Consider the following 144179-nt stretch of genomic DNA (forward strand, 5'->3'; position numbering starts at 1 on the left):
TGTCTGGTAAATAGTTTCCCTTCTAAATAACATGAAATTACTGCATTACGAGGAGATCCACACGATGACCTTAATTAGGCGTCGTCGCGTCCTGCGACCCAATCCAAACGTGCGTAATGCGCGAGCAATTAACTGCAGAAAACCAGTTGAGGCGTGCATCTCTAGGCGTTTGAGAAATCCAGAATTAGAGCCTGTGAAACTGAATCGTTAAGGGCGGACCATTTGCTCTCGTCAACCCTCAGGTGTCCAAGAATCGGTTAGACTCTTGCGTCGATTGCAAAGTTCGGTCTTATTCTCTCTCTATGCAACGAATGGCATGTTGCGCAGCTAAGAATGGTTGTGAAAATACGAGCGTTTCGGTTTCAGGAAATATGCACAACGATGGGGAGTGGGGCATGCTGCAAGGGTTTTATATTGATAAGCAAGTGCGAAATAATTTTGTGCTTTACTTTCGTGCACGTCGTGCACGGAGCAGCGTTCTTATCCCCACTGCTCAAATTATCACCACCTCAATTATTCACCTCTTCAGCAGCATGAATATGAGTTTTTATACGCGAGTTCATAGAGACCTGTACAGATACGTGAAACGGCATCTGTTAACCATGTATATTTTAAGCACAAGCAATTGGGTATGGATTTTTTTCAATAGAGGGTAAATACAACAATGCCCGTGTTCTAACGCCTGAACGGTGACACAGTATGGTAAGCTATATAGTTTACTTCAGCATGCCTCAAAAGTTAGTGGTTGTTTCTGACGTAAAGCCCAGTTTAAGTCGTATTCAATGAATTTCACTCTCACTTACTTGTATGTATATTTTCAATGGTGCTTCACTTCGCAGTCTTTCCTGCGCGGCTGACTATCACTCACAGATGGCTTCTCTGTTCTCGCGTTTTGACTTCAATACTTGTTTAATACGCGGCCGTCTGCACTAAATGTGCAGCGCAGGTACGGTAGACAGAAATGATATTTAACTTGTGTTTAGAATAAATAGCATTCCACTTTGGAGAGTTCTCTGCAAGAACTACTGAATTCAGCGAGTAGTGAGATTTTTAGCGCCGTACTCGTAGAAGGTCCTTGCTGCCGAAGAGGTGCCGTTGATGCATGTGTTGCGCAGAGCCTCGTATTCCCGGATCGGCACAGACACTGGCTCCGAGCTCTCGCTACCGCTCACGACGATCGCGACGCCCTCACTGTAGTTGGAGGACATATACCGCCGGGCCAAAGTGTCGTTGATCTTAGAGCATGGATACTGTAGCACGCGAAAAGAAAAGCACATTACTGGTCTATTATTTATTCAAATAGGAGTAGATTTGTAATCTTTATCAGCTTTATCACAAACTTCACAGTTATAAAATTCAACCTGGACCGAGGATAAGGTAGTTAGGGGAAAGCTAGCTATCTGTAGAATTCTTTTGTATCCTTATGGCTGCGCTCGGGTGGATGCCATTGAGTTATTATTCTTTTAATGTAAGCGTATTACTCTGCTGCATTTAGAGAACTGGATAAGATGCGTGTTATAGACTGCAGAAAAGAATCCGCAGATATGTCGCCTGCAGAGATCCAGCTCTCCTTGAAACAAGGTTCAAGAGTGTTAACAGAAGCATAAATGTACATTTGTCGGAAGCTCAAGTATCAAATTCCGAAATTCCTGCTCATTAGCAGGTACTTGATGTCGTGCTTTCTTTAGGGGAGAAAGCCTGTTATGAAACAATTTAAGTACCCTTTGTTTTTCTGCTCAAGCAACTTCATGAAGCCAATTTCGGCATACAGATTTTATTGAGACGGCAGCCCATTTGCCCGTGTAATTTTCTCGAACAACCGTAATCATTGCGGAGTCTGATGCCAGAATATCGACACCCTATTTTGATGCTTCGCTGTGCACTTCAGGCAACCAAGAAAAATGACTACATGACCAACAGAAATTAGATTTCCGCCTGTGCTGTGAAAACGTAACCTTAACAAGCATAGCCACAATTTAACAAAACGACGCCGCTGCTGCAATGCTTGTGCTTTGGAGTTAGGGATTAGCGCAGGGCTGCATTGAAGTACTTAGGATAATGCATTCTTGAAGTAAGCAGCAACAAGCATAAGCGGGAGGATCACTTTACTTTCATTGCGACGATCGTATTTTTGATACGTGAGCACAAAATGACATAAGAATCCATGGGTGAACCAGGCCGGCCCTGTCGTGCAGACGGCACGCCCTGCCATGCGACGTGGCTGCCTCTCGCAGCGGTGAGTTGTACATGAAGAGCAACTTATCTTGTTAAAACCCGTACAGTAAATGTAATGATTGTAATGATGGGCTTCTTTTTAAAGACTGCTGTCCGCACTTCTAAACACACCGAAAAAAGCGTACAGTGAAATGGTCAGTGCGCAAAACAAGCTATCTCGAACGGGTTCAAACAGCAGCGAAGTTGCCACTCGGACTCACACCTATGCGTCCCCTACAGTGTCGTTCATTGATCTGTCTGGAATTGCATTTCAAATGTGAGTTTCTTAGCGAGACAGTGTCTGTGCAGCGGATGGCGAATCCGTGTTGCTCACTGTGCCGGGCTTGTTTATATAGCAGCCGTGCGCCACTACGCCGTGTTGGTCGCAGGTGGTCCAGGGTTGTTCAGGCAGGATCGAGGCTGCCACGTAGATGACGCAGTGCGACACTATGGGTATCTGGGTGACTGTGAGCATGAGACTCCCGCAGAGCATCGCCCAGCCTAGTCCTGCACAAGGATAGGGGATTTCATGTACTTTCGAATGTGACGATAAGAAAAAGGAATTGATATAGTGAGTAGGTATCCCATAATACAGGTAAAAAGATTAGATTTAGACTTTTGGATCACAATAAGACCGCTGATCTGCCAGCATTCTTCCCCTTCACTAACGCTGTGGGCATAGCTCCCCGCACTTCTGTCAGTGGCAGGGACAATAAACGTCCCTGTAAGTACACGATGCTGCAGAAGACAATTCTAAGCCAAGTATCATACTCAGCCGGGGACAGCAAATAAAAGTCAGTGTCCCTACTTTCTTTGGAAAGCTTGAAATTATCTGACCGTCGCCTGTTACTTCGCCGAGTTTCTACTACCATTTGACGTGCTCTGAGCTCCGAGAACACCCCCTTAAGATAAGAAACTCTCATGACACGAAGCTCTCAGGCTAGACATTGTAGGTTTTCGGCAGGGCTGATGCTTACTGAGGCAGAACGCGAAAACGTTCCGCATGGTATGTTCCGCGAGTCTATAATCTCACTTCATAAGCCCGCCTTCGTAGTGACTGCGGTTGCTCTGTCTATCAAAGTTAGCAGACCCGAAACAAGAAGCCTCAACACCCGCTAAAAACTGCTAAATTAAGTATTGGCATCGAAAAGATACTTTTACATGTTTATTATATTGGTTTTTCTTTAACAATATAAGTAATATTATACACATATGAGAAAGCATTTTTTTGTTACTTCAGTCTTCCGATTCTCTATAAGTTGATTCTCCGGAATATCCCGCCTACCTTCGAAGAAGAGATTGTATGTCGGAAGCATCCCTTTACAAGTTTACTTCATCTTCAGCTGCACTGCTGCGGCTGCTCCAGTTGATGTGAGTGGGCTGTTCATTGGAGCTGACTGGCCGCAATTTCTTCTTGATTGATTGATTGATTGGTTCACAGGAAGGGAAAGGCGCAGTATCTGTCACACTTGCTCTGTGGACAACTGAACGGACGGGAGGGACGGGAGGAAGGTGGGAGTGAAAGTGGATAGAGAGAAGGAGGAGCCGTAGTGGAGGGCTACGGAGTGATTTCGACCACCTGGGGATCTTTAACGTGCGCTGACATCGCACAGCACACGGACGCCACTTCGTTTCCGTGTGCTGTGCGATGTCAGCGCACACAATCGTGATTTTTGCAAGGGGCAGCGAAGGCTCTTTGTTAGATGAGCATGCGCATTTCAAAGTTCCTGTACTATTTTGGTAACTTCGTATTCTGCATCCACTGTTTCCCAAACTTCTTTGCCTACTTCCCAGCACAACCAAGGATTGAATTAAAAATGTGCAATAATTCAATTCATGGTCTATTAGGCTGGTTCAATTGTTCACCAGTCTGAAATATATCTCAAAGAGATCCTGAGCTCTACGCGACCTTCTCTCGCAATAATGTGAAATGTTTCTTTAGAACTTACACGAACTTTAACAAGGATTGAAGGATCACTGAAACTGCAAATAAACTGAACAATATCATCATTATCGTCATCAGCCGGACTATGCGCTTTGCAGGGGAAGACCTCTCCCATTATCCTCTATTTAACCCGGTCATATGTGCTAGCCACACCCTTGCGACACCTGCGAACTTCACCTAATCCACCCTCCTGACTTTCAGCCGCCCCTGCTATCCTTTTCTTCCTTTGATAAACAATTTGTTACCTTTTTGACCATCGATTTTTGTCTCTTCGTACAGCATGCCCTGTTCATGCCAATTTCTTCTTCTGATTTCCTTTGAATGTCGTTGACATGAACTCTAATCGACTGTGCACAATTACTAGCACTTAACGTTACACCTAACATTTCGCGTTCCATAGCTCTCTGCGTTCTTTTTGTTAGCCTGCACGATTCAGGCCCATAGGTGAGTACAGGTAAGGTATGATTCTTATATACTTTCCTTTTAAGAGATAGAAGCTAGTAACAATCTGCCTAATCCGCTCCACCTAATCTTAGTTATTTCCCTTTCATAATCCGGATCTGTATTTACCACCTCTCCTAAGTAGAGATTTACTCCTACCACTTCAAATACTTCACTATATATTGTAAACTGCTATTCCTTTCAATTGTCTGCTTAATAGCTTGCGAGGCTCTCGGTTCTGGCAGCCTGGAGGTCGCAACGGTAGCGTATGAGGGCTGTAGCCCAGCTGCCGCCCTGCCTAATGATCACGTGCTACGTGACGCTAGCAGTATAAGAGGATGTTTCACATCCGCCGCTAGGGATGAGGATGGCGGTGGTGCACGCTCACATGTTTAAACCGGTTAGTGAACACCCAAGCAAGCGGAGGTGAGGACAGCCGTCGATGTAGCTTAGTTGAAAGAGCACTGAACGCGACATTCGGAGGTCGTGGGTTCGACTCCCACCATCGGCGCGTTGTTTTCCCTTCCGCTTTGCATTTAATGCTCTTTATTCCAATAATCAAAACACGACAACATTCCCGTAAATGTCAACAGTATGAATAATAATAACGAAAAAAAAAAACCTTTGCCTTGCACTCTGAGACTGTTCTCTCCTTTAGAGACTCTCGCTATATATATACATATATATATAGACTTAAAGTAGTTGACACACGGTAGAAAAAACAACACTTTATTCCGACGTTTCGGCCGGGGTCCGGCCTTTGTCAAGGAATTCCTTGACAAAGGCCGGACCCCGGCCGAAACGTCGGAATAAAGTGTTGTTTTTTCTACCGTGTGTCAACTACTTTAAGTCTATGCCCTACCGGACCCATTTGAGCTTCAACCCCCTCCCTATATATATATATATATATATATATATATATATATATATATATATTAATGGTAACTGAAAATGTCTGTCTGGTGGTGAGCCTAGCATGCTTCTTCTGATGGAGGTGAAAAAGAGGTGGAGAGGAAAAACAGAAAACAATCGGTGTTGCACACTTTCACACAGACATAATCACACACAGATGAGTTTTAAATGGTCTCGACCAATCCTGTGTCTCTCAAAAAACGTTAACAAGGCCTTTGTAGCTCGTGCAGCCGAAGACCCATCGCACCAAGGACCGAGGACATGTTCAAGGCGAAAGGTTGTGTCTTTAACTAAGCCTAAAGTATTACGCAGTGCCCTGCGATGGACAGCAAACATTTAGCAGGAGGATACAGAATGTTCATCTTCAGACAGATAACATGTAGAGCACAGAGGGCTGCTGTCTATTCCTATTTTATGCAAGAAGTAGTTTGCGTATGACACACTGAAGCGGATTCGGTGTAGGCAGTTACGATGGCATCTCCTAAAATTGAGTGGAATTCGAAAGACGCAAGTGGGATCTATTTTGTCGTACTCAAGGTAATAATTCTGTTACAAGGGCCACCAGAGGCTCGCATCAGAAGTTCGCAGCCTTAAAATGTGAGAATCATGCAACTGGCAGGGGATAGTGTGCAGGTGATAAGGCCGGGCACTATCTGGTCGACGCGTTGATGTAACGATATCAGATTCTATGATCGAGTTAGAATGACTTCACAAATATGTTTCGTGACGTTGTCACACTTTCGCGATGTTTTGTGACGTCACAAAAAGGTTGGTTGGTTGGTTTGTTGGGTTTAACGTTCCAAAGCAACTCAAGCTATGAGAGACGCCGTAATGGAGGACTCCGGAACTTTCGGCCACCTGGGGTTCTTTAACGTGCACTGACATTGCACAGCACACGGGCGCTTTTGCTTTTCGCCTCCATCGAAAAGTGGCCACCGAGGCCGGGATTCGATCCCGCATCCTTGGGAAGAGTAGTCGAGCGCCGTAAACACTGTGCCACCCCGGCGGGTCCCAGTGAGGGTAATTCAAACTGAGGCCTGCAAGCTTTTTTGTGGTACCCTTTGACTGACTGTGGGCCTGAACTTAACTGATTATTGACCTTGACTTTACCTTTGATATAATGTTTTGTTTTTGTCCTAAGAAATAAGACATATCGGTGTTTCTCGGAAGTCAGCACACTGCCATTGGAGTAACGGGGTGAAGCCTCTCATACAAAGCTTTTGCTTCGCTACACTGCATGCTTCGCCAGCGCGTAAGCTACCGGTAACTGCCTCAACACAGCCCTATTGATCCCGTCAGCTCTTTAGGTCTCAATGTCATCATAAGGACTAATATTTGTTTAGAAATGAAAGTGAACTACTACGTCTACGATGATTTGTGCCCGGTGCACTTCATTTCGTGCCTGTAATTTTCTATGAGCAATATATTGAATTTGTATCGATAAGAAAAGAGCAATATATTGAATTTGTATCGATAAGAAAAGATTGGATGCACAAATTACAGGGGTGCTCTTTAAGTCTGCTTAGGGGTAGTAATGGGAGAGCAATGAGAATTCTGTCTCGCCGCTTTGTGGATTTGCCAGATAAGAGGCTAGCGAACCTCGTCCGCATTCGGCAAGATGGCTTATGCGCATGGCCTATTTACCTAGGTAAAATGAAGGAGCGGCGTAGATGGAACTTACGACGATGGTGACTGCACAGCGCGAGAGGGCATTGCAGTTTTAGACGAGCAAGCGTGTTTTACTGCAGCAATACTCTAGTTCCAACCCTCAGCCAAGAAAGCTTATCTGTTCTTTCTGAGGGGGGGGGGGGGGGGGTGTTAGACCCAGTGGTGGCAATGCCTGTTCTTAGTGGCAGTTCATACGGACATGCGCTGTCAAAAATTCGTGTCCACAGTTTTTCTGTCCAAGGTACTCATGAGCGAAAAAATGCCCTCGTTTCAAAAACGTTCCTTCACCGCGACCTGCCAGAAAGACCATTCAATTCTTCCGCCATAAATTCTTTCAGAGTAGAATGTATTGATGCATTCACAAACTTTCAGGCGATCAGTGACATCTGTGCGGTATATACTTGGGAGCGTTATTTTCATACATGCTCCATGATTATACTGCAGTCGATGAAATTTAATATCAGACATTACTGCTCGCTCTTGAATCATTAACTGCGCAGCGGCACTTTTATCCTCCGACCAAACAGTCGTGTAATATGGAAACTACTATCTTTCAAATGCATGGTCGTACGTTTTCCAGGCTGAGAGGCTTCAAACGATAGGCGCCGTCGCCATCCAAATCACTTAAGCCGTTGCCGATGCTACCATTGCTGGCGACCCCAGACATTTTCTCCGTCATGGTGCCACTCAAGCTCGTGCGTTAAGTAGCATTAAAAGAAAATTTCCCATAATCGCTGCTTTTAGTCTTTTTCAATGTTGCAATAGTTTTATTGGCCGTCAGGGTGCATCCTGGAATCATGAAACTGGCATTTCAAGGCACAAAGCTGCTCTGTGGACGTTGCTTTGCGAAATTCAGTGAGCAATTATATGCACAAAAACCTCAGAAGTAGCTTGCATTACTGAGAAAAACCAAGGGGAAAAACTCTGGCTACACAAAGCTAGCTATGGCCGTTTTAGTTTTCTCTTTCTTTCACTCCTGCTGAAGATATGAAAACGCCACTAAACGGAGGCGCGTAGCAGCGTTATATACAGTATCGCATCCATAGCTATTTGAGCTATTTAGGGTGCCTGTCTACTCACCATGATAGTGGTAAATAGACAACTTATGCATAGGAATATGTGACGCTAAGCAACCAATTCTACCTTTTAGTTGCCAGCCTTTGCTTATACCCATTTCTTAAACCATCGCTTAGCTCTGAGCTGTCCAATGACTTTTTCATTGCTGCGTGTCTTGGTCGGAGCGTACGAATAAAAAATTGCCCCTTTCATGTTATGTAAATGGCAACACGGTGCAAGTGCTCGTGAAATAATGACGACCAATATAGTATCGTTAGGCCAAAACCGAATAAGACACCAAAGAACTTGAGTTTTGAATTGTGGTTTTGGTTAAAAACTGATGTTTAAATTCAGGCACGCTTCAGACCTAAATCTGGGAGATCGTCTAGTGGCGGCCACTCTGATGGCGCAATCTACAATTTTGGTGCTTTTAACTCTCTTTGAGAAGCCAAGGGAAGTTGACGGAGGCGACGGCAAGCGATGATCAGTTTTTTTTTTTCGCGACGTCTAAGGTTCAAATCAATTTTAAAGGAATATTCATCGTTTTAGCTAATTTCAACCTCAGCCGGTGCGTTCGAGCTAGCAGCTGCCAGGACCCAACACGCAGACATCGGCGAAATTGGAAGAATATAGCGAAGGTGGGCTCATGTGAGAGTGCCCCCCAAACAAAAAAGAAATTTCGATGGCGAATAAGTTTTGCTAACACGAATATACAAGCGCAAGTGTTTTTACGACTCGTTTATATTTCTTTGCCATGTCTCTCTATTATTACATGCAGTATTCAACAGAGGCTGCACTTAAGCGTTGAGAAGGCGCCAATTTAAACTGTTTAGAACTGTGTCAGAGGAGATCAAGACGACGTCACTCGAAGTGCAACGTCTTACCCCGCTTAACTATGTATTTACCGCGAGCATTAGACTTTTATTGGGATGAAGGTAGCCTGCTATTTGTCAGAAATGACAACGTAGAGGACACATGAAGCACAGCGTCTTGCCATGCTTAGAAATGTTTAACGTTTGCTTCAGGCGTTTCATAGGCCCTCCATGCGATTAGTTCAGAATGGATGAAGACGGTGGCGTCCGAAGTGCAGCGCGTGACTGCCAGCTTAGCGAGCGAATCAACAGGATAAGGCAAATTGCGGAGAAACTGCTTCGCCAGCGTTTGGCTGCACAGCCTAGCCATGAAAAGGTTTTGCCGGTTCGAGTGCGTCAGGGCTTCGACGCAGGCATCAGCATGTTGTGTAGCCACATAAATGATAGCTTACGCACGGATAGCTTCAGATAACCGGCAAGCACCTCAACCATGGCGAGGCTGAGCAGCCAAGCACCGGCGAAGCAGTTGCTGAACCCTTTGCTTGTCACGTGGCTGAGCCTCCGAGCGAGCGCCGCAGTTGTGCCTCTGAGCAGCAGATCACATGGAGTGATGTCACTGACCGCGCCTCTGCTTGGGCGGCTCAGGGTCAAACGTGCAAATGAATGACCTTGAAAGTTGCAGAGCGAATAGAAGGGATCACTTACGCTTTAGGGAATACCTATAGATTTCGCAGTGAAATGTCGGGTGCTAGTTCACTATCCTTTTTGACTAGTGTTCTTTACTGGTTGTGCTGCATTATGGCAAAGCGGGCAGTACTAAAAAAAACAAACAAACCCAAGATTTCACAGTGACCAGCGAATCTAATCTCCTCCTCGGCCTGCGTTAGGGACCCACTGGCAGTGATTGTTTGTGAGCGGTTGCGCGAAGGATGTTTAATAGCCATGCGCCCAGATGATATCCAAGAATACGGGGAATAGCACTTCTGGATTACAGAATACTGTCAACATGAAGCAGAACCGGTGGGTGTGGAAGCAGGAGACCGGAAAGCGGAGTTTTGAATGTAATAAGTCTTGCAAAATAATACGTGCGACCTGTTCTAGTCTGGCGTACAGGCCTCGAGCGATTCGCGTGGCTTTCAAAACTGCAAGATCGGCACGCACCTTTCGCCATAGGGAATCCTTCGAAGGCTCTGGGTACAGAGTAGCTTGTGAACTGCCCCAGGAAGATCTCCAGGAAGAGCATGGGCACACCCACACTGAACAACAGGAGCAAGTACACCGCCACGAACACTACTGCGGCTCCCGGTACCATGCAAAACGCATCCTTAGCATCACTCGAGACAGTTTGTATAGGTATCTGGTGCGCACAAAAAATCTCGCATAGGCATGCGGGCAAGCACTGGCGTAAATGTGAGAGGCGAGGTGGGAAGCAATCCCGCGTTACGTGGGAAGGGTCATCTTTACTTCCTTATTTGTGGTCTATAGCTTTCTTTTGGCTCCGCTACGCAACTCCTGCGCGCCGCAAGCAGTATGCGCGGGCCATGCAGTACTTCATATACATGAAATTACACTCATCTCAGTTCCTGAGTAATTATACAGCATAGACGGAAAGCAGGTGCATGCATTCGCTACGGATAGCACTACACGTTGATACTACATTTTAATGTAAACCATTAGTCGCAGGCTACACAAAAGTAGTTTAGCAATGCTCCTCTTGGCAACTCGAATATGAAGAGCATATTAGTGAGTGCCATAAAGGGCAATCACTCTGCTCTTCATAGAACCTTATCTACCACAGCCCTTTTCGGAGTAGCATTTGATAGCTCTACCATAAATATATTTAACTATGCTGGATGTCCCGGCTAAAAGAAACTAAGGCTTTAGGATGACGGAATGTCCCGGAATGGTGAAACGAACTGCAGGGCTGTTGCGAGTGACGTGGTCTGCGCAGTTTTGTCTTTCAAGAGCGACTTTAGTTAATGCTCTGGGGAACTAACAGTGCATTGAGAACTTCTAGACCGATTGTCTTCCAAAACAGCGGGCCTATATGTTTGTACAACATTATCATTTACGTAAAATGATTATTTTACTAGCCCTAAATATAACTCGCATAATTTTAAAAAAATCTTCCAGTGAAATGAAGCATCGCAAGGTGCGTCTATGATAAAATCCGCTTTTTCTGAAGCGCACCCTAATATGAAGCTTCGCGTGAACGCTTGGGAATAATATGCCCCATATTAAGATACCAGTCGACCGCCTTCTTGCAAGGGCAGTAAAAAAAGAGGCGCTGATTACATTCACGCAAATTATGCAGCCAGTTTTCTAGGCTATCTACAACGTGAGATTTACCCTATGATTCGCACGCCCATAATCAAGATGATAGCTAATTAGTCTTCGCAAATAATTTACTTTGGAGAGATAAGATCAAGTACTCAACACTAGGCTCTCTGTCACTCAGTTGCCTGATTTGATTTCACTCGAATAAGACACTAAGATACTTTTGCAAAAGATTCTTAGGTTTATGATGGTCATGCGGTATTTTCTAGAAAATTTTGAAAGATGGGAAATTCGACGTGACAAGCGCCATGGCAAGTCAGACCAGTACTGATACTTTGGAGACTGTTGCATCCCGAACTGCTAGTCTGTTTAGTTGGGGTAAGGCTCCCAGCGCCGCGGTCGTAAAATGAATGTCAAAAAGGACATGCAAGCGCTCGAGTGGTATCAATTACATGATATGAGGCATGTTTAAGGCAGGGACACTAAAACGAGCCTGTTGGCATCTTACCTCCGCCGTTGTTGTAGACGAGGTAAGGAAAACGCGCTACGTTGCTCAGCCCGAGGCAGAAGTTGAGGCAGCAGAGCAGGCAGTCGGTGTCCTTCGGATACTGCTCCCGCTCCCCGGGCATGGCGGAGGGCCAGTCGAGTATCCAATAGCAGGCTCTCGAGTCGTCTAGAACTGCGGGAATTGACGCTCTCGGGGTACCAGAACTTAGTCTGAGCGGTGGCGAGCGCAAAGCGGTGTGGTTACGCAATTTGCGGTGAGATCTTGCGGGAGGCAGAAGACGGTGCCGCACTCTATGGTGTTCCTTTCTTCTTCTGCTTCTTCTTTCGCACTAAGCAGACATGCAGGCTTCCTCACCTCATCCACTGTTCTTTGCTTTTATGATTGGCCAACGAGACCGATTTATAAAATTAGCTGTATCTGCAGGAATATTATAATAAAATGCAACCATAAAATAGATAATTTGTTTTCTTTCGCAAACACTACTTGGAATTGTTTACGCTGCAATTTATGCATTAAGATTTGCACCGGGGGTATTTCTTTTTGCAGGCGTCCTGGAAAATTGCGGGGAAAACCTTTTTTAACACGTTACACAAGCTTTAGCTGCTATTAAAAAAAAAAACATCGCTGATGTTTTAGCTTGATTAAACCTCGTGTATAAGTGAAATCTTCATTTTTAATTGTTACATTTTGTAAAGCTCTTTCTATACAGAAGCAGAATCCGGTCAAATGGAACGGGAGGATTTGGAGACGACAGGAAGAAAGCAGAAGGGAAGCAAAATATGAAGACGATACGCAAGAGGATTTGGAAGACGTCAAGAAGAAAAAAAAAAGGAAGGAAAGAAGGCGTGGCGGGGCGCATGTGCAGTTGATGCCTACACCCGACACTGTTACCTATGGCGTAGTGAACATTTTGCTTCGAAACAATTATGCAGCTGAAACGTGGCTGAAACGTGGGGCTGAAACGTGGAGGCTAACCAAGAGAGTCCTACTTAAGTTGAGGACAACCCGGAGGGCTATGGAATGAAAAATGGTAGGGGTAACATTAAGAGATAGAAACCGTGCAGAGTGGGTCAGAGAAATAACTCAAGTTACCGACATTCTAGTGGAAATTAAGAAGAAGAAATGGACATGGGCAGGACATGTAGTGCGAAGAGAGGATAACCGATCGTCGCTGAGGGTAACAAACTGGATTCCAAGGGAAGGAAAGCGTAGCAGGGGGAGGCAGAAAGTTAGGTGGGCGGATGAGATTAAGAAGTTCGCGGGGGTCAAGTGGATGCAGCTAGCACAGAACCGTGTTAAGTGGAGAAATATGGGAGAGGCCTTCGCCCTGCAGTGGGTATAATCAGGCTGATGATGATGAATTATGCAGCTTTTGCTTAACTCAGTCGCCAGTAGTTGCTACGCTTCTGGGTCGGCCCATTTTGTCCTCACAGCCTGTGGCTGGTATTATAGTACGCCGAATTCAAAAATATTTCACGAAAACGGCACGGTCGCCCATGATAGTTTACGACTTAAGATAGAAACCCGGAGACCGGTTCAGTGGGTCAACATGATTTCAATTTCATGCCAAGGTCCAATGGTATTTAGACCTCCTAGCGGCAAAGTCTGAATTACTATAGTGTGCTGTGTCGAAGTGGTGCATGGCGACATGATTTACTGATCGTTTATGACCACCTGAATAACCGTCTGCTTTGCTAATTGCGCTTCATAGTTAGTTACTATATTTTATTCTACTTAAAATTTTCAGTTTTAAGTAAATCTTGAATAAACTGTTTCTTGGATAGGTTATGTGTGGTTAAACTGCATTTAATTGCAGGTCTTCATTAGTTAATAGCTAGGTATTTGATTAAAATTGAAATTCTTCGGCCCCACGGGGGTGGTGCAGTGATTACGGCGCTCGACTACCGTTCCCAAGGATGCGGGATCGAATACCGTCCAAGGCGGCCGCTTTTCGATGGAGGCGAAATGCAAGGCTTCCGTGTGCTGTGCGATGTCAGTGCCCGTTAAAGAATCCCAGGTGGTCGAAATTTCCGGATTACTCCACTACGGCGTTTCTCATAGCCTGAGTCCCTTTTGGACGTTGAACCCCACAAACCAAACTTAAAATTGACATTTATTCCGCGTCATCAACTCATATATTGCTGGAAACCTTATGCAAAGTAAGATCGTGCTTAAAATAAATCATTATCGATAATTTTTTAATTAGGATTAAAGTATTTCTACGCTATGCCATGACGTCATCACTTCAAATCTTGTGTCGTGTATCGTTGCTGTGCCCAAATTGAATAGTGTTATTTATTTTCGCTAAATTGAACTTTAAGCTTCACGATTATCATATAATGTTGGATAGCTTATATGAAGTACAAGTGCATTACACTAATTTCCAGCTCTAATTCCTTGCCGCTAATTAGTTACTTGTGCTCAGCATTCAAATTTACGCTGCATCGTCATCATTTACAGTTGAAAACATTTCTACTGGAATATCAAACTCTGAACCATCGTGAATATAATGCCCAATCTTTAGTGTACTTAGTGATAAACCCCTATTTGTTTTATTAAATACTTTGCAAAAGCTTTAGAAGGTACAATGTGCGGTCGGTTGACTGCAGTTGTGGTGTTGGTCAGGCCAAGAGGAAGCGCTCATTATTGGCATGGGACTTCATACGTTGCCTTCGCGAAGAACGTGCGCAGAATTTTAATAGCTCCTTGTATGCAGTGCTTCGAAACGCTACATGAAACTGCGATAACAGATTTTGAAGATTTAGTTTACCCCACGCTGCCACTTTTGCTGGAAAAGAACGCGCAAAAATGAATCGCTGTCCCACTCACCTAGTTGCTGTAGACGACGGTGAGGGCTGTTATTGGCCCACACAAAGACAAGGAACGGACAGTTCGTTTAAAGCCCAAACTTTCGCCCTTACACAAACCATTTCTAAGTGTTATCCATTGTGTCGTCCATACTTTCTGTCGCATTGCGGGATATAGCAAATGTCGCTGCGGTCACTGTAGGAGTACAGGACACACGGGTGCTGGTCCGAACTGGTTGTCGAAGTCACAGGTTATACATATCTCGGCTTTGACGTGCCAGCAACGTTAACGTCAGTACTGAAATCCGTCGCCTCATCAAGACACAGCGGATACTTGTGCCATTCTTATTCTCCTCAGCAGCAGATATAAGAGATGATCAGAACAGAACAGTGAAGTGGCTAGGGAAATTGGATATGAATTTCTTTGGCGAACATGGCCGCCTGGACGCTCTTCCTTTCCAACTTGAGCTTTGTAAAGAAAAGCGCAACTTGCGCACGTACTGTAACGGTGGCACCGCGCGGCCTAATGTTTAGTTTCTCGGAGAAAAAAAACTCACGAGGGCAGGTCCGGCAATAATATTTGGGGCAATAATCTTCAAAAATAAAACGGCGATAGCCGGTCCAATGGCATGCCGTGATATCTATATATCACTGGAGCGCATGCGCGTTAGCGCGTAGGAAGAAAAATGAGCCATGGTTTAGCTTTGGTTCAATGTAGTGTGAAGCGATAGCTGAATTCTGTCATAGTTGTTGCTGACGCGACGGCGCCCATCTGTGCTGCACGTTGCTTACGCCTTGCAGCATTGTCGCGGCGGCGTTTCACAAGACGCTCCTGACATTGTTCCGGCGTTTCCACCGCTCTTTTGTCTTTATCCTCTTCTCTTCACCGCCATGTAGACGACTGACGATCGTAGCGGATATGACTGCTCAGTAGCTCTTCCTCCGAGTCAATGGCGCGGCTGCGGCTGAGACGCGCAGCGTGCCTCTATATATACTAGATATCGACGTCAGCGGTGATGTGTTTCGCCGCGCAGCTGCTCACGCGTTAACCTCGAATTTGTTTGAAGGTTGTCGTAAGCACACGGTGACCTTGGCTTTACCTCGCGTACTGTGAAGTAATCGCTTCAAAAAGGAGCTTAGAACATGCCGCTGCACACCGACGCGGTCCCTAATACATCATTTGGGACCCTCACACAAAAAAGAACATAACTGCTCTTGAAATGATACAAAGGAAAGCAGTCAGGTTTATTTTCCACAAGTACAGCAGATTTGATTCTCCCACACAGCTGATGGTAGAAAATGACATCCCGCTCCTTTCAGTCCGCCGCAAAATGAACAGAATTTTGTTTCTTCGTAAGATTCTGTCACAGGAAGTTAATATTCCATTACCTAACTTTGTCCAACCTTCTACTGCCAGACGAACACGACACACTAGGGAACATATGCTGCAACCTGTCTTTGCCCGAACAAATTCATTTAAGTACAGTTTTTTCCCACGGACCATCTCTGATTGGAATTTGCTTCCAGAATTTCTTTTCCAAATTCCAAAGCGGTAATTTTAACAAAGCACTGGAAGGTCATTTGTTTGGTTAGGCTGCTCAACTTTTTAGTACTTTACATCTGTTTCCTTTGTTCATGCCGAATTGTGCTGTGTGTTATTGTCTATATTTATTTGTTAGACTGTCAAACTTTTTAATAATTACTATTACTATTATGATTCCTTTTTGCTCGCCGAATTGTAGTGTGTATTGTATTTTTTGTCTTTTTCTGTGTGTGATTGTTACCTGGTATGCCCCTCCTGCTTGGGCCATAAGGCCTGCAGTATTTTGAAATAAATAAATAAATAAATAAAATGTCGACACAAAACAATAAAGCACCTGACTCTCTCTCTCAGTACTTAGTTCTCAAAGCGATAGATCTACTATATGGTTGATAGCGGTGTCGGTGCGACACTTGACCCTGAAGGCGGCTGGCTGGCAGGCTGTTCTTTTCGTTTTTCTTGGTACTTGAATTTTATATGAACTGCTGGGCCTCTTGGCATCACTGTTACTAGGCGGGGACCGGTAAGACCTGAAGGACAGTCCGAGTGACTTTTGATTTGTGCCTTTGGATCGAGGTTTCCCCCTGCTGGTCTCTGGCTGCTGGCAGGTTGGACCTACCGGCTGCTTGTGGCCATGACTGACCAGGCTGCTCAAGGCGGGCCACCGCCTCCGTGCGACTTTCCTCCTGTCGGGCGGCTTCTAACATCGTCACAGACCTGACCGCCTACAACCCAGACGTTGCGCCTCCTTGTGAGCTTCCGGAGTCCGACTCTTCCTCTCCATCTGCCAGTCTACATTTGGAACCCAACATTTCTCCGCTGCCGGGAACCCTGAACCTTCCACTGCGGTCAAATGTGGACGACGTACAACCGTTTGTAAATTGGAGCGGATGCTGATGCCATGAGTGTCCATGAGCAGATTGTTGTGGCTATTCTGGACAGGGATAACAAGATCGGTCCCGTAACCAGGGCAGTCCTCTTACCTCTGGTATGTGCCCTGTACCGCTACACTGCGCACTTCTTCGCGTGTGCTGTCACCGATTTGAGCTATTCTCATATTCTTCAGGCCTCTCTGGCTGGGCGAGATTATGAGCTGAGTGCCCTGCGAACGCGGCTTGCTGGGGTGATTACCAAGAACACGACGGCTGCGATGCACCTTTCCGACAGGAGGCGACAATCCCAGGTCTCTCGGACTTTTGCTGCTGCAATGAGGGGCTCTTCAGTGTCTCCTCTTCAGGCAGAAACAGCCATTGCAGCCCCTGCTGCGACCTCCGACTCGTGTAGTTATCGTGCGTCCAGAGATTCCTGCCCTAATGACCAGCCGCACCAGATGGTCTTAATTTCTGCTGCGTCCTCGGACCACATCGGCAAGGAAGTGGTAGTTTTCCTCAAGGCAAACATTGAGCCAGAAGTCGAGGGCATCGGGGCTGTTACTCTGTGGGCGTCCCGTCGCGCCCTGACGGTTACCTCCAGGAACCCTGAGGACCTCGATCGCCTCAAGTCCGCCATCTCGCGTGTCGAGGCCACGCGGACCTCCATCAGCGTCCCAATCTCCAAGCAGTGGAACCAGCATGTTCGATTGACTGGGGTTGACCCTGACATCAGGCCGGAGGAGCATAATTCTGGTTTGGTTTGGTTTTTGGGGTTTAATGTCTCAAAGCGACTCCGGCTATGAGAGACGCCGTAGTGGAGGACTCCGGAAATTTCGACCACCTCAGGTTCTTTAACATCGCACAGTACACGGACACCTTGCTTTCCGCCTCCATCGAAAAGCGGCCGCGAGGCAGCGATTCGATCCCGCATCCTTGGGAACAGTAGTCGAGCGTCGTAACTATTGCGCCACCCCAGCGGGCCGGAGCATATCTCTGCACTAAGCCATCGCAACCCGACTCTTCATCTGGACTCCTTTTCCTGTAAGGTCTGGCTACCTTTTCCACAACGCTCCGGGCAGTTCCTTCACGTCATTGAAACAGACCCTCTGCTTTTGCTCGTCTCTACAAGGTGCGTCGAGTAATCATAGAGGGAGGATCTCTGTTGATGGGTATTCGCAGCTCCGTTCTTGAATTGTATCCGACTACATTGGCTCCCTTGAAGTGGTGCAAATGGTAGCCATATCCGCTAAGCAGCACCAGCCTATCATTTATTGTTCATGTAAAAAAAAAGAACACCTTGGATGTAACAGACATGTGCTCCGGTGATGAATACAATGAAGCTGCAGTGCAAATGTCTTAATTATTTTATAAGGCAGCGCCTATAGTGCCGTTTGAAAAATGTGGCAATAGCGCTTTGAAGCATCGAGCAACGTCAAAACTTCTCTATCGACGCGCACGCCACGGTCAACGCGTGCCGTAAGCTTGTGGCGACTATTCTAGAGCTAGCGTCAGAAAAGCATGCTGAAATTTGTTATCCTAAATAATAAACCCTGCTGCGGAGGAGTGTCCTAAATCGTTATAGATCAATGACCAGTAATTTGCACCTTGCTTCCGCTGCAGGTTCAAACTTGTTACAACTTTAGAAGCTGCTGTCTGTTAAGATGTACAGCCGCCGAAATAACAGCGGCGCATTTCATCCGGTCACGTGCGCTGGCTGCACTGCTAGTGCGTCGCCGAGATTAATCATAGCTTTCTTTTATTATGACGTAATATAGCGGCTTCCCAAGACCACCTGTGGATGCGCGTACTTACCGCAAACAGCTGAGAAACTATCTTGGATGTAGTCTTTCGCGGCGCTGTCTAGGCAGCGGCGCGCTTTCGTTCGTGCTTTGAGTCGCACTGATTTCACTCGCAGCATTTTTTGCCGCATTTGTAGTATTCTGCGAAATAAACCAGTGTCTTACATCGAAGAGATGGAAGGTGCTGGACGGTCCACATGCACGCTATATTTTGTGTGCTTGCTCTCTCAGGCATGTTCGTGATTCGAGTATCATGTTGCTATATTTCAGTATATTTGTTTTCCGCATTGAAGAGTTCTCACGTTCTTGAGTTTCTGACACGCTTGTTGATGTTCTTTTCATTATTTGTACATTTATGCATGCTTTTTGTTCCATGTACCTTTAGTTTCTAAATAGTATACGGGTATCCTTTGCCCCTCATTGTAATGCCTTACGAAGCGTTGTGAGGAATAATTAAATAAATAGAAGCGTGCCGGTGCAGAGACCCGAGGAGGCGGTCTTCGCAGTGGCGACGCTGCATGATGGCCACCAGAGCCTTGACATGCTGCTATCAAAACACGCATGCCGCTTCCCATGATACGGTTGTAAAAAAAAAAAAAAAATAAATCAACTCATGCCGATACACACTTTTTCTCGAATTCAGGCGACGTTTACGCTGCGAGCCATTTTCCTTTTCATGCCTTGTTATGTAAAATAAACTGCACGCGCGCTCTTTTCTGCCCTTTCAAGTCAGAGAAAAAAAACACAATTATAATCAATGAGCATTTTTAAGCTGATATTTTACTTAATGATATGTCATACCGCGCAGAACAAGATCCGTATAGGACTAATACGAAGTGTATAATTATGTATCGTTGTGGTTGTTCTTCTCAACGCAAAACGAATGCTAATAGTGATTATGCTAGTTTACTGCGCATGCACCATGCAGCACCTAACTAGTTTGTATGCACTGTTTGCAACAAGGAGGTGCCAGGACCTATCGCGTGTATTTCAGCCACGTTTAGTCGTTATTAATGAGGCTCCAAAGTTTCACGACGCACTTGGTAGGCTTGGTAGCCAGTTCCATCGATTTGTCTGGATGCGCTGAGCTTGTATAAAACGTAAAGGGAATTGAGAAATCTCACTTCGTGCTTCTTTCTCAGCTATCGCAAAGTTTGCGTATGGAGATTAGAAAGAGTTGTGCCGCTTGTAATAAATAATCGAGATGGGAGCTCGTGCTTCGTTTGTGAAATAGAACGGAAGAACAGATTTTAGAAGTCAAATGCACCGTATATCAAGTCAGGTCAAGTCATCATTATTTATACATCGCAGAGATGTTAGGGGTGCAGTAAAAAAGCCTAACAAAAGGTTCACGAGGGGGCTCGTATCTGTATCGTAATGAAGACTACATAGGTACGTGGCTTCCTCTTTAACTTGACAGCAGCCAATAACAGCCTAATAGATGTTGGTTTAGATGATTTTGCAGCAAGGTGTCGATGTCCTCAAATCAATGTGATTTTGTTATTCGGAGGGAAATTTTAGTCTAGATGTGTCAATTATGTAACGACGTTTTGCGAACACTCTTATTGATCGTGAAGCCTTGCATATCTTTGTCCTCCCATATATTGCATGGTAATTACAGGTAATTTTTTTTGGAGTACCGGGACTTTTTTTACGGCGTACTCAGAGGTTGGTATGCAGGGAACGCTACTGCTACTCCCAGTAGAGTTCGTTTGCTGAGATTCGTTTTGTGCTGAGATAAACGGAGATCTGATATGGGAAGTTATTTTAGTCAGCTGTGGGGCACTGGATGAATGATAAAGTTGAAAGGAAAGAGCCATGTAATGTTTTCCTCTCCATTCAAATTTAGTTTTTTATATAGTGGGGTACATATCGTATCACAATTTTTGTTCTTTCCTAAGAGGCCTATGAGAGTCCTATGATTACGTCTATAGGGTAAATGTGGGTAGGATGTTGTATCCTGGTAAGGAGGAATTGGATATTCAGAGAATGTAATCGCTGTGCAAACTGTCAAGTAGCATGCGCACAGTTTATTGACGGGGCTAGGCGTTTAGCAGCTCAATGTAACCTATTAGGAAGCTTCACTCCGAAGGACAGAGGCAAAGAGATATGTGTAGCAGACAATCGACAAACAATAACCGCTTGGACAAATCTCCAAGTCAGACACACAAGATCAAGCACCGAAATGTGAATAAAGTTTTCAGCCCTATCGTATTGACGTGTATAGCAAAAAATCGATTCTCGGGGCACACATGGAGTATCATAAATGGTCGAAGTGCAAGGTTCTAAAATCTTCTGCGCTTGAAAGCCAATTGATGTTTATTTCAATACAAGCATGTACGCCCTATTTTAGCATGTGCAAATTATGACCGGATAAAATAAATCAGTGCTTACGACCACTAAAAAAGCTTAAGATATGCTCCTTACTATTTGCTGAGACATTTATGAGGAAGCATGCGGCGGTCCCGTCATGTTGACTTTATTCAGAGCTCAGCACACTTAAGACGAGCATTAAATCTTCACTGTAGCATCCAGCAACGATGACAACATTCATAAAACTTCCGAAAAGGCTCTTTCTAGACTGGGCGCCATTCTTGTTTAAGGCTGTAAATCTGACGTCATGTTTGCTTCGCATGGGCTTGAAAATATACTTGAGAATATGTGCAACATTTGGAGCGAAACAGCAAAGTATTCATTCGTGCGCATTCATTACTGGCATGGAAAAGCTTTAGCTGGTAGTCTTGGAAAAGCTTCAGGTTCGAATTTTTTCATGCATTATAGTCCAGAGGGCTGGTGGAGTACAGGAAATTCCAAGGGATGAGACGTCTGCAAGATGAAGACAAAAATCGTTAGAAAACCGTTTTGTCCAATACTGCCATTAAAATAAAAACTAGCTTTGTGAGCAGAGCCTGCTTTCCTCACTGATAAATTCATTTAAGAGGCATAATTAACTAATTTTATATATATATATATATATATATATATATATATATATATATATATATATATATTTGAACGTAATGCGTTACACAAGAACATACCTCAACTTTCGGCGATGAAGGAGAGTACGGCTTAATTATCTTCACCAGCCCGCTGTGGAGGTTGTCCTGCGTGTAAACTTTACAGTTATAGTTGAACTTTCAGATCAAAACATGAAGATGGAGACGCAGACTTTATGTTATCTGCGTTGTGCTGTCAGTGTTGCATTGAGAGAAAACAATCCAAGCAATCAGAGGAGATAAGTAAGCCTTTAACGCCGGCGAATGAGCATATTTAGCTACTCAAATGAGTGTTAACCTTCATGAAAACTATTCTCACCTCCATTTCACCTTCAAAAGACTGCCATGAATAATTTCGCCGCATTCGGGGCCTCTTTGGGCAGTTTTCACAGTGTTTCTGCGCAAGAAAAGGAGAAAATAATTTGTAATCGTTCACTTACTTCACTCTTACACGTGAAAACAATGCGGAGCCGAATGAGTGGAAGACATAACTTGAAACAAAACAGCCATAGTTCCAAAACGCAGGACTCTGGCGTGCATTTGTGAATGCGTGCCATATCTCAGCACTAAGAAGCAGCAGTGAGGAAGCTAAATATTCATGCCTGTTCTGTCAAATGTTTTCTACTTCAGACCATTAAAATAAATTCAGTTTCAGTTTAGCCTGAATCCAAACAAACGTCTTCTATGTAGTCCCTCGTTGAGTTCTGAACCGTCTAAAAAATCAAAATGATTGGCGAGAACTGTTTCATTTCCAGAGTTACATATTCACCTCGTGTGCTGCAGATATGACACATTCGCTTAGAACGTGCTTTTACATTTTGGAGCTGTAGTGCCTAATGGCCAGAAATATTATTTGTGCCCATAAATCTTTTTCTTTCGCGGCTCTTCAGTCGAGGGAAAAAAATCATGCTCTAAGCATCGAAACATAGTCAACGAGGCGATAAGCTGGCTATGTTCTCCTTTCATCTAAATCATCCGGCGTTGCAGCGCTTTCGAGAAGCCTCGTGTCGTCATAGAAAATACCCACGAATGAGTGTCCAGCCACATCTGCTGACCTCCCAGAGTGATTTTGTAACCGCAACGCGGACGCTCATTTACAACAACCTTTCCGGTGAACTATGCCTTTAACGTTGTGACGTTATCACATTGCAATGCTCAAAATATCGATTTATTTTAACTTTTCCAAGCCTAACTTAGTGCTAATAGTAACGTTTCAGAAAAGATGTTATGCGAGAGAAGAAACCTACTAAAAGCATTTGCGTCTGGTCGCAATGATTTGGTACAGTGTTGATATGAATTTAAAGTGACAAGTCAGTCCAAAGAGATTTGCTCGTGGAAAGTGATTTTTTTTTTTGTTGCGCGAGAAGGTTTTCAAGCGTGCCGACGTTTTTCTGAAAATAAGATTGTATGAGATGTGCAAACGGTCTTTTTTTCAGGAAATGCACATTGTTATTTATTTATTTAGTTCAGTTACCCTCCTTGCCCGGTGAGCATTATAGAGGGGAGTGGGACTTGGTAAAAAACAAAAACAAAAAAAGAAGCAGGGGAGGAAAGAACATGGGTACATGGCATTGTAGGTTATGAAGGCAAATGATGTTTAAAATACAAAATTCACACAATAAAATAATAACAGCAAACAAAACAAATTATACAGGTTGCAAATTATTGAATGCATAAATATAGGATAGGGTGGGAAAAAAACAATGACGAACACGATATCGAATAAAAACAGCAACACTCGCTACAAAAAGGGAAGCAGATAAGAAGTCGCGTACAACGCGCATGATCGCTGGAAGGCCAAAGTGCACAACTTAACCAATAAAACTATGGAGCTAAAATAAATATTACTATCAATCGTTGCTGCACAGTACACAAAGCTTTCTTTTAAATTCATCGACATTATCAGCAAGCACCAGCGTTTCAGGCAGGCAGTTCCACTCCGTTGCTGTTTTGGGTAAAAATGAATATTGATAAGATGCAGTTCGAAAATGAGGTATTCCTACTTTACAAGAGTTACCGATGCGTAAGGAGACGTATGCCGGTGATGTTATAAGTGCATTTTTAAGCGTTAGATTATTGTGATACATTACAAAGAAAAGGCACAAGCGGGAGATTTTTCTGCGTCGCGACAAAAGTTCTAATGACAATGTTTGCTTCATAAGTGTTACACTTGATAAACGCCCATAGTCACCGAGAATGAAACGAGCAGTGCGATTTTGAACGGACTCTAGAGCATTAGTTAGTAAATCTGTGTGGGGGTCCCACACTGACGTATCATACTCCATTTTTGAACGGACGAGTAATTTATAAAGTAATTTCACAGATGATGGTGCCATAGAAAAATTACGTTTAATATAATCTAGCATGCGGTTAGCATTTGTGATAATGGAAATAATGAGCTCATTCCTAGTTAGGCTTGATGCGACAATAACGGCAAGATATTTATATGATTTTACTGATGTTAATGATGCACCTTTAGGTTATATGAAATAGGACAATAAATGCCGCGGCGAGAAAAGCGCATTACTTTGCATTTAGTCGTGTTAAATGTCATTTCCATGCAAAGCACCAGTCAGAAACAGCATCCAGGTCAGCTTGAAGCACACTTAGATCATTAGTAGTTTTTACTGAGCGATATATGACACAATCATCGGCAAAAAGTCGGACTGTTGATTTAATGTTGTTAGGTAGATCGTTTATGTAAATCAGAAATACGATCAGAAATAACCGTGCTCCTCTCTATGCAGCGGGAAAAGCTACACACCGTGTACAAACTACGACAAAATGTTTCGTAGTTTTATCTTTCATAAACATCACATAGTTCTGCATTTGTGTAGTATTTTCCGGTAGTACTTTTCTGTAGTCAGTAGTTTTGTTTACCCGCCGAGGTGGCGCAGTGGTTACGGCGCTCGAATATTGATCCCAAGGACGTGGGATCGAATCCGGGCCCTGGCGGCTGCTTTTTGATGCACGCGAAAAGCAAAGCGCCCGTATGCCGTGCGATGTCAGTGCACGTTAAAGAACCCCAGGTGGTTGAAATTTCCGGACTCCTCCACTACGGCGTCTCTCATAGCCTGGGTCGCTTTGGGAGGTTAAAAACCACTAACCAAACCACACCAGGTTTGTTTACATTCTTGTAACAGCGGAAAATTGCGATGTTGCTAGGAATTTCTTTTGTTACAAGAGGGCCACTCAAAAAATGCATGAATATTCGGTCGCGACAATGAAAAATATACTGTAGTTTTTCTTGATTGGATAGGAGCTACCTTAAAGCGCACACAGCAACGCATTAGCTCATTTCTTATAATTTCAGCAGTCTCAAAGACAAAAATTTGTCTAGTCAGGTATTTGAATAAAGTGCGTCATGGTCACTAATCAAGTCTGAAAAAAATCTCGGACGTTTCAGAACCGCATACGGGTTCGCTCAGCTGGAAAAGAATTCTCGCCGCTTATATACGCAACACATGACGTAACGAGCGCGTTGCGTATATAAGTGTGTTAAGTTAGTTTTATACTTGCTCAGTGACCGTGATTTACTTCTTTCACGTGATTATAAGCATTGCATTTATTCGGGGTCGGTTGAAATTCTACGCACTATTGAAAGCCAAGGTTTTCCGCAGTGGTGATTTTTTGTTATGGTGTTCTGCTGCTGAGTACGAGGCAGTGTGGCTGGATGCGGTGTGGTAGGAGCAAACAAAAAAAAAAAAAGAAAAAAAAAAGAAATTGATGAGAGGTCGTTTGGCTCCTCGAAGCAAATCAGTATCGCGCGAGAGTGCCCAAATCTTGAATGTCCATGCATACATTAAGGAATTTTCAAGCTAATGTGGAGGTGGACTTTGTTGATTTTATGTTTGGGGCAGGTGCGTTGTGAACGTGGGCCAACTCCGCATTCCAACTTTAGTTTTCGAATTCCGCGGACTGAATCTTGTGGGTGCACCACCCGCATTTTGGTGGTAGGCTTAGTTCGTTAGCCAAACTGTTTCTAAACTCTGACAATCTTAAGAGGGCAGTGAGATAGGGGTGTGTTTGGGGCATAAATGGATGTTGACGAAGGTGAGGACGTTAAGTGCATAGAGTGAGAATGTATCGTCTCTGCGCCGGCTGATCGGCCGCAGCGACAGCTACGACTATCCGTGCTCGCTTCCATGAAAATTGAGTGTTCGAGTTTTTTTCCCCTCCTGCCGGTTATTTTGCTTTTCTAAGAATGGCTGAGGCCTCACATCAAATTCTTGTTTCGATTGGCTATATGAGGATGTGGTTTCGCCCCAAACAGTGGTACGCTGGGCGACGTGTCTCGAAAAAACTTCCTATTGTCGAATTGAGTATGGAGCCCTGCGCTGCACATTATTCCGCATTACTTGCATTATTCAAATGCAAGTTTGGGGCGCCTAAACCCGCATACCATAACGTTGAATACTCATTCAAAGCTAAAGTGAAACTCTGCTATAGTTACCAATCTACTTTATGGAACAAAGCGCAATACACCATTCCAGCTTCGGTCAGACTACATTGTCGCACCTATATATTTCTTGCAGCGACGGCAGTGTACGTTGTGATAAGTGACTGCTTCCATATATAGGCACATTATTTGTCTCGAAATATTCCATCATGGTTCTGTTTTCGGAAAACGCCAGAAGGCGGAACAATAACAGCAATGCCAGCAGTGCCCGCCTGGCGACACTTTTCGTACCGAGTGAACTAAAATTATGAAAATAGGTTTGACTGCTCTGACTAATTTATGCACGGCACAGAACCTCTTTCTTACGCGTACGAAGAAAAAACATCCGGTAACCCTCCGAGGCTTTCCTTGCTTTCAAATATATGGCCCGATTTCTTAGCCTACGATGCGGTGACATAACATTCTGTAGGTAAACTAACCTGCATAGAACGGAAAGCTAGAAGGATGATTTTCACAGCTGCCGTTCCTTAAAACGCATCATTGAAAGTCTTGTAGCTCCCAGTTGCGACTGCCTAGATTACTGTGGCTCCGGTGTTCTAAACAAACATTATGACATGCAGGAGTTCTGCACAGTGAATTCACATAGTGCAACACGTTTTGGTGTATCTTCTGCCTTTGTCTCAGTAGTTAGCAATTGCTTACTGTGTATGTAAATAATAAAGATGTTACTACTACTTAATCCCTGCGAATATAAACCATCTGTTTCACTTTCCCTAACAGCAATATTTCACAGTTGCATTTACTGCATCAGGCTCAAATGCAGGTGCACTCTACGCCTGTGATACACGCCTGTAAGTCAAGATCAGCGAGGAGTGAGGTATGAATTCGACATCTTTGGTGTTTAACTCACTTTACTTAGTACAGAACTGCAGCATGTACTTAACGACGAAGCGTCCATCACTGCATATTCCGTTCACGACCTGAGGTCGTAAACATCGCATAAAAAGTAAACGCTCCCAGTCACTTCCAATCAAGTCCTGTCGATTGCTAAGCTGAAGGGAGGGTGACATGAACAAGGCACTGGTGGCTGCTTATCGCGTTTTTTTCTTTCACTATTGAGATGAGCTCACGCAGTTCCTACCAGAATGTACTCCACGCTTCCCGACTCAGTACAGCCGTTCCAGGCGCAGCCAGCCGTACACTCTTTCATCTCTTGAAATCCATGGTCCGTGCGCTTGAGCTGGAAATATAAAAATCACAAGAGAAACTTCACATTCGCACCGATTCGCTGTTATTTACACATCTGCGCTGTTTCTGTGGTTGCTACGGATGTTAACCAGAAGGAGACAAATAAATTATCCTGCTCATTTTCGTGCCGGCGAATTATTATTTTGGCAGGAACATTTCAGGGCAGCGTACAGTAAATAGTAAATAACCAATTGTAGTTGGCTCGCTGACTCTTGTGTTTGGAAAATATCTTTGCATGCATTATTATTTGTCGAGATCAAATGCTCCACTGTGCTCTCTGATGTGTATTATTAGTTTTATAAAACAGGTGAATTCTTTTCAACTAGCTGAAAGCTTAAAAATCCCTTTATTCTTCGCCAGCGAATGAAATGAACTTGGCGGAGGGGGTAATTGATCCTACAGCGAGATAGATTTTGTATATTAAAGGCCATGCTCTGCTGCCGTGCATGCATACACCGACGTGGCGTATGCAACAAGCCCTTCTAGAAGACGGTGATGTAATTGCTGCATAAATTTCAAACAGCATGTATTCTTTTGCCACTGCCTTTTTTCTGAAAGCTCCAGCTGACACAATAACCTATCTTCCTACCTTCGGAGCATTAATCTACTTCATCTACCCTATTTCATTTCTTTCTATCTCTATCTATCTTACTTCTACATCTATTAAGGCGAAAGCCTTCAATGGCTCATGCTGTCGATGAGAAAATGTGTCGCGCTTTTACAGCGGCTCTGATTGGCCGAGGCGGGATGGCGTCATAGAGGTACCGACCAATCAAAGAGCATCACCCCAGTATGCGCAAATGTGTGCCTTATATGGCCTTATGTCATTGAATAACCAATCACGAATGATGAATAAATAATTATTTACTAATTGTTGACTATTTAGGTAACTGAATAATTGATTACCGCAATATGGCTACTTAATTACCTAACGAATGCCTAAAAATTAAATAATTACTAATTAGTGCCAGTTGTGTACCAGAATGCGGCGCTCGGGCCTTCGCCTTTCACTACTTTTGTCGCTCAAGTCCCTCGTAACTTTTCTTACTTCCTTCAGACATCTCTACTTCCTTCGGAAGTAAACATCTTTATTTCCTTCTTTACTTTTCGTATATCTTTACTTCCTTCGGTAGCGGAAGTAAGGATGTAAAGATGTCGATATATAGCATTTCCTTCTGGATTGTCTAAAGAGTGGAGATATACCGTGGTAATCGTATCCTGATGACACACATGTACCCTGGAGGCCGCGTTTCGTCACCGCCCTAGTATAAACATAGCCAGCATGAGGACACAATTATGAGGTGAACTTAACGTAGATATGAAAGCTTTTTGTGGTGGCTAAAACATTTGATGAGAAAAGGTTCTAGAGATCGTCTCATATGATATCGCATAAAGGTCTGTGTATTTCAGTGCGATTATATTTATTCATTTTGCCTTCTACTACTCTACTAGTTAAATATTGCGTACGTTGTTACCAAAGCTAGCCTACATTTCTACGTGAGTGGTCATGGCAATTTTGGATTTCCTTGGCTCGTACGTGTCCACGTATCCTGTATACAACTGAAGGATATGGCTACTTTTGCTCGAAGTGCAGTACTAGTGACACTTCACAAAATGACAGTGAAAGTTACATGCGCTAGAAGCAACGAGTGCTTTACGGCTCGACAAATGCGTTGAAACTGACTTGAGGATCGTGTCAGGAACCACCACTTTGGCAGGCGTCGCGACCAGAGTTCCCAACTCAAAAATAAAAAAGCTGCAACAGGAATACTTAAAACTTGCTAAATATTGCCTAATCAAATATTTTTCTCAGAAAGCTAATTTTTCCGCATGTTTTTTATCTGGTCTGCAAACAATATACGAATAGTATAGATGATTTGGAATACTTTTTGTTTCCTTTTGGCTTTCATTTTGGCTGGAAACTTTGGATGTCTTCTGTAAGTTCAAAGCAAAATAGCAAACTCACGTGTTTCTTTCCTAACTATAAATAACCGACTGCAGGTACTATCTCGCTCAAGAATAGAGGTAACTTGTGCCATCTTGGTTTGTCGAGCATTCTATGGCCGATTGTCCACTCGCACTGTCGGTTCTAGGCAGAATCCTAGCTTTGCTGCCAACGTGCATCTTCATATCTTGTTAACCTTTTAGATGGCATTTGTAAGAAGTTATTAGTTAGAGCAGCATTTATGTCGACCGGAAATGCTGAAGCCGATATCCACCACTTGCTGTAGGAGTCTCCAGCGCTGAAGCCGACGCGGATCCAGCCCCTGGTATTAGCTTGTCTTTCCCCTCACAATCCGCCATCATATGCTGCTTGGATGCTGGGACCACATCGTCATTCACTCCCAGACTTCATTACATCAACGAGCGTTTTTTCATTTATTGGACCATAACCTACATCCATCATACCATATCCTTTATGCCTCAACGTATTAAAAATCGCAAAAAAATTAAAATGAGATGTATCTGCTCTGTTCACATTGCATTTGATAATATTTAGTCGACTGGCCTCCAAAGTCTACGTCTTACTAGAGCAGCATCAGCATGGACAGAGGAAAGTCATTCCATTCGAAGAAGCGTCCCTATTTGTTCAGTAGGTCTCAGAATGCAACTGTGCTCCGATGGTTGTTCCAGCTGATCAGAGTGCGCTTCCTCCATCGCAATTAAATGGTATAGCAATTATTTCCATGGCACTCAATAATTCTATAACGGGCGCCGACGACCGTTGAACTAGATAGAGAAAGTTCGTTTGCCTTTGTAATTTGAAGCACTCAGTTCCGGAAGTGAGAGTCTAGCAGCCACTCTATCCTAAGTTCGCGCAAATACTAGACATGTTCCAGTGCGCCCGACTGCATGTTCGGCAAAGCGGACTCGACGATTGCATTAGCGAATGCCACAAAAATGAACTCACATCTTATTGGGCGTGTTCTAATATTCGCCACCTTGGCACCTCATTGAGATCACGAGCTCACGGCGACTTTCTTTCGCAGAAATGCGAAATAGTTCTGAACACCAGCTGCAGAAGTGGATGTTCGCCACCTGCTGTGGGCTTATGCAGGGACAAGGGCATCAAGGACACAGATTCTGCGCGAAGTGGGACTAACCACAACAAGGGAAGAGGACTTCTCTAAATGGCTCACCGACAACGACAAGAGTGGGAGCCTGCTCCGGTTCCTTACCGAAAATAATTTACATGAGTTTCTATAATATGCCTTGTGGCAAGCTTGCGTAAAACAAAAGTTGTGAACATAATAGGCTATTATTAACAAAGTATGTAGGACCACCGAAATCTATCAGAAAAAAAATTTTAAGCTTTCTCAGATGTCTCTTAAGAGGAGAATGGCGAAAGCCTACCTTTCCTATCCTATAATTTGCCTCCCATCGTTAGCCTCTTGTCGGCATTCGTTGCAGTGCTACATATAATTATAATTTGTTTACAGGAAATGAAAGGTGCTGTATTTGTTACACTCTCCGGCAAATGTGACTTTGGACGGTACACCCTCGCTGCTGTCGCGTGGCGTTCCTTGGCGCCCGTTCAAGTGTGGGATTATAGATGACAGGAAAGCTAGACAAGAATACATCTCGCAGAATATGACAGATCTCGTGCACAACTCTCGCGCACGGGATTTTTTTCCATAAGCCTAAAAAAGGCTCCCGTCTTAAAAGTCAGAAGGACCTAAATTATTAAAAGCACCTCTCCTGTAATATAATTATTTTTTTTGCAATTCGAACAGCGTAATAACCCGCTAAATTTAGTGGGAAAACGACTAACATGGCATCGCTGGAGTCCACAGCGTTCGTCCTCTGTTCGACTAACCGCACACATTTCTCCCTGGCCTCACGCATACGTTCGGTTGTCAGAGCGCGCAGCTGCCCTGCAGCTGCCTCGCTGTTGCATCGGAGGCACCTCGGGGGCTCCTCATGCATCTATTTCAACTTGCTGTTATCAGAGTGGTTCCATTGTGTTTGGTGGCGTAGTTGTTCGACCCCGCACCAAAACCCTGATGAACTTGAAGTCAGGCGAGGCACAGGATGTGAAAAAGGGGTGCTCACATGGTCCTTGACGAGAAATAACTATGTACACAATAGACCGATTCCCCTAGCAGTCCCCAGGTAGCACAAAGTGGGCTATGAAGGGTGGGCCCCGGTGGGCCCGATGTAGGCAATGCAGGACAGCCCCGGTGGGCTCAATGTGGGTGCTGCAAGAGGGGCCGACGTAGGCCCGAAGGGGGATGTCGACAAAGCCCCAATGGGCCCCACTAGAGGCCGATGCAGGCAGCCCTTGCGGGGCTGCCCACATTTTTCCGGCATTGTTAAAAGGGCACATCCCGCCAACTCCCCGCGATGGTCCTATTTTGGACCAATTTGGGCAGCCGCTTTGGAGAAACCTTGTTTTTTTTTATTTCAGTTAGCCCCTCAGATAATGACATAGGACCAATGCGGGTTCTATAGCGCTAGCCGCACTTGGGCTTGCCCACATTATTCTCATAGGGGTCCGACGCAGGAAATTGATGGAAATCACTAGCCCACGTTTTTCCAATCAATATTTATGCACATAATTAAGTAATTATTTTATACATGTCTGCACTTTATAAACATCCACAATATTAAATTTTACAATAATTCACAACATTCATCTAGCCGAAATGACTTCATGTACATCTTGTTCCGGCTATGGAGATGTGTGTTCACAACAGTAATATTGTGCTGGGAGTTGCAGGCTGTCCAAAGCAACCATATAAGAGGCAACAGCTAGCAATCAGTTTGTCTTAGTATTCGTAGCGCAATTTGCATGAGCGCGAGACCTAAAGCCATGTAAATTCCTAATCGACTAAACATGGCAGCAACTGTAATACAAATCATCTATAATAGTAATTTAGGGCAACATATAATGCAAATAAAGGTTGGAAACAATGATTACGCAATTGCCCGCACGACTTCTAGCCCCATTACGGCTGATGTGGGACCTACAGCGGTTTTGTGTGGGCAGCCCCAATTGGACTGGGTGTTGGTTTTGAACCTGGAGCCCACTTGCTGTTGCACGTGCCTTCAAATTCCTCACAAGGAACCAATTTTGGTATCATGCGGGCCCTCCCGCCTTCCAGCCCCATTACGGCCCATGCAGGATATAAAGCAGTTTTATGTGGGCAGCCCCACTTGGGCTGGACGTTGTTTTTGAACCTAGAGCCCACCTGCTGTTGCACGGGCCTTCAAAGTCCCCACAAAGGACCGATTTTGATACCATGCGGGTACGCCCGCCTTCCAGCCCCAAACAGCCTATGTGGGACCTAAAGCGGTTTAACTAAGGCTGCCTCATTTGGGCTTCACGAGGGCTTGTCCAAATCGAGCCCTTATTCATATTTCACCTGCCCTCAAGTAACCTACAAGGGGCCGATTGGGGCAGCATGTGGGTATGTCCGTTTTCTTGCCCCACTACAGCCGATGTTGGTCCCACAAAGATTTAATGGGGGCGGCCTCATTTCGGATCTATGAGGGCTTTCCCATAAAAAGCCCACATTTAGGTTGGATTGCCCTCAAATATCCGGCAAAGGACCCTTGTGGTCTGGATGCAGGAATGTGCTCTGCATTAGCCCAAGAAACACCTATCGAGGACCGATGCAGGTTTTATGATGGTTGCCCCAGCCCCACTTGCCTATATCGGACCTACTGGGGCCCCACATTCTGTGCTACCTGGGTTGGCAGGCTTTTTGCCCACATTTCGATTCAATCTGCCCTCAAGCGCCCAACTAGGGACCAATGTGGGAAGCATGCGGGCATATAACTTTCCAGCCCTTCTACGCCCTATGTCGGTCCAACAGCAGCTTTGTGTGGGCAGCCTCATTTAGGCTTGCCAACGTGTTTTCTACATCGAGCCCACATTTACATTGCACAACAGGGCTGCATGCCAGCATAACTGAGGTAGGTCTAAGAGCAGTTTTGGGTAGGCAGCCCCATTTGGGCTTGCCCAAATAGTACCGGCAAAATGCCCACATTTTGGTTCAGTCTGCCCTCAAGTATGCGACAAAGGACCGATGTGGGCAGCATGCAGGCTTGCATGCTTGCCAGCCCCATCACAGCCGGTGAGGGACCAACGGTGGTTCTGTGTGGGCTACCTTACTTGGGCTTTCCAGCATGGAGCCCACATCTGCTTCTTATCTGCCCTCAAGAAGCCTGCAAGGGACCGATGCAGACTTGATGGGGGCATGCGGACTTGGTTAGCCCTTGCAATACCAATGTGGGACCCATATAGAATGAACAGGGGCCAGCCCAATTTGGGCTTGCCCACATGCTCTCCACAGGGGTTCAACAGGGGTTTTAGGCGGGCTGGCCCTGCCCCTTTTGCCAATAAAGGACCCGCAAGGGCCCGACATTTTGTGCTGCCTGGGTCCAGTTACGCCATCTTGGCGGCACTCTGGGAGTTGAAGTTACTTCGGCCCGTGGCCGAGTCGACCCGGTGTGTCCATACGCGCGAAAAGCTCTCCTGTCTGCTTTCCCACACTACGTTTCTTTCCATGAACGACGAATCTGTGAGGCAAGTTAGCTCACCTGAGGGTGTTCATGTGCTCCAAAAGCTGTGTGAAACAAGAATCCCCGCCCATTTTCATTTTTGTAAAAAGAAAAAAAGATAGTCCCGAAATAAGACCGCAGAAGCTTACCATTGTAGGCAGCTAAGGACGTTCTATGCAGAACATCATATTCGTCGTCCTTTTTTATTAGTGTACAATTTTCATTGGTAAATTTTGATAATTTTAGGTCATTGGCAACTTTTATGTCTTAAGTCTTCAATATTTTTATGTGCCGCAATTGTTTACGCAAGCGTACAAATCGCCAACAATGAGGCGGTTGTTTAACCTTCGCGTTGCTTCACTTTTTTTGCCTTTTCGTCTTTTCAAAGTTTTGTGCTCAATGTAAATTTTCGGATAAAACACTGCTTAAATTTTATTGTCGTATTCAGATGTCCACAAACAGAGCGTGTGCTTAATGCACGTAGTCACTACTGATACGTCAATCTGCCATACGAGCGATTATTGTGCTTTCTGTATATCACGAAATGATAAATTGGCGCTGCAGATGCCTGGAAATGTGAAATAAATCCTGGTATTGTGTTTAACAAATTTAATATATAGCTCATTATCATACCTAAAATTACCATTTCTTACTCAGTAATTTTCACTTTCACTAACATTTACCCACCAGTCAAACCTTATCTCGCCCGCACTGATAATGTAGCGAGAGTCAATCCCACTGGAGATGCCTTAGCAGCTCCTGTGCTTGGAACTGCCTTGGCGCCTTTCACGAAATTGTGTTAGAAAAATGCTTTAAAAAATCAATTCGGCCCCTCATGTTGTCACTTTACACAGAACACACGGATTTACACGGATCCATATTATTAGGAAAATACCATAGGTCGCAGGTATAACTCAGATTTCTGGTTGGTAAGGTAGCAACCGCATTGTGAATGTCTATATATCCTTCCGAATAAGAGCATGCACAAAGAACCTTTTTACAAAGACCAGAAGGAAACTATAAAGGCAAGGAATGTTTTTTGACAGATCTAGTGAATTCTGGAGGGGTATACCATGGAAACTAGAATAGCAAAATGGATGGGAAAATATTAAGGGGTGCAGCGAATTTTAATGAAACACGTAGCCCGAGCTTCATGGTTTTTAGCCTGCTGTGTGTTTGTTGTGTAATATTTTATATGTGTAAAATCCATTTTGAATTTGACAATAAAGAGAAGAACACGTGGCGCAGTTGGTTAAAGCACTCGACTGGGGAGCCGAACGATGGAGGTTTGATTCCCGGTGGAAAAACGATTTTTGGTTTTGTGATGACGTCATCAGAATGATTGACAAGTGGAATTCCGCGGAATCGCGCGGTATCTGTACGCTGTGTGGTGCATGGTTTGAGGAAGCGGCAAATGAAAGGCGCCCACGCACACATGGATCGGGTGCCAGGCGGGGTCAGCTTCGTTTATGAGCGAATCGCCTGGGGACGTCATGACCCGTTGTGACGTTATCAAGATATCACTTCTGGTTATCAGACATCCTTTGTGAGAAACCTCTTTGAGTTCCAATAACCGCATGCCAGCTTCTTATACAAACCTCATCCAAATGGCATACAATCTTATATATTCCTCATACGTTGAATATGAAACAGCACTTGTTGTGGACCTGTCGAAACGTCGTCTCTACTTGCGAACTGAGGCTTCGCCCCTCTACCCTCGTTCAGTGCTATTTCATACCGTGTAGCCATCTTCGTTCTCCCATTATACCCTAGATTCTCATGCTTTGAATAATGTTTGTATGTGTTGATATGAGATTTGTACAAGTTTAGTATGGAAACCCATGTATGAGGTTATAGATATTTCCTAGCTTTTTCGGTAGGGATGCCAGGATGTAACGTCACGTCTAGTCATGATGTCACCAGGTGACGGCGTCATAGCCTCGCAGTATCCTGCGGAATCTTGCAGGCACTTCTCGCGAACGCATGGGCACCCTGCTGAGTCATGAGGCATTACAGGCTTTCGCCTTAAACTAATGTGAGTTGTTATGATACCAACCAAGGCGCACAGAAAATATGATGCTGTGCAGACGACGCTGTGCATGACTGCAACCAAGATGGCGCTTGGCGGCTTCCTGTAAACGTGGGATTGTGAAGTGGGCTTTGTGAAATCGACCTATGATCTTTTCTCAGGAACCTGTACTTCATAAGCTAGCATTGTAGAAATGTAAGTAATGACGTTTCCAGCTTTTTTTAACTACACTGAAGAATTTCAGCTACACAGCTGCAAGAGAGGCGCTCAACGTCGGAGGGAACAGCTGCATGTTTCAACTTCAGGTTTTAGCAGCACGTTGTTCGTGCACAGGACACGGAGTCATGCATTGTGTTTGCATTTTTTAATTTTACAGTATTTGTTAGTGCTTGTGAAGAATATAATTTAAGTTATCTAAAATGGCTTGGTTCATCGTGGTATATAATACTTCTTGTTGTTCTAGTAGCCTTGCCTTCCACTTGCACAAATTGCTAAGTTTGACATGAATGAGCCTAGCAGCTAGTACTAAATAGTTAAGAAAAAAAGTTTAGATGAGATATAGCTTACTAAGTAACCTTGACTCCGCTTCTGTCCATAAAATAAAGGGTCAGACAGAGTTTTCGCAAGACAGTGAGATAGCAGCTAGACCTAAAAACACTTTTTTTGTTATTGTAGATGTTATTCATGCTGCTTAGAAAGTCGGGGCTTATTTGTACGGCCTAGTGACTTTTAAATGAATCAGTGTTTAAAATTTCACGCTTTTAAATGCTGAGTAGTGTATCATTTTCGAAAAACCAACCTATTTTAACCCGCTCTTATATAAATCATATAAACCAAGTTTTATTGATCCTTCGGAATTATTGAAAAATAGAGTTCATTTTATTTGCTCCTGAACCCTATATGCGACGGCAGAAACTGTAACAAGGCTGACCACAGTGCAGCCAACTATGCTGATGTAAGCAAAAAAAGTCGTTTTGCATATCAAGGGATAGGACTTCGATGATAATTGTGAATTCATATGGCATGAAAAACAAAACTATGGCCTATAAATAATCTACGCCGTCAGGCGCGGCCTCCTCAGCCAGTGTATGCCTTCTGGAACATTACCCAGGAATATATTTCTTTCCGTTTGGCGAAACAACGTTGCAATGAATGAAAACAAAAAAAAAACAAGATGAAAATGCATGTTGTTAACGCTTTTTCAGTTAAGTCATCTGCAGATGATAGGAGATGTAGCCGATTACAGGAGCGCACCGGGTCTTTTTAGGAGGAAATCTATTCTTTTAGGGTGACAGTAGCAGTCTTTAGGTTCGTAAATATTCCTAATGAGGCCCTACATATCAGAGCTGACTAAATTCGTGTCTTGATGACGAGAGCTTTGTATAAGAAGCTGAAGTGGAAATATTCACGCCACTGCATTCGATCTTGTATCACTAGATTGCAGCACTAGCTACCACTCTTTCACCGAGCGTCCTCAAGTGCTATTCTATTCGTTTCATGTGCATGCATGAGATCAAACATTCATATTCGTGTTGGAATTTCATTCAGCTAGCGTGTTCCAACATTTATGTGCACGTGCATTTGTGCTGAGCTTACCATATTCCTGGGTGTCTTCACGAAGTGCACAGGACAGGTAAGCACATGCGCCCGCGAGAGGGTGTCCTTGCAGTCGTTACAGAAACAGTGGCCGCACACAGCACGCCACGCGAGCCCCGTCAGGTCGCCGCAGCGCAGGCACCGAGATCCCTCGGGTGGACTCTGGCCGAGCAGGATCCGTGTACGGTCTTTCAAGTCCGGAAAATCCCGGACCGTCACCTCGAACACGGACATCGTAGGCCAGGCTTTAGTCTTCACCTGTCAGCAACGTTCGCTGTGCCTACTTGATCTGTAGTGAATGAAAAACGGAAGACAAAGCATAAGTTTTATTGTTATTTCTCAGAAAGCCAAAGCGGCTTGCGCAGTATAATGCTTTGTGTTACAACCGATCGTCGATAGGGTTTCATGGGTATTAGGGCGTTAAACTTGTACGCCGCGAACAGTGCTACTGATACACTGCTGTTTATGCGACTTATAGGTGCGCTGACGTAATACTAAAGAATGACAGCACAAGAAAAGCATCATGTTAGCGTACACACAGTCAACAAGAATGAAGGCGAACTAGAGTATTTTAAGTGTTTATTACAGGGGCTGACAAACATTATGGCGCGCTAGAGACATGGTAGCCGAGGGCAAAGGAAAGAAAAATTATGACACTGAGCAAAACATTGCCATAACAAAGAACAATTCTGATATAAATGGGCTGTATGCTGTATGACGCACGCCTTCATTTCGAGCGTACATGAGTTGTGAGCTAGCGCATTTGCTGATATTTTTTCTTATTCTTGTTTGCATCCTGGTTCTGAGAAGGAATGACTTAGTATAGATGTATTGCATTATTGAGACCAAGCTTACATTATGCGGTGCGAATTGACAGAAGGTAATAGAGATCTGTCGTCATTCTCGTGGCTTCAGAGAGACCGTCGTGGGAGGACTGTGTCCGAAAATGCACAATAATTGAGCTCTTCTACGAGATATCAAACTGCGCACTGATGCTCGCCCTGTTGCCTAAGAAAATCGTATAAGAGCGATGTACGATCTTCACCGTTCGTACGTCTTCTACAGCTGCACAGGCTTCGCGCTCCGCACGCACCCGGAGAACGAGTAAATGGCAAAGCTGGAAGGCTATGTCTGTGCTTCAGGAGCGCGCCAAATTCTAGAGGCTCATTTAAACAATTCTACTTATAAAACGCCGATGCTTGATGTTATTAAGCAGGTTAGACATTACCTTTAGATAATAATAACAATAACAATAACAATTGGTTCACAGGAAGGGAAAGGCTTTGTATTTGTCACACGATCTGTGGATACCTGACCTGCCGTAAGGGAAGGGAGGAAGGTGGCATTGAAAGTGGAAGGAGAGAAAGGGGAGCCGTAGTGGAGGGCTGCAGAGTAATTTCGACCATCTGGGGATCTCTAACGTGCGCTGAGATAGCACAGGCGACGTACCCCACTTCGTTTCATCTCTATCGAAATGCAGCCGCCGTAGTCGGGTTCTAACCCAGGAACTCTGGCACAGTATTCGGGCGTCTTACCACTGCACAACCCCAGCGGGGCACTCGAATTCGTCAGTTACTGATTTTACCACACTAATAAAATACATTTTGAGTTTTGTCTTAATATGATGGATGACGTTTGTACCTGTCGGAGCTTTCATATACAGACATGTGCCTATACCTTCACAAGGCTCTGTGACTAGCACACCTGACTAGTTAATTGTTTTTGACGAGTTGCACACACATAAACGACAAACACAGGAAGAGAACGATGTAGAGAACAATGAAGATTCATCGTTCTCTTCTTGTGTTCGTCATTTATGTGTGCGCAACTCGGCATTAACGAAGCCATGCACCGAAAAGCCTGAAAAGAAGTTCTTCTAAACACCTGATTAGAATTATCACACCTCATAAGCAAGGAGCCATTGTGGTGACGTTGCTCATTGATTATCTTTGAATAATAAAACGGGAGGAGACTGTAATATTATGCATTATGTATTACTAGCTTCTATGCACTTTCGGGGCATTTATACGTGGCATGAGTAAGTGGCAATAAAAAAAAGCACACGCAATGTTTCCTCTATAACGGGAAACTGTTTTCTGTTTTGAAATGGCAGTCATAGCATCTTGTTTACGCCTGTTTACGCCTTTTATTGAAAGGGAAAGATATCTTTGTCTCTGGTTATGAAATTATAAACACATTACCAGCCCATCTGTACGTCCAATTCAGGACGAAAGCTTCTCATATCTTCCCAATTAACCCTGACCAGTGGAGACTGCTTGTAGCTTATCAGCGCAGAGCTTGTAATTTCACTCACCTGCGTAATATTATAGTGCCTCCGCTACACGTATCAAGCTCGTGAACTCAAGTGCATCGCAATCTGAGAGCCCTAGGAATAAGTACGAGAAAATTGTGTGATTGTTTTTTTCGGACCTGGAGGTCAGCTGCACTGCCTTGATACTGTTTTGACATCGGGCGGGTGTAGCGGCACTACTGATAGCAAGTGGTTATACAGAAGATAAGAAAGAGCACCGCAGATTTATGTGAAACGATTGAAAAATCTGTTTGAACATACTGGGGCATACTGATGAATAAAAAAATGTTCATTATATGCTCAACCCAAGACTACATAGAGCGTCAAGCCAAGAGGTATGCGGGTTCTTTACCTTCCGTCGTGTAAGATCGTTCACACTCATAACAACAACGTATAAACGGTAAGCTATGTGGTCACTTCTCGGTCACGATTACTCTGCGAGCAGCCCCGGGCCGTGCAAACAGTCCCCTGATGTGGCGCATGGATGCAAAGGTGCTCCACGACGAACAATGCCTTGCTGATATACGCGAATATTTGTGCTTGTGTGTGGCCGTGGTTAGTGATATAACTCCTGCTACCTGGGACGCGCTGAAAACACGCTGGCGCGATGCTCTTGTGTGTGCGGGGAAGGCGCGGCGTGTCCGCATTACGACCATGCTGAATGACGTTCTGCGCCGCATGCGCACCGTACGGGGAGGCGAAACGCTTACCTTCGCAATGCGCGAATATCTCGAGACGCTGCGCGAGCGTTATCACCGCATTCTCGAAGACAGTTCTCGCGCATCACTCTCAGCGGGACCATCGAACGTGCCGCTTGAGGATGCCGTGGGCCTCGGACATGCTCGAGTCGTTGGCCAGCGCAGTAACACGCGAACGCGCGTGGAGAGCGTCACGTTTGCGGACGGTACGACGTCTTCGGAACCCGCGGACATCCGCTACTCGTTTACCGAGCATTTCGCGGCCCTCTTTTCGTCGCAAGGCCTCGACCAGGAGGAGCATTTTCAAGAAGCAGTCGGCTCCTTCTGTGGGCCTCTCCCTCAACTTTCAGAAGCCGCATGCTCGGCACTTAAGGAGCCGGCAACTTTGGAGGAGGTGCGTTGTGCCTCAGGCGCCATGAACTAGTCGACCGCTCCCGGTCCTGACGGACTTGTAACCGGTTTTTATTCTACTTTTTTGACATCTTCGGTCCTTCTTTACTTAGGCTCATAACTGTTTCCTCGAAAGCGGCACCAAGCCACCCTCGTTCAGTGTCGGCCGTATCGTTCTAATACCGAAGGAGGGCATGGCGCCGTCGAGTCCCTCATCCTGGCGACCGATTACTCTCCTCAACACCGACTATAAACTCATAGCCACATTGAAAGTCCGTAGGGTGCGAATCTACCTTCAGGATTTGGTTAGCCTATACCATTCCTGTTCGGTACTTGGACGATCGGTGTTCGCTTCGCTGACACTGACGAGAGACGTCTTCGAATACGCCTGTGCCAAACGGATCACTGGAGCTTTTGTTTCCTTGGACCAGGCAAAGGCCTTCGACTGTGTAGAACATGATTACTTGTTCACTGTGCTTCGCTCATTTGGTTTTCCTGACGAATTTGTTCAGCTCCTACGTGGCCTTTACGCAGATCTTAGCAGTGGACTAGTACTGAATTGCCAAATTGCCGGCAGCCTTCCGATTACGCGGGGAGTGCATCAGGGATGCCCGCTCTCGCCGGTACTCTTCATACTTTCGCTCGACCCGCTGCAGCGTAGGGTCACCGCGGACACGCATATTCGAGGTTTTCCATCAGTAGGACAGGAGAATGTCGTATCTGCATACGCGGATGACATTTCATTCTTCATGCGTGACAATGACAGCTTCATCGTTTTTTGAACATCTTTTCGGAATACGCAGCTGTATCAGGAACGCAGCTCAACCCGAAGAAAGTAATGCTCTCCGCTTCGGTCAGTTCAGGGGCCCTTTAGCCGCCGCCGCACCGTTTGGGACGCAGTGCGTCTACTTGGCGTGCTGTTTGAACCAAGCGGAGTCTGCCCCCGGACATGGGATGTAGTTCTCTTGCGAGCCACGCACGCCCTTTCTGACGCAGCGCGTTTCAACCTCGCGCTGGATGCTAAAGTTAGTGATGTCAAGACACGAGCATGTGCCGCGTATCGCGACAATCCCGCGCCGGCTGGTGAACAGACCGCGTCCCTTATAGGGACTTTTGTTTGAGATGGCCGGACAGCGCTAGTCGCCCGTCACATCCTACACCTTCCGAGGAGCAGGGGAGGCCTTGGCCTTCGTGCATTCCTACAATGACTCGAGTACTCGCGTTAAGGCTGGTAGAGAGGCTATTAGCTGACGAGTCTTACCCTGGTCGCTCGCTCATCCTGTACTGGATGAGCACAGTGCGTCGTGTGCTTACACCCTAACCCGACCGAACACCTCGGTCCACAAGCGGGAAGACCTCTGCTTTTTTACCGCGAGGTTGCGGAGATAAAGTCGACTCTAGACGCAGACCTGTCAGATGTTAATGTAGGCGACCTACCAGCCACACGCATCAGCGAATTAGTAGCCGTTCGCAGGCTTTCAGCTGATGAGCAACGAGAGGCTGTTGTACGCAAATGGCGAGCGTGGGCAGCTTGTCGGCTGCCAAATGAAGTGGGAGATTTTCACTGGCTTAGGCGCTGGGGCGTCCTCCCCACGAGACAGGGCCTTGCCAGATGGCGTGTTGTACCCAATGACCAGTGTGCCAACTGTGGGGCTTTCGAGAGCCCCGCGCATGTTTTTTTCGAATGTGTAGTTGCGAGGACAATGTGGCGGCTTGCATATAGGATGTTTATGTCCGCATGAACCCCGTCCTCAGGCGCCGGCGCACCCTTTTGAACACCTTGTGTTCAGTGTTGTTCTGTTTGTGTTGTGGCGTCGCAGGTGCCTCGCTGAGGCGCGCCAAACTCCCGCCCGAGCAGTAGTAGTAGTAGTAGTAGTAAAAAACATTTATTTTAACAGAGGAGTTCGGGGCGCGCAGGCCCCTGGGCCCCCGCATGGCCCTACTACACTCAAACGTTCATGTTCCTACGGTTCATGACGTCGGCAGCTCGGTCTGTGGCGGTCTTTTGCCGGACCGGGTCCTCAGAGCGTAGCAGGGTCTCCCATTCCTTCCAGGTGGTGAAGTGCTCCAGACCCTGCGGGGGAGGATCCGCCGGGCATTGGAATAGAATGTGGGCGAGGGTGGCAGTGGGGTGGTTGCAAAGGGTGCAGGAGGGGTCGGTAAGAGTGGGGTGGTAACGAGACCTAATGTAAGGGGATGGGAGGGTTCGCGTCTGGAGGCGGCGCCATAGTGTTTGGTGGTGATTGCTGAGGGAGGAGTGAGGTGGGGGGTATATCTGTCTCTCGACCCGGTAGGCCTGAGTCATCTCTTTAAACGTGTGCATGCGCTCCCGGGAGAACTCCGACGTGGGGACCGCCCGTGCCCGGCGTATTAGACCTTGGGCTAAGCTGTTGGCGGCCTCGTTGCCAGGGTTCCCCGAGTGCGCAGGCACCCAGATAAGCTTCACGTGGCGGGGCGGGTTTGCAGTGGGCGAGGTCAGTATGCAAAAAGCAGAAACATGAACTCGCCCAAGTGCGAACTTTATAGTGCAGTTTTTGACTCTGTGAGTATATATTTAGCTTCCGTGTGGGCAATTGCAAGGGCGATCGCTGCCTCCTAGGCCACTTCTGAGGAGGCAACAGAGGGGAGGGGGAGGGTTGCAATGGACTGGAGGGTATTGTTCACCGCGGCTGTCGCCGCCTCATTGCCCGAGTATGCGGTGTCCACCCGTACGGCATCCGTCTCGGAGCCGTAATATTTGTGGAGCGCCTTTGCCCGGGCTCGGCGGCGGGGCTCGTGGTGTTGTGGATGGGAGTTTCGGGGAAGGGGTTTGACAAGAAGGTTGGAGTGGATAGGGCGTGGGATGGAGAGGAGTGTGGGGTCGCTAGCTGGGATTAGAACATCGAGAGTTCTGAGGATGTGCCAGTCTGTTTCAATCGGATATACTGGGTCTGTCTGTGGGCCTCCACAAGCTCCCCAACAGTATTGTGGAGACCCAGCTGAAGTAATTTCTCTGTTGAAGTGTTGAGGGGTAGGTGGAGCGGTTTTGAACGCGGTACGAAGCATCGCGTCCAAGGTGGAGATCTCTTCACCTCTGAGTCTGAGGTAAGGGAGCGTGTATAAGAATCGGCTGAGGATAAAGGCATGAATGAGACGACATAGATCGTGCTCCCTCATGCCCCTATGTTGGCCCGAAACTCTGCGGATGAGGTGCGAGATCGCACCTGTCACCCGCTTGAGTTCCTTTACTGTGAGGCTTTTTCTACCTTTGCTTTGGATATGAAGTCCCAGTACCCGGAGAGTGTCTACCTCCGCAATGGGGCGATCATCCAAAGCAACGGTTATGGGGGCGCTGGGAGGGTTATACGGGTGGTGGGGCGGAGGATGAGGAGCTCGGACTTCTCTGGGGAGCATGAGAGTCCGATGCTTCGTTCGTGTTCTTGTGTTAATGTGGCGGCGCTTTGTATTGTGCCCTCTATGTCGCCATCACTGCCGTGGGTGGTCCACAACGTTATGTCGTCGGCATAGAGGGTAAGCCGGAGGTGTGGTATCGTGGTAAGTTTGGGGGCTAGTGAGATCATTGTCGCGTTGAACAGGAAAGGGGAGAGGACAGAGCCCTAGGGAGTACCGACCCCTTTAAGGGAGTAAGGAGGTGATGTGTGTGGGCCAAAGTGGACCTCAGCCGTGCGGTTGTTAAGGAAAGCCCCGATAAAGGTGTGCGTACGCACACCCACATCAAGACATGAGAGGGCTGTCATGATCGCGGTGTGATCAACTCGATCAAATGCTTTAGATAAATCCAAAGCCATGACGGCCTTCGTATGGCCCGGGATAGCCGGGTTAAAAATGTCGGTGGTGAGCTGCAGCATGGCATCCTGCGTGGACAAAACGGGGGCTGAAGCCGACCATGCTGTGGGGGTAGACGTCATTGTCCGTCATGTGCTGAGTGAGTCTCGCCAGCACGACGCGTTAGAAAAGTTTTCCCAGGCACGAAGTCAGGGAGATGGGTCGGAGGTTTGCTAGTGTGAGTGGTTTATTTGGTTTAGGAGTAAATATAACATTGGCATGACGCCAAGACTGGGGGAGGGTACCTTGCGCCCAGCATTTGGTAAAGTAGTCCGCAATCTGGGTGATCGATTGATCATCCAGGTTGCGAAGCATGGAGTTGGAGATTTTGTCAACACCAGGAACGGAAGAGGTGCGGAGAGTCAGGAGGGTCACTCGGACCTCGGCGTCCGTAATCTCAATATCGAGAGTAGAATTTGGTTGGCCTGTATAGGGAGGAAGGGGGTCGGATGTGCCGGGTGATGTGTGTGTTTGTTTTAGGTTGTCCAAAAGGACGTCCGGGGTTAAGTCCGTGCTGTGTATGAGCCGAGTGACGTGATGTTGCGCAGCTGTTTTGGACTGTGTAGAATCGATGAGATGTCGAAGGAGTTGCCAGGCTCGCTTGGTGGACAGATTGCCGGCCATGCTGTCACTCCGGCAGAGCTCCTCTGCATGTTGGGTGATCTGTGACTGCAGTGCAGCCAGCCTCTTTTTCAGCTTGCGGTTGTTTGTTCTTTTTCCAGCAATGTACCCAGCCTTGCAGAGGCTGCGCCTCGTCGTCTGGAAGTATCTGTCTGGACAGTTAGAAACTGACGGCGAAACGCGGTTTCTGCGGCGCTGGCACACGCGCTTCTATGTTGTACGAGGCAGCAGACTTGAGATGCCTGTCGTCCTTTATTATACTCCGTTTCATACATCAGGTGCAACGCAGCGAAAGCTACGCAAGTAGTCCGCAAGAGAAAAAATGGAGGCGTATCACTACACGCTCGTTTTGTGGTAGAGTGGTTCTTGCGGAAACGGACTGTATTCCGAGCATACAAGTTTGCAATAACTTGCTTCACGTGCTTAGACATCTTCGCAGTGCGGATCTTATAGAAAAAAATGCGCACCGAAGAACCATTTTCTCAAAAAGAAATGCGCAGCGCAGAGGGCACAGCCAGTGCCCTCTAGTGGCACAGCTGGCAAGGTTGCAGGGCAGCGAAAACGCAACACGAACACAAACGACATAAAACATACAGATTCACCGAATCCGATCCTTTCTCTTTAAAAAGGGTGCTCTTTATGAAGTTGATGGCAAATGTAAGACGTATTAAGCTTGCAGACAAAATAACTATTATTTGCTCTCGTCAAGAGTAGGCCCTATTTTTCATCGCGGATGCGGAGAGCGCAAACAAAAGCTGTAGCATTGGCAGTGTTGCACTTGATGTATGAAACGGAGTATAGAACCCTCCTCGTTTATACTGTTTTACCCTCTCAGGGGAATCACGTTAGATTTAGTTTATTATGCATATGTAACCTATAATGTTTTGTATAGTGCTTTGTCCTGTGAGTAATGTGTGTTTTTGTGTATGTATGCACCCAATAAATTCTCTTTATGCAGCATTATAAAACTGATTGATTGATTTCTATGCAGTAAAATGCGCGGTAACTGTCTCAATTGCTTTCTTTGGGCACCTCAACCGCGCAGTAAGGGAAGGGGGGAAGGTGGGAAGGTGGGGGTGAGAGAGAGAAAGAGGAGCCGTAGTGGAGGGCTACGGAGTAATTTCGACCCCCTGGGGATATTTAAGGTGCGCTGACATCGCACAGCACACGGACGCCTCTTCGTTTCGCCTCCATCGAAACGCAGCCGCCGAGGTCGTGTTCGAACCCGGGTACTCCAGCACAGTAGTCGGGCGTCTTACCACTGCACCACCCCGGCAGGGCTGTGTTGAATAATAAGTCTATTATATTGTGTAACATAAAGATTGTAAAACTTCACTCCGATTCTGCAGTTCCGTAGAATCTTTATGTTGTGTATTATACTGTGTAACATAAAGATTGTACGGATGTGCAGAATCGGATTGAATTTTTATTTGCTAGAGAGTACGATAGCAAAGACAATTGAATGCTTATATCCTTTCAAGAACCTTTCTGTACGTGCTATTTCGTGTAAATAAGAGCTTTTTGTGTGCAAAAAACAAACCAATAGTGCATGCATGACACGCAAAAACAAGCGCACATAAATAGTCTTGAATGTCTCTTAAGAGGAGAATGACGAAAGCCCACTCTTCCTCGACTATAATTTGTCTCTCATCATTTTCTTCTTAGCGGCGTCCAGTGCTAGGTGTTATAATTTGTTTAGAGGAAAGGAAAGGTGCCATATCTGTCTTTTTATCCGGCAAGTGTTTGGACGATACACCATCGGGCCTGTCGCATGGCATTCCTTGGTGCATGTTCAAGTGTGAGTGTGTTCATGGCAGGAACGCTACGCAAGAACACATCTCTGGATGGTGCAGTGGTAAGACGGCCGACTACTGTGCCGGAGTTGCCGGGTTCGAACCCGACTACGGCGGCTGCGTTTCGATGGAGGCGAAACGAAGCGGCGTCCGTGTGCTGTGCGATGTCTGCGCACGTTAAAGATTCCCAGGTGGTCGAAATTACTCCGTAGCGTTCCACTCCGGCTCCTCTTTCTCTCTATCCACTTTCACTTCCACCCTCCTCCCTTCCCTTACGGCGCGGTTTACTGCGCCTTTCCCTTCCTGTGATGTAATTATTTTTATTATATATATATATATATATATATATATATATATATATATATATATATATATATATATATATATATATATATATATATATATATATATATATATATCAGAAAAAAGACATTGAGGATTCGAACACATGTTTTATTCGCTAAGGCTCAGGTAACTGGTGAGAATCTACTGCGCCACAGAGGCTATTTTTTTTCAGCATGGTATTTATTACATGCTTTTAAATTCAGCGTAGAGCTGTACACATTATTTACAGAGTAATCAGCCTGCAGGCGAAAAGTCCAATTAAAACATGCATCACAACACCACACAACTAGAATACGACTTAGCACAACTTCAAAATGGTGGCAAGGAAAGACAACACACCAACAATGGTAGCCAGTCCGGTTGATAGTCACTATCTTCCTAAGTGTCTCTAAGCTGGTGTACCATTTGGCCGAAATGAGTAGCCGGGGAGACTAGAGGCTCAGCATTCCGATCCAACATACGCATTTTCCACGCGCTGTGCAGTCCAAGGAGGAAAATCATGTCAAAGGGTTCGTGGTCATGTTCGGTGGTTATCAAGTAACGCACACTGTGGAATTCAAAATTCAAATTTAAAGCCTGCCGTATTCATAGCCTCAGTGGCGAGTTCTGCAAAGCGCCACTGGGGCTATGAATACGGCAGGCTTTAAATGCGCTCTGCTTCAGTTTTACAATATTTCTGCTATCTGTCGACAGGTGGCGTTGCTCAGAGGGTGGTGCGGACGCGTGTTCCATCGCTCCTCCGATTGCACGTGGCTACCGGAAACGGACGGTCTGGCGACAGCGGGAGCTTCCGAAGCGTCAAACAGATGAGTTCTTTCTTTTATTACCTTATTTCTTTTTCAGCTAGTTAGGTTAGGTGCAGCCTAAAGAATAGATTTTAGCTCTTCGTCCTAGCGGCCTGGTTTTTCGTGCCGGCAGCTAGGTTTTCTTGGCGTTCATTGTATAGCTATCTTGTTTAGATAGATATTTTTCTTTCTAGGCTATTGGCATTCGCAGATTTGGTTTTTAACGCGTGTTTGCTAGTCGTTTCTTGTGTCTTCTTTTGGCAATTTGTATATTCTAAGAATTCGTAACAGTTATAGTTCAGTCGATGAGCGCTTAAGATGTGCAATCAAAAGAAGGTAAAGTGTACTCAGTGTGAGGCGGAGGTTAATCTCAAAGAAACGCGTTTTGATTCTGTAGGTGAAGCGGAAGGCAGCGACTTTTTGTGTCGATGTTGCGTACTGAATGCACGTCTAGATAGATTTGATCAAGAAAGGTGCAGTTTAGTGTCTCGTGTGGAGGATTTAGAACATAAAGTACGTTTGCTAAGGACGGAAAATCAGAAACTGCTTGGACAGCTTACTCAGATTGAAAAGAAAGGGGCCGACTTTGTCCTTGGAACTAACAAGGACAAACATTCCAATGAGGGCCACGTGGCTGGGGCCAGCACTGTCATGGAAGGCATAAGCAAAGTAGGTCAGGCGGATCCGAACCGTCAGAGTTATTTAGAAGCAGCTAAGACGCCGGAAAAAAAGGAAGAAGTAAGGAAGAATGAAAATCCCAGAGATAAGGACACAGATAACCGAAAGCAGGAGCCAACAGTTGGGAGAGGGAGAGAGGAGGCCCAGGTGCTTATCGCCGGAGATTCTAACATGAACAGGTGCAAGCGAGATATCTTGGAACGTGTAAGGGGTGATAAGAGAGTGTTGGTTGGAGCCTTCCCAGGGAGAACAATGAGGGCAGTGCTAAAAGAGAGTCAAAAATAGGCTGTTGAAGAATTCCGCAGAGCGCAGTATGCTAATAGTAGCCGCGGGGCTAAACGATGTCCTAAATGGTGACGCTGCAGGAGTGGTGGAAAGTTTAGCTAAGGGAGTTGACGAGATCAGGGAGATAGCACAGCAGACGCAGATAGTTGTATGCACAGTACCAGAGGTGCTAGGATTGAACGGAAAGATGGAAAAGGACGTGGTGACAGTTAATGAGGACATAAAAAAGTTAAGCCTGGAGAAGCGTTTCGAAGTGGTTGAGGTAAACAGGGAGGTACATAAAGCAGGTTTTGGTAGGGCTTTTCAGCGAGATGGCATTCATTTTAACAGAAGGGTCGGAGCAGAGATCGGCTGGCGCTTGGCAGGCAGGGCTGTAGCTTTTTTAGGGGGTCCGCGAGGACTCCGTGCACAGAGGTAGTTAGAGGTGAAGCAGAAGAAAGTGTAATAATGGAGGCTGAGCCCCCAAAAATGGCAAAGAGTAGGTCGAGAAAGAAAAGTACAAAAAAAGAAATTTAACACTAGGATCAGCTACATAAACATGCCAGGAGGTAGATAAAGAGCGAAATGGCTAGAGATAGAACAGCAGTTGAAGGATGACAAAATAGGTGTGTACGCTCTTTGCGAGACTCATCTCAGGGATCTAGAAGATCCGCCGTTTATAGAAGGCTACGTCTGGGAAGGGTGCAACAGAACGAGAACGGAAAGAAAGGGTGGAGGCGTAGGTATGTTGATACACCAGGGAACAAATTGGCAAAGAATTAAATCATCTTGTAAAGAACATATCTGGGTTTCAGGAACCATTGCCGGCATAAAGACATGGCTAGGGGTAGTTTATTTAGGAACAGGACATCAATGCAGGCAAGAAAACAAGGATCTTGTTGAATGTCTCAGTGACGATATAAGCTAGTTTGGAAACGGGGCCAATATTATTCTGCTGGGGGACATGAACGGCCACATCGACGATCTGGATGGATACACGGATTGTAACGGGAAGCTAATGCTAGATTTCTGCGAGCGACACGATCTAGTTATAGTAAATAGAGAAACAAAATGTGAAGGCCAAATCACGTGGGAATTCCGCAACAGGCAGACGACCATTGACTATTGTCTAATGTCGCAGGAAATTTATAGCAAGGTCACAAAAATGGAAATAGACGAGGAAGGGGAGTGTAGTCTGGGAAGTGATCATAAACGTATTAGTCTGCAGATGGGGCCCTTGATGAAAAGAGAAATGGAACTTAGACAAAACGTAAACGCAAAATTAAACGACGATCAAATAGCGCAGATAGCAGCAGACATAGAGGAAGCAATAGAGAAAAGCCCCATGGAAGACTGGGATTATGAACAGGTAGAACTACTCATAAGGAGTAAAATTCAGGAGGTTAAAGTAGCAAACCGCTGGAATGGAAAGAGGAAGCCATGGAGCTGGTGGAATAAGGAAATCAGGGAAGCTATTGAACAACGACGGGCTGCTTCAAGGGAACACCGAATGGCAAAGAAAGTACAGGCTTCTCAGGAGGAAATCGACCAAAAATGGGAATCATATCGACAAAAGAAACTTCAAGTGCAGGCCCTCGTCCAAAGTAAAATAAGACAGTCCAGAGATCGCTGGATGGCTGATATACACGATGCCTCTAGAGGCGGAGCAAGAAAATTCTGGAACCATATAAGCTGGCTAGGGAAGAAGAACCAACGAAAGCAAGATCGGATTCAAGATAACGAGGGAAATTGTTTAAAGGGAGACAACGCAGTGAACTACATTACATCAGTTATAGCCGAGTCATTTAAGAACGACGATAGGGTAATCTCCGCAAATCAGGAAGCAACACAAGGTAGCAGAATACAAAACACCTTAGAACTGAACAATCTAAACTGGAAAAAGGCAGAATAAAATATTCCTAAAAACACATCTACAGGAATAGATGGAATTCCGATCAAGCTGATTAATGAACTCGGTCCAAAAAGTAAGGAAACGTTGTTAAAAGCTTTGGAAACAGTCATAGCGAATAAGCAAATTCCGGACAGCTGGCAGCAGAGTGAAATGAATTTGATTTATAAAGGGAAAGGAGAAAGGATGCATATAAAATCCTACAGGCCGATTACCATAACATCTGTAATGTACAGGTTAGCCATGCAGGCGGTGAAATTAAAGGTGCAAGCATGGGTTGAAAGTAACAAGATACTCGGAGAACTTCAGAACGGCTTTAGAAATGGTAGGCGCTTAGATGATTGCCTGTTCGTGCTTACCCAATGCATCGAAATATTTAGAGTGGAAAATAGACCTTTGTATTTGGCCTTCCTGGACATAAACGAGGCGTACGACAACGTAAGCAGGAAACTCCTGTGGAACATATTAAAAGAAGAAGGTAGCGGTTATGAGATAATAGAATTCCTACAGGAAATATACCGGGATAACAAAGTAGAAATTACGTGGAAAGGGATAAGAAGTACGGAGGATGTCAAAGTATGCAAAGGATTAAGACAGGGCTGTCCTCTTTCACCGGTGCTGTTCATGCTTTATATGATAAACCTGGAACGGAGGATACAAGACAGTAACCTAGGTTTTAACCTGTCATACAGATTAGGTGGAAAGGCGGTAGAGCAGCGCCTCCCCAGTTTCATGTATGCAGACGATATTGGGCTGCTAGCTGAGAGTCTGGAAGAATTGCAAACTCTAGTTAAGTATTGCGGAGACGAAGGGGACGCTCTAGGCTTCAGTTTCAGCGCAGTTAAGTCGGGTCTGATGATTTTCAACGGCTCAACTGATCAGGGTCTTAAAATTCAAGGCATTGAAATACCTAGAGTAGCAGAATATAAATATTTGGGGGTATGGGTAAACGAAGGATTGGCATACATTGGAAAGCATGAGCGATCACTTAAGGCCAAAGGGCGAAGGAATGCCGGGATAATGAAGCATAAGGCATTGTGGGGATACAATAGGTATGAGGTATTGAGGGGTATTTGGAAAGGAATTATGGTGCCCGGACTTACTTTCGGAAATGCGGTTTTGTGCCTAAAATCAGAGGTACAGTCGACATTAGAAACAAATCAGAGATCCGTTGGACGATTAGCACTAGGTGCCCACGGCAAAACTACAAATGAGGCGGTACAGGGAGATATGGGCTGGGCATCTTTCGAAGTACGGGAAGCTCAGAGTAAAATATTATATGAGGAACGCCTGAGGAAATTTGACAGTAACAGGTGGGCAGCTAAGGTATTTAAATACCTGTACCTAAAAAGCGTTGACTCACAATGGAGGAATAGAACTAGGAAACTAACTAGTAAGTATCTTAGTAACAAGGACGGAGAAATAAAGAGCATTAAGCAACAGGTGAAAAACACAGAAGGTAAAAATTGGATAAATTCGATGGAAAAAAAAACAGAGTGTGGAATTATACCGAAAGTGGAAAATGCAGATCAGGAAGATTTCTTTGATAACTCAAGAGGCAGTGCCCTACTTTTTGAAGCTAGATCAGGGTGCCTTAGAACACGCAGCTACAAAAAGAAGTTTAACAATGGAGATGACGCATGTGCTGTATGTGGAAACTCCAGTGAAACAATTGACCATATTATACTCGAATGCAATGGTATCCATCCGGAAGTTGATGCAGGCGCAATCACTGTTCCTGAAGCTCTGGGGTTTAGAGATAACAGTGGCCGGGTGTCTAAACCGGCGGTGGAAACTAGCAAAAAACGGCTGGAAGATTGGTGGCTTAAAAGCAGAGAAGTGACATAATGTTAGTAATGTAGGAGCAAAATTTAATAAATAGAATGATGGTTTAGTTAACAATTCTAAATCAATAATTAAGATATATGGAGAAAAATGAGCATGATAGCTACTGCTACCACCCCGTTTCAAAGGGGACGCTCCTATATTCCATCCATCCATCCATACCGTTGAGAGAACAGAATCACGCTCACATGAGGTCAACTCAATGTCGCACTCCGCAAGCTCCAACAATGCTCAAACTAAATCTCGAACCCCCTTTATAGGTCGCAGTCTCCATTAATATCGTTTTGAGCAGCACGCATATAGCTAGCGCAGCCTATAATGCAGGTGAACGTACTGTTACTTTCGCTTCTCTTTATTAAAATTTTCTTTTGGACGAGCTGGTACTTCATCTTGATGGAGGGTTTTTTAAGCTCAACAAGGACACGGAAAAGAGAGGCGACACACACGCACGCACACACAGGTGCACACACAGGTGTGTGTGTCGCCTCACTTGTCCGTGTTTTTGTTGTGCTTAAATAGCCATACAAGGCGACACATATATACACATACACTGGTGTGTGTGTGTCGCCTCTCTTGTCCCTGTCTGTAGCACAAAAAACCTTACCTACATCACGATTTTGCTTCTCTTATTGGGCTTTTTTTGCAAAGGTTTCTGACGGCTTGAAGTGATTTGTTACTAGGTGGGAGCAACGTAGAGGTGCAGCATAATCTTGCGAAATGTATATGCTGCTGCAAAATGTACGCAATGAGCCCCAGAGCATAAGCCCTCTACTGGAACACGAAAAAACAACCCACCACAAATCGCCACACTTCAGAACAACTATCAAAATCTGCAGAGCGACAAAACAATCCACAGAGAAAACAGCAAGACAGAACGTCATAGAAATAAAAACAGCTCAAAGACAAAGCAACACAACACAATTCAGTGTAACACTGCATTAAACCCCGAATTCTAAAGCAGAGCCACCAATTCCATCAGCGGCGCTGTTTGGTTAGGTGTGGCTATGCTATCTCATATGAGGTTTTAGGGCACAGTACTGTGGGAAAACTCGTTTCTGTCTGTCATATAGTCGTTTTTATTTGGTGTCTAAAGGACGACTGCGCAGGATCGCAAACGGGTTTGGATGAGCCAGCGCGAGACTTGACGATTCTGGGTGCCTGATAATCATCAAAGGTCAAATTGAGCTGCTATCTCAGTGAAGATCTTTGTACAGTAATATCCCTTTGAAGGAGGCTTAAGTAGATAAGGACACAGGGAACACTCGCAAAACAGTTTTTCGGCTTTCTATTTTTCCCATTGAAGTTTTCTCTCTCTCTCTGTGTCACACACGCACGCACACACACACACACACACACACACACACACACACACACACACACACACACACACACACACACACACACACACACACACACACACACACACACACACACACACACACACACACACACACACACACACACACACACACACACACACACACACACACACACACACACACACACACACACACACACACACACACACACACACACACACACACACACACACACACACACACACACACACACACACACACACACACACACACACACACACACACACACACACACACACACACACACACACACACACACACACACACACACACACACACACACACACACACACACACACACACACACACACACACACACACACACACACACACACACACACACACACACACACACACACACACACACACACACACACACACACACACACACACACACACACACACACACACACACACACACACACACACACACACACACACACACACACACACACACACACACACACACACACACACACACACACACACACACACACACACACACACACACACACACACACACACACACACACACACACACACACACACACACACACACACACACACACACACACACACACACACACACACACACACACACACACACACACACACACACACACACACACACACACACACACACACACACACACACACACACACACACACACACACACACACACACACACACACACACACACACACACACACACACACACACACACACACACACACACACACACACACACACACACACACACACACACACACACACACACGCACACACACACACACACACACACACACACACACACACACACACACACACACACACACACACACACACACAAAACGATATCGGAAGCCGGCTAATGAACATAAATAACGAATGTGTTACTTGAGGTTACGCAGAACAGAACTTTATATTATTTCTTGTTATACGAAGATGGTAAATATAGGAAGGTGGTAACGTTGATACAGACAAGTCTGTATCAACGGATGAACTACCTAAAGATTAGAAAATAAGTAAAGTTGTGCCGGTGTTCAAGGCTGGTAACCGGTTAGACCCATCCAATTATCGCCCAGTTTCCCTGACATGCATTGCCTGCTAATGTCTGGAACACGTAATTTATTCAAAAGTCGCATCGCGTCTTGATCATACCTCTTTCGTTTTCACTAAGTAGCATGGTTTCCGCTTCGGTTTCTCCTGCGAAACTCAGCTTTTTGTATTAACTACGGATCTTCACTTAAATCTGGACTCGTCCTTCCAAACTGACGTCATTTGTTTAGTCTTGTTTAGGGCTTTCGACAGTATGCAGCCTTGTTTCACTCCTTTCTCAATCGGAAACCAATCAGTAAGACCATGCCTTGTTCTGACTGTGGCATCTTGCCCTTCATACAGGTTCCTGAGGAGACAGATGAGGTGAACTGGAACTCCCATCTCTTGGAGAGCTTGCCACAATCTGCTGTGATCTACGCAGTCAAACGCTTTCGACAAGTCTTAAGCTGGATTGAAGATTGCTGGAAAACATATCCTTAGATATGCGGATGATACCACTTTAATGGCAGAAAGTGAAGTGGATCTCAAGAGACTTCTGATGCGCGTACAAGAAGAGAGTGAGAAGTTTGGGCTTAAACTGAACATTAAAAAGACGAAGATCATGGCGTCTTGCCCTATCAAGTCCTGGAGCATCAATGGACAAGAAGTGGAAGCTGTGACAGATTTTCTGTTCTTGGGCGCCAAGATTACCTCGGAAGGAAACTGTAGCCATTAAATTAGGAAACGCCTGCTTCTGGGAAAGAGAGCCAAGGCTAGCCTTGACCGCCTAGTAAAGAGCAGAGACATTACACTGCCAATCAAGATCCGTATAATTCATGCTATGGTCTTTCTAGTTGTGATGTATGGATGCGAAATTTGGACTGTGAAGAAAGCTGACCGCGGACGAATTGATACGTTTGAATTGTGGTCCTGGCGGAGACTATTGAGAGTTCCTTGGACTGCCAGAAGATCAAATCTGTCGACATTGTCGGCCATAATCCTTACTGCTCATTGGAGGGTCAAATTCTAAAGTTAAAGCTCAGCTACGTTGGCCATCTGATGAGAAGAGAGGAGTCGCTGGAGAAAGATTTGATGTTGGGAAAGAGTAAGGGTGACCGAAGAAGGGGTAGGCACCGAACGCGATGGTTAGATGGCATCCTCGAGGCGCTGCAAATGAAGTTATGTGATATTAGGAAGATAGCGAGAGACCAGAAAGCGTGGCGTGATTATGGTCCATAGGGTCACGAAGAGTTGGACACGACTGAACGACTAAACTGAAACTGAAACTGAAGGCTTTCGATCGCGTACCCCACTATCTTGTTATGTTTAAACTTTCCCGTCTGTCCATTAACCCCCGAAAGTCTGTATGGATACCCTGTTTTCTAATAGATCGTTCTCAGTACACAGTAATCGACAATCATCCTTAAGGTCCTGCTAAAGTACTATCTGGTGCACCGCAAAGGTTAGTCCTTGGCCCTCTTCTTTTTCTTATCTTCATTAATAATCTTCCCTCTGATATTTCGTCCAATATTCGCCTCTTTGCAAATGATTGCATGCTTTATCGCCGCATTGCTACTAACAAAGATCAACTGTCACTCCAGGACGACTTGGACATAATAGAACGATGGTGCTCTGATTGGCTTAATACGGAAAGTTGAGCTAGTTGGTACATGATTGCAAATTACGAGCGCTGCGACGGAGAACAACAACGAGAGAGTAATGACAAGGACAGGCGCTGTCCTTGTCATTACTCTCTCGTTGTTGTTCTCCGTCGCAGCGCTCGTAATTTGCAATCTGATTGGCTTATGTAGCTAATTATCTCAAAATGTCGATACATGCAAGCATCTCGCAGACATTCCAACCTCACTTACGCTTAATCATTGCTTTCAAACAACGCAACGCACGTCCATTACTACCGATACCTCGGAGTCACAATTTCCAGCAATTTACCCTGATCCGAACACATCTTTAAATTAGCAGCCAATGCATCCAAATCACTCAGCTTCATCAGAAGGTCGTTATACTTGGCCCCTCTTTCTTCCCATAAATAAGCATATGAAACATTCAACCGTACAGAACTTGAATATGCATCTTCAATATGGAGCCCTCATCAAGCGTACTTAATTACCACCCTGGAAGCTATTCAGAACCGCGCAGCACGTTGCATCACCTCAAATTATGATAGCAACTACAGTATCACCAGCATTAAATTAACCCCCACTTTCTACCACTTGAGAACCGTGGATAAGTCTCACGACTCTACCTCTTTCATAAATTATATTACAATTTTCCTGACCTGCGTGTTTCATTACTTCTACCTCCAACAGAGCATCGCGTCGCCTCTTTAATTCCTTGAGTGTTCAGCGTTTACATGGTTCTACAACAAGTTTCAATAAATCATTTCTACCTACAGCAATATAATATTGGAACCAGCTACCAGACCACATTGTGAACAAGCGTCACGCTACTAAATTTGGAGAGATGCACTAATCGAACATTGCAGAAAATGAAAGGTCAACCCAGTGCTTTGACTTTTGCCATTATATTTTTCTTGTTACTCTTGCCTCCTTTAGCCCATTTAGAAGTAGGTATTGATAATATTACTATGATACTACCATGATATTACTATATATTGATTAGAACTGCATTGTAACATTTCACACTGTATTACATTTTTTTATCGTAGTGTGATGTATTTAATTGTGGTAACATTGCGTCATTCTTATCACATTGTATTTCAACGGTTCTCTCCCCCCCCCCCCCCCCCGCTGATAAAATGCCCCAAAAGGGCCTTTAAGGGTACAATAAATGAATGAATGTGCTAACCAGAGTTAAGTGTGTAGTCCGGTTAGCTGCGTAACTATAACTCTTACAATACTGATAGAGAATTCATTTGTGAGCAATATACTGTTGCTGCTCAGTAATCACAATCTGTAATACTACATTCATGCAAGTTAAAGTGAAATATTGTTAAGTTCTTACAAAAAGAAAAACTATTAAAGGTTCATAATATATGGTGTTGCCAAGGCTTATGTCATGGGATGGATTACAACATTAAAATTATTTCAAAGCCCTATCACAAGAGCCTAATAAAAAGCCTATTGCGATTATATTCCTGCATTACTTTTTCTTCAAACAAAAACGTTCTCAAAGGTAATCAGTGAAAAGAACAAAACAGCACTCCTTTTCTGTTTCGTCTGCTTATTCGGCGGAACTTACCAACCTTCCCATTAGACACTCATGTCTTAGACACTAATGATACAAATACCGTCTCCTGTTGTACCATGAAACAGCTTCGCCCCTTAGTGGAACTGTTTATTTATTTATTTATTTTTTTTTTTTTGACGCGGAAACCTTTCTAGGCTCATGGAACGAATCCCGTGTGCGAGAGTTGTGAGCGAGATTTGTGCGCGAGATCTGTCAACGCCTCCTAAAAGGACACTTTGGATGTGTACGTGAGATTCCGAGAGATGTGTTTTTCTTGTCTAGCGTTGCTGCCACCTGCAATCCTATACTTGAAGGCAGGCGCGCCAAGGAACGCCACGCGACAGGAGCGATGGCTTACCAAACAAACATACTGACTTGAGAAAGTGGGACAGATACTGCATCTTTTACTTTCCTGTAGACCAATTATTATTATATGGAGCACTGCAACGAATACCTATAAGAGGTAAACGATGAGTGGCAAATGATAGGAGAGGAAGGGTAGGCTTTCCCCATTTTTCTGTTAAGAGGAATCTAAGAAACCCTCCAATGTTTTCACTCCCGAGTCCCGCCTTCTTACTTTTTGCTTCAGAAAGAGCTATGAATTATATTGCGAATATTAATCATTAAAGAAGTGAAAGCTTATAACCACGCAACCTTTTTTTACACAAAAGAAATTGGACAACTTTTTCAGCCCACACGCATATGCTCTCGGTACGAAAACCTTCACGGTAAGATCACATGTATTAAATGTGAAAATGCTTTTAACACTACAACGCGGACGTCGCCGAGTATGAGTGCTGACTTTAAGTAACCAAACATACAAAAATGTGCAAATACAGGAACGGAAGCTATAAAAAATTACCGGGACACGCTTTGCCTTAATAGTACATACAAAGCGGCCTTAACACCTCCTTTTTTGCACTGTTTTTATACATTTTCTTCTTTAAAGTATTTTAATTTTAAATTAAGTGTAACGTCGGTACACACTAGAAACGCACGTATTAAGTCATGCGTACTCCAATCCCGTTCCATTGTTGCCCTTCTATCACACTTGGTACCAAGAACCATGGCGGAGTACGAAATATTTGTGTTATGGGGTGCAAATATTTTTGTATAAAGCTGGAGACTGTTGACCATGTGTTCATTGATTGTTGGATGGGCTTTTCTTTTGAAATATCCTCCAACGAACTTTTCACAAATATGTCAAGTCAAGCACCCATAGAATTTGGTCCTTATCTATTGAAAATGATGACGGTATTCCGTGTGATATGATAATGCTATTAGCCTTCCATAGCGTGTCGATAGGCCAAATGACTTTGCGCCATACTGATTCTTATATCAGACCTATCTGAGATTAATTCGGGGATTCTATTAACTAGGCAATTGAAACTTTGAAAAATCAGTCATGGGTACCTGAGTTTGTCAACGTATAGGAAAAATAATCAATTTCACCTTTTTATAATTACAGTATTTCTTGTAAATAGGCTCACATGTTAAACATTATCCAGCCTGAATTGTTTTTTAAATTAGGGCAACGAAGACAAAAACCCCTTCATGGACTGCGTCCTCCTGGCATGCCGATTACCTGGGTTCCAACTTGAATAGCAACAAGTCTTCTTCATTGAATTATATATAATTTCCGAGAAACCTAAATGAGAGAATCGTCCTCGCCAATTTTACCTAATTTGGGCCGTTCCCTGAATTGTTACATAGATTTTTTAATACAGGGTGCCTGATGTTCGCGCACGAGGTTGTGACATCATAAACATGTAGAGCAATCAGCCTTTTTCCGCGCGAATATTTCCGACACGCGGTGCCGACTATTAAGCCGAATACTACGTCGACAGCTTTTCGGCCGAACTAGCTGTATGCGTTTTCGTAAAAAAAGTGCAGTTTGTCTCAAGAGCTTTTTTTATATAGTTACCTTGCCACAAAAGGAAAATAAACGAATGGCTCCTAAGTGCGGTGGATTCGAGGAAGCAGGGATGAGGTTAAAAGGGAGGTTGCAAATTATTGCCCCAAGTATCTGGCTCTCGAAGCTTTGACGTATTTCAATGCAAATCAAATAGTATCTCTGACGTCAAAGCCGCCTGGAAACGGCTGCGGCAGCCGCTTCATCGTAGCGAATGTTGGTACAATGCGCACTATAGGAGAGCATTGAATTCTCGGGACGCAGGCTTTGCGCCGTCGTTTCTAGTTTGTAGAGAACACATGCTACGTAAGCGGAATATGTTACATCGAAGATGGAACACTGGGATGAGCCTACGTGGCGTACGCTGACACTGCTGTCAATAGAAATATGCGGCATAAGCAGGCTTTGGCAAATACGTCAGCGATAACAGAATCCAGCCGCTGGCATCAAGGGCCTCTCCATCGAAGCATGTAGGTGCCCATTACGACAGAGAGGGAGCTCTTTTTTTTGTTAGGAAATACGCTGTGTCGCAAATTAATCGATGCCTGAAAAATAGTTTGATACTCTAAGCGGAGGTGAATTTCCTAAAACGCCTGATATATTTGGAAGGCCAAACTCCAATAAAAAGCGTTCGTAATTACAAGATATTTAAACCCTGTTTCAGGTTCTGCTTTACCGCTTCAACAATATATTCCAGATTAAAGGTGAGTCGAGCGTTTACAATTTTTACATCGGTATAATGGCTTGAAATATCCAGCATGAAAATTACGCTTTTGATAGCATGGCAGGGTGGCTTCACCTTAATGCGTATTGTGTAGGTAGCATCCATGCTCGTGCTAATGCTGGATCACGAAAATGTATTGACGCGGCTCTAATTCACCCATTTTTTGGGATGTGAAAAGAAACTTCAAGAGCTTTCGAACTAACCGCGAATTGAAAGTGAAATAAGGTAAACAGGGCTCGTGCTTGATTTCGACAAACTTTAACGTAAGAGTGCAATGATATGCTGTAACGCCAAAGATAAAATAATTTATCAGGTAATTTTGCTTAAAGAAGTATCGTTTTGTTGTACTCTGGCATGTAAATGATATCCGCCTTACATGCAGTCAAACTGCAGAGTAACAATGAAGTAGATCATGCACGATTTTGAAAAGAGAAATCAATATCGAATAACATGAAACATGTACCTCACGCGTTCATAGGCGGTAACCCTGAACTCTAATACGTTCAGCAAAATATGTCGTATTTGTTGTCTTGTGCTTGCAAAGGTGGCACAGTATTGAGTGCGCACTATTTTGGTTTATATAATTTAAAAAACAGTATTCGAAACGAGGTTAGAGTACTAACTCTTGCAGCCGAACAAGGTCAGTTTCCCTATTTCGGAGAACCTACGCTGACTTGAAGGGCATATTTGTTTATATTTCTCAACTTTATAACTACTGACATCAAAACACTCGCCGCTCAAATCATTATCCTACAATTCTGCTTCTAGGAACCGCCTGATTATGTACTGTTCAGTTTGCCGTACCCATGGTTTCCCTCTAAAGTATACCATAAGGAGGAGGTAGCACGTTGCCTTTGGCCATAATATTTCTAGGCAAACGTCACTTTTGCATCTATAGTATGCTTAGCTCACCAACCTGTCTTCGGTCATAAGTCGTAATTTTTTAGCTCCCTACAATTGAAGCTCCGGCACTGCTCCACTTAGCCACAAAGCCGACGCAATTTCAGCGCTCATCTCAGCTTACCTTATGCCGACGAATGGGACCAGACCCCACCCAGCATGGCCTCTGCTCGGAGCCAACAGCCGGCCACCGAGTCGCGCTCCTAAACAGACCTATGGAGCTCCCCGATGTGGCACGCTCGATAAACCACGCCGGCACAATTTCGCTGTCTGGGCAGAAAGCGCTCGCTCTCCTCCACCGTTCTCTGTCGCCCTCTCGCCCACCAGCTGCGCCCGCCTTTTCAACGACCCTTCTTTCTCGCTCGCCTCCTATGACAATCCTCCCCTCTTCTTGCCCTGCTCCTTGAATCATCGCATAAGCAGTCACTTCGTATTTTGGGACCGGTCCTCTGCGCAAATCCACTGCTGTAGTGGAGTAATGACACGCGATTGGTATCACAAAAATTCGTAGAACACTGCGGAATCTGCACCGGAGAAATGCGTAAGCGTGCATTGCTACGGCACGCGGTATATCGCAGGCCCCCTGTAGAGATTGTACAATGCGGAATTATGATAGCAGCTGCATCGTTGGCGACACTGTGTAACAAGCTGCGCATGTTCTTTATATTTTCTTTTACCACGCGTCAAAGGACCTTTGCACCCATCATGTGACCGGCAGTGTGCGGTGACATTCGGACGTTTCTACTACTCTGCCTCGCTATTTTGACGTGTGATTCACTTATTTGGCCGTAATTAATTACTGATTTACCCAATTTTATTCATGCGATTTTCCAGACGAGAGTTTTCATCCTCTATCAGGTACAAACTCTTCTTTTGTTTTTTTTGGTAACTCGTTCCGTTACGAAGAAACTGTGTGCACAACATTTGGAGACGCCAAACTTCAAACATAGACACTTAATGCTCACGCATTAGTAACCAGTGCATCCATGTTTCTTTTGTTTGATACGATGACCAATTAAATAGTAGGTGTTTACGTGCCAAATCAATACTGTGATCTATGAGTTACGCCATAGTGCAAGGCTACTGAATAATGAGGCCCATTTGGGCTTATTAACACAAACCGGGATAACAGCAAGCTAGCGTTTGCTTTTCTAAGTAACAATGCAGCTGCCGCTGCTTGCACTTGTTTCTGCCCTTAATAGTAAAAACATGCCCATTTAGAGGAAACCCTAGTATATAGCGCGTGAATACCGCACGTGCTTAGTTAACCATTGCCTTATTATGCAAAACAACGTTCCTTGTTAGCCTAAGGGAAAAGAAAGGACAACTACCGAGTCTTCGCAGATATTACTTCCAACGAGAAAACTGAGAGAAAGGATTACAAATGAGGAACCTACGGATGGTTAAGAGCAACTCCAGTGGTTTTTATATATTTCGGGTGCATTGTGCTTTGTGTTTCTGAAAACGTCCTTTAATGAGCACAATACAATATTAAAAATAACGGAAATGAAATTACAGCTACGAAAAACCGAATATCGGTAAAGAAAGGGGAATCAGAAACTGGAGACACGTTTTGCTGAGACATCAAATGTGACATCATGTGCTCGTTCGCTGAGCTGTTCTAGTCCCTTGCATACGAAACTGTCCGAAGCCGCACTATGCCCTCTTGTTAGCATGGCTGAATCAGTGCAAAGCGCCTTTTCAAGTACCAATGATTGTTCAGAGGGCGATTCATTGACAGTTTTTTCACCAGGCGTGTCGGGCTTTACGTAAAACCCACAGCCGCAAAAGCCAGCGGAGTCACACAACTGGCATCGTCGTCTGGAATGTAGAATAAAACAGTTTTACTCAAACAAGTAGGAGCTCGTGCACTTTCGTGCACATGTGCAGCCTCTCTCGTACTTACAGGGAAACGTGCAGCGCTTCTCCGCACCGTGCTTTCAGAACGACTCCCTCTATGAGCCGGCGAAAATGGCTGCCCCATGCACATGAGAGGAAGGAGCAACCAACCCTGTTTATTGTGCACGCGCCTTTGTCGCCGATACTCCCAGGCGTTCGGCGGCAGCGTGGCACAAAGCGCGGCGGGTAGGTGCACGCAGGTTCCCTCTAAGTGTGGAAGGAGCTGTAGTTGCAGTATGACCGTGAGAACGAAGGTTTAAGCTGTGCTTTGGCTTAGAGCTGTTGTCGCTGCCTTCACACTGTTGATCGCACAGCTGATCTTCCCTGAGAGCTTCCTGCACTAGCTGTTGTAAAAATAGATAGCAGAGGGAAACGGCAAAAATAACTGAAGTATAGCACCGTGCACGTATGTACACTGCCAGACACGACAAAGATAAAATGAGCCTGTGCTCGAATGAATGGCGGCGCCTTGAAACAAGCCTACTGCATTCGAAACCTTGCTTTTTAGTTGATTACCATAACTTTATTTGCACATTCTACCCGTCCAACCCGGACCAAGATAACCGTTGTGGCAGCATCAAACATGAAGGAAATGTAGACGGCCAGTAACGAAGATGCTGTGAACACAGTGGAATCAATAAAACAGTGTCAAAAAAATAGTCATAAAATACTGGCGAAAATTGCGGACAATTAAATATTAGTTTTATATAATCAATTGCTTTGAATATTTAGCAACGCATATGAAGCGTTGTCCTCAAGATTGTGAATTTAGAAATTGGTTTGATAGCCCATTCCATTCGGATGCTGTTGCAGAAAAAAAAAAGGAATTTTTGAAACAGTCCTTGAAAATTCTCTATAATTGGACATGTCCACTACAATTATTACGGCATATGCATTTTCTTATTTCGTTTATGAATTGTCCTTTCCTCACATGGACTAAACCATCAATAACAAAATAAAAAAAGATTTAGTAGTCTGTTTTCTTTTCGTCTCATAGGAAAGGCAAATCAGCTTTCGTATAAAAGAGGGTCACGAAATCCAACCTTAAGAACTGATAGAAAATGAAGGATAAGGCGCGTCTCTGTATCTGCTATAGTTTAGATATTGGCTTTTGTGGTATTGGTCCCATATTTCACATGCATACTCAAGTATGGGTCGCTCAGGCTTCTTGTACGGTGACAGTTTTGTGTCTGTGGAAGCCTGTTTTAGGACGTGTCTCTGGTAGTCTATTCTTATGTTCCCCTTCTCGACAGCTTTATCTATATATTTTGTCCCTCTGAGGTTTGACTTGTGAGTAATTAGTTGTCATGCAGGCTGTCTTTTGCGAGGCTAAGGACATCTGTCATTGTGTATTCGAGTTCTGTATTTCAAATGAAAAAATCATTTTGCTGGACTTGGTCACTAGCGCATTTAATTTCACTCTAAATGATGCATTCATCTGCGAATACCACTACGTTTTGTGGCGAAACGAATCAGGCCATTTATATATATATATATATATATATATATATATATATATATATATATATATATATATATATATATTTATGAATGAAAGAAGCCAACAGTCGGCGAGGCCAAGGAAAGCATTTGGGATTGTACTTTGTCTTTTTCTTTTTTTATTTTTTTTTTTACTTCGATAATCACATAAATTAGTAATGTAATCTGTTCAGGGGAAAGATAGTTAAACACAAAGTAGAAGAAGAGGGTTCTAGCACAGCTTTCGCCCTCCCTATTGATCACGTTCTACGTGACGCTGGCGGTAACACAGGACGTTCCACGTCCGCCGCTTTGGTTGAGGGTGGCGCTGGTGAACACTCTCAAGGTTCGTATACAGACAACATTAATACCCAAGAAAGTAGCAGGGGGGACAGCGGCCGTTGTAGATCAGTTGGTAGAGCACCGGACGCGATATTCGGAGGTCGTGGGTTCGGATCCCACCATCGGCACGTTGTTTTTTCTTCTACTTTGTGTTTAACTATCTTTCCCCTGAACAGATTACATTACTAATTTATGTGATTATCGAAGTAAAAAAAAAAATTAAAAAAAAAAAAAGACAAAGTACAATCCCAAATGCTTTCCTTGGCCTCGCCGACTGTTGGCTTCTTTCATTCATTTATTACAACGAGCACCCTCATTTCCCCTTCATTTATCTGCTTGTAGCTTACGGGGGTCTCGGTTCTGGCAGTCTTGAAGCCATAGGTAGCGTAAGAGGGTTCTAGCACAGCTTTCGCCCTCCCTATTGATCACGTTCTACGTGACGCTGGCGGTAACACAGGACGTTCCACGTCCGCCGCTTTGGTTGAGGGTGGCGCTGGTGAACACTCTCAAGGTTCGTATACAGACAACATCAATACCCAAGAAAGTAGCAGGGGGGACAGCGGCTGATGTAGCTCAGTTGGTAGAGCACCGGACGCGATATTCGGAGGTCGTGGGTTCGGATCCCACCATCGGCACGTTGTTTTTTCTTCTACTTTGTGTTTAACTATCCTTCCCCTGAACAGATTACATTACTAATTTATGTGATTATCGAAGTAAAAAAAAATTAGAAAAAAAGACAAAGTACAATCCCAAATGCTTTCCTTGGCCTCGCCGACTGTTGGCTTCTTTCATTCATTTATTATAACGAGCACCCTCATTTCCCCTTCATTTATCTGCTTGTAGCTTACGGGGGTCTCGGTTCTGGCAGTCTTGAAGCCATAGGTAGCGTGAGAGGGTTCTAGCACAGCTTTCGCCCTCCCTATTGATCACGTTCTACGTGACGCTGGCGGTAACACAGGACGTTCCACGTCCGCCGCTTTGGTTGAGGGTGGCGCTGGTGAACACTCTCAAGGTTCGTATACAGACAACATTAATACCCAAGAAAGTAGCAGGGGGGACAGCGGCCGATGTAGCTCAGTTGGTAGAGCACCGGACGCGATATTCGGAGGTCGTGGGTTCGGATCCCACCATCGGCACGTTGTTTTTTCTTCTACTTTGTGTTTAACTATGTTTCCCCTGAACAGATTACATTACTAATTTATGTGATTATCGAAGTAAAAAAAAAATTAAAAAAAAAGACAAAGTACAATTCCAAATGCTTTCCTTGGCCTCGCCGACTGTTGGCTTCTTTCATTCATTTATTATAACGAGCACCCTCATTTCCCCTTCATTTATCTGCTTGTAGCTTACGGGGGTCTCGGTTCTGGCAGTCTTGAAGCCATAGGTAGCGTAAGAGGGTTCTAGCACAGCTTTCGCCCTCCCTATTGATCACGTTCTACGTGACGCTGGCGGTAACACAGGACGTTCCACGTCCGCCGCTTTGGTTGAGGGTGGCGCTGGTGAACACTCTCAAGGTTCGTATACAGACAACATTAATACCCAAGAAAGTAGCAGGGGGGACAGCGGCCGATGTAGCTCAGTTGGTAGAGCACCGGACGCGATATTCGGAGGTCGTGGGTTCGGATCCCACCATCGGCACGTTGTTTTTTCTTCTACTTTGTGTTTAACTATCTTTCCCCTGAACAGATTACATTACTAATTTATGTGATTATCGAAGTAAAAAAAAAATTAAAAAAAAAAGACAAAGTACAATCCCAAATGCTTTCCTTGGCCTCGCCGACTGTTGGCTTCTTTCATTCATTTATTATAACGAGCACCCTCATTTCCCCTTCATTTATCTGCTTGTAGTTTACGGGCGTCTCGGTTCTGGCAGTCTTGAAGCCATAGGTAGCGTAAAAGGGTTGTAGCATAGCTTTCGCCCTCCCTATTGATCACGTTCTACGTGACGCTGGCGGTAACACAGGACGTTCCACGTCCGCCGCTTTGGTTGAGGGTGGCGCTGGTGAACACTCTCAAGGTTCGTATACAGACAATATTAATACCCAAGAAAGTAGCAGGGGGGACAGCGGCCGATGTAGCTCAGTTGGTAGAGCACCGGACGCGATATTCGGAGGTCGTGGGTTCGGATCCCACCATCGGCACGTTGTTTTTTCTTCTACTTTGTGTTTAACTATCTTTCCCCTGAACAGATTACATTACTAATTTATGTGATTATCGAAGTAAAAAATAAAAAAAAAAGACAAAGTACAATCCCAAATGCTTTCCTTGGCCTCGCCGACTGTTGGCTTCTTTCATTCATTTATTATAACGAGCACCCTCATTTCCCCTTCATTTATCTGCTTGTAGCTTACGGGGGTCTCGGTTCTGGCAGTCTTGAAGCCATAGGTAGCGTAAGAGGGTTCTAGCACAGCTTTCGCCCTCCCTATTGATCACGTTCTACGTGACGCTGGCGGTAACACAGGACGTTCCACGTCCGCCGCTTTGGCTGAGGGTGGCGCTGGTGAACACTCTCAAGGTTCGTATACAGACAACATTAATACCCAAGAAAGTAGCAGGGGGGACAGCGGCCGATGTAGCTCAGTTGGTAGAGCACCGGACGCGATATTCGGAGGTCGTGGGTTCGGATCCCACCATCGGCACGTTGTTTTTTCTTCTACTTTGTGTTTAACTATCTTTCCCCTGAACAGATTACATTACTAATTTGTGTGATTATCGAAGTAAAAAAAAAATTAAAAAAAAAAGACAAAGTACAATTCCAAATGCTTTCCTTGGCCTCGCCGACTGTTGGCTTCTTTCATTCATTTATTATAACGAGCACCCTCATTTCCCCTTCATTTATCTGCTTGTAGCTTACGGGGGTCTCGGTTCTGGCAGTCTTGAAGCCATAGGTAGCGTAAGAGGGTTCTAGCACAGCTTTCGCCCTCCCTATTGATCACGTTCTACGTGACGCTGGCGGTAACACAGGACGTTCCACGTCCGCCGCTTTGGTTGAGGGTGGCGCTGGTGAACACTCTCAAGGTTCGTATACAGACAACATTAATACCCAAGAAAGTAGCAGGGGGGACAGCGGCCGATGTAGCTCAGTTGGTAGAGCACCGGACGCGATATTCGGAGGTGGTGGGTTCGGATCCCACCATCGGCACGTTGTTTTTTCTTCTACTTTGTGTTTAACTATCTTTCCCCTGAACAGATTACATTACTAATTTATGTGATTATCGAAGTAAAAAAAAAATTAAAAAAAAAAAGACAAAGTACAATCCCAAATGCTTTCCTTGGCCTCGCCGACTGTTGGCTTCTTTCATTCATTTATTATAACGAGCACCCTCATTTCCCCTTCATTTATCTGCTTGTAGCTTACGGGGGTCTCGGTTCTGGCAGTCTTGAAGCCATAGGTAGCGTAAGAGGGTTCTAGCACAGCTTTCGCCCTCCCTATTGATCACGTTCTACGTGACGCTGGCGGTAACACAGGACGTTCCACGTCCGCCGCTTTGGTTGAGGGTGGCGCTGGTGAACACTCTCAAGGTTCGTATACAGACAACATTAATACCCAAGAAAGTAGCAGGGGGGACAGCGGCCGATGTAGCTCAGTTGGTAGAGCACCGGACGCGATATTCGGAGGTCGTGGGTTCGGATCCCACCAGCGGCACGTTGTTTTTTCTTCTACTTTGTGTTTAACTATCTTTCCCCTGAACAGATTACATTACTAATTTATGTGATTATCGAAGTAAAAAAAAAAAAATTAAAAAAAAAAGACAAAGTACAATCCCAAATGCTTTCCTTGGCCTCGCCGACTGTTGGCTTCTTTCATTCATTTATTATAACGAGCACCCTCATTTCCCCTTCATTTATCTGCTTGTAGCTTACGGGGGTCTCGGTTCTGGCAGTCTTGAAGCCATAGGTAGCGTAAGAGGGTTCTAGCACAGCTTTCGCCCTCCCTATTGATCACGTTCTACGTGACGCTGGCGGTAACACAGGACGTTCCACGTCCGCCGCTTTGGTTGAGGGTGGCGCTGGTGAACACTCTCAAGGTTCGTATACAGACAACATTAATACCCAAGAAAGTAGCAGGGGGGACAGCGGCCGATGTAGCTCAGTTGGTAGAGCACCGGACGCGATATTCGGAGGTCGTGGGTTCGGATCCCACCATCGGCACGTTGTTTTTTCTTCTACTTTGTGTTTAACTATCTTTCCCCTGAACAGATTACATTACTAATTTATGTGATTATCGAAGTAAAAAAAAAAAATTAAAAAAAAAAGACAAAGTACAATCCCAAATGCTTTCCTTGGCCTCGCCGACTGTTGGCTTCTTTCATTCATTTATTATAACGAGCACCCTCATTTCCCCTTCATTTATCTGCTTGTAGCTTACGGGGGTCTCGGTTCTGGCAGTCTTGAAGCCATAGGTAGCGTAAGAGGGTTCTAGCACAGCTTTCGCCCTCCCTATTGATCACGTTCTACGTGACGCTGGCGGTAACACAGGACGTTCCACGTCCGCCGCTTTAGTTGAGGGTGGCGCTGGTGAACACTCTCAAGGTTCGTATACAGACAACATTAATACCCAAGAAAGTAGCAGGGGGACAGCGGCCGATGTAGCTCAGTTGGTAGAGCACCGGACGCGATATTCGGAGGTCGTGGGTTCGGATCCCACCATCGGCACGTTGTTTTTTCTTCTACTTTGTGTTTAACTATCTTTCCCCTGAACAGATTACATTACTAATTTATGTGATTATCGAAGTAAAAAAAAAAATTAAAAAAAAGGCAAAGTACAATCCCAAATGCTTTCCTTGGCCTCGCCGACTGTTGGCTTCTTTCATTCATTTATTATAACGAGCACCCTCATTTCCCCTTCATTTATCTGCTTGTAGCTTACGGGGGTCTCGGTTCTGGCAGTCTTGAAGCCATAGGTAGCGTAAGAGGGTTCTAGCACAGCTTTCGCCCTCCCTATTGATCACGTTCTACGTGACGCTGGCGGTAACACAGGACGTTCCACGTCCGCCGCTTTGGTTGAGGGTGGCGCTGGTGAACACTCTCAAGGTTCGTATACACACAACATTAATACCCAAGAAAGTAGCAGGGGGGACAGCGGCCGATGTAGCTCAGTTGGTAGAGCACCGGACGCGATATTCGGAGGTCGTGGGTTCGGATCCCACCATCGGCACGTTGTTTTTTCTTCTACTTTGTGTTTAACTATCTTTCCCCTGAACAGATTACATTACTAATTTATGTGATTATCGAAGTAAAAAAAAAAAATTAAAAAAAAAAGACAAAGTACAATCCCAAATGCTTTCCTTGGCCTCGCCGACTGTTGGCTTCTTTCATTCATTTATTATAACGAGCACCCTCATTTCCCCTTCATTTATCTGCTTGTAGCTTACGGGGGTCTCGGTTCTGGCAGTCTTGAAGCCATAGGTAGCGTAAGAGGGTTCTAGCACAGCTTTCGCCCTCCCTATTGATCACGTTCTACGTGACGCTGGCGGTAACACAGGACGTTCCACGTCCGCCGCTTTGGTTGAGGGTGGCGCTGGTGAACACTCTCAAGGTTCGTATACAGACAACATTAATACCCAAGAAAGTAGCAGGGGGGACAGCGGCCGATGTAGCTCAGTTGGTAGAGCACCGGACGCGATATTCGGAGGTCGTGGGTTCGGATCCCACCATCGGCACGTTGTTTTTTCTTCTACTTTGTGTTTAACTATCTTTCCCCTGAACAGATTACATTACTAATTTATGTGATTATCGAAGTAAAAAAAAAAAATTAAAAAAAAAAGACAAAGTACAATCCCAAATGCTTTCCTTGGCCTCGCCGACTGTTGGCTTCTTTCATTCATTTATTATAACGAGCACCCTCATTTCCCCTTCATTTATCTGCTTGTAGCTTACGGGGGTCTCGGTTCTGGCAGTCTTGAAGCCATAGGTAGCGTAAGAGGGTTCTAGCACAGCTTTCGCCCTCCCTATTGATCACGTTCTACGTGACGCTGGCGGTAACACAGGACGTTCCACGTCCGCCGCTTTGGTTGAGGGTGGCGCTGGTGAACACTCTCAAGGTTCGTATACAGACAACATTAATACCCAAGAAAGTAGCAGGGGGGACAGCGGCCGATGTAGCTCAGTTGGTAGAGCACCGGACGCGATATTCGGAGGTCGTGGGTTCGGATCCCACCATCGGCACGTTGTTTTTTCTTCTACTTTGTGTTTAACTATCTTTCCCCTGAACAGATTACATTACTAATTTATGTGATTATCGAAGTAAAAAAAAAAATTAAAAAAAAAAAAAGACAAAGTACAATCCCAAATGCTTTCCTTGGCCTCGCCGACTGTTGGCTTCTTTCATTCATTTATTATAACGAGCACCCTCATTTCCCCTTCATTTATCTGCTTGTAGCTTACGGGGGTCTCGGTTCTGGCAGTCTTGAAGCCATAGGTAGCGTAAGAGGGTTCTAGCACAGCTTTCGCCCTCCCTATTGATCACGTTCTACGTGACGCTGGCGGTAACACAGGACGTTCCACGTCCGCCGCTTTGGTTGAGGGTGGCGCTGGTGAACACTCTCAAGGTTCGTATACAGACAACATTAATACCCAAGAAAGTAGCAGGGGGGACAGCGGCCGATGTAGCTCATTTGGTAGAGCACCGGACGCGATATTCGGAGGTCGTGGGTTCGGATCCCACCATCGGCACGTTGTTTTTTCTTCTACTTTGTGTTTAACTATCTTTCCCCTGAACAGATTACATTACTAATTTATGTGATTATCGAAGTAAAAAAAAAATTAAAAAAAAAGACAAAGTACAATCCCAAATGCTTTCCTTGGCCTCACCGACTGTTGGCTTCTTTCATTCATTTATTATAACGAGCACCCTCATTTCCCCTTCATTTATCTGCTTGTAGCTTACGGGGGTCTCGGTTCTGGCAGTCTTGAAGCCATAGGTAGCGTAAGAGGGTTCTAGCACAGCTTTCGCCCTCCCTATTGATCACGTTCTACGTGACGCTGGCGGTAACACAGGACGTTCCACGTCCGCCGCTTTGGTTGAGGGTGGCGCTGGTGAACACTCTCAAGGTTCGTATACAGACAACATTAATACCCAAGAAAGTAGCAGGGGGGACAGCGGCCGATGTAGCGCAGTTGGTAGAGCACCGGACGCGATATTCGGAGGTCGTGGGTTCGGATCCCACCATCGGCACGTTGTTTTTTCTTCTACTTTGTGTTTAACTATCTTTCCCCTGAACAGATTACATTACTAATTTATGTGATTATCGAAGTAAAAAAAAAAAAAATTAAAAAAAAAAGACAAAGTACAATCCCAAATGCTTTCCTTGGCCTCGCCGACTGTTGGCTTCTTTCATTCATTTATTATAACGAGCACCCTCATTTCCCCTTCATTTATCTGCTTGTAGCTTACGGGGGTCTCGGTTCTGGCAGTCTTGAAGCCATAGGTAGCGTAAGAGGGTTCTAGCACAGCTTTCGCCCTCCCTATTGATCACGTTCTACGTGACGCTGGCGGTAACACAGGACGTTCCACGTCCGCCGCTTTGGTTGAGGGTGGCGCTGGTGAACACTCTCAAGGTTCGTATACAGACAACATTAATACCCAAGAAAGTAGCAGGGGGGACAGCGGCCGATGTAGCTCAGTTGGTAGAGCACCGGACGCGATATTCGGAGGTCGTGGGTTCGGATCCCACCATCGGCACGTTGTTTTTTCTTCTACTTTGTGTTTAACTATCTTTCCCCTGAACAGATTACATTACTAATTTATGTGATTATCGAAGTAAAAAAAAAAATTTAAAAAAAAAGACAAAGTACAATCCCAAATGCTTTCCTTGGCCTCGCCGACTGTTGGCTTCTTTCATTCATTTATTATAACGAGCACCCTCATTTCCCCTTCATTTATCTGCTTGTAGCTTACGGGGGTCTCGGTTCTGGCAGTCTTGAAGCCATAGGTAGCGTAAGAGGGTTCTAGCACAGCTTTCGCCCTCCCTATTGATCACGTTCTACGTGACGCTGGCGGTAACACAGGACGTTCCACGTCCGCCGCTTTGGTTGAGGGTGGCGCTGGTGAACACTCTCAAGGTTCGTATACAGACAACATTAATACCCAAGAAAGTAGCAGGGGGGACAGCGGCCGATGTAGCTCAGTTGGTAGAGCACCGGACGCGATATTCGGAGGTCGTGGGTTCGGATCCCACCATCGGCACGTTGTTTTTTCTTCTACTTTGTGTTTAACTATCTTTCCCCTGAACAGATTACATTACTAATTTATGTGATTATCGAAGTAAAAAAAAAATTAAAAAAAAAAAGACAAAGTACAATCCCAAATGCTTTCCTTGGCCTCGCCGACTGTTGGCTTCTTTCATTCATTTATTATAACGAGCACCCTCATTTCCCCTTCATTTATCTGCTTGTAGCTTACGGGGGTCTCGGTTCTGGCAGTCTTGAAGCCATAGGTAGCGTAAGAGGGTTCTAGCACAGCTTTCGCCCTCCCTATTGATCACGTTCTACGTGACGCTGGCGGTAACACAGGACGTTCCACGTCCGCCGCTTTGGTTGAGGGTGGCGCTGGTGAACACTCTCAAGGTTCGTATACAGACAACATTAATACCCAAGAAAGTAGCAGGGGGGACAGCGGCCGATGTAGCTCAGTTGGTAGAGCACCGGACGCGATATTCGGAGGTCGTGGGTTCGGATCCCACCATCGGCACGTTGTTTTTTCTTCAACTTTGTGTTTAACTATCTTTCCCCTGAACAGATTACATTACTAATTTATGTGATTATCGAAGTAAAAAAAAAAAAAGAATTAAAAAAAAAAGACAAAGTACAATCCCAAATGCTTTCCTTGGCCTCGCCGACTGTTGGCTTCTTTCATTCATTTATTATAACGAGCACCCTCATTTCCCCTTCATTTATCTGCTTGTAGCTTACGGGGGTCTCGGTTCTGGCAGTCTTGAAGCCATAGGTAGCGTAAGAGGGTTCTAGCACAGCTTTCGCCCTCCCTATTGATCACGTTCTACGTGACGCTGGCGGTAACACAGGACGTTCCACGTCCGCCGCTTTAGTTGAGGGTGGCGCTGGTGAACACTCTCAAGGTTCGTATACAGACAACATTAATACCCAAGAAAGTAGCAGGGGGACAGCGGCCGATGTAGCTCAGTTGGTAGAGCACCGGACGCGATATTCGGAGGTCGTGGGTTCGGATCCCACCATCGGCACGTTGTTTTTTCTTCTACTTTGTGTTTAACTATCTTTCCCCTGAACAGATTACATTACTAATTTATGTGATTATCGAAGTAAAAAAAAAAAATTAAAAAAAAAAGGCAAAGTACAATCCCAAATGCTTTCCTTGGCCTCGCCGACTGTTGGCTTCTTTCATTCATTTATTATAACGAGCACCCTCATTTCCCCTTCATTTATCTGCTTGTAGCTTACGGGGGTCTCGGTTCTGGCAGTCTTGAAGCCATAGGTAGCGTAAGAGGGTTCTAGCACAGCTTTCGCCCTCCCTATTGATCACGTTCTACGTGACGCTGGCGGTAACACAGGACGTTCCACGTCCGCCGCTTTGGTTGAGGGTGGCGCTGGTGAACACTCTCAAGGTTCGTATACACACAACATTAATACCCAAGAAAGTAGCAGGGGGGACAGCGGCCGATGTAGCTCAGTTGGTAGAGCACCGGACGCGATATTCGGAGGTCGTGGGTTCGGATCCCACCATCGGCACGTTGTTTTTTCTTCTACTTTGTGTTTAACTATCTTTCCCCTGAACAGATTACATTACTAATTTATGTGATTATCGAAGTAAAAAAAAAAATTAAAAAAAAAAAGACAAAGTACAATCCCAAATGCTTTCCTTGGCCTCGCCGACTGTTGGCTTCTTTCATTCATTTATTATAACGAGCACCCTCATTTCCCCTTCATTTATCTGCTTGTAGCTTACGGGGGTCTCGGTTCTGGCAGTCTTGAAGCCATAGGTAGCGTAAGAGGGTTCTAGCACAGCTTTCGCCCTCCCTATTGATCACGTTCTACGTGACGCTGGCGGTAACACAGGACGTTCCACGTCCGCCGCTTTGGTTGAGGGTGGCGCTGGTGAACACTCTCAAGGTTCGTATACAGACAACATTAATACCCAAGAAAGTAGCAGGGGGGACAGCGGCCGATGTAGCTCAGTTGGTAGAGCACCGGACGCGATATTCGGAGGTCGTGGGTTCGGATCCCACCATCGGCACGTTGTTTTTTCTTCTACTTTGTGTTTAACTATCTTTCCCCTGAACAGATTACATTACTAATTTATGTGATTATCGAAGTAAAAAAAAAAATTAAAAAAAAAAGACAAAGTACAATCCCAAATGCTTTCCTTGGCCTCGCCGACTGTTGGCTTCTTTCATTCATTTATTATAACGAGCACCCTCATTTCCCCTTCATTTATCTGCTTGTAGCTTACGGGGGTCTCGGTTCTGGCAGTCTTGAAGCCATAGGTAGCGTAAGAGGGTTCTAGCACAGCTTTCGCCCTCCCTATTGATCACGTTCTACGTGACGCTGGCGGTAACACAGGACGTTCCACGTCCGCCGCTTTGGTTGAGGGTGGCGCTGGTGAACACTCTCAAGGTTCGTATACAGACAACATTAATACCCAAGAAAGTAGCAGGGGGGACAGCGGCCGATGTAGCTCAGTTGGTAGAGCACCGGACGCGATATTCGGAGGTCGTGGGTTCGGATCCCACCATCGGCACGTTGTTTTTTCTTCTACTTTGTGTTTAACTATCTTTCCCCTGAACAGATTACATTACTAATTTATGTGATTATCGAAGTAAAAAAAAAATTAAAAAAAAAAGACAAAGTACAATCCCAAATGCTTTCCTTGGCCTCGCCGACTGTTGGCTTCTTTCATTCATTTATTATAACGAGCACCCTCATTTCCCCTTCATTTATCTGCTTGTAGCTTACGGGGGTCTCGGTTCTGGCAGTCTTGAAGCCATAGGTAGCGTAAGAGGGTTCTAGCACAGCTTTCGCCCTCCCTATTAATCACGTTCTACGTGACGCTGGCGGTAACACAGGACGTTCCACGTCCGCCGCTTTGGTTGAGGGTGGCGCTGGTGAACACTCTCAAGGTTCGTATACAGACAACATTAATACCCAAGAAAGTAGCAGGGGGGACAGCGGCCGATGTAGCTCAGTTGGTAGAGCACCGGAGGCGATATTCGGAGGTCGTGGGTTCGGATCCCACCATCGGCACGTTGTTTTTTCTTCTACTTTGTGTTTAACTATCTTTCCCCTGAACAGATTACATTACTAATTTATGTGATTATCGAAGTAAAAAAAAAAAAATTAAAAAAAAGACAAAGTACAATCCCAAATGCTTTCCTTGGCCTCGCCGACTGTTGGCTTCTTTCATTCATTTATTATAACGAGCACCCTCATTTCCCCTTCATTTATCTGCTTGTAGCTTACGGGGGTCTCGGTTCTGGCAGTCTTGAAGCCATAGGTAGCGTAAGAGGGTTCTAGCACAGCTTTCGCCCTCCCTATTGATCACGTTCTACGTGACGCTGGCGGTAACACAGGACGTTCCACGTCCGCCGCTTTGGTTGAGGGTGGCGCTGGTGAACACTCTCAAGGTTCGTATACAGACAACATTAATACCCAAGAAAGTAGCAGGGGGGACAGCGGCCGATGTAGCTCAGTTGGTAGAGCACCGGACGCGATATTCGGAGGTCGTGGGTTCGGATCCCACCATCGGCACGTTGTTTTTTCTTCTACTTTGTGTTTAACTATCTTTCCACTGAACAGATTACATTACTAATTTATGTGATTATCGAAGTAAAAAAAAAAATTAAAAAAAAAAGACAAAGTACAATCCCAAATGCTTTCCTTGGCCTCGCCGACTGTTGGCTTCTTTCATTCATTTATTATAACGAGCACCCTCATTTCCCCTTCATTTATCTGCTTGTAGCTTACGGGGGTCTCGGTTCTGGCAGTCTTGAAGCCATAGGTAGCGTAAGAGGGTTCTAGCACAGCTTTCGCCCTCCCTATTGATCACGTTCTACGTGACGCTGGCGGTAACACAGGACGTTCCACGTCCGCCGCTTTGGTTGAGGGTGGCGCTGGTGAACACTCTCAAGGTTCGTATACAGACAACATTAATACCCAAGAAAGTAGCAGGGGGGACAGCGGCCGATGTAGCTCAGTTGGTAGAGCACCGGACGCGATATTCGGAGGTCGTGGGTTCGGATCCCACCATCGGCACGTTGTTTTTTCTTCTACTTTGTGTTTAACTATCTTTCCCCTGAACAGATTACATTACTAATTTATGTGATTATCGAAGTAAAAAAAAAAATTAAAAAAAAAGACAAAGTACAATTCCAAATGCTTTCCTTGGCCTCGCCGACTGTTGGCTTCTTTCATTCATTTATTATAACGAGCACCCTCATTTCCCCTTCATTTATCTGCTTGTAGCTTACGGGGGTCTCGGTTCTGGCAGTCTTGAAGCCATAGGTAGCGTAAGAGGGTTCTAGCACAGCTTTCGCCCTCCCTATTGATCACGTTCTACGTGACGCTGGCGGTAACACAGGACGTTCCACGTCCGCCGCTTTGGTTGAGGGTGGCGCTGGTGAACACTCTCAAGGTTCGTATACAGACAACATTAATACCCAAGAAAGTAGCAGGGGGGACAGCGGCCGATGTAGCTCAGTTGGTAGAGCACCGGACGCGATATTCGGAGGTCGTGGGTTCGGATCCCACCATCGGCACGTTGTTTTTTCTTCTACTTTGTGTTTAACTATCTTTCCCCTGAACAGATTACATTACTAATTTATGTGATTATCGAAGTAAAAAAAAAAAAAATTAAAAAAAAAGACAAAGTACAATCCCAAATGCTTTCCTTGGCCTCGCCGACTGTTGGCTTCTTTCATTCATTTATTATAACGAGCACCCTCATTTCCCCTTCATTTATCTGCTTGTAGCTTACGGGGGTCTCGGTTCTGGCAGTCTTGAAGCCATAGGTAGCGTAAGAGGGTTCTAGCACAGCTTTCGCCCTCCCTATTGATCACGTTCTACGTGACGCTGGCGGTAACACAGGACGTTCCACGTCCGCCGCTTTGGTTGAGGGTGGCGCTGGTGAACACTCTCAAGGTTCGTATACAGACAACATTAATACCCAAGAAAGTAGCAGGGGGGACAGCGGCCGATGTAGCTCAGTTGGTAGAGCACCGGACGCGATATTCGGAGGTCGTGGGTTCGGATCCCACCTTCGGCACGTTGTTTTTTCTTCTACTTTGTGTTTAACTATCTTTCCCCTGAACAGATTACATTACTAATTTATGTGATTATCGAAGTAAAAAAAAAAAATTAAAAAAAAAAAAGACAAAGTACAATTCCAAATGCTTTCCTTGGCCTCGCCGACTGTTGGCTTCTTTCATTCATTTATTATAACGAGCACCCTCATTTCCCCTTCATTTATCTGCTTGTAGCTTACGGGGGTCTCGGTTCTGGCAGTCTTGAAGCCATAGGTAGCGTAAGAGGGTTCTAGCACAGCTTTCGCCCTCCCTATTGATCACGTTCTACGTGACGCTGGCGGTAACACAGGACGTTCCACGTCCGCCGCTTTGGTTGAGGGTGGCGCTGGTGAACACTCTCAAGGTTCGTATACAGACAACATTAATACCCAAGAAAGTAGCAGGGGGGACAGCGGCCGATGTAGCTCAGTTGGTAGAGCACCGGACGCGATATTCGGAGGTCGTGGGTTCGGATCCCACCATCGGCACGTTGTTTTTTCTTCTACTTTGTGTTTAACTATCTTTCCCCTGAACAGATTACATTACTAATTTATGTGATTATCGAAGTAAAAAAAAAAAATTAAAAAAAAAGACAAAGTACAATCCCAAATGCTTTCCTTGGCCTCGCCGACTGTTGGCTTCTTTCATTCATTTATTATAACGAGCACCCTCATTTCCCCTTCATTTATCTGCTTGTAGCTTACGGGGGTCTCGGTTCTGGCAGTCTTGAAGCCATAGGTAGCGTAAGAGGGTTCTAGCACAGCTTTCGCCCTCCCTATTGATCACGTTCTACGTGACGCTGGCGGTAACACAGGACGTTCCACGTCCGCCGCTTTGGTTGAGGGTGGCGCTGGTGAACACTCTCAAGGTTCGTATACAGACAACATTAATACCCAAGAAAGTAGCAGGGGGGACAGCGGCCGATGTAGCTCAGTTGGTAGAGCACCGGACGCGATATTCGGAGGTCGTGGGTTCGGATCCCACCATCGGCACGTTGTTTTTTCTTCTACTTTGTGTTTAACTATCTTTCCCCTGAACAGATTACATTACTAATTTATGTGATTATCGAAGTAAAAAAAAAAATTAAAAAAAAAGACAAAGTACAATTCCAAATGGTTTCCTTGGCCTCGCCGACTGTTGGCTTCTTTCATTCATTTATTATAACGAGCACCCTCATTTCCCCTTCATTTATCTGCTTGTAGCTTACGGGGGTCTCGGTTCTGGCAGTCTTGAAGCCATAGGTAGCGTAAGAGGGTTCTAGCACAGCTTTCGCCCTCCCTATTGATCACGCTCTACGTGACGCTGGCGGTAACACAGGACGTTCCACGTCCGCCGCTTTGGTTGAGGGTGGCGCTGGTGAACACTCTCAAGGTTCGTATACAGACAACATTAATACCCAAGAAAGTAGCAGGGGGGACAGCGGCCGATGTAGCTCAGTTGGTAGAGCACCGGACGCGATATTCGGAGGTCGTGGGTTCGGATCCCACCATCGGCACGTTGTTTTTTCTTCTACTTTGTGTTTAACTATCTTTCCCCTGAACAGATTACATTACTAATTTATGTGATTATCGAAGTAAAAAAAAAAATTAAAAAAAAAGACAAAGTACAATCCCAAATGCTTTCCTTGGCCTCGCCGACTGTTGGCTTCTTTCATTCATTTATTATAACGAGCACCCTCATATATATATATATATATATATATATATATATATATATATATATATATATATATATATATATATATATATATATATATATATAAATATATATATATATATATATATATATATATATATATATATATATGTGCTTATTTTATATAATATATTTCTACTGTTATTTCTATATTTTTACTTGTGCTGATTTTCTGATATATATATATATATATATATATATATATATATATATATATATATATATATATATATATATATATCAGAAAAAAAAAGGGAGCTAAGAGCTGACCACTGGGGCACACCGGACTTACCTTCGTATAAAGCTGACCTCTTCTCGGTAATGCCAACATATTGTTTGTCAGTAGAAATTTTTGTTGGGCTAGTTTGTATATGTTATAGAATAGAGAAGAGCCAATAAAAACCGAACACAAGGAAGTGACTTCCTTGTGTTCTGTTATTGTTGGCTGTTCTTTATTTTTTGTTGTTTGCGATTGCTGAGGAAGTCTTCCACCCACATGAACTACCCAATTTGTTCCCATATTAGCTTTTTAAATTCATTACAACTGTTCTGTGATTCACCTTATAAAACGTTTTTCTGAAGTCTCATGGACACATACCATTACTTGCGTCACCATTGATAAGCCTCCCGGAACCTGTGTTAGTAGTCACTACGATAACTATTGCGATATGCATACTTACGAATATGTTTGGATAGAATATGCTCTAAAGGTTTGCAGCACACTGATGTTAGTGCAATTGGTCTAAAATCAGAAACATTAGTTGTGTCTCCATGCTTAAAAGCTGCTGTAACTTTATTGATCTTCTAGTAATGCGGAAGCGCACCCGTATTCAACAATTTGTTGAAAATTATGAACATATATCTAGCCGTCCATTCGGCGTACCCCTTTGAAATAAATTCGGTATTTCTTCGGTACCAGCAGCTTTTTGAAGTGTTTAACTTCAGAAATGAAGTCACTATTCCCTCATATGTCGACTACAGCTCGTTTAGGTCTGCTAGATTACTGTTCGACGGGAACTGTGTCGACTTCCCGTCACCCAAAGTAAAAACATTTGCAAAAAAAAAAAATAAAAACAGGTGTTATAAGCCTCCGCAATTTCGGCGGAGGCTTATAAACATACCCTATAAAATAATGAATAAACATACCCTGCGGTGTGTTTATTCATTTTACTGTTGTCTTTGTTGCCGACAGGGGTCTCAAAAACTTGTGGGGAGATCACAAAGATATTTACTCATTGTTATGTGATAAAGCCGATCCTTTGAGTTTTTTATTATTGATTTCAGCCTTTTATTAAATTGCATTATGTCAACGGACAACAATTGGTTCACTGGGTGCCGTTGCCTAGTCTTATGTCTTCATTCTTTTCTCTTAAGCTAAAACTTTCTCTCGCAATCAAACCATTGCGGACACATTTTGATTCGCATTCTATAGGTACATATTTTGTTATAGACATGTGTTAACTATTTTTATGAAAGGCAGCATGGCTCATTGACAAGTGCAGATTTCTCATATCTTCTTTTCTCGAAGCAATCATACATACAAATTAATTCGTCTAGTGTGGCGGTGTCGTCTGCTCTGTTAAAGATCCCTGCAGGGGTTCCGAGGCGTTTGCCTGTCGGTCAATACATCCTGGTGCAATGTTACACTAACTAATTAATGAGCCAAAATTCCAGACAGAATGCTAACTATGTACGGCCATGACGCGGCCCTTCAGAATAAAAAAAAAAAACGAGATACAGAAATTATCCAATGTCGCCTTGAACACGGATATGCTCGTGGACTACTTGTGTGATCTGGGAAAAGCACCCCTCAACGATAGCAATCGCAGCTTGATTTTCTCGGGAACATGGCTCCATTTCATCCGATCTGACATCTGGGATATTATAATTTTCGGCAGCGACAAGGTATTTGTGCTATGTGCGCAATTCATGCAGCCGATTGTTGAGCTCATGGATGCCATTTGCACCAGTCCCCGGCGCGCTATACACAACCCTTACATTCAGTTTCGCGAGCATAACTTTCACCGCAGTGTTTCAATATGAGTCAATTAGAAATAAATGTGCTATTAATCGATCTTTTGAATAAAATAGCTACACTACCTGCTCGGCTATTTCGTTCATATATTTATATATGTATATATAGGGGATATATTTCAGAGTCACGCCACGCGCAACTAAATCTCGGTCATGACTATATAAGCATCGTGCTCAAGAAAAACATGTTCAAAATTAGAATCCTTGTTTACCACAATTAAGGGGCATTAAGATTGAACCGCCGGAAACCATGCGCAATCAATCCCTACGTGGTCCCGAGGCGCTAACATTTTTTTAAATGTCTGCTCATTCACTCAAAGTCGCTCGTTTGTCGCTTCGTCCCATTTATACGCCACACCATTAATCTTAATCGTGTAGACAAGGGTAACCTTTTACCGCCCTTTGTGTCGATTACGGCGCTGCTTTCTCGGGCAGACGCCTCACCCACAAGCCTTATACTATGGTGTCTCTTATGTCTTGAGCCGGTTTTTGATGACAAATCCCGTAATCCAAACGAAAACAAACCAAACCGAGGTTCGAAGGACGTGCTGAAAGTCGGAAGTAAACAGAAAGTGAACGTTTCAAAAGATAGTTTAGTTTAGTGGGGCTTAATGGCACATAGGCTACTAAGGCTTAAAATGTTTTAAAAGAAAAAGTCTACTTATGTGATTAGGGCACTCATAAATGTTTTTATTTTCTTTACAGCAATTAGCACCAAGGGCTGCTATAATAACGTCCCCTTACCAATCAAATTTTGTGTACACTCTATTTAGGCTGCATTGTGGCTTACATCTACCATTCTGCCGGACTACGTGCAATGAATTATGTGACTGAGCGCGTGAACCGAAAAAAATCCGTGAGGACTGTGGAATCTACACTACAGAAATGTGAAAGCCTGAGCGTTGCTACTGCGCACGGTACATCACGTTTGCTCTCATTATCATTATCAATTAAACGCACCGCCGTTACAACTGCCAATGAAATTATTGTGATTATCGCTAATTGCAGCGCCATTGCACCATCCTCACTGAAGACAAGGAAAATTATGATGCGCGCTTTACGATACATCTCAAAATCTAATATCTCTGCACCCCAATTCTTGGCCGATCCCCCTGTGTGGGTATGTGCCATCACATTAGAGGAGAACAACAACAACAACAACGTCTGGCTCCCATTATGGTTGTGTTGCCTTTCCTTGCCACCATTTTAGTGAAGTTTATTAAGGCATGTTGTAGTTGTGTGCTGTTGCGTAGTGTATTTCAATTGAACTTCCTCAGATACAGGCTTATTACTTTGTAAATGATGTGTACAGCTCTTTCCTGCATTTAAACGTGCAATAAATACCATGCTGAAAAAAGAAAAATCCTGAACATAGCGCAGTTGGTTAAAGCGCTCGTCTGGGGATCCGAGTGATGGAGATTAGATTCCCTTTGGAGACCGGATTTTATTTTTCTGATAACGTTAGTTTCGCTTTCGGGTGATGACGCCATTTGACTGACAGCTGTGACAGCTGTGTGACATTTGACTGACAGTGTGAGTGAAGAAACGCCAATAGTATGAGCTCTTAAAAGCTTTCGCCTTAACATTCCGTCCGCAACGCAATACGGTATATTCAGTCCTTAGTTGGGACACGCCTGGTGCCAACCTTGTTACGTGAGCAAGCCGGTAAGCATAATAACGACTCAGCTATAGTTTCAAACACTTTAAAGTCTGAAAAGTACGGTTGAAACTTTCCAATAGACATGCTGTACTTCGTACATCATTCGCATCGTCACATAAAAAAAGAAGTCTTAATTATATACAACTTGAAACAGGAGTTTCCGAGCAGAGCAAAAGTGTATGAAGTCAATAAAGCTACTTACAAGCCGTCATCACAATCCATATGCACGTCGCTCAGCGACAGGCCCTCGTGGACAAGCGGGAACACCACGCACTTCGCCATGCTTTTCTTTTTCTTTTTGCAGTAGAAGGCTACAAAGGCTGACCATCTGGTGATGTGGCATTCAGTCAAACAGCTACACGGCATGGCAGTAAGCTTAGCTGCCTCAAGCGCTCATCGCACTGTGGCAATTTCCCTCCGGCGGGGATGCTGCTAGCGCCAAATTTGCGAGTTTCTCGACATCGTACATGCTGAACACATTTGAAACAAGGAAGGTAATTTTTTTCTTGCTAGAATAGCTAGAAATGTTACTTAAAAAAACAAATATTCGCAATATAGAATATTTTATGAAAAAATATTGAACTCGATTAGGGACTGTATTTTAACCCTTCGTAATTAATTCATTATATTCTTTGCCGCAGAGATGGAGAAGCGCTATACAAGCAGTAAAAACAAGGCCTGGGGCCGATTGTGGCACCGGTCATCAGCTTCTTGTAGCCGAAATTAAGCTTCGATTGAGGAAAACGCAGAAAACTAGAAGGCCTTTCAGGTGTGATCTGGATCAAATTCCATTAGAATATGCTGTGGAAGTGAGGAATCGATTTCAAGAATTAGATCTAGACGACAGAGAGCCCGAAGAGATGTGGACTGATGTTCGTGATATATACAAGAAGATGCTAACTAAGGTAGTTCCAAAGCAAAAGAAATGCAAGAAAGCAAACTGGTTACCTAAAGAGGCTTTGCAAATAGCTGAGGAAAGGACGATGGCAAAAGTTATGGGGGAAAGAGAAAGATACAAGGTTCTCAATGCGGATTTTCAGAAAATAGCGAGGAGAGATAAGAATGCCTTCCTGAACATACAGTGCCAAGCAGTTGAGGACAACAGCCAATTAAGGAACACAAGAGCTCTGTATAAGACAACCAAAGATATCAAAGGAAGCTTCTGTGCTAAGCTGGGCGTGATAAAGGACAAACGAGGCAAGGACCTCGCTGAAGCCTCAGAGATAAAGAAGAGGTGGCAGGAATACACAGAAGAACTGTACAAGAAGGACCCGAATGTGCAAACCCGACCTAAGACGGTTGTGATTACTGATCTCGAGCCGGGCATCCTGAAGAGTGAGGTTGAATGGGCCTTAGCTAGCCTTGCTAAGAACAAAGCTAGCGGAATTGATGGCATTCCAGCTGAGTTGCTTCAAAACCTCAACCATGACGCTGTTAACATTCTGCATACATTATTTCAGAAGATTTGGACAACTCTGCAGTGGCCACAGGATTGGAGGAAGTCAGTTTACATCCCCATTCCAAAGAAAGGCAGTGCCAAAGATTGTTGCAACTACCGCACGATCGCACTTCTTTCGCATGCTAGCAAGGTAATGTTGAAAATCCTCCAAGGTAGGCTGCAGCAATATGTGGATCGGGAGCTTCCGGACGTGCAAGCTGGGTTTCGCAAGGGCAGAGGAACTAGAGACCAAACTTCCAACCTTCGCTGGATCATGGAAAAAGCAAGAGAGTTCCAGAAACCCATCTACTTCTGCTTTATTGATTATGCGAAAGCGTTTGACTGCGTAGATCACAGCAGATTGTGGCAAGCTCTCCAAGAGATGGGAGTTTCAATTCACCTCATCTGTCTCCTCAGGAACCTGTATGAAGGACAAAAGGCCACAGTCAGAACTGGGCATGGTCTTACTGATTGGTTTCCAATTGAGAAAGGAGACAAGGCTGCATACTGTCGCCCTGCCTATTTAACCTATATGCAGAGTGCATCATGAGGAAAGCCGGTCTGGACGAGTCTTCAGCTGGAGTCAAGATTGCTGCAAAACGTATCAACAACCTTAGATATGCGGATGATACCACTTTAATGGCAGAAAGTGAAGTGGAACTCAAGAGACTTCTGATGCGCGTACAAGAAGAAAGTGAGAAGTTTGGGCTTAAACTGAACATTAAAAAGACAAAGATCATGGCGTCTTGCCCTATCAAGTCCTGGAGCATCAATGGACAAGAAGTGGAAGCTGTGACAGATTTTCTCTTCTTGGGCTCCAAGATTACCTCGGAAGGAGACTGCAGCCATGAAATTAGGAGACGCCTGCTTCTGGGAAAGAGAGCAATGGTTAGCCTTGACCGCCTAGTAAAGAGCAGAGACATTAGTCTGCCAACCAAGATCCGTATAACTCGTGGTATGGTCTTTCCAGTTGTGATGTATGGATGCGAGAGTTGGACCGTGAAAAAGGCTGACCGCCGAAGAATTGACGCGTTTGAATTGTGGTGCTGGCGAAGACTCTTGAGAGTTCCTTGGACTGCGAGAAGATCAAATCAGTCGAGATTGTCGACCATAAACCCTGACTGCTCTCGGAAGGATCAAATTCTAAAGTTAAAGCTCAGCTACTTTGGTCATTTGATGAGAAGAGAGGAGTCGCTGGAGAAAGATTTGATGTTGGGAAAGGTTGAGGGTCGCCGGAGAAGGGGTACACTCTTAAAAAAAAGGTAGTTGTGGTTACTAACTTTTAGGGTAGTAACTGCTTGTCACATATGTTACTAACTAGTTAGTAAGTGCAGGTTAGTATCTGCTAGGTAGTAGCATATACTACCTCTAGAAGGTAGTAATCAGAACTACCTCCAGCAAATTTTACTACTTCTAGATGTAGTACCAGCGACTACATTTAGTAAACTTTACTACCTATAGAAGGTAGTAATCAGAACTACCTCCAGCAAATTTTACTACTTCTAGATGTAGTACCAGCAACTACATTTAGTAAACTTTACTACCTATAGAAGGTAGTAATCAGAACTACCTCCAGCAAATTTTACTACTTCTAGATGTAGTACCAGCAACTACATTTAGTAAACTTTACTACCTATAGAAGGTAGTAAGAACAACTACCTTTACTAGTATTCACTACCACTGCAGGTAGTAAAAGTATCTACCTACAGCAAAACCTACTACCTATAGGAGGTAGTAAGAGGAGCTACCTTTAGCAAAATACACTACCTCAGAGGTAGTAATAGCAGCTACCTAAATCAACATATACTAACTCTGTAAATAGTAACAGTCACTACTTTTAGCAATATGCACCACCTACAGAAGGCTGTAACAGTAATAAACTGTAGTAAAAATACTACACATTTAACAAACTCCTCTGCTTTGTTGCTATAACCACTAACCTGAACACTGGATTACATAAGATGGAAGCACTCAAGCAGTGGTCATACATGGCTTCCGAAAAAACAAACAAATGGAACACAAGTGTGGCTAAGAAGATGAGACTTTATTTCTCATTATTCAGTTCGAACATTCAACTTTCTAAACAAACAAACAGTTGCCCGCATCACAAGTGGTGAAAAGGAGATTGCCTGAAGATGAGAAAAATACTCAAAAAGAAAGCAGGTACTTTTGTTCTGTTTTGGTTATAACTTATCACACATTCATATGAGACAGTGTATTTACACCAGAGTTGAGTGTGTTGAACTTGAAACCTTTATAGGAGGTTAAGGTATTGAAGGCTGTAGAGCGTGGTGTGTCTTTGAGCACCTTTAGCAATAATGATGACAACTGATAGAAGGAATAACATACAAGAACTATCAGGATATGTATATGGAAGTTGCTTTACAACAATAATTTAACCAGACATGTACAATAAAAATCACAACTAAAAGAGGGTTTTTTGGCTGAGAAGAATGGAAGTACCAGCTCATACACTGCCTAGCCTTCTGCCTTGGCTGCTTCTAGCAATACCTCAGGTATGAGGAAATTTTGTGCTCATTATTTGGCCATTAATATCCCGCATATGTATTGAATACTTGTCGGAGCCATAGTTAAAACTGGTCAACTGTCCGCTCTATGGCAACTAAATGAAACAGATGTTAGATCTTCCTGAAGCACTATAAAAGGATATTAGCAACAGCTATCATAACGGAGTGTCAGTCACAAAAGAATATGTCAAAAATTGCTGCAAAGAGAATGTGTTGCTTATATCAAACTGACCTACTAATACACAATAAATTGAAACAGCACATCAGCAATTCCTACTCAGACTCAAAACTGGTTTAGTTTGGTCTGTGGGGCTTAATGTTCCAAAGCGACTCAGGCTATGAGGCACCATCGTGAAGGACTGCAAAAATGTCGACCACCTGGGGTTCTTTATTGTGCACTAAACATCGCACAGCCCACGGGCACCTTGCTTTTCACCTCCGAACAAAAGCGGCCGCCTAGACTCGAATTCGATCCTGCATTCTTGCACATAGTCGAGCGTCGCAATCACTGCACCACCCCAGACTCAAAACTGCCTCCCAAAAATGCCCATTTGAAACATTTCTCACATCCTAAAATTATGCTACAGACAGTCAGCTTGTCACAATGCATATTACTAATTATTAAAAGGATGCCTGTTAGGTGTAAATTGCTGGATAGGCCTGCTAAATAAGACCAAGCTCATTAAGAATAACTGAAGGCTTTTAGAGTAGTGTTACATAATGCTGACTTTATTGATTACAATCATTAGGAAAGACCAATTTCCTCTTCCAATTTTGGTTCAAAGAAAGAAGTGTCAATAATTGCTTTGAAATAGCAGAATGAAATATTTGCACCAAGCTACTGTTTATATAAACTAGTTTTCCCACTGGCCTTAAATGATAAGTCGCACAATAAAAAGTGTGCCACATGCAGCTGTACCCCTTCAGCAGCCCAAGACGCATTCTGGAGAACAAAATCGGTTTTCGCTGGAGTGCTTTGTTGCTGAAACTACGCTCCGTTAATAGACTCTTTGTTGCTGAAACCAGAAATTAAAAAAATAGCTACATAATGAGTTTCATTAATTAATAAACTTCAGAAAACAAAGAAATACTCCAGACTAAGCTATACAACTCATGAGCTCTCATCTGATTTCAGTGGACTAGGCCACTCATTGTAAATCAAAGAGCATAGCGCCGGAACAAAAACGGGGACGACGACAAGACAGGACGAGCACTAACTTTCAAATGATCGTTTATTGCAGAAATGATCTTATATATACACTTCACGATCAGCAGTGAATGAGAAAACACACAATTACTGTCAGACAGCCACATGCTACGCCAAGAATTCAAGCTCCTTGCTTGGCAGTGCATTGCAGTGTTGACACATTTATCCCCTGTCCGAGCTAGTGCTTCCATTATCTCCCTTGTCAGCTCGTTACGATGTCGATACACGATGATTGTCTTTTAAAACAGGGCATGGCAAGATAGTTCCGCATCACATCTTCTGCAGTGCGCAGCGAGATGGCCGTCTGTAGCAATGCTGTCAACATTTTTATAGTGCTCCAGAAGACGTACGCTTAACATCAGAAAGAAGGAATAAAGAGTAGTTGTCATTCCCTACCTGCATAAGGTTTCTCATAACTTAAGGAATGTGGGGCAATGTTCTGGCGTAAATGTCCTGTTTACTGCACCAAAAATGCTTTTGAGCTTGTGCAGAAAAACCTGTCTTATGCAAACGCTGCAGGCTGGGTGTCCGATTAAACACAGATACCCTTACGTGTCCTGCAGGAGGGGGGTTGTTTATAAAATTCCACTTTCATGTGGAAGACACTACGTTGGTAAGACTGGCTGATGTTTAAACGTGCGTCTTCTGGGGCCCAATAAAAAGTTGGCAGCATTGCTACAGACTGCCATCTCGCTGCGCACTGCAGAAGATGTGATGCGGAACCACCTTGTCATCCTGTTCGAAAAGACGATCATCATGTATCGAGATCGTAACGAGCCGACAAGGGAGATAACAGAAGCACTGGAGATAGCTCGTACAGGGGATAAATATGTCAGCAAGGCGTCTGTTGCACTGCCATAAGAAGAGCTTGAATTCTTGGCTTAGCATGTGGCTGTATGATAGTAATGGTTTGTTTTCTCATTCATTGCCGATCCCGAAGTGTATATATATGTGATCATTTCTGCAATAAACCCTCAGTTGAAAGCTAGTGCTTGTTTTGTCTTGTCGTCGTCTCCGTTTCTGTTCCCGCGCTATGCTCTTTGATTTACAATGTCTAACCAACACGCTCAGTCTTATTCACTTCTAGGACACTGTCTTTTAAAAGCTTGATACCTTGCGACACCTTGGTGTATATATTATATTGACTGGTGTGGACTGAACAGTGTTGATTAGAAAACAGTTTTGCCTATAACTCGAGTGGGATAAATAAAAGGCCTTTTATAAGAATTGTATGCCTTCTTCCAGATTGTTTTCATGTATGTAATGGTCAGTGTAGAGGAAAAAAGTGCAGGCATATAGTCGACTATACATTTGTCATTTGCTAATCCTACACAGGTGACCACAAGCATCAATCAACTGTTATTGCTGATTTTTTTGCTCGATTGCAGTGTCAACAAATAGCTAACATTATATCTGTGCCCAGATATTGCCGAGTTGGGTGCCCTCCTAAAATTTAGGATGTGAAGCTTACTTCCAGAAATCTAACATACCATCAAAATCTGGCTAGCATTAGTGTAGACCTGAAAAGCTGTTGTGGAGACCGGCTGAACAAAGCTAAATGTCACAAGGAAAAGCACAACACTGCTAGAAGAAAAATAAATGTTGTGGAAACCAAAATGTTAAATGCGCAGTCGGATCTATAATGATACAAACCACAACTCAGTGATAAAACCATTTGTTACATTTCACCTAATGACTCTTAGGAGATACCTTGCACATACTTCAGCACATCACTGAAGCATTCATGTATGGAGCCAAGTAACTATCACATCTTCCCTACAAAACTCATGGGATAATTTCAAATACAAGAGGCATGGTCTGCAGTATTTTCCAGGTACCTGTACATTTCAAACTCACGCAGTTAATAGTTCGTGAGATAAACATGCTGTGACATTTACAACCAACACAAAAACATAATTTTCAGATACATCACATATGAAATGAGGTTTTGTTTTTGCTAACCACCACAATATAAATAGATTTGCTTCAGAATGATTTTTTTTTCACTATTATTTTTGCATTATTAAAAGAAATAATGCAGACAGACCAAGGCAGCTGTCCATTCATACTAGCATCATTAGCAGTGTTTAGGGTATGACCTTAATCGTGCATCCCTGAACGTGTGATGGCTTGCAGAAGGGCACTGCAGTGTGCTTGCTGGTAGATGATTTAGTGTGTCCCTCATTTGTGCTGTGGTGTGCAGGTGAGCAGCAGGTAGGTTCCAGGCATTGGCCAGTCAAGTGCTCAGGTAACTGCATATATAAAGAGGGGAAAAAATCAACAAGTGAGACCAAGCACACAATTCCTTTCCCAGTAATGAAAACAGACAGTTATAAATTCAGTAGCTACGATCAATCAAGAGGATTCTGGGCAAGCAACTTTAACAAGACTGCTCACATCATGATAAAAAAATGCTAGACTTCAGCCTCAATACAATGTACTGTGTTTGCCAAAAGTAACCAGCCAGCATGGTTTACTTCTCGCTCATATAGGAGACTTTACAGTTTCCCTAAAGATGAAAAGGTCATGAAAGGCAGTTAAGGCTTTTCCTTGCCTTCAAAGGTTTAGAATGGGAGGTGGCATAAGCACTTCACAATATGATGATAGGCAAACTTCGAAGCCTGGTTCCTAGAAAACATTTCTAACATCCCACAAGTCTCAAATGAGGCTATTTTTAATATTTTTTTTTATTCCATGAATATGAGGCACACCTACCTTAAGATTAGAAAATGGATAAGACAATTGGTGTTCTAAATGTGTATGAATGTTTCTGTTATGCATAAAATTAAAGCACATGAAACATTTTCCCAATTATGGCATGTTTGAACAGAGAAGGTTGCTTCAAAACTCAAAAGAAAAATTACCCCATCGCCCCGTAAATTCCTCCATAAATTGCATTAAGTTTCAGGAACTAGTCTCCTGGAGGAGATGAATAAAGAGTCTTAGTGAACGCATTGCATTATTCTGCTTCGAACAATGCTATCAAAAATGAAACATACGGCTTATCAAGCATCGTCACAACTCTTTGAATAAAGGTGCAAAATTAGCAAACAATGCCCATTTCTAAAATTTTAGGTTTATGTTAAGGCTGAGACCTGCACTGTGAAGAGGCAGGATATGTGATTACATTATTATAAACAATTGCTGGTTTGTTACATAAGCAGAATGTAGCGGTATAGCCATTTGTGGGTGGGCGTGAAGTGACGCCCATAGGAATGCACGTAAACTATTGGTTTGAAATTTCCAAGTCTCAGACTGCAACTGTGGCACATATATGGCAATTTTCTTCATTTATCATAACTAGGTGCATTCTAGAGCAAAAAAAAAGGTTGTGTAAGATGTAATTTCAAAGCCAGTATTTTTAAATAACTCCAACAGGAACTTGTCCCATTTATTTCACACATCTACATTTTGTTCAAATTTCTTAAACAAGGCAACCTGATTTCCTTATCTTGTAGTACTTCTAATGGGCAAAACTGAACAGGAAATTAAGAAATAGTGTGGAAATGCCTGCTCTACGAAGAAATAAATAAATTTAACTAATGGGAGCAAAAAGATCCCCAACATGTATTTCATGAGAAATGCCTGTTACAAAAGGAAAGTAAATCAAGTATGCCCACAGGGGAAAGACAAAGCAACAATCTGGGTATGCGAAAGTCATCATTGATGCACTGTGAAAAAAAAAAAAAATATATATATATATATATATATATATATATATATATATATATATATACTGAAAACTGTCCTTTACAACTGGATATCTAAGGGTGGTGCCACGAGCGGCTATCCACACCCATGGATAGTGGCACCGCCACAGCCTGCGTTTGTCACAGATCAGCCTTGGCTTACAATAGCATAATCATGTATGCTTTCTCTTTATGTTAAAAGTAGCAGGGTTAGCGTATTGGTAATATTCTGAAGAGCAGGGAGTCTTGTATGTTGATTTTGTGCCTTCACTTTACGCCCTTCTCCCAATGCTCGGAAAAAAGAAAAAAAAAGTTTCAGCTTTGATAACCTTACTGGAAGCAATACAATGCAGCATGTTTTCTCACATTCTTTCTCATGTTTTAGAAACTTGATCGTTAATTTTAAAAGTTAGGACTGAGGTTCTTTCCTTTAATTCCTGAATAAGACTACTATGTTGAAATTCACCGAATTTAGGACAGTGTTTAATGTGCTGCATTCTGTATATGCAAAAAAAAAAGATATTCGCAAACATTTCGCTATCAAGTGGTTATGCATTCTGCACAGGTGCGCCTTACAGTCACAGTGAAAAAAAAAAAAAATTAAATTGGCCTTGTTTCACACTTGTGGACATCTGAATTTTTTTTTCTAAGTGGTGACTTTCTCACAGTATCAGAAATATGCCTGACATTCTACACTCTCTCCCTTTTGCTCCAGGCACATAAAATATATTGATTGATCAGTGCCTGCATACCTCAATCCAAATTGATATTAAAGTTGCAAAAAAAGTGCATGCACCGAAAAGCTGCTTATCCCAAGATGTCAGTCACACTTCTCCTTCTGAAATACTAGCAATAGCACAAAACTAATTTCACTGCTGGTGTATTCAGTTATGTGTGTACAATATTAAGGAAACCAAAAAACTGCGCAAATAAAGGCCTCTAAGATCAAACTAGCTGCAAGCGCAGCGAACATGAAAGACATTAAGGAAGCGAAATGACTTTTTCATTTCTGGTTTGAAATTGTTTACTACTGCAGCATTTTAATGCTTCCATCAAAAGCCACGACACAAAGTATCAACGAATGCAACTGCCCATTACTGCTAACTGCCCACCTGTGATGTGAACAACACTAAGATAGGCACAATTCATAAAAAATACAAAAATCTTATTTAGTAATGAAAGCAATCACTCTTGTAATGCCCATTTGACTACGTGTGATCGCTCAAATAATTCTTTCGAATCACCATCTACTGCTAAACACCTAACGGCTGAGTAGTACACGAGTTTGTACCTTGGCGTCAGCCGACCATGTTTTACAGAGAGGAATATTTTTTTGTACTTTCACACAAGCACCAAGACTAAAGCAGCGACCAATGTGAAACATGCGCAACACCGCAATAACCTGCTTTTTGCGCGCTGTTTCTACTCATCGCATTAATGCACCCACCTGTTAGAAAAAAAGGCGAGTTTAAAACAGACTAAGAAAATACTCATCTAAATGTTGAGAACCACAATGGTTATACTAAGAGATGAATAAATGGCAAAATAAAAGCTTATTCGTTCACTCACTTACCTCGAAAAGGATCACACAGGTCACAGCTCGTTTGGGGTACTGATCACATCTGTTAGAAAAACAAAGGGGAGGGATATGGAAAAGGAAACACTCAACGCACATTACAAGTTACAAAGAAAAAACGAATAAAGAATAAGACAATAACAATGATAACTTGATTAAAGTTTCATACTTTCTCTCGCACTTTCGCACATTTTCTTCGTAGAGCGTCAGCTCCAGTTGACGCCGCACTGCGCACTACTTCGCCTTTCTTCCAGCGCCCGCTCCCATTGACCACGCACTGCTGCTCTGAGTACCGTGATCGCGCACTCTCACATCGAAACATGGACGCTTTATTCGCTGCGCACTAGGCCCATTCAAAAAGAAAAAAAAAAACACCCGAAATAAGGCAAACACGGACGGCCCGGCGCCGCCACGTCGAAGGCACGCTGCAGGTGGGGGGTTGTCGGTTTACATGTTCCCAGGCGCACTCACGGGACGGGACGCTCACGTGTGGTTCAAGGTTCACACCGCCGCAGCCAAGGCGGGAATTCCCGGCGCAATAATTCACCGCGCTAACACATCCAATACACACCCGCCAAGATTATATCACGAGATATACGCCATAACATAACTTTTTCGCGGTAGGGTCGAACTTGCACATGAAAAGCGACAGCTTCAAAAGAGTTGTATTACGAAGAGACTTTGAGACCACACGCAACAATATTAAGAGCGCGTACCTCATTCAATAGCAACATTAAACAGACAATAATTTCAAGCAGCGTACTCACATTTTCAAGCAATCACGCCAGTCCATTTCCTTCTTCCGTGTTGAAGCCGGCGTTGCCACGGTACGGTGCAAGCGGTGTATGACAGTGAATCTATTCACCACTACACCACGTAATTCAGAACACCTATCGAAGTGCACATGTCACACATCAATTCTGCAGCCCATTCAAAGAACCACAGCACAAAAAAGCAGCACAACGCAAGGAAATAGCGTCCACAATCGCACCGCACGACAACAAAGGCAGCATGATGACATCGCACCTCTCCGCCACTGATGACTTCGGATTGGTTCGGATTGACCTATCAATGGCTTTTATGGCGTTTTTAACTGTCGCCTCCCTATACGAAGTTTCGGTTTCGGAAGCCAGTTTAGGCGATCTTTCTTTCTTTCTTTCTTTCTTTCTCTCTTTCTTTCTTTCTTTCTTTCTTTCTTTTTATGAAAAGGCAGCGCACAGTTTGAGCCCAGGGCTCATTTATGTAACCTCCTCCCCTCTATAACGCCTTGGCGATTGAAGGTATGGCAAATAAATAAACAAAAACAAAATTAAGTAGCAATGTAATCAGGAGTATTGAATACTTCAATATCCCTATCGCATATAGTATCAGATATCTTCTGATCATGGTAGAAAACAGGTAAGGTACATTTACTACCCCTGCTTCCAGAGAGGTAGTAAAAAGGTCTTTCAGTCAAAAAACGTAGTAACAGCAGGAGTTACTACCATGTTACTACCTAAGAAGGTCGTACAAATGTAGTAACGGTTAAAAAAGGTAGTAACGGCAGCCGTTACTACCTTTTTACTAACTTTTTTTCTAAGAGTGTAGGCAGCGAACGCGATGATTAGATGGCATCCTCGAGGCACTGCAGATGAAGTTATGTGATGTTAGGAAGATATTGAGACACCGGAAAGCGTGGCGTGACATGGTCCATAGGGTCACGAAGAGTCGGACACGACTGAACGACTGAACTTAATTAATTCATACTTTTCGCTGTACTACAAGAAAACGCCACGGAGTACAGCCGTCGCAAAGGATGTCACGCATCCTTTACACAAGCAGATTACATTTCTTACTAGCGCAGCTTTTTAAAGCGGCTGCTACTAGCTTGGAGACAACGTGCTACATCCGAGACTACTGTCCCTTGTGCAACCAGTTAAGGCGGAGGTATACGCATATTAAGCGCATATCAGTCTAAGAAGGGGTACGCGGGAACTGGAGAGGATTATCGACCATCTTGTTCCCTGACAGCCATTTCGTTAGTTGAAAATAAAGCAACTGCTTTGTGAAAAGATTTTGCGACCATTTGAAGCTCCGCCTAATAATTACGACCCTCAGAATCAATATCAGGTTTTTGAAAAATTCGCAAATTTTTTTTTTACCGTAATATAGACAATCCGGAAAAAAATGGTTTCAGCGAATTTCCGGGAAGCATCAGGTCATCCACTGAGCAGCTGTAATGACTTCAGTAGAGGACTAACTGTGAAAAAAGCAGCCGTCTTGTTACACGGTCCATGCAATGCCCTTAAAACCTACTTCAGATAGCGCCTTTTCAAAACAGCTTAAACAGCCTAGCAAGTGGGTACAAGCTCTGGAGTTCTGACAACCGAAATTAATTCAGCATATTCAAGAATATCTGCAAGCCTTTGAGAAAGAGAATGAACTGAAGCAAAATGGAGGTAGTGACCGGTGTGAGTTGGTTTCCTGTTTCCCAAAAGTGCTCCGTCGTTGCATCGCTACTCCGTCTAAAAAAAGCGTATGACCAGAAGGGAAGACAAGTCAGCTTACTTGCTGCATATACGCCAGGTTCTGTATTTGTGGGGCTACCTTCGATATTTTATTTCCTCTGTTGTACGTCAACTCCTCCGTCCTGAGCTGCATTCGACCCCGGGCACCCAGAAGCGATCCGTGAGTGAAACATTGGCGAGTACGTTGCGTCGCTACGACATGCAGACTACTTATGTGCCAGCCCGTGAGCTCTAGGTGAGTTGGTGCAAGTGAATCCCCCTGTGCTAAGTGCTTAGCTGCGTACATCGACTAGTCGAAATATTTTGGAATATTTCAAGAGCACCAAAATTACGTGCAGAATGGACGGGCGGAATCAAACGCACTTTCCGAATATATTCGGTTTCGGTGAGCCACAGCATCGACTGGGCACAGGCAAGAGTGATCACAAATAAAACGAGTAAATTATCGCGACTCTATCAGGACTCGTTTATCATTCAAACAACATCAAATAGGCTGAACTGCGGAGTTAGTAATCTGCCCTCAGTATACGAAAGATGCCTGGGATCGGTCACGTACCGTACATAAGGCACGGCTTCTTCATTTCGCCTTTATTGTGAACAAAGGTCCCTTGAAGGAGCCGAAACATTGCATTATTCTTTTCGTCGGTGCTGTTTATTTTTCGTCACGCTTTATCCCGATGAGTCACGTGTCCGTCAAACGCGACTTTAATATGCATGAACGCATTACCAATATTTCCTCGGTATAATTAAAAGCACAGGTGAGAAAAATGCGTAAATTGTAAACTGGACCTTTCGAAAAAAGTAACTAGAAATTCTTCACGCAAGCTACGTGTGCTGAGTTACAGAAGTTACTAGCAGTTTAGTACCGGAGTTAATCATTACAAAACAATTCAGGACCTGTGTTTTACGGAGATAGACATGTTATGGTCTTCAATGTAACAGGCAGAGAGTAACGAAATTACCGATGTTACCTACTTTGTATAACGTATAGCTAATAAGAGGATTGCGTATTATTATTATTATTATTATTATTATTATTATTATTATTATTATTATTATTATTATTATTATTATTATTATTATTATTAATTTTAATATTATTATTACGCAATCCTCTTATGAGCTGTACGTAATACAAAGTGGTTTTCACATATGCACCCTGTATTTTGCACTCATACTGGCGCAGTTCTGCCTGCCTATTTGCCCCAGCTGTTTAATTTAATTCATGTTGCTGTGATAAGCGCGACGGACAACTACAATTTTGCAAGTTAACTTGATAGCTCTTAATAGCGAAACCAAGTTAGGTGCTCCGAACTCCCCCCTTTTTTTAAACGAATCTCCCGTTCTCCGATTTATCGCATATTTATGTCCTGACCTGATTTAGGACGACTGCACATTTCGCCACCTGATCGAGTAGAGTCGCTACCTTGATGCGCAACCGAGAATTCGTACTTAGTGTTACGCTAGCTCGCGTCGTCTGCTAGCCACCTCTATATGTGAGCGTACGACATGCACTCCTGATGACAGTCGTTTGTTTCGTGGTTTGCTTTTTACGAAAGCACTTGCATGATCAAGAGCGGAGCGAAATAGTCTCTTGTTGCTAGCTGGTTGACATAGGAAGTGTGGCGCCTATGCTAAGCCTAATCCACACATGGCTGGTACGATCCTAAAAGGCAGTCTCTGTAGCGGGACCCTATACAATTTTGAACAGTAACCTGATCATAAGACTATCTTCGTGAATTTGAAACATTAACATATGAAAAAAAAAAAGACATTTCAAACTTTAGCAAACTGTACGTGCAAGTCCCTCGGTGGCAAATGGCCAGGCCAAACCCAGCCAAGCAATGCTTTCGGATGTCTAAGTCGTTTTACCCAGATTTTTAACCCAACTAATTTTTATTTATATGTTTTCCCCTGTACGAAAGGAGTGGAATGTTAACATGCCCGCCTCGTCCTTTTTTTGTTTGTTTGTGCCTGGACACATAATGCGGTTTCATTGAAGTAGATGACAGCCTAATGCGGCGTCATAAAGGTGATTGAGAATTTCATTTATTTTTCTGTTCTTTGAAATAAGGCTGTTTTAACTTCTTTACGATGGCAAAACCATGTCGAGTAACGAATAATTTTAAAGGGAGCATGAAATGCCAAAAATGAGGTAAAACAAATAGGTTGAGAGATATAATATTGCCTCACAAGTAAATTCATCGCAAGAATTTTTCAGCTAGCTACAATAACACCGGAGATATCGGCGATTAAAAATGGCGCTCCTCCTCTACCCCCTCAACGCAATACTCGGAGACACCAGAAAAACACGAGGAAACACTCGGGAACTCCGCCCCGCCCACGAAGCGTCATCGTGTGACGCTCGGTTCTCAGACGTCCGGTTGTCGCACCTGTTTTCCCGAGCGTCGCCCAAGCATTCATCGGTCTTTGTCTTTCCCGTCCCGTCTGCGCTTGCATAGCTTTCAACCTTGTCTCGTGTCTTCCTTGGCCTCCGGTTTTTTCAGTTTCTTAAGTTTCGAAATTGTGTGCAACAGCAGCGCGAACGACTCGGGTTGTTCGTGAGGCTGCTGTCCACAGAGACTGGCGGCCGCCGAGGTCGAGCACTTTCCTTCCTATCCCTGCCCCATTAAGCGCAAATTAGCGTGCACTCCTGCCGACCACGGCTTTCTACCAAACCCCTTTGTTCTCTCGCGCTGCTGAGGTCGGTCTCCGGTGTCAGTAGCTTTAGTACCGTCTTCTGCGGTCCGACCGACGGCGGCCGGTCTTCTCGCAGAGTTGATACGATAGCATGGACTCTGAATGGAATCTGGTAGACGCTCGAGCATGCGGGTTGCACGGGTGGAAACAGGTCATCGATTGTAGCCAGGAGCGCTTTTATTACGGTTGCCGAGAGGCATCTCTTGCGGTGCATAACGAATGGAATGCATGCACGTATCACCGGCGAATGCACGGAGTATGATCACTACAAAGTTTGGATTTAGGAAAAGGTGAGCGCGGATAATTCGTCCGCAGATCTTAAGAATTGAGATTGACAAAAAGGATAGTGTAGTGTATATTTTTTTAAAGTCCTTTTGCACATCGTTTAGAAAGTGTCAATGCATAACGTGCACGCGTGCTTTATCTCATGTGTACGCACCGCCCGAACCAGAATCGACGGCGTAAAACATCAGCAAAGTAACTCGGCACCGGAGGTTGTCACCGATTCCGCAGCTACACGCAATAATCGCGTACAGGAGCACGCGAGCGGCTACGCTAAAGACTCAGCGATTGCAAAAAAAAAAAGAATAAAAAACACTGCGGCGTGGCTTCGATGCAAAAATAAAAGCGAGGACCAGGGAGCAGCTCACGACCGGAGTGCCGTCGGCCGAAGTGCTCGGGGGCGGCATCCCTGCGGTAACCTAGCGGTGCTACACTAAAGCGGTGTGAATTTTTATACTTTAGCAATGAGTCATAGGGCAGATATTTTTTGACGCACGTTCCATTTAATTATAAACACGCTGCACAAATGGTCTATGCTGCAAAGACGAGACGGGACTACAGAACGCTGCTGTGCTGTCGGTCAGTATAACAAAGGTTGACGCTGCCTATTTTATGTGCTGCTTTTGAGATATGATCTCGAGAAGAAGGGTACAATCAGTACGGTGTTGAATCGGACAAGCTCGCGCTCTTTTCGCACTCTGGCGCCGACGCGCATTTTAAGTCAGACGCCACCACCTCTCGGTTAACATCGCGAACGTCAAGCTCGAGGGTTCACGCATGCAGTGCATGCAGCACTCGAGCAGACGACTTTCGCAGCTACCAGAAATGTGTCCGTAACGTAGTGGCCTTCACAGCTGCAGCCAATGGCATCCCGTCGTGACCTGTCTATCTCGGTACTCGTGACGTAGGTACTCACGGCAGAATAGTTCTAAATCTCACCACCACGCGAGAACCGAGCATCTCGCGAATTTCAAAAAACACATTTTTTTTTTTAAATTAATGATAAATTACTGCTTTTGTTGCAAGGAGTTGTACTTTATAGGAAAGCTCGGAAGCATTCGTTTTACACATTCAAAACATTTATCAGTGACCTTTCTAGCCATTTCGTATCACCTTGAAGAACCATTATGCCTCGCATAATCCGTGTTACTTGGGACAAAGATCGTCAGTTTGTGGTCTAGCTTTTATATGTCGTGCCTATATAGAGGATGCAGTGTAAGAATTAATAATATGCTGGCATAAAAGTATTTATGATAGGTGATCCCACACCGAGTTGTTGCCACCTCTCTATTTCCTGCCGCATTTCTTCACCATGGTCGCACTGTAGTAGACCTACAAGGCTGTTTAAAGCTGCTAGGTAGTGTTGTAGAACCAACTTGTAGTCCAGAGATTTTTGGCACACAGCTACTAAAGCACGACAACCCTCAGCTTGCATAATAACTCAAACCTGCTGCTCGGCCCAGATACGTATCTGTATTCTCGGCAGTTTGTTTACTAAAATTAAATGCTAAGTTTTCTTTAAATTTCGCTTTAATACGTGAATAACTAGTGGATACTCACAAACACCATTCCAGCTAATTCCCATTTGAGCAGCTACAGTGTGAAATCTCAGCTTTATTCAAGGAAGCATTGCAGTTTCAGACACATTACTTTGTAAGGAGCGGAATAACGATTACCTTACTAAAAGCTATTTCCTGTCCTATGTAAGAGGGCAGCAGTTTAAGTTTGTTTTTGTAGCCACGGTGCCTTAAAGGGTGACAGTTGTGCTGACACTTCTGAGCCTGAAAAACAATGGCCACATAAATTAGCAGGCCCTGATTATTTTTCATGATTTACAGCCCTACGATTTTATTCATAAGAAAACAATTGCAAATGGCAGGCTTTTTGTGAGCATCATATGTATGAGCATCATATGCATGAGCATCTACTGCTGCTGTACTAATGTAGGTATTTCATGTCTTTCAACCTAAAGTACTATTCCCTCAGTTTGCTGCAAAGAGGTGACATTAGTCGAAAGGAAGGCTTCAGAGAACTGTTACTGAGTGTCGCTAATGACAGCAACAGCAAATGAAATGTGTGCTTCAGCTCAATGTCTCTGAAGCGAAAGCATTGTGCACTGCATCATGATGCAAACTGTATATATATTCTATGTAGCAGACTTTACACCCTCGTATCTGAATGGCATGCATTTTAAGGTACAAGAATTGTGTTGTCTACTATGCTTCTGAGTTGTACCACATTTTATCAATGACAAGGTATCAAGTGGCTAGTGGCTAAGTACAGCTGTTTAGGAAGTCTGGCTATGCAACGCTTGTGAAACATGGGTTTGTGGTTACAGTTGCAAAATGCATAGCTTTGTTTATCAAATACCAGCGATCAGCGCCATTCCTTTGAGCGTCGAAGAACAAAATTAGCCACGCACAATGCGCTTACCTACCTTCGGCGAAGTATTCGGAAGAGCTGCTACTACAAGATCGAGAAATTTGCTGTCTCTTTGGCACCAAGTGTGTGGCATGTGGCTTCACCGATATCAGCTAGCTAGTGCATTTCTACCTTTATACGCCTATTTAAGTACTATGTTTTGGTTAATAACTAGGATACGACTTTCCCGTAAAACTTCCGTGTTGCAGACATATTTCACGCATATCGTGTACGCTGCATCTGGTGAGGATGCTTAACCTTCCGCTGAACATTTTATTTCATTGATTAGAAAATCCTGCATTCCACGGGTGTGACCACATTTTAAAACTTTTCTTCTTCAGTCTTTGATTTCAACTACTCCCGTATCTTCTGTTAGTTAAAGTTAAATAAAGTTAAATTGGTTCACAGGAAGGGAAAGGCGCAGTAACTGTCACACTTGCTCTGTGGACACCCGAACCGCGCCGTAAGGGAAGGGAGGAGGGTGGGAATGAAAGTGGAAAGAGAGAAAGAGGAGCCGTAGTGGAGGGCTACGGAGTAATTTCGACCACCTGGGGATCTTTAACGTGCGCTGACATCGCACAGCACACGACGCCTCTTCGTTTCGCCTCCATCGAAACGCAGCCGCCGCGGTCGGGTTCGAACCCGGGAACTCCGGCACAGTAGTCGGGCGTCTTACCACTGCACCACCCCGTGTTTCCGTTTTAAAGTGGAGGAGAATCTTGGTGTTTTGTAAAAACCGGCTAAAAGATTCCAGAAGTATAGCTTCGTTTGGAAGGATGCAAATACATATCAGAGAATTGCGAACTGGTGCTGCAGGTTTTGCACTGTTTTCACATTTCACCCTAATGGTCTGCATATAATGAGAGCTACATTTCATAACGCACAGGCAATGAAATGCCACGTTGTTGTGTGCTCATTTAGGAGTTAGTGCAAATATTTAACCAGAAATCTATTTTCTTGAGATTTTTGAGCATTAGACGCCGCACTAGCACGTGCTTTGTAGGCCTGAGCATAGCCTGCCTCTGCGCCCGAATTTCACCCCAGTTTTATTAGATATTCCAAGATGTAAATTCCGTTTTGCGTGAAACGACCGGCATTTTCATGCAGAGAAGAAAACAAATGAAGGCACTAGCCCACTCAACAATATCTGTCTCTACATCGCTGTACGTTGCAGATGTTTACGGAGTAGACCGTGGCTGCAGTGGCCATAATTTTATGGAAGAATAATAATGAAAATGCATAAACGCCCGAGTACGGCGTGATGTCACTGTCGGATAAAGAACTCCAGGTTGAATCAACTCAATCGCAGCAATCCACTATGCGGGGTCCTTTATTGCCTCTGTGTCGCTTCAACACCTTAAATCCCGCAATTTACGGCTAAGGTGCAGTTTCAGTACAGTTGTGCTCTAACACACGTCTTATAAAAAAGATGGGTGCGCTTACCTGTGTAACTGAACTGTACAATCTAGGACATCCAAATGCTCGGGCGGGCGTTTAGTCAGTGTCACAGCCTTTTTTGAGTACTGTCCTTCACTGTGGCTTACTGCGACAAATTTGCTCTTATGCACGGTAGCATTGTGAAAAATTTTGCGTAAGCTACTAAAATATTTCTTGAATATTCTGTAATTACTCCGTTTAGCTAATAAGATAGTATATTTTTTACTTGCTGCCACCGTCGAAAGAAGAAGCATCAGTAGCGCTCCTGCGCTCAGATTCAATGCTGCAGGGACACAGATCACGAATCCCACCCCAGTTTAAGTCACAGGCATCTGCAGAGAAGGGCCGTGCACAAACGTAAAAGTTTTCTCCACTAGGCGCACTTCTTGGAGGGTGCGTCTTGATTCACATGACATAGAATTTTTCTGCTGTCGTAAGATTGATGCCTTCGTATTATTAAACTGCATGTCGTAACATTCAGTTCACTTCCTATCCAAACGGCAGTTCCAGATTTTTATACGTATTCTCACATCAGTAAGTCGACAACTGTACCGCGAGGCTTCCGGCACAGGTCGCGCATGCCAAGTAACATGAAACTAAATGTGAGGTCGAAGCCTTGAACGTTTGGAGCAGAAACCATACTTTGCGAACTGCACCGAAGGACTGCGCCCATGGAGCTGACGACGGGTGCCGCCGCAGCGGCAGCACCTTGCCGCACCAGCCGGGCCAAAACGGAAGTTGCGGCATGTACTGTTAAACAGAAAAGTAAAAGCTTAAAATGACGAATGCTGACATCGTCTGCGGTTTCGGTGCGTGGGGCCCCTGTACGAGCCCTGTCATTTGCGCGTCTAAAGAGTGTCCAAAAGAGAGAAAAAGGCTCGTAGGCGCAGAATAATGTGAAAGTACTGATAAGATACCTATGCTGAACGCAGAACAACCATAAATCTACATAAAGAAAATAATTCGTAAAAAGGCTATTAGGCGAGCAGAGACAATCTCCTTTGTTCTATTCACAGCTTGCTTAGAGGAAGAATTCAAAGACTTGAAATGGGCGCAGTTAGGGATAACATGATGGACTCATCTTTCGAATAGAGGAAGAAATAGCAATAATTACTTTAATGACTAAAGTTCCTCTGGAATTTGCACACTTCACTTGTTTATGACTAGAAATAGAAAATAAAGTGGTGTCTCTTGTGATGGAGCTGCTTTTCCGGATGTTTTATGTTAAAAAATATTCATTGTGGCCGTTCTGGAGACTTTACCGACGCATCGAAAGCTCTCCAGCGAGGTCATGTGCTCCGCGCCCTGATTTTCGCCACAGGTGAACTGCTTTCGAAACACTATATAACTTTAGTGGCTGTTGTGACGACGCCAGAAACATCTCCAACCCCACACCGTCCTTCCACAGATTGTACTCATGAGAAAATAACGGGCACAGCTTTAAAGGAAAGTTCAGTTTTTTAAAAGAAGAATGTGATTTTCTCCTTCCTTAAGTATTCTTTAAAAAGCGGTCAGTTCGGAAGTTCTCACTTATACAAAACAAATATTTGTGCATGATGTCTTGACAAAACGTTGTGGTGTTTCATACTTTTTCAGCCGAGTGATATGCTCTGAGCGCAATGCATATGCAACTGAAAAACTGGCTAAAATTGCGGTTGTACAACTCACTACCCGCATATCTGGTGGCTCATGCGACCACCATGCAGTCGCGCTAAGGAGAGTTTCTGCGAGTAGAAGTTTTTATCTACACTTTATAAATTATAGATCCCAAATATTAGACGCCTATTACGGGTAATTGCTTTTTGTAAATCATAAGGTTTGGCATGAGATGACTTGCTGGTTACAATTTATGCATGTGGAAGCGAGTGTGCGCTTTACACGTGTGTGGACGGCGGCAGGAGACGCAGAGAGGTGAGGAAGTGACGACTCCATATTGGAATGCGGCGGGAGGGAAACATGCACACCAAATTGCGAAGGCCGGAAGAAGAAGCGCGCTTTCCCTCGATACCGGCGGTGATCCTACATACATTGTTCCCTGTTACGGTTGGAGTTTATTGCGTATCCATAAAAGGGGCGCAATGAGCCCATTATGCTTGAGAGAGCAGCAAACTTGTTTGGAAAGCCCACCTATCCCACAATTTAAATGTTATTACAAGCAGGATACAGGGCAGAGCTATACGAATCTGTGACACCTCTAGCCTAATAAAAATGTCAGTCGCTTAAGTGAGACTGCTAACTCCCGCGCAAACCCTTTCTTTTAGACCAGCCTAGTAAAAAACCCCTAATTTTGCACGGCCATAACAATCTCTTTTATTTGCTTGCGAAGAAAATTCTGTTTTTTTGAACAGCTTTTTATACCCAGAACCTCTTCTGCAAATAACAATAAACATTTGCATTTCTTAACAAACAATCAATGCTTGATACAAACAAACAAAAAAAAACCTTAATACCTCGAAACTCCTTGCCTAACCATAACCGCGCCCTTGCACAGAGGCCTCGCGGTACTTAAACATAACGAAATATTGAAGAAGGGAGTGTGCAATATTCCGTCGCACGGAAAAATGCTGAGCAGTTTTAAATTTCATACACCAGAATTTAGCCCTGATCAACATACAAACACACAGAAGTGCACGCACACATGTATGCACACGCGCTTGCACGCACGCCCATACACATGCGCTCATCTTCACGCAAACACACTGCACACACACTCAAGCAAACACAAGCACATTAATTCTAATTGACATCCATTGGTTTTATGGATGTTGGCCTTGCTCATACTCGCTTTGAGAGCCAATGACACAGCGTCACACTGAATACCCTGACATGAGGTGCAAAAGGCGTTCGCTTCGTAATGAGTTCCGCTGAATAACCAACTCCTTTTGTCGCAATACACGCGTGCACTTAGTTTCTTGTAAAGCGAGAATACCGGTAGAGCGAAAGCGTGTTCTCATTTCGAAGGAAAGCTTCGGAGCAGTGGATTTGTTGTCAAGCCAGAGTTGATCTGCCCTCACAGTGTGGCCACCTGCTGCGTTACACAACGTCAGTTCTATATTTATTCAACCTAATCCTGGCATCGATGACTTCATGCAGAACCAGGCCACGCCTCCTTTTTTAAAGCAGCTCGTACTAAAGCAATTAGTCATCGCACATCAGCATGGAATGACAGCGCAGCGGCTTGGCCTTCAAAAACAATTATGTTGCTCGCATGAAGTACACTCCGAATAGAAAGCTTCTTACCAGTTTAGCACCATATCACTAAAATGGCATTTAACGAGGTGAAATTCACTCGCTGAAGCTGCCACTAAATGTGCCTATTTGACACTCTTATAACTATCAGACTACGAAAGGCGAGCAAAAAGCAAAAATGCGATAAGGCATGTGTGCCACACCACAAATATCCGACACGAAAGCGCAGTAAAGCGTAAACCCCGTGCTCAAAGACGTCAGCAATTCCGAAAGAGGTTCGCACAGTTACGTGCCTCGTTTTAGTACCATCCGGTCTTCGCTTTTTCAGCGCTGGCTAAGTATATATGTTTTTTTCTCCTAATTTGGAACACTCCATTCAGGAAACCCGTCTTAACTTATAAAACAAAAACGACGCCGCGTACATATGTACGAGAGCCACCAGCTGCAGTTGCCTGTGCACACTAGCTGAGCGACGGGGACGCCACCTCTAGGTTGATCTATTCGCAATTTTATTTTATATTGTGACATCAAGGAGTATGGAGCTCTCCATGCAGTTCATCCTGCCATTTGACTTTCGGTGAGTAGCAGCTGAATGGCGCATCACGTAACCTCTTTTTATATACCGTTATGTTAACGCCTGGCGCAAGCGTTAGGACGAGAGAGATGACACTGTTATAAACTCAAAGTGCGCACCCACCTGAGCGAGCTAAGATGCCTTTTCGGGCGCAGTTTGGGTACCGCAGCGTTCCTATGTTGTAAGCTTGGCGATGCGACAATCGCTCGACGTAACCGAGCGCTCGAGACAAACTGGTGGTTTCTCGTCATCGCTTATCGCTGGTACGACCATTGCTTACTTCCTTTCCTGGTTATCTTATCTTTTACAAGGGCGCACCGACGACTGGGTGCTTTCAAAAGATGTTTCCTCAGAACCTTCTTGTGGAATTTCCTGGGCTGTCTTGGCATTATGCTTGGTCTCCACAAAGACAGGTTATATGCTTGATAAATGCGCTGCTACCATTTGTGTCAAAGCGCGCCCTGCACTGGCGGGCCAGAAGGCAAGGCTCGGTAACGACGCGTAGTTAGCAGAGGTTGCTCTAACACGCCAGCAGCTGCCGAGGACGTCAGCGGGTCAATGTCGGGAAAGGCAGCTGTGAGGCAGTCGTCTACACTTCTAGAACGATACATGTCGCCATGTTTACTGCAACAGTAGGTTCGTATTCTTCCTGCTTGCTCAGTTCTTAAACTCTGCCGTTGTTCTTATCGTCGGCATACGCAAAATTCACGAAAAACGCTGTATGCTCGGTGACCTGAAAAGATGCGCTGCTGGAAAAAACAAACAAGAACGTGAGAATATAGTCCGGATGTCCAAGTGTCTAGAGACGTAACGCGAATAGGCCTTTCTAAATATGCTATTTTTTTTAGCCTTATCTTCAGAGTAGTTACCTCTGAAACACAACCACCTTGCAATGCGCAAATCTATTCGCACTTAACGCATTTCCTCCACGATTACTGGACGGGCAGCTTTTGTAAGGACAGATGTAAGCCAGGAAACATCATTTGCGATTCTGTCAGGTTGTTATTTTTGTGGTCGTAAATATGATTGATTAGCGACGCTAGTAATCTCGTTGACAGGATGCTATCACGATTTGTTATTGAGGTTTTGTCCACTGGACAATGCCAAGGCTCATGTTTCTTTCCAGCCTTCAAGGAGTCTGGCCTTAAGTAAAAGCAGAAAGATGTTTCCCACAAGGTTCGAAACTGCCCTTTCGCAGATAAGGCGAGCGCACGATGACATTGACTCTCTTGTAGGTGTACAGGAGGTCCTACACGAGCACATTCATTTCCTGCAAAACAGTTTCTGCTTTATTATTCACTGCCATCTAGTTACAGAGCGACAGGAGAGCAGGTGTGCGCACTGTTGCGAAGTTGAGGTGACGGAAAACCGAGGAAACATAAATAGTTGTAATAAACATCCGTCAGCAAAAAGCGAGAAAAAATCGGAGTGTTGCTAGCATTGCGTGCTTTAATGCCCGACGAAAAAGGCGAACAAGAGTTTTGGATCAAAGGGCTACTAAGGTAAGACGAATGTCACAAAAGTTTAACGCACACCTTTATTAATAATTTTTTTTTTGCCAGAACTGTCTGAGGTTTGTTCGCAGCTAAGTCAGGCTGCTTAACTAAATTCACTACAGTTCCCGCATATCTTCAGCTTAATATACCATGCAACATATGCTAATATCGCACTTGTTGTTAACCGACCAGTCTTACAAAGTAGTTAACCACGTGGTAGCAATGAGGTCGAGGGGTCAGGAATCAAGCGAAGGGCATAGCGTGCAGGAAAAGAGAAACCATTGTGCGCTGTTTTATTTCACTGCAATTCAGGCATCTTTATGTAGTGGAAGCGTTTCGGGTCCCCTTCACTACAGTGCCTTTCATAGTCCATAACCACTTTCATAGACTTCCTGACTTCGGATACTTTTTAAATGCTTATACTCTGTATTTCAAAGCATTCGCGCCTTGGGTGCTGTTTTGGAAAGCACTAACCATGTTGGTATTATGCCCGCTTTTATTTAATAACTCATTTAATGTTGTTACTGCGTCACAGGCTTTGCGGCGCACACAAAAAAATATTGATATAAGCCTTCACGTCAAATAAAAAGTTGTCGCATACCACAGAGAATCAGTGTGAGATTTACTAAGCAAGCGTGTAAGAAAGAAAGCGTTGACATTTAGGGGCCACAATTTCAATGATAATTCTATAGAGAATTGAGGAAAGAAACGTGTACAAGAATAGCGTAGATATCTGTGAAAACATTGCAAAAAATTCGAGCTTTTATTTGTCGGAATGTACTTACCAGAGCGCACTGCAGCGCTAGGGAGAGGTCTACGCAAGATTAAATAATATGATATGAGAATTAAAACACAGAAACACAGGGTCATCTGGTCCAATTGTTTACTGACTGTTGTTCACGAAATGCCGAAAATAAGAAGCTTATAAGTTTCTTTATAAGGTTCTTATAAGCTCTCTTATAAGAAGCTTTATTCAGTCAGTGCGTTTCGAACGTAATAGGAATATATGTTTAGAAGCTGACCGCTGACTATAGTTGTTCTGTGTTAGCATTGTTTGTGTAAAACAGAAGCAGCACGTGTGCCAAGCCGGCGACCACTTGACGGGCCCATCCGTTAGGAGCTACTTGGATGTCTTCTTGAAACACAAGGTAAATGAAGGAAAGCTTTCAGCATTGTGGCTACGATTTTTTTTCTAAATCAGACATATCTAACGAAACCTACCTAAATATGGCACTTAAGGGCTCTAAATTAATAATTGGCATGCTACAGTTAGGTTAAAAAACAAACGTTGCTTTATACGGATATGGTGCGCGTGGTATATACCGTTTTATCATGGGCGCTGCCATTGTGTGTATGTCGTGCCATCTAGCGGCCAAGTTGAGAACAACCCCCCTTCTGGTACGTGCGGTCCCATCCGCGGAACAGGCGACAAGTAGCACACAGCGGCATTTTGGAGCTTTCGCATGCAAAATTTTGCTTTTTGAAGATACCTGGCTGAAAGAAAAAGCTTTTCAGCAGCATCCAAGCCCGGTCGGAAGGGGCCAAAATGTATGCTCCTTATCGGGTCGGCTGAAGGCTTCAAGCCTGATTACAATTAGTGTGTAACGTTTAAGTGGAACAGAGACGGTGGCACACAACTGACCGCGAGGGTGGTGACACAAGCAAGGCACGGCAGCTTTCAGTCTATTTATCCTTTTATGATTTCTAGAGAGAGCTACCGTAACAATTTGAGCAATGAAAGAAAGCGAATGTAGCCGTTTCATGCCATGTTTAGGAGCAATGCGAATCGCGCTGTATTTGTTGGGTCAGCCGTTCATTCATATACTCTTTTCTGCTTGAGCGGATACTGCGGGAGTTCGCGCACCTCCACTGGGGTACTAATCTTAAGGATCCATAATCCATTTCGGATTCATTTACTCTGCTCTAGGCTACTTTTGTTGGGTGACAAAGGCGTTCAAGCGTCTACTACCAGGCAATCGAATTTCAGCATTGCCTACATGACTCAATTCCTCCGGGTTGCCTGTATGTGCGGGACGGGGCGATGATTTGTCGACGGCGCGAGAGCTATCCTGCAATGTTTTTTTTACTGGGCGCTACCTGCTTTTGTGTGGCGTTGCCGTCATGCTGACATCCGGATGAAAGAGAAAGTTGGAAATTGATACTTATACCTTACTTATAATACCTCATAAAAAGTTTCTTTTATCAAAAATTATATAGCTCATTTGTCGTCGCATTCGCTTATTTCAAGAAATCACTGCTCTTCCTATGACCATATTGCCACCTAGCGTTGAAAGGACGACGAAGTGTAGCTTGCACGTTTGCGTCTGTGCTGCTTGCTGCCGTTGTGTCTGGGCTACCCCCCTGCTATCCTTGGCATCCTTAATCTCCGTGTGCGTGAAAATATTCTAATTTATGATTGGCAGCAAAAGGTTACGAGATGCGTATTTAAAAAATGTATTGTAACGCTGTTTCACTACATAAGATGGCAACAAATTTATTTATGAGGTATCGTTGTCTTCACGTGGGACATGTTCTTTCATACTTTCATTTACCTAAGGGGACTGAATCAAAATAGTTTTTCTTTTTCTTTCCCTAGCGGCATCTCGTGTATATTTGCTGCAAGGAATATTACCCGCTTGTTGCCCAAAGACTGCCGTTGTTGCACTGATATTCAGTTTTTCCTGCCCCTTCTCAACAAACACAGTGTTCGGAACTCGCACTAAAGGCTGCCAAGGCGAACCATTTTAGATTGGGGCTTGAAATTCCGAAGCGGATCATCTTCGCCCAATTGAAAGAGTTGCAACTGGAAGAGGGTAGAGCGACACAAACTAGCGTCAGATGTCTTTAACATCCACAGTATGTAAAATTTTGGAACATACAATACATAATCATATCGTAGAATTCTTGGGTAAATATAATATATTAACAGAGCATCAACACAGCTTCAGAAAAGGATTCTTTACAACTACACAATTAGTTCTAACAGTGCATAATTTCGTAAGAGCAATTAGCAAAGGGAAGCAAATAGAAGCAATTTTTATGGAGTTTTTAAAAGCTTTCGGTAAGGTCTCGCACAAAAACTTCTTCACAAATTAGGCAAAATACTAAAAAATGCGCGGCTGATGAACTCGCTTATAGCATACGTTAAGCAAAGAGAACAATTTGTTGTTTTTAATGACCATTACTCTGAAAGACTTTCAATAGACTCTGGCGTTCCCCAGAGCTCGGTTCTTGGACCGCTTCTGTTACTTTTATTTATTATTGATGTTCCGCAAAGGGCTCCGGCTAAGGTTAAGCTTTATGCTGATGACTGTGTATTGTACTCCGAAATAGACGACAAAATTGAGCAGAATATCCAAAATGATGCTTTTCAAAAAATTGTAAAATGGTGTGAAGCATGGCAAAGTGAGATTAATTTTTACAAAACTGTTTTCATGTGTTTTGCACACAAAAAGCATGAACTAAGGTTTTTGTTACGCGACTAATAATATATTTTTTTCTGAGGTAACACAGTACAAGTATCTCGGACCTCAACTGGGCTAAGCACCTTGAATATGTAGTAGCTATTGCTAATTGCAAGTTGTTCATCCTGAGTCGAGCTTTGAAACTTTCAACTCCAGCTGTCCGCGTACTCGCATATAAAACCATAATTCTGCCAATACTAGAATATGCATGTGTCATTTGGAACCCTTTCACTAAAACTAGCATTAACAAGCTAGAAATGGTGCAAACAAGAGCAGCTCGTTTGATTTATAATAATTTTGGACTTACTTCAATAGCAGAGCTCTTAACAAAAGCAAACCTGTCACCAAAAACGCAGAGAAACCGGGTGTCATGCCTTAAATTCCTCTTTCAGCTTATTAACGGACACTATAACATAGGTCTCACGGAAATACTAGTTTTTTCTTCTGGGTATACTACTATGCAGAGACATAGTCGTGCAATAACCCAATTTACCGCACGTAACAACTGTTTTAAGTATTCTTTCTTTCCCCGAACTATCGAAGAATGGAATCGCCTAATGATGATCAAGTATTGAAATCATCACTGTCGGCGTTTGTTTTAAGCATTGTTTAAAAAAAGAATTACAGAACGCCAACTTCAAGCTCCTTTGATTTGATTTGTGTTGTTATGTTTTTGTTAATTTTATTTTTTTACCTGTGTTAATGCTGTACTCTTCACATATGGAATGTGTCCCAGCCTGCTAAAATCCCCTAAGGGCATTGCAGTATTGATAAATAAATGAATACCACCACTGTTAATCTTTCATCGTCTGTTAATAATCTCCTTTTGGTCGTTATTTTGTTGTTAATGCTGGGAACAGAGTAAAGAAAAAGGCTTTGCTAACCGCGACACCTCTTAGCAGCTAAACTGCGGCTGGCGGAAATGAAACGATCAGGGAAAGGAAGGAAAGAACGGGGCGAAAAAAGAAAGAACAGGGATGGGGTATGTAAAAAAAGCTTTAGATAGCATCGATAGCGCATCGCATTCATTAGTTAACCATATTAGACACTTTTCGACTATTAAAGACACTTTGTGTGCAAATAACTGCGCAACGCGTTCGCTTTCTCCGTAGAATACCCTAGCGCCTGCGCTGCTATCACAACGTCCCCACATACTAGAGAGGAGCAAGGAAGCTGCGCGCGTCTGGTTCGAGGCTATTTTCCTCCCGGCCTCCAACGTTAATGGAGCTTGTAGTAGATTAAATCAATATATGTGTACGTGGGCCTGTCATGCGGAACACCATTCCATGGCGCCTGTATTGCTCTACCCAATGAAATTTAAATAAAATAATAAATCGGTAAAGTAACGCCATGAGGAATAGCGCTATTTACACGATAATCTAAGAAGAAGTAGGTCAGGCCTACTACTAGAGCTGCAGGACAAGTCTGACTGCCTTGTTCTTGCCTAAAAAAGCCAACCCGCCTCATGCATTTTAAATGTACGAATATATACAGCGACGCATCCTGCAGACATTAAAGATCATAGAGCACGTTTGGGAGACACGAGAAAGAATTATTTTTTATGTTATCAGAATAATAGCTGTTATTAAGGCGTCCTCCAGACTGCAAACTCACAAGGCCGCGACATCATGCAAGGTACCCGACCCACTCATACGCCCCCCTTTGCACCTAGTAACAACTATGTCGTCATTACGTGTGGCTCAGGTTTGGAACTAGACGATGCCGAAATCGTTGAAACATTTTTAAAGAAAATAAGCTGAAAAATGTAGCTTGCGCGCAAGTTGGCGTATCGACGCTGTATGAGACGACGCGTTTAAAAAGTTTCACAGGCAACACGCAACATCCCTCACACTGCGAGAGGACATTGTTACCGTCGGTGCGGAGCGTCGTGCTCTGAACGCTGGGCGTATGCGAGGTGCAAAGGCCGCAAACCTGTATCGGGCCCAAAACGCTGAGGAGAGGATGCCCACGCTCCACTAGAAGATCCTGGAGTCACGCACTCATTAGCGACCGCAGCGTCTTTCTTGGCGTTGGATTTAGCGCATGTCGCCTGGTGGTGGTTTCCTTCATCAGTACTTGCTCCGCTTTTTCTTGTACAGCATATATAGTAAGCTATATTAAGAAAATTGCAGCTCAAATTCTTACACAAGGTATTTAATAACTTGCCAGTGTGATTGTACAAAGTAGCTAAGTGACGAGAAATGATTAAAGAGATAATGGGCAGTATTAAAGTCAGCGAGGCTGACAACTTCTCCGTCAGCTTTTAGTCCAAGAAACCATCCGGCTTTATCTGGAAAAATAAATATGTATTGTATTGTAAAGGGGTTACGGTTGGCTACCCTGCACTGGGAAAGAGGGATGATATGAGTAAAAAGAGGGAGAGAGAAAGAGTGGGGAACCGAATCCGAATCTCTCATTCAAACCAATCGCTCGAACGTGATAAAACAGGGCCTGGTAGGCATCAAGGACGGCCGGAAACTGCTGCCACCGCTCCAAGGATTTTATTCTTATTTAAAAATGGAAATCGGTTGGTCCAGAGCACAGCGCAGTGTGTGTGTATCGCGGACACTCAGACAGGAGATGTTCCATTATCTCCTTGCAGCAGCATTTTCACAAGCAGGACTGTACGCCATATAAATTAAGAAGGCATATTGGTTTGGGAGAGCAACAGGAATATGATTATGGGCACACTATTTCAATTATACAGGCAGATGGCGGGAGTACTCGATTGGGCCTGGAGGCACTTCTCCACGGCAGGGACATCTAAAAGAACGCCTATTTAGAACTTGTAAAGACTAGAAAAAATTATCTTCCAACATCAGTTGACGGTATAGTAATGATTGAGCTGAGATGTAAGGTGTAACACTAAAAGTCTATGCTCTCACTAATGCGGCCTTATATCAGCGTGCCAGCATGACCAGCATCTGGCATGAGTACACTACAAAGCACCATGGAGACACCCACTGCTTGGCCGCCGACTCGGTCATGGCCGTGAAAACTTCCCTCGTAGCCTGCTGGCGGTTTGTCAGGCGGTCTTCCCTCCTCGCCGATGCTTCGGGTGCAAGAAGTAGTCTTTCTTCTGAACAATCTGCTACGATTATTCACCAAGTGCGGTGGATAACTTCGACTCCAAGACGCCGCTACAACGACCGGCTATTTTCCATTTCAGTTGCATCTTTCACTGCTAAACAGTACGAAGCGTAAACCCCTACACTTACAGGAACGAACTTGAGCTTAGTGTAATCTTCATGTACAAGTCGCAAGTTACCTGCAGTGTAAGGGGTTCGGAAAGTCTGGTGAGCAACCTTTATTCATCTTTTGGGGAATTTGTAGCGTTAATTTCAGACCTTTGATTGCGAAATGAAACAGATTTATAAACAGCAAACATGCTGTATTGTATTGAGCGTGGCACGAGCCGCGCGATAAAATGCATGACATGAACAGTATGCTTTCAGCTAAAGGAAAGCACACCCCCTCTCAGTTACGGTATATAAGCGCCCCATGAATAAAACTTCTCCCTGTTGTTCCCCTTGCTCATGGTATGTCATGTCTTGTCTGCGTTCCACAACGGTACATTGTCGGAAGTGGGATAGCCGAATGCCCGGACTTGCCAAGCCGATGATTTCCGTCGGAATGGACTTCCTGAAGCCAGCAGGACCGCTTAGAACTGATGGAGAAATTTCTATGAATTGGCAAGGATCAGTGCATCGACATTCGCCGAGAAGCTGCGCACAGAAGCGCGAAGACAGGGCTCCTGCTTAGTGTAGTCACGGGCGATGAAGCCATCGAGATATTCAACATGCTCAGCTTCTGTGATGATAAGAGCAAGAGCGACTACGGAACCGCTGTGTAGTAACTGCACGCATATTGCGCAGCGCAGCTTAACGAGGTACATGAGCGCTACATCTACAGCACGAGAGTCCAAGCCACTGCTGAGCCCTTCGAACCATTCATTCAAGACCCGAGGAAGCAGGCTGGTGTATGCACTTTCGGTTCACAAAGGAATTCAGTGGTTAGCGACAAGGGTGCGTTTGGTATCCGCGACAAAAAAGTAAGAGAAAAGTTGCTTTTGGACGTTAAACAAGGATGAGCAACTGGCTAAGTCAGCAGAAGTGGCAGCGACCCAACAGAAGGTATGGGCACGCCAAGAAATCCAGGTAGGTGCTGTGCGGAAAGAAAATTTAGGCCGTCATAGTGAGGCTCCTTCAAGGCTTTACAAATGGCTTAGGTGCACAAGCCGGCACGCCTCAAAGAGCTGTCCTGCATATGATAAGAAACGCAATAAACGTCACAGACCAGACCATTTTGCTGTCTTCTGCCAACGTTTTGCTAATGTCTGCAAGCTACAGGGCTCTAAAAAAAAGATTCGAAATTCTCGACGTGTCATCAAGAAACTCAAAAAAAAGCAATGCGACTGGGCAGTTCGTGCTCAGATCTGCAACCTGGTCCTTAAACTCATAGTCAATACTGGAGCTAAAGGAACCCTACTGCTCTTCGGATGCTATTGGTATGTATACCGAAAGCCGCCCCAGCCGTCCCTGAACCTATAAGCAGTATGGTGCTGCATTCCTACTACAGGGGCATGATCAAGCAGATTTGTGTCTTTCGAACAGAGATAAAACTTGGCGACAATTCCGGGGTTCTCGACCTCTTCCTGGTATGCAAGGGCCATCAAGGCATCCTAGGCCTACAAACTAAATTCTGGGACTTCTTTCACGCGTACATACGGTATCTCGAAACAGTTCTGAGGGAATTGCCGAACAGTTCCACCATCTGTTCACAGAAACCGGCTGCGTTCAAAGGGTCTAAAGAATAGTTCTGCCTGCGACGGTACCCCGGTGATACAAGCCCGACGTGTGTCTCTGGCGCTCCAGGAACCCCTCCGAGAAGAGCTGGGACGCATGGTGCGCGTAGGGATTATAATCTAAATCACCGAGCTACGGATTGGGTAAGTCGCTTGGTAATGGTCCATAAAAAAAGACAGAAAATTGCAGTTGTGCATCCACCCTAGAAATATTAACCAGAGCATCAAGAGAGCATTATACAATGAGGAGCAGGGCGGACATAGAAGCTGAATTATCCGGCGAAATAGTATTCAGGCGCCTTGATACGAGCAGGTGTTTATCAAATTACCTTATATGATGCAACATTTCGCATCCTTACCTTTTCTATGCCATTTGGGCGCTACACATTTCTACGCTTATCCTGCGAAATATATTCCGCACCTGAATTTTTTCAAGATCATCCAGGTATCGGAGTTTACGTCAATGAACCTACTGCTACGCGGGCATCGCAACAAGGGGTTGAAGAGCGCCTGAAGTCCGTACTTCTAGCGACAGAACGAGCACGGCTGATATTTAACCCAGATAAGAGTACTATCGGTGTAGAAAAGATAGTTTCTGGGTGACGTGATCGATAACAAAGGCATCAGGCCAAGCCCCCCATTGATAAAGGGCATGTTAAAATGCCTTCATGTACAGACAAGCAGACAGTTCAAAAAATGCTGTGCGCCGTCAAATGTGCAGCATGTTTGTACCGTCATTAGTGTAGAGGAAGACGCTCTTCAGGAATCTGATCAAGCAAAGGTCTGTCTTTGAGTGCAACACAAACCACGCGCAAGAATGACAGTAAAGAGCCTCTACTAACCGTGTTCAACTTGACCAGAGCAACAAAGGTGTCCTGAGACGAAGCACGATATGGAATATGAGCCGCGCTGCTATAAGACCACGGTAACATATGTAAACCGGTTGCGTATGCTTCTCGTGCCCATACGGAGGCTGAGCAGCGTTATTCGCAAATTGAGAAGGAGGCAATGGCTATGGTGTACGGTTGTGAAAAGTTCAATCACTTCATGTGTACGTTGCAGCAGATTTCCTAAATTAACCATTACCCTTTGATTGCTATATCAGAGAAGACCATCGGGGAGATGCCCCCGAAATTACAGCAGTTTTTTTCTGCTCCCCCTTCGCTAGGATATAAAATTGCGATTCGTACCAGGCAAACAGCTTTTGCTGGCTGACATGCTCTCGCGGGCAGCAACTGGCGCCAGCAAAAGCGACAGAAACGAAGGCTTGGAAGTACACGAAGTGTCGTATCCTCACCGACAATATATGGAAGCGGCTAGCCGAGGAAAGTAGTCGCGACGACTAAGTAAAGGAAATACTAACAAATGTGAGGGAAGAAAGAGCGCTTAAAGACGATGAACCTCACTTGGAAGGAAAGCTTTTTCGTGTGAAGGGCGCCTTGATAACGGTGTGCAAGATCATAATTCCAGCCAGCATGAGAAAAAAATCTTGGAGAGAATACACAAGGGACTCCTGGGTGTTAACAAATGCATATCAAATGCAAGGCACACCGTATTCTGGCCAGGGATAAAGCCTGATATACAAGCTTTTGCTCAGGCGTGCTCTGCGTGCAAGAAATACGCATACCAACAGCCTCCAGTACCCTTGACTTCGCACCCAACGCCGGAAGACCCATGGAATCGTGTTGGCGGAAGAGAATACTCGTGCGTGTACGATTCTCTATCTAACTTTCCTGAAGTGCGATTGCGAAAAGACACTTCCTCAAAGGCTGTCATCGAAGCAACAAGTGCAACTTTCGCTAGATATGGAATATCCGCTGGAGTCTGCTCGGACAGCGGTACATAATTCGCGAGTCACAATTTTGTGTCTTTTGTTCGAACGTTTGATTGAATCATACAACTTCAAGTCCTTCTTACCCCAAATTCAATGGGCGGGAAGAAAAAGGGGTTCACATGGTTAAAATAATTTTAAAGAGACCAACGGCATTCAACGAAGACTTTTGGCTGGGCCTGCTTGCCTACATGTCTACGCATTCGTAATCCTGGCAATCGCCTGGAGAAATAATGCAAGGAAGGAGACTTCGAAAGACTTTGCCTGGTGTACGCCGGGCCCTGTCCGCAAGCTGCAGAAGCGTCGACACAGAAGTCGTTTCAGCCAACAACATCCACCACACAACCAAGAGACATTGTTCGCGTCAAGAAAGGGGCTGAAACAAGAAAGCACAGGTCCTTAAACCGTCAAGGTGTCCGATATCGTACGAAGTCATTACAGAAGACGGAAGGTCCCTACGGTGCAATCGATGGCCCTTGCTGCCAACAAAGGGATTTTTTTTTGAAGAAGCCATAGCGACGTCGGGGACGATGCCAGCCAGGAAGCTGACCTCAGCGCTACTTCAGCAAAACGCAGTCATGAAGTGTCTCCGACTACACCCGACCGTATGCCTATTGCCAACAACGTATCTGCCAGCGTTCAGCTGAAAACTCAACTTTCACTTGCAGGAAAGAGGTCACAGCGACCGCGATGGCCGCCACAGAGATTGACCTATGATTGGAAAATAGTACAAATGCCATAGCCTATGCTTTGAACAGATGGACTCTCTTCTACAATGCGATATGTATGGTTTCTTTTCTAAACAAGATAGATTTATCGTATTGAGCATGGCACGAGTCGCCCGATAAAATGCATTACGTGAACTGCATGCTTTCAGCTAAAGGAAAGCACACCCTCTCCTAGTTGCAGTATATTAAGCTACCCCTAAATAAAGGTTCCCGTTATTGTTCCCCTTGCTCACGGTCTGCCATGTCATGTCTGAATTGCACAACAATATTCATGCCGTCGAAGTTTGCGTCTGACAGCGCTGAAAACGAAGCGTGAAAATTAACTCTCGTTCCCGTGGTTCTCTGCTTGCTACCGAGACCTTAAATATTCTCATGCGTCCCAACTATACTTGATGCGGCCTGCACGGGGCAGATGGGCCAAAGAGAAGATCGTACAGAAGGCACGTGAACACTGTCACTGCCGGTTCGTCCGGTTCTCGCTTGACTCCTCCCAAACCGCTGGTTCAGAACGCTCCGGTCATTTCGTTCCTGATTATATTCTCGAATTGTCGCCACAATTCTAGATAATTTGATTGCTTGAAATTTGTATAGATATGTCTCGTCCCTCAGTTAGTCGTCCATGACTAAACTTCTAAGGAGTAGTTGAGGTCTTGCTCCTGAAGTGGTATAATTCCGGTTAGAGTGTGCGGGGTGTAATGCGAGGTTAATTTTAGTGACCATATATAGTAAGCAAAGGAAACTAAGGAAGTATGTACGTAGAAAATTACACAATACCACTTGTCGAAACGTTGGCTCGACCTGCGAACGGAGGCTTCCCATCTCTACCCTTGTTCAATGATGATAATGATGACTTCAGACAAAATGGCACATACCCACGGCGGAGGATTGGCCAGGGTGCACTGTAGATTGTAAATATATATGTTCAAGAATTGGAGCAGTCAGATAAATATGGATGTTTACTAGAATTTGGAAAAAATAAAAAGGAAAAGAAAAGGTAATGAAATCATACCTAGCATAGGAATCTACCTGTTGAAATTATGTAATCATGAATAGAATCGCACACTGGTTTTAAGGCATATCCCTTGACCCTTACCCCGAAGGAGAGGAGAACTGGAATAGTTAGTAGAAGGCCTAATCTCGGAAGGGGAGTTGCTAAGTAAATTTTGCGGAGAGATGCGAACCTCCGGCAGAAGAAAAAAGATCATCTATGGATTCAATTTCTTTGCAAGACTCACAAAGGTTAGTAGCGGATAGCCCTGAACGACATAAATACAGATGTAGTTTCGGTAATCTGCAGCCTTGAAACACACATGCGGCCACGCCAAGGCCATCTGACGTACATACCGTGTAGCAATCTTCCTCCTTTCCTTCTACCTGGATCCACAATAGAGAAATGCAAAAAGGTCTTTGCCAAAAGTAACCAGGCTTCGTGTTTCATTTCTTAGTCAGGTAGTATGTCACTTCATGTCTCCTGATGCTGAAAATGTGTGCAAAGTAAAGTGATCTCCAGCCTTTACTTAACAAGTTCAAAATCTCAGGGAATTGATGTCGGCTGTAGAATATAGACAAGAACCAAACCATAAAGCCTGGGTACTTTTGGCAAAGACGGTACATATATGAATTTGACCTTGCCTTCAGTAAAAATGTGAAGCTGACAAAAAGCGCTGTTGCAAGGGTCATCAGTGCTGACCTACTCACCTTGTACTTTTAAAATTTTTGCATTTGACCTTATCGATGGGGTGAGAGTTATTTATTGCTGATGGGATATACCCTCCATAATTTACGTAGGCAGTGGAGACACCGCAGTGCAAACTGTGGTAATATCTGTCACTGCGGGCTCATTAAGCGCATTGACAACTCAAAGTGCGGTCCGTGTTTCAATGAGTTGGTCCGATGGATAAGCACCAGTGGCTCGTGGTCAGTGAGCACATGGAACGTGCCTTTTCAGGAAATGTCAGAAGTGCTGTATCGCAGCCTAAATGGCCAGCAGCTCGCGGCTGAAGGCAATGTAGCGAATCTTAGCAGGAAATAGCCTGCATGAGTAAAGGGACAACGACCGCTACTGGGAGTTGATGTATACCGCTGCAAGACTCCTCCAATCGCCACGCTGGAGGCATCGACCATCAACCTAGTAGGGGCGATGCTGTGAGGATGGTCTGAAGCACAGTATTCGCGACAGCGTGCTTGGAAGCAGCAAAGGCCGCCAGGGCTTCCCACTACAAACAAATATCAGAGGACTTGCTAGCATGACTGGAGGGTTCGTGAGCGGCTGGAGTAACTCTGCGAAGCGCGGTACAATGCGGCGGGAACAGTTCACCAGCCCCAGTAATTGGCATAACTGGCGCAGGCCAATAGGCTAGATAGTCCTTGATGTTCTTGACGTGGAAGGAGAGATGGTGGATACAATGGGATGAGATGGTTTGGCTAAAAAGAGCGGAGATGTGCCGAAACCACACATTGTGGCGTTTATGCCCATGCGTGCTGTTGTGATCTTAGAAGAGGGTACCCAGACGGTGCTCTTGATCTCCAGGCGTAAGATTTGTGACTAGGACGTTATCTATGTACGCTAACACAGTATGGAGGCTCTGCGGGACATCATCAATGAAGCGCTGGAAAGCTTGAGCCGAGTTGCCGAGCCCAGAAGGCATCCGCACATACTCGAACAAAGAAAAGAGCGCCATGATGGCGGTCTTAAATGTCACACAGGAATCCGCGCCAATAATGGGATGGACAAGTTAGCGATGATGAAACCCCATAGAAAAGTGCGGTGAAGTGCTATGTCGTGTTTCAATGAGTTGGTCCGAGGAATAAGGAGGTCAGAGGAGTTTGCAGATCAGGCTGCTGCCCTTTTCATCCCGAACCGCGCACATTATCCGGCGCCTTCACCGACAGTGGATGCGGTTGATAAAACAGGAATAACATTACCATTTACCAAATTGGAGGTATTGGCTGCTATAGAAGAAGCGAATGGTAAAACTGCGCCTGGACATTACGATATTCCTTATGGCTTCAAGAATTTAGAAGGAGCCGCAGCTGACAGCTTGTTGGATGTGGTAAATGAAGTATGGCAAGAAGGAGACATTCCACTCGGCTGGAAACACTCGGTGGTGGTAACAATACTAAAGGCTGGGAAACCTCCCACAAGCCTAGAATCGTTGCAGCCTATCTTGCTAACACCCACAATTTGCAAGATCTATGAAAAGATGATAGCCACCCGCCTGCAATGATGATTGGAAAGTAATAAAAAATACCATGCTCGACAAATTGGGTTCCGAACAAACTTTGGCACAGAAAATGGACTGGCTATGATCGCTGAAGAGGTCATACACGTGTCGGCTTATATCCACCTAGTGCGCACTGTAGTGGCTACCGACGTGGCGAAGGCATACGACAACGTGTTACATGCCAAGATTATTAACAACATGGAATGTATGGGCATTCCCTTGCAGGTCATAAAAGCAGTACATAATCTGCTTAAGGACAGGACATTTTCTATCCGGATAGACGGACAACAAATTGGTAATTACACCTCGAACAGAGGCGTGCCGCAAGGGTCAGTGTTAGCACCTTTACTATTTAATATCCCAGTGATCACATTGGACTGGAAATTAGCGAAATACCAGAAGTGCGGTTCATGATATACGCAGATGATGTCACGATTTGGTCTGCTCATAAACAACTTGAGAGACAGAATCGGTATCTGCAAGAGGATTTAATTACAATAGATGAGTACGTCCAAGATTCAGGTCTGCAATTATCACCTCAAAAGCCCAGTTACATTCATGTTGCCAACAAGAATGGAAGAAAACAGCTGGAAACGCAAAGAGTCGCCCTAAAGATTGGAGATCAGGCATTGGAAGAAGTGGATGAGTTGAGAATTCTTGGCCTAGAAATTCAGAAATCCGGCAAAGGAACACAATGGCTTCATAAGGTGAAAAAAGTAGCTGCGACTTCCTTACACTTGATAAAACGCATTTCGTCTATGGGAGGAGGAGCTCGAGCGGACCTGGCAAGACGCCTTGTACAATCGGTGTTACAGCCGAGGATACTATACCAGGCCCAATTCCAAACACTCATGAGGCGGCAGTGGGCGAAATTGGAAACCATAAATAGAAACGCAATGCTCGCTATCACGGCCTTACCAAAACTTACCCCTATCCCTATTCTCCAAGAGTTTGCACAGATAAATACGTTGACAGAATTAACTGAACAACGAGAGGCAACAAGGGATATGAAGCGAAAGTACGTTACGCCCGTAGCATCCTTGTACAACGAAGTGGCAGTTCAAACACCACCAATGGCTGACCCCCCTCCGTGGGAATTCACGACTATTACGACAAACAAGACCACTCGGCTTTGTCGCAAAGAAAAGCTGGCATCTCGACCTCTGGTTGGTGTACTTCCAGGTACCTGCATTGCATATACGGACGCATCAATTAAAGAAAATGGCGGTAGAACAGCAGCTTCTAGTCCAACACACAGCGAACTAAAGGTACATAAAGAATATGTTTCAGAATACCCGGACCCGCTTGTGATGGAACTCTATGCAATCCGCGATTCTATGGAGGCCATAAATAAAATAGATTCCAAAACAGAAGCCCACATCTATACAGACTCCTTAGCCACCATAAAAGAACTGAAGAAAGCGACGAAGACGCTATGTGTTACCCAGGAAATCCACGCAATCAATAAAAAAACTAAGATAAGCATCCATATACATTGGACACAAGACGATGCTGAGAACGCTGAGCAGAGAAAAGTTGACCACCTCACACACGAAGTTCCAAACACTAATGCGCCCCCCACCAGGCTCCCTTTCGATGCCCGCTCCGCTGTTCCCATCTTAGCATCTTCTGTAAAGAAAAGTACACGTGCCTTCATTCCCCCGTGTACATTCCCACTCCCTCGTAACTTAACGAAATTGGAAGAGGTTTCCCTTAGAAGGATAAGAGCTGGGGCGGCCCTTACCCCGTCGGTAAAATGCCGATGGGAATCGCAAGCAGACATCGAACCAACCACATGCCCGAAGTGTTCCACACCAGCTGCAGAAGTGGATGTTCGCCACCTGCTATGGACTTGTGCAGGGACAAGGGCACCAAGGACACAGATTCTGCGCAAAGTGGGGCTAACCACAACAAGGGAAGAGAACTTTTCTAAATGGCTCACCAAGAACGCTAAGAGCGGGAGCCTGCTCCGGTTCCTCATGGAAAACCATTTACATGAGTTTCTATAATATGCCTTATGGCAAGCTTGCGTACAAAAAAAAAAGTGCTATATTGAGGGTTAGGGAGTGGAGTCCGTACCAAAATGCATCATAAAACCGCGAAAAAAGACGACGGACAATGAAGAAAGCAACAGGACAAACTGCGGAACTTCAAGTTCATTTTAATGGTGTGTCACAATTTATACAACAATCGCAATAACACTATAACCTAACAAACGATCATCGCGTAACACTGGCACGCAGGCGTGTACGGGACATCATACTATCTAGATATGCAAGCTCTTTATCTACAAGTTAACCGAGGTTGTGCCGACACATAAGGCGGATTATTTCTTAATACAGTAGGCCTCGTACACTTCTCCATTAAGTTCTTATGTGAACGTTTTGAAGATTACCGTCTCGCGGAATCGAGGCGTGCAACCACGGCAGTGACGATAATGGTGAGCAACATGTCCTCCTTCCTCCAGTGCGCTAACGTCGGCGTGGTACTCCTAAGTCTGACGTTTATACAACGTAGAGTTTCTTCAATGTAGCTTTTGCCACAGGAGAAGGGTATTTTGTCAACTACCGCACTTTTACACGATAGAAATCTGTTTCCGTACTTAATACTGAATTCCTCTCTGTGCCCTCCCTGCACCTTATTACATAGGTCAGCCATGTTTTGATATGCGGTGAAGACCACCGGCAAATTGCCTTTCAGAGCCACCTTTTTCAGTCGATACGATACTTGGTGGAAATATTAGATGACAACAAGTCTCTTGTGTTGAGTTTCATTCCCTGTGGCGATGCTCAGGTACACCCCTAGCTTCATGGGCAAGGGTAATCGCAGATCTAATTACCTAGCTCCGAGGGAATTACCAGCACTGGATAGCCTTTGTGGCTGAAAACTCTGAGGTATTTCGTGGCTGCAGGACTTGGAGTCCTTACGTTGGCGTAGTTGGCGGTATAAAGCGACTGACCCGTGGACTCCGAACGGTCAGTTCTAGTCGCGGGAACTACACTAATTTCCGCTCCCGTGGCTATGAGGTAACGAGCGCGAGATAGCTTTTCAGTAACCACAGAAAAGTGGCTAGAACGATGAGCCAGATCTCATGCCGCCGTCAGTGTGCCTCGACAGACATTTCTTTACCTCGAGCATGAAAATGGACATCTCGTGGCGTTATATTGAAAACGCTGCTGCTGGCAACAAATGGGCAGAGCTGGGGCTCCGAGCTTGGCGGTGGTGCAATGGACAGCACTGGCTGGAGCCAGGTGGGTGGTAATCCAGGGGCGGGCGTCGAGATTCGGCGAATTGGGCGATCAGCTGATCGATGCGGGCCTCAAGGTGCGAAATCGCCGGGGGAGATGGCGGCAAGTAGCAAAGACGAATGGGGTAGACATCTCGGGTACCTCGTCGGCGAACACTTCAGGTGACCGAAGGTGATGCCGTCGGCCACCACGAGAAGGCGAGTGGGCTGGGGCAGGCGATCAGTGAAGAGCTCTCGAAGCAGCACGGCGTGTGTGGAGACATCCAGCTCCCCAAGAAGCTTCGCATGCGGCTCAGGAGTTGAGAAGGCAGTCGGCCGCCATAGTTTTCCCCGGCAAGCAAGTTCTGGAGGCGGGCGCTGTCCGAAGGCATGGTTCTATCCAGAACCTTGACTTTGCTGTTATTGTGTCTCCCACGAGTTCCGATAGTAAGTCCGACCGCTGTCGTGACGCTGGGGCTATGTCGACCCGGCCTTCACTTGGTAGCGTGCAGAGACTCCGGGTTGAAGAAGGATTGAATCTTCGATGTTGGTGAAATATGTACAAGCAGGTTTAATGGCACTTTGAGAAAACTTATTTCCAAGATTATTTACAAGAAAAAGAAGGGTACATCAGCAAAATGGCAAGCGTTAAGAGTGCATAGCGAGAAGCGACTGGATGAGCCGTTTACCCAGGGCTCAGAGCGACATTTCGTGCTCTGCAGCGTCCTTAAAACCCCCTATGTCCAGCCCCTCTCTGAAGATGCTGACCAACCAAATCCAGGGCACGCCCCTCAGATATCGGCATCCAATCGAACACATCACTGCACTGATGGTCTGAAGCACTGACTGGCCCGGCATTGTTTCGTTGGGCCTGGTCACTTGTTAGCGGGAAAAGCTTGGGAACGGCGAGGAGGTACATTTCTATTCTTCAGCCAAGAATCGATAGGCTGGTTCCGGCAAGTGGATTTACTTCTCAGAAACCCAAGTGCACGTGCGCGCCGCATACGGCTTCCAGCATTGTCCCTTTCCAACAATTGCAAATCTTTCCTGCATTCCCAGGAAATCCTCTAATGGCCGTAATCACCTTGCTCCTTTCTTGTCCTGTACGTCAGCGGACGTGTCACTCTGTCGTCTCCTTTGGACAGTAGGCATTCCTCACTGGACGATAGCACTTTTCGACGGGAAGGGTGAACAATTGAACGAAAGCACTTCCGGCTATTTCCCGCAGGGGGACATTTCTTTGTGTTTTTCTAGACGTTCTCTTGACAGGGTCAATTTGGCATTTGCAGGGTGTCCACAAAGCAAAACAGGCTTACACAAAACAGGATTCCTGGAAACAGGCTCACTTAGAGCCATTGTACCAACACCACATATCCACAGCACTTATCCATGCCCACAGGCGAACAATAGAGTGCGCAAGTGCGGATGATGCACGGTCGTAACAGCCTCCTCCCCCGCCAGAAGAGTCTCGGAGGGCAGCAGTCGCAGCTGCTGCATGAAGAGACGACTTAATGGCCTGCACATGAACGCTTGAAGCTCGCTGTTGCTTGTCGCGTTGTCTTGATTGTCGTAGGCCAAATTGCTCGAGCTGTCTGAAACTCAACCACATGTCCAAGCAAACACTCGGCTCCCGTCTGAAGAGACCAGGTTAAAAGAAAACTGCCATTGTTGTTCGAGAAAAGCCCACTCTCAAGACGTTCAGGACCCACGTATGCCTCGAAAACCAAATGTGCTGCTTTACATAGTCACACATGTACAAGTGCACGAGAAAAAAAAAAGCCTGATTATCAATTTGGATACATGGTGAGGAACACCTCGGACCGCTTAGAAACAGCGGCTAAGCGCGTCCGCATTCCCATTTAATTTCCCCTTTTTGTATCTTATTTCAAAATTGTACTGCTGTAAAATCAAGCTCCACCTAAGAAGGCGACTGTTCTTCGATGTCGCAGTTTGCAGCCAAGCCAGGGGACAATGGTCCGTCTCTACGGTGAATTTGGCCCCTCCAAGATAGCACTGCAATTTTTGAATGGCCCATACAATGCAAGCGCACTCTTTCTCTGACGCGCAATAAGCCCTCTCTCTAGAACTCAGTTTTCTGCTCAGGTAGAGCACGGGGTGCTCATTACCGTCGTCATCTCTCTGGCAGAGAACAGCACCTAACCCTCGATCACTGGCATCACACTGGACCGTGAATTCTCGGCCATAGTCTGGAGCTCGCAATACCGGACGGCTAATCAGCACAGCCTTCAGGTTTACGAAGGAGGCTTCCTTTTGTTCGTCCCAGACTACATTTGTCGGTTCTGTCTTGCGGAGAGCGTCGGTCAGAGGGCTAGCCAAAGCTGAATAGTTAGGGATGTAGTGATTGTAGTACCCAGTCAGACCCAGGAATGCTCGAATTTCCGTCTTCGTGCTCGGCCGCGGGTAGTCTGCTACCGCAGAAATCTTAATCTCGCTGGGTTTCCTGAAACCTTGACCTACATTGTGACCCAAGTAGTCCGCGGTCGCCCTTGCCAGGCAACATTTCTCGGCCTTTACGGTTAGTCCAGCTTGACGCAAAAGGCTCAGTACAGCTCTTAGATGTACCATATGGTCCGCCCATGAGTCGGAAAAAACCGCAATGTCGTCTAAATAAGGCACCGCGAATGTTTCACACCCCTTTAAAACCCTATCCATGAGTCGGGAAAAACAAAATGGAGCATTTTTGAGCCCGAAATTCATCATTGTTGGCTGGTAGCTGCCCGTCGGAGTGACGAAAGCCGCGTATCTGCTGGCGCGTTCAGTGAGCGGTACTTGCCAGTATCCTCGAGTAAGGTCCAGCGTAGTCACATATGCCGCTCTACTGACCTGTTCTACTCTCTCCTCAATATTCGGAATAGGATACACTTGATCCCTGGTGAGAGAATTTAGCTTTCGGTAGTCTACCACAGGCCTAGGGTCTTTACCTGGAGCTTCTACTAAGATCATAGGCGAATCATAATCGCTTTCCGAGGGTTTTATTACTCCCAATTCCAGCATGCGAGTTACTTCCCTATCCAGAATTTCTCTTTGCCTTGGAGAAAATCGGTAGCACCTTGATCGCACTGGCACGTCTGAAGTCAGCTCAATATCGTGCTCAGTCAAATCAGTCCTGCCTGGCCTGTCCACGAAGCAGGCCTCAAACTCTGTTATTATTTCGCCCAGATCGGACAGCTGGGATTTCTTTAGTTCTCCTCTCTGCTCCGTCTTTTTGAGAAGCTCCTGAGCGTTGCTTCCTTTTCCGCTGAGGCAAATCAAGTTGTCCCCCATCTCCTCGGGAAGGTTTAATGTTAGATTTACCACGGCTTGCTCCATAGCTAAGTCCTCTCGGGTTCCACTTAGAAGTCTCGTGAGATTACCAGACACTGGCGGCAAGAGGTTATTCTCAAGAACGTCCTCATTCCGCGTCTCATCAAGCGCACTTTCAAGTTGACTTATTTGAGATGCCTCGCTCTCAAAGTTTTCTGACCTGCTATCTTCCGCATCGACCACTGTTTTAACTGCCGTTTCCTCCGCTGTGGCTTTTTCTGGAATGAGCAGTGTAGCTAGTTCTCGCGCCTTTGAACGTGTTAAGGCTTGCACAACTCTGTCTCCGAAAAGGATGCCCCTCTTTCGCAGTAGCATGTCCGATTTGTTGGAAAACAAATACGGATAGCACTTAGGAAGCTTTCCTGAAACGGCAGCCTCGGTTGTCAACTTGCCGAAAGGGCCCTCGATGACCACGTTCGCAATTGGCAAGCACACACTCTGTTCCTCCACTACCTGGCGGATCCACGCACACTGTCCTGTATAGTCGGAAGGCGACACATATGCCGGATGGACAACATCCATCGTTGCGGCCGAATCGCGCAGTACCTTGCAAGGCTTCCCGTTGACTACTAGGTCATGCAGGTAGGGTTCCAAAAGCTGCATATTTTCATCGCAGGCACTGACATACGAGAAAGCAATCTTTTCTTTCCGGCAGTTGACGGCAATGTGACCCTGCTCATTACACCTAAAGCATGTGAGCGGCTTCCTAGCCTCAAGCTTATTCTTAGTGTTCTGCGCGTTGGTCACATCCCCACTTTTCTCACTGCCGTCCTTTCTAGGAAGTTTGCCTGAAGAAACCTTCATTTCTTCGTTTCCAACTCTAGCAAAGTGCCTTTCCTGACGGTTATTCACACTCAACTTGGGATTGCGGGGCCTATCCACTGCTGGGCTGCTGAATTGTCGGCGCGAAGCATACTCCTCAATGAGTTCGGCAGCTTCAGTTGCCGACTTAATGTCGCCTCGGTCCTGTAACCAATTTCTTTCTTTTTCTGGGAGGCAGTTATAAAACTGCTCCAAAAGAATTCTCTCGACTACAGCGTCCCTATCACTGTAGGAATCAGTGCTCTTTAGCCACTCGCCCAAATTGGCTCTTAAATTGTACAGGAATTCAGGGTAACTCTCGTCCCTGGTCTTACTAGCTTTCCGAAAACGTTGTCTGAACGCCTCGGCGCTAAGCCTATACTTTCTCAGAAGGCAAGCTTTGACCTTCTAGTAGTTGTCCGCGTCTTCCTTGGTTAGCCGCGTGACAACCTCCGCTGCCTCGCAGGGCAGTACCGTCAATAATATCTGAGACCACGTGTCTCGCTGGAAGGACAGTTTTTCGCAAGTTCGCTCAAAGTTAGCCAGATACAGACCGATATCCCCTGATATCACATATGGCTGCATGTACTTTGACATCTTGAAATCTGCCTCCTTGTTGAGAAGAGGTACCGCTAGCTGGGGACAATTGCCCGACCTCTTGCTCAACTCTAGTTCTAATTTCCGGAGCTCAATTTCTAGCTCCAGCTTTTTTGCTTCTCTTTCAATTTCACGCTTCTTTTCCTCTTTTTCCCTCTCAAGTTCACGCGCCTTTTCCTCTTTTTCCCGCTCTTTCTGCTGTCTGAGCTGTTCCTTTTTTTGACCGATGAGGTTCCATGCTTCACTGAGCTCCTCATCATCGGTTCCCAGATCAGTGATTGCCTTTATAATCAAGGGTTTTCGTGCCAAACCACTTGTATCAATTCCCAATTCCTCACACAATTGCAACAGTTCCGGTTTCTGCAGCTTTTGTAGGTCCATGATCGCTCCGAGTGTCGGCTACTTCCAAAACAACAGTGCAAACTACCAAACCTAAAGGCGTTTCAACACTTTTTACCAGTTCAAAAACCTAACCCTGTTCTAGAACCTGGTCCACATCAGAAGAAAAGCCAAGCACTCACCCACACATGCGATCGATGTTCCGAGCTGCTCTCTTGTTGGCCGATTGTTGCTCCTGCTTGTTGCTTGAGATGCCACCTCCGATCACAAGATGTTGTGGCTTGTAGCTTCAGATCCACCTCCAATCACCAGATGTTGTGGCTTGTAGATTCAGATCCCAACGCTGGTCACCAGTTGTCGTGACGCTGGGGCTATGTCGACCCGGCCTTCACTTGGTAGCGTGCAGAGACTCCGGGTTGAAGAGGGATTGAATCTTCGAAGTTGGTGAAATATGTACAAGCAGGTTTAATGGCACTTTGAGAAAACTTATTTACAAGATTATTTACAAGAAAAAGAAGGGTACATCAGCAAAATGGCAAGCGTTAAGAGTGCATAGCGAGAAGCGACTGGATGAGCCGTTTACCCAGGGCTCAGAGCGACATTTCGTGCTCTGCAGCGTCCTTAAAACCCCCTATGTCCAGCCCCTCTCTGACGATGCTGACCAACCAAATCCAGGGCACGCCCCTCAGATATCGGCATCCAATCGAACACATCACTGCACTGATGGTCTGAAGCACTGACTGGCCCGGCATTGTTTCGTTGGGCCTGGTCACTTGTTGGCGGGAAAAGCTTGGGAACGGCGAGGAGGTACATTTATATTCTTCAGCCAAGAATCGATAGGCTGGTTCCGGCAAGTGGATTTACTTCTCAGAAACCCAAGTGCACGTGCGCGCCGCATACGGCTCCCAGCATTGTCCCTTTTCAACAATTGCAAATCTTTCCTGCATTCCCAGGAAATCCTCTAATGGCCGTAATCACCTTGCTCCTTTCTTGTCCTGTACGTCAGCGGACGTGTCACTCTGTCGTCTCCTTTGGACAGTAGGCATTCCTCACTGGACGATAGCACTTCTAGACGGGAAGGGTGAACAATTGAACGAAAGCACTTCCGGCTATTTCCCGCAGGGGGACATTTCTTTGTGTTTTTCTAGACGTTCTCTTGACAGGGTCAATTTGGCATTTGCAGGGTGTCCACAAAGCAAAACAGGCTTACACAAAACAGGATTCCTGGAAACAGGCTCACTTAGAGCCATTGTACCAACACCACATATCCACAGCACTTATCCATTCCCACAGGCGAACAATAGAGCGCGCAAGTGCGGATGATGCACGGTCGTAACACCGCTCATTGACAACACCAGGAGGAAGCACAGAAACAACGTTGTTGTAGCCGATCGTTCCCGTGGTAATGTGACAGGGTTTTAATTAGGCCTAAGTCTAGATAAACCAGACATTCGGTATCTCTGGCCAAAATGGGAAAGGCGAAGACACAGAGACGAGATGTCCTACTGGTTTCGCTCCGTGCTGGTATTGCCTTGATGAGGCATCGTGTTGGTAGTGTTAGGTCACCACCTATTAGCCTAAGGTCTTAGAAGCGAAGGACGAGGCAGCTGGCGCGGATCTTCTTCTTCTTCTTCTCCCTCGTTGTAATGGCACATACCCACAGTGGGGGATTGGCCAGAATTCGTTGTAGGTGACATAATATTTTTATAATATCGATTTGACTGTATTATATAGATAACCTCATAATTAGGAGCTAGTGTTGCTGAAATAACTTGAAATTTTGAGTCGACGTAATAGAAAGTAATGAAAAAAAAGGAATAAAATTGTACATTACTAAAAATAATAATAATAAGAAAAAATACTATTCGGACAGATCAGCGCTAACACACAAATCTTCCAGTAGCAATATTATAATTATGAAGTCACACACCGGTTTTAGGGCATACTCTTTGACAGTTGCACCAAATGAGAGGAGGACAGGAACTGTATATGGCAATCCTAGGCGAGTAAGAGGTATTTCTAGATAATTTCTTCTCTGAGTAGCATACCTGTCGCAGGAGAGGATGCAATGTTCAATTGTTTGCACGTCATTACATGACGCACAAAGATTTGACGGCTTGAATCCAGAGCGACATAAATAAAGATTGAGGGAAGGAATTCTACAACGCATGAGCGTCATGGAAACCTCACATTGCCTCGAGGTACAACATCGGACATTCCAATGGAAATTTAAATGGTTAAAATCCATAGTCGCAAGGAGTGGCTCATGGCGCAAGGCGTTTAACGTTTGAAATCGTTCAGAACGGGATATATTTAGGAAGATAATATTGGGAACAACATCGGCAACAGGCGCATTGAGAGCTGAATTTGCTAAATATTCCGCCATTGTATTAGAAGCGATGCCGCAGTGTCCCGGAACCCACTGAAAACGTACCTCCTGTAGGTGTATTGGAAGGAAAAACATCAGGGTTTGTTTCAAAAGACGCATTTTCGGACTTTCTAATGCTTCTAAGACTGACAGGCAGTCAGAGAGTATGTAGGCCCGTACAGAATATCCTGACGACATCTTTATTTTCTTCTTCGAGCAGCTGCGTGTTGGCCGCGTTCTCGGTGCATCCAGAGGAAGGCGTTATAGTCCTGCATGATTGTAAGGCATAACAGCGCAGAGATGAGGGACAAGGAAGACGATAAGGAAGAAGACAGCACCGGCGCCGGTGTTGTCTTCTTCCTTATCTTCTTCTTTGTTCCTTGTCTCTAATTTCTGCACTGTTATTCCTTGCAAATTTATACCTACTATCTGAACTCTCCATCCTATACGATCGACCTACAGCCTATTTGTTTCTGTGACCTCAACGAGACATGCAGCTGTCAGAACATAAATCTCTGCATCCGCTGTAGCCTAGCCCAAGAAAAACTGAGGGTCAGCGCCGCCCATCCGATCTGGCCAATTATTTCAGCAACACTAACCCCTAATTCTTAGGTTATCTACAATAGAGTGAAATCGACATTATCAATTATATTATGCCACCTACAACGATTTCTGGCCAATCCCCCACTGTGGGTATGTGCCATTATAACGAGGGAGAAGAAGAAGAAGAAGAAAAGCAGGAAATCGTGACGCGCATCTGCTCATCCAGGCGACCAGGATCGGCTGCCCGAACTGCCCTGCTGATTCGGTCAATCTGCAGGATTTGATCTGGACCTGTCCTGGCACGGTGAGCCTAAGCGCCCACTGCTCATCTGCTTACTACATTCGGCCATATGATGACTGGACAGCACCCATACCGACATCAAGCGCAAGCTCAGTGCCCTGCTAGACTGCATGTTGGAATATGGCACCCTCAACCTCACCTAACCACGCCACTTCCCCTCTAGGCCTCAGGTCATCCTTATGAATGAAGATTTATCAATGAATGAATGAATGAATGAATATTCTGTGATTCCTATGCCGTTGCGGCCCTCCCTTTGTTCCGCATGCCTTGTCACTGTCCCGGCTTCACTGTCGCGATAATGATAATCTTGATCGGATGGTCGTGCTCTTCGGAGCAAGTGAGCATTTCAGGTGCGCTTGCCTCACCCTTGAAAGCAGAGCCCGCGTAGGCAGCGCTACAATTGCCCCTCTTCATTCAGAAAGCAGTCGGCACATTTGCGCCGGAGTTTCCCATGTGTTCTGTATTTTTAACGTTTGTTGGCGCCGGGATTAATCTGTATGTTTGTTTTGCTCGAATTCTACATGCCGAAGCAGATTCGGGTTCGTTTAATACAGTTACTGTTAATGCTTGAACAGTCATACGACCATGGGGCCGAAAGTACCTGTCTACAGAATATTTAAGTAGGTTTCCGCATGTTTCCGCATACCAATAAGATCAAGATTTAATGGGTAACTATTACGGGTGTATCAGTTTTTTACTATGGTCAACTACATGATGACTCCAAGAATAAGCTGGCCACACCGAAAATTTGTCAGACTGGAGCACAAAATTTCACATGGTCCAAACTTCACAAAGTTTGGTATATGTCCTGATTTGACAATGGCTAGATCAAAGGTTCCCTCAAAGTGTAAGTGAACTAAGCCCCCGTGTGGCCCACAGGACGCCAAAATGTCTCATGGAGATGAGCCGAAGATTGGATGCGAGAATGTTAACGGGGTTGCCTAAATATACCAAGGAGCGGTATTTCTATTGTTGACATACCCTCCAAGGGCAGGCTACTGATCCAGCTATTCTTGTTTTCCGAAATTCGAGAAGGTGAGTTGGAAAACACTCAGAGAAGGGCAAATAATCTTCGCAAAGCAATCTTTCTTTCAGAGCTCTACACAGTAGGAGGCTCTGGGTTGTTTAATTGTGGCATGATCCAGTCTATAGTCATTGAATTCACAACTGCACGCACCGAGATTATTGCAAGAATGAAAATCTCCGCCCGCATGCTTTAAGCTTCCGTTTCCCAATTTCGGTTTCTTATCCTTTTATTCATTTTGCGTTGATCATGTGTTGGATGACGAAGCCAGGTATGAATTTCAACCGTCCGCGGGAAGCAACCCGACCATTCACTCACCACCGACCGCCTCTAAAATTAGCGGCATGACACAGCGCGTGTGGCAAGTCCCGATGATTACCGCCGACAACAGGGCCCTCTACCTTGCGAGTTTTGTGACTGGAAGCTCACGCCATTCGTCTGATGTGATCATGCTGATGTCCAGCCAAATAAAACGAAAAAAAAAGAAAGCTATGAGCGATTGTATTGACCTTGTATTGCTCCTGGTAACGGGGCACGCCAACCCCAGCCTTGCTGCCTGTCGTATAGAGTATGACAGTTTTACGATCTGTGGCCAGCAACGGCATTCCAATTTGACACATTAAATGATTCTACCGGTGCCCTTCCAGGAACAAGACTGTCTCGGAACACGCATTTGGGTGGAGTTCTTCCGAATTAATTGTAGTGTGCCGCGACAGCACGAAGAGTCCTGAAGTGCGCGCTCAGGTGCCAATCTTTCCAGACAGTATCATTCTGATTCAGAAGTCTATTTGGAACAAATTGAAGCTTTGCAGGAGCATTTCGAGATGCCAGCTCAGATCCCGGAATATAGGAAGCGGCAATTCATCTACATTTCTCCTTAAGAATGTTGCCTGAAATCACAATTCATCGCATTCAAACTTTCGTCGAATTAGGTGCCAAAATTTGGTGAAACATTGGGCCATATTGACAAGTGAACCCCTTAAACTTCGAGGGCATCACTGATTCACCCAGTGTCAAATCACCTTGCACATCAAATTTTGGAACGTCATTTGCAAAATTTGTCGAGTGGCGCCTCAATTTGGGAGTCATCACTGAATTGGCCATACCTAATTTGCCAATTAGTAGTTGCCGAGTCGCAAGAGCGCGTCAGAAGCGCGCGCGGTAACGTTCGGGGCGTCTGCTTCTGCGGCTCATGCTTTGCGTTGATTCTGTTGCATCGCGCTGCTGTTGCTTCTCTGTGGTACTTATGGTGCGTTCTGAATGATTGGTCAAACAAGAAAATACGTGTCTACAGGAGCTCAGTTATGGTGGCGCAGTCATAGTTCCCGTCCATCTACTTTGGCGTTCAACCCCCCCCCCCCCCCCCTCCTTATTGAACGCTCTCTTGTTCATTATTTCTTTTTTTCTTGGTCATTGCGGGGGGGGGGGGGGCTCTTTCTGCTGCTTTCGCCATTCGAGCCTGTCCCTTTTCGAGACACACTCGGCACGGTGGGATAATCACGTTAGCCGTACGAGCGAGGAACCTAGATGCTTTCAAGTCCGATTGGTGAGCTTGGCCGCTTTGTTTACGATGGAAAGGCTCGGCGGCGTCGAAGCTACTTAAATTCCCTTCCTCCGGATGATCCTAGGTACGTCACTAGAGCAAGTTCTAGCAGTTTTATAGCTTCTCATGCAGTATATGTGGCTCGAAAGCTCATGCACAAATAAAAATGCAGCACTTGTTCTGCGTATTTCACTTAGAACAAATCGTGTGCAGCACAAAAAGAACATGAACTCATCTCAAACTTCGACCACGGAGGTATTCTTTATTCGTCTGCGGAGCTCAGCTGGTAAACACGCTGGAAAAGTATTTCAGATTTTTTTTTTCCGTTCAGGAAATAATAATGCAAATAGCTTGCGTGAATTTGCGATGTTTTTGCAAAGCGTCGAGGTTTCCAAGCTTGGATGTTCTACTCATGACAGATAATTGATGCTTACATAGTGAAGGTCTACGTCATATGTGGTTTAGTTTTTATATGAAGTCACTAAATCAAGAGCAGAGCTTTAAAGCAGAGCAGATAAAGCTCCGAAAGCTGAGAAGATGTAAATAATCGTGTTTGAGGGCTCTATTTAATGGCTCTGTCTGTGTCTTGTGTGTTTTCAAATGTATCAGTTTAATTCATTCATGCGCTTGCAGTTCAGAGACGTTTTCTTATAATTCCGTAATGTTTTATATGTTGGTACCATGTGCTCGAACTACTAATTTATATTCACATAGGTGGTGAATTGTTCATCTAACTTGTTTTTGATGTCGTCCGCTGTGGGGTTTCCTGCATTTGTATGAAGCCTCGCTGATCGCTTTCGTGTTGTATACAACTTCCTTTTCATATGTATCCACCCACATTCAAAAAAGCATCCAACAGCTCCTGGCATAACTTCTGTCTTCAAGCAATCTTCAAATAGCTGCATTTATAGGTGGCGCAAACAAAGCACGCAACCCTAGCCTAAAACAGCCTCCGTTGCGTTTTCTCACCGGCGAGAGTCGAAGGAAGACTTTATCTGGCCCGCATAAGCTGGCGCATTCGGTAATAAAAATTTCTGGTCATGCGGCCCGGAGGGGTCATCGATGAAACGACCAGCTCGCCGGCTGCAGGCGGCAGACTTCTCAATTCTAGAACACTATATTTCGGCTCGTTCGTCAAGGTGGAGCTGACCTTCAGTTTTTGCTTGGGCTGGGTGCTCCGTTGACTTCTGTCCGCACCTGCACTTCCTGTATGGCAGTTCTATCCTACCGGGGGCTGTTTTTGCCGCACCGGGCCCAAGATAGCACTAAATTCAGTCATATCGCGATGTTGTCTTGGGCGGTAGTTCAAGGTGTTTGGCGCCACGTGTTGCTTGCGACCGCGCTCCGCACCTGATAATGGGGAAACTGGCCCGAGGCATGAAGAACCGGATATGTGCAAGGGCGATAATGCGAGGGAGACGCTTTATGATTGCTACTACTAGCACAGACACCTAAGCCAGGAAGCTTCACCTGATTGTTGGGTGGTAACGCCCTAAAAAGAGGTGACAACATGAATGTGTTGTTTTTGCGCACTCATTTTGATTCGAAAAAAACTAATTCGTACATACTTTCTTTACGCCATGCGTAATGGCATAAAACAGGCCTGTTGTGCCCGCTACAAGAACGCAGTAGCTGTCAATTGCGGTTGGCAACAACCTGATGTTTTTTTTTACACTTTTAATTGGTCATTGTGAAATGCTCATATGATCCACATGAACCTTTTCCATGTAGGTATTTTGTCAGCATAGATCTTCGGTTATCTTGCTTACGAATTAGATCATTCGAAAATGAACTTCTGTATAAGCGTTTCATAATCATCATCAGCCTCACTATACCCACTGCAGGGCGAAGGTCTCTCCCATATTCCTCCAATTAACCAGGTCCTGTGCTAACTGCACCCATTTGATCCCGGCGAACGTCTCAACCTCATCCGCCCACCTAACTTTCTGCCGCCCCCTGCTACGCTTTCCTTCTCTTGGAATCCAGTTTATTAACCTAAACGACCATCGGTTTTTCTCTCCGCACTACATTTCCTGCCCCTGCCCCTTTCTTCTACTTGACTTCCATTAGAATACCAGTAACTCGAGCTATTTCTGTGATCCACTCTGCACGCTTCCTACCTCTTAACGTTACCCCTACCATTTTGCGTTTCATAGCCCTCTGCGTTGTCCTCAACAAAAGTAGAACCCTCTTCGTTAGCCTCCATGTCTCAGCCCCTTAGGTGAGTACAGATAAGATGCAACTGTTATATACTTTTCTCTTGAGCGATACCGGTAAGCTGCTAGTCATAATCTGCGATTGCTTGCCTAATACGCTCCATCCCAATCTTATTCTCTTTATTTCCCTTTTGTGGTGCGGATCTGTTGTTATTAACTGTCCTAGTTAGACATATTAGCCTACCACTTCCAGTGCTTCGCTAATTAAAGTAAACAGCTGTTCCTCTCCGAGGCTGTTGACCATTACCTTAGTCTCCTGCATATTTATTTTCAAGCTACGTATCTACTTTTCCTGTCCAGGTAATCAATCATTTTTTTTGCAGTTCACCCCCTGAGTTACTTAGCAAGGCAATGTCATCAGCAAATCGCAGATTATTGAGCTATTCTCCATCTATCCTTATCCCTAACTGCTCCCATTCCAAGTCTCTAAATACTTGCTCTAAGCAAGCTGTGAATAGTACTGGGGAGATCGTGTGTCCTTGCCTAACACCTTTCTTTATGGGAATTTTGTTACTGCCTTTATGCAGAACTATGGTTGCTGTGCAGCCACCATATATGTCTTCCAGCACTTTAACGTACGGCTCGTCTACAGCCTGATTTCGCAGTGCCTGCATGATCGACGAGCTAGGTTACTACTGAGTCAAACAGTTTTCGTAATCAATGAATCCTATATATAAGGCCTGATTATATCCTGAACATTTTTCTATCACCTGGTTTATGGTATGAATATGGTCGATAGTAGAGTACCCTTTCCGAAAACCTGCTTGATGTTTACTTCGTTGCAGACTAAGGTTGTCCTGATTCTATTAGCGATTACCTTAGTAAATACCTTATATGTGACAGACAGTAAGCTGATTGGTTTGTAATTTCTCGAGTCTTTAGGATACCCTTTCTTGTGATTTGAGATAACGTTGGCGTTCTTCCATTGTTGCGGTATCGGCGATCCCACCAGGCACTGGTAGCCAGGGCCAATTTTTCTAGCTCGACTTCCCCCCCCCCCCTCTTGTCCTTCAACAAATCATTAGTTACCTGATCCTCTCAAGCTGCTTTCTCCCTTTTCATAGTCTCTAATGCTTTCTTAACCTCGTCCTTCGTCACTGGCGGAACGTCTGACTGCTTCTCTCTACCGCCAATCTCATTATTGTTCTTACTACTTTTGCTACTGTAGAGATCAGTATATAACTCCTCGGCTACTGTGACTATCTTACCATGTTCATGATGACGTTGCCCGCTTGTCCCTTAACGCATATATCTCATTTTTGCCTATGCCCAATTTCTTATTCATCGCTTTAAGGCTTCCCCCGTTCTTTACAGCATGCTCAATTGTCTTCATGTTATACTTCCTTATGTCGGCTACGTTGCGCTTATTGATTAGCTTTAGTATCTCTGCCATTTCTATCTGGTTTGTTGGATTGGAAGCTTTGATACAATAGCGTTTTTTAATCAGATCTTTCTTCTCTTTAGACAGCATATCGCTATCCTCTCTAACTATCCTACCGCCTACTCCAACAGTGCACTCAGTAATGATATCTCTGAAATTATTGTTCATTGCTCCTAGGCTAATGTCATCACCCTCGGTTAGAGCTGAACACGTATTCTGTAGCGAGGCCCTGAACTCTTCTGCCCTACTCCTTACTACTAATTCGTTGATGGACTTTCTTCTTATTAATCTATTTCGTTCCCTCTTCAAATTTACGCGTATTCGAGACCTTACTATCCTGTGGTCACTGCATCGCACTTTCCCGATTACCTCTACATTCTGCATAATGGCGCAGTTAGAACACTGTATGAAGTCAATTTCATTTTTAGTCTCCCAGTTAGGACTTTCCGTGTCCACTTCTGTCTCTTCCTTTTGCTGAAGAAGGTATTGATGGCTGTTCAGTTACTGTGCTCTGCAAGCTCAACTAGTAACTCTGCCCTGCTATTCCTAGAACCGATGTCATAGTTACCTACTGCCTGGTTTCCTGCCTGCTTTTTCCCTACCTTGCTATTGGTGTCGCCCATTAGTACAGGATACTGCGTCTTTCTTTTTCGCATTTCCAATTCTACATCTTCGTAGAAGCTTTTAATTGCCTGAGCATCATGACTACATACATGCAGGTGCAAAGGCCTGTACCACCTTCAGTTTATACTGCTTATTAACCTTAATCACGATACCTGCCATCCTCTGAATAATGCTACAGAATTCATCTATATTACCCACTATATACTTATTGGCAAGAAAACCTACTGCTAGTTTTCGCCTCTCTGATAAACCTCGATAACACAGTACTTGCCCGTCCTCCAATACAGTATATGCATGATTCGACCTCCTAACCTCACCCCTATGACATCCAATTTCATACCCTCTAGTTCCTCAACAACATTGCTAAACTAGCTTCACTAGCTAGGTTTCTAGCGTTAAACGTTGCCAAGGTCAGTTTCCAAGGGCGCCAGTTTAGTGGAGACAGAAATTCTCAGCACCCCCCGCTGTGTCACAGGTCTGACCGCCGCCGAGGTCTATTGCTGAGAATTCGCTGGTGACTGAGGTCCGGGTTCTTATTGGAGTAATCATAGGAGGTTGCGGCCGATTACTGCACCGACCAACTCCTGTTCTCGGCATCAGGTCACACACCCCGCACCTGTGTATGCCATGCCATCAACACACGGACTTTTTTTTTTTCATGCGGCGGAGAATTGCGCTTTCCCGGGATTAGAACCACAGTCTTCTTGCATGCGAGGCTATTCTTCTACCTCTACGTTACCGCGGTGTGCTTGGAGATGTATTTCTTGATTGAATCTGAGTGACGTGCGCTTTTAACGAAACTGATTTGAACCTGTTGCGGAAAATATCCTGCATTAACATTGGGATGATTGTTTTGGAATGCTGGATTTTTAAATGGAAAATACATATCACCGTATAATAGTACGTTGTGATTTTATCAAACTAATAATAACGAATTACTTTGGATACGCTTAAGTCCTCGCGGCTCACTATATACATCAGGAGGTCTACTGATGGGTACAAAATGCAATTCCACGGACACCTTTTACGCCCGAGAAATGCTAAAATATTTAACGCATTGATCAAATCAGGCTCTCACCTGCCATTGGTTTCTCCAGAAACAAGACATCTTTCTTGTGACAACAACTTTATTTTCGTTCTCACACATTTGCTGTTTTGTATACACTAGTTGGAATTCATTGAAAACTGTTTAACGTTCGTACGTTTGTGTTTTCGTTTGTTCTCATTTCCTCGTTGTGAGAGTTTGAAAACTTGAATATCTGGGTTAAAGAAAAGAGTATGTCGGCAGCCTCCCGAAAATACACTTCTGGGAAATCTGATGAAGTATTGTCTACGCGCAAAACAATAACAGCTATACGACGAGATAAATACCAGTGTCTGGCGCAACCAGCACTATATGTTTTAAGCTCCTATTTCGCTGGGGCGCTTGTGTTAGGTAGAAAGGCGCCTCCCTTTGCAACGCAGTCATAATAGCTCTCGCTTTGGCGAGAGAGGATACGCGCTGCCATAAGTGAATAGCAGTAAGTGTATAAAGCTGTTCTAGTTGGTTTCAAAGGTCGCATTCAGCTTCTTGATGTGTGCTTTATATCTGAAGAATTGCGTGTCCTGACAGTACAAACTACGCTTGAGGAACCACGTTTTTAATTAGAGATAGGCCCATTCCAAGCTAGCGAAAAGAGCCGCAGCAAAAAAGTAATTGCGCCCGCTGTTGGCTTGCCAAGTCGTGCGAGCATCAAGTGCGTGACAGCGTCCATGCCCAGCTAAGGCGACAGAATAATGCTGGGTTCCCAGCAGAAATTGTGGCCTGTGTGCTGGAAAGCTAGATTCGCGAGGTAAAGTCTGGTGAGCGGTGCACGCTAGAAGAGAATGCATGTTCGCAATAGTGACTGGTCGTTGTACCTTGGTGTCATCGATGTCACACCGCTTCAAGATGGTCGGCGACAAGTGCTGTGGGCCTGTTGTATTTTAAGCTCCACAAAGGATGGGACGCATGTGCCGCCAGGCGTATTGTTGTCATAGAGGCCTGTGCGCGAAATAAGGCAACCAAATATTTTGTTAAATGAGAGGTTTGTATAGTGTACAGCTTCCTCCTCGCCTTTAGCGAACGGTACAACCCCATTAACGAACTCTTGCTCGAGCATCGCCGGAGGCTCATTCGTTAGCATGCGGGGGTCACTTAGC

At 44.7% G+C, this 144179-nt stretch overlaps 2 protein-coding genes and 1 long non-coding RNA gene across 4 annotated transcripts; all 3 read right to left on the minus strand.

Moving 5' to 3' along the window:
- Positions 1 to 1031: 1031 nt before the first annotated feature.
- Positions 1032 to 10291, minus strand: LOC146200174 (uncharacterized). The gene is made up of 3 exons (XM_084592283.1): positions 10210 to 10291; positions 2549 to 2721; positions 1032 to 1250 (listed from the first exon to the last, which is right to left on the minus strand). The coding sequence occupies exons 1-3, from the start codon at positions 10289 to 10291 to the stop codon at positions 1032 to 1034; spliced, it is 474 nt and encodes a 157-aa protein (XP_084448409.1).
- A 10474-nt stretch (positions 10292 to 20765) lies between these two features.
- LOC146200175 (uncharacterized) lies at positions 20766 to 108443 on the minus strand. Of its 2 annotated transcripts, none has more exons than XM_084595413.1 (6): positions 108288 to 108443; positions 37630 to 37918; positions 27391 to 27489; positions 22170 to 22247; positions 21893 to 21958; positions 20766 to 21677 (listed from the first exon to the last, which is right to left on the minus strand). In XM_084595413.1, the coding sequence occupies exons 2-6, from the start codon at positions 37861 to 37863 to the stop codon at positions 21627 to 21629; spliced, it is 528 nt and encodes a 175-aa protein (XP_084451539.1). In that variant the 5' UTR covers positions 37864 to 37918; positions 108288 to 108443; the 3' UTR covers positions 20766 to 21626. The 2 variants fall into 2 exon arrangements, with proteins under 2 accessions (XP_084451539.1, XP_084451538.1); XM_084595412.1 differs by lacking the exon at positions 108288 to 108443 and adding an exon at positions 62379 to 62555 and having other exon boundaries at positions 20767 to 21677.
- LOC146200176 (uncharacterized) lies at positions 90929 to 96093 on the minus strand. The gene is made up of 3 exons (XR_014705199.1): positions 95822 to 96093; positions 95052 to 95100; positions 90929 to 92041 (listed from the first exon to the last, which is right to left on the minus strand). It is a non-coding gene; the product is annotated as an uncharacterized LOC146200176 (long non-coding RNA).
- Positions 108444 to 144179: the final 35736 nt, after the last annotated feature.

Source organism: Amblyomma maculatum, chromosome 2 (assembly GCF_055883805.1).
Source record: "Amblyomma maculatum isolate TAMU_Amacu chromosome 2, ASM5588380v1, whole genome shotgun sequence".
NCBI lineage: Eukaryota > Metazoa > Arthropoda > Arachnida > Ixodida > Ixodidae > Amblyomma > Amblyomma maculatum.

Excerpts from the sequence above, each read along its gene's own strand:
- LOC146200174 (XM_084592283.1), bottom strand. The coding sequence starts at position 10,291 with ATGCTCTTCCTGGAGATCTTCCTGGGGCAGTTCACAAGCTACTCTGTA. Across the intron at positions 2,722-10,209 it reads AGGATTCCCTATGGCGAAAG|GACTAGGCTGGGCGATGCTC; the intron begins GTGCGTGCCGAT and ends ATCCTTGTGCAG. Across the intron at positions 1,251-2,548 it reads ATATAAACAAGCCCGGCACA|TATCCATGCTCTAAGATCAA; the intron begins GTGAGCAACACG and ends CGCGTGCTACAG.
- LOC146200175 (XM_084595413.1), bottom strand. The coding sequence starts at position 37,863 with ATGTCCGTGTTCGAGGTGACGGTCCGGGATTTTCCGGACTTGAAAGAC. Across the intron at positions 27,490-37,629 it reads TGAAGACACCCAGGAATATG|CTCAAGCGCACGGACCATGG; the intron begins GTAAGCTCAGCA and ends TTATATTTCCAG. Across the intron at positions 21,678-21,892 it reads CTTCATCGCCGAAAGTTGAG|ACGTCTCATCCCTTGGAATT; the intron begins GTATGTTCTTGT and ends TTCATCTTGCAG.